We start from the raw sequence: 121,896 nt of genomic DNA, 5'->3' as shown, positions 1-121,896 counted from the left end.
TGGTCCAGAGGGGACAGAAGTTATGCATATAGTTATTGTATATAGTTAAATATATAGTATTGCAATACATCTCAACAACTTTTTCATTTTTCGTTTTTCGAGTTAAGCGTACCGTATATTTAAAATATTTTTATCGACTGAATAAGTTTTGTGAATATGTAATTTTAGCATGACTTGTCACAGTCCCTGTTTACGATGTGAAGCTGTCAATCATATAACATCACGATAGTTTGACACACTGTGTCAAGACCGCCACGTTAGTGTATCTTGGCAAGTTAACAACCTCCACATATTGGTATATACTCTTTGCATGGATATTCGCCTCTGATAGCATATAGCAAGGAATCATACTACTGACAGAATTATAAACATCCCTTTTCCGTAAACCATATTGCTTCCGGTGGCTTTTCAAGGTTCGCACTGAGCCTTTTCCCATCATATCCGTAACAAGGCTAATGTATTGCAGCAGTTTCATTTGCTCCGTCATTCTCTTGTTATGTAAATATTTCCGCAGTGCAGCTTACGTGTATTCAGGGGGTAGGAGTCGGGGGCACTGGGGGCACGTGCCCCCTCCCCCCACTTTTTTTCCAAAATAGCAAATGTGCCCTACTGTCAAATAAAATGTGCCCCTTTGATGAAGAATTGTCTTTTGGATATCTTAAGCCTTTTGTTAATTTTAATATTTTATTTTAATTATTTATTTTTAGTCTGTACATGCTATTTTTAAGACGGCATTCACATCTTTTTGTAGCACGGTTAACAATAAACAATCTCAATAAATAAAAAAAATCAATGTTGCAGCTCATTTTACTAGCATATTATTCTATACTACACCTGGTCCGTCAGTTTAATCCTTGGAAAGTTCTAAATTATGGATGGACAGATGTACAGATGTAGGTTGATAGAGTCACGTGCACCATAATAGTATTGAGAGCATACTAAAACATCATATATATTTAAGTGATATGGCCGGTGTGTATCGGCTTAGAGCATAACGAGTGGTGGCTGTACTGTGGAATAATCAAGTGCCCCTCTGATGTTGTGCCACCCCCGCCCCCACTTTTTGGAAGCTTCCCACCCCTTGCGTACATTGCCTTGCCTCTCACTTTCAATATTATGTTTTTACGAATTTTGTCCACATGTTTACTCAAAAGCGAACAGCACCCACATTCGACAACCTACACTTTAAGACAATGGCATTTAATTCACGGATACGGCGTAAAATCCCAACAACGTCATTAATTCACAGCAATACGGAACTTTAGCAGGAAGATCGGTAGATATATACACACAACGGTGTTTTAGACAACTTAAAGTTCATTTTTCAAAAACTACATGCAATTTGACCAGACAACTAACCTGAACGACGGCGTTTAATTTATCAATAACAAATATTTCAATGCACAACGTAGAAGTAGAAAACGGCATAAATTCTACCAAAGTAACAAGTATAACCAACACCTTGATTTCATTTCGATGAAAAGCCTGAATTTCATATTGGACCACAACAACCTATTAACATATAATTACATATAATAAGATGTGCAAAATGTGATCTTTGAAAGGCTGGTACATTTTCACTAAATTAAGGAACTGTTTGTAGGTTTACTGACGTGTTGAAATTTCTTGTAAATTTCTTCTTAGGTTACAAGGTCGCACCATTTTGCATTTAAGCACCCCCCCCCCCTCTCCCCACCATTCCCTTACACCCCCTCAACAGCCCGGCAGACCGTAACCTGCAAAAAATCGAACCGCCCACCCCGCCCCGGTCTCCACTGAAAAAAAGGAGTCTAGATAACGACACTGTGTGTTTAATTATAATGACTTGAGGGAATCTGCTGGTAACTGAGATAGTTTAGCGAGCCTTGGTAATGACAGGAATCAAGCTGATATCAAAATTTCTATATTTTAAATATTCTAATAATTTTATAAAAATTTCGCCAGAACCTCTCATATTAGTTATCTTATGATCCGCTGAACAAATACTTATGATTTAATTCGTTAAACTATGATTTCATAGAGAAATTGATTTCCAAATAAGTATGACATTAGTCTATTATAAATTTGTATTTCCTTGTTGTACACTATGGTGGTTGTTACATGGATATATAGTCCAGGGGGAATTTTCATCTACTATGTAAAACGAAACATAGTTAAAGCATCCCTGCATGTTAAATTCAGTTTATTTCCTTCCTATATGGACGTGAAATTTACATCGACGGTGAGGTTATTATCATCATGACGTCATTCCTAGTGACGACATACTTATGGTACCGTAGTTATATATATATATATATATATATATATATATATATATATATATATATATATATATATATATATATATATATATATTTATATATATATATATATATATATATATATATATATGTATATATATATATATATATATATATATATATATATATATATATATATATATATATATTTATATATATATATTTATATATATATATATATATCCGAAAATGGTCTAAATATCTTCGAAAATGTACGCATTATTATTATTATTTAAATTACAAGAGAAACAGGTTAGTAAATGAAAAGCCCTGCATAAAGAACGGGTAGCCTATTTTCGATTACAAAAGAAAAAGTGTAAACATTTCGACCCAATATATATTTCGAAGTGATATTTGCTATTGAATAGAAGGAAACATATTTCTTGGCACATTTTGATTGATTATTAATGTGATTCTTATAGAAACATATGTAACAATTCAAAATTAAAACAAAATTATGAATTCTAAAAATGAAAAGACAATGAAATTATCAAGCATATGGCGTGATCAAATTCCTTGTCGATTATGTTGTCTTGACACAGTTTACGTCTTCAGTTAACATACTTCGGTCAAGGCCTTCCTCAATAATTTACTTAACACCCCAATCTGATATTATTCAACTTGGTGATATTTCACATTTCAAATGTGTTTATCTTCCTTCATATATCTTTCTATATCCTCGCTCGAACAGATAATTTTAACAACGTTTACTCTGCATATTTGATATTTTACGTCTGGACATGTCTCCAAAATTCTTACACATGGCTAATCTGTCAAGTATTAAATCAAATTAAATTTCATAATTAAATGGGACTCTTGTTCATTCCAGTTAGCCCCGAAGAAGTGTTGCTAATGGTCAAAAACCCTCCCCCTCACCTTCCCCCAATTTCCGCTTCCATACACACTGCAATGTAGATATCATTAAATGGGTGTGAGTAACAGAAACAAGAAGAAGATGACAAAATATCACACTCCACTCTATACTCTTCGCGTGACGACCACACGCCACTCACTTTTTGTTAACACTTCTAATCTTCCGCCTCATTGGTCACGACTTATAATCTTCAATTAATAAAACCAATCACAACAATCCTTAGAGAGGTATCAACCCGCCATCCTTGCTTCGTGCCCCTTCAAGATCTCTGTCTCCGACACAACACAGATTACAAGTTATATTTTCCCCTTTTAATCCAATTTCGCAGAGTCAATTTACTGATGTATAGAGGCAAGCGTAAAACACACAAGTTCTTAGTCGCATTAAACAACGTAAGTCAGAGAAAGAGAGAGACAGAAACAGAGGGAGAGAAAAAAATGAAGTCTTGTAGATTCCCAACTGAAGAAAGCCAAAGGCAAACGAAAGATAACAGCATTACAAGGCTGCTAAACGATTCCTGTTAGCACGCTGTTTGAAAAACCTTCCTTGATAGCCTTCCATGAAGTGTAATTAAATTAGGGGGCGCAACGACAAATAGATTTTGTGAAAATGTTGAGATGCTTTTTCCCGTCTTTGTGATAATAAGATTAGCGAGGGCTTTTGCAATGATAAACCTATCACGACCGACAATGCTAATTCAATTTATATGCGATCAAGCCAGGATTAAGTCACCAAATTCCGTTTTCCGAGCCATTAGATGGATTAATATACTACTTGAGACTTATTTAAGCCCCGGTAGCTTCCAACGCAATCTTCATTCACACATCCGCTTGCGAAGTTATCACACACACAAATACATATATATATATTTACATACAGATATATAGATAAATGCATATATATAGATATACATATATATATTATTAGTATTTAGAAAATAGGTTTTACAGTGATAGCTTTTCACTTTCTTTTAAAATTAAAGAGAAAACAATAAAGATTTAATTTCCTTTCTTTTCAAATGTTATTCTTTGTTTTGGTGATAACATTTGAACATATTTTGAGAGTTGTTTCTGGTAATTGTTGAATTGCTGTTCGTGTTGGACGATTGTTTTTTGTACAATTCAAAACATTTTCAATGGAATATTGAAGTAAAGTACATATTTAATTGACAATAACGGACCATATTATTCAAATGTTTTAATGGAGAACAAATATTATCTTCTGTTCAGATAATAATGTTTCGTGTTCATTAGAACTAATATTCGGTGATTTTTGAAACCAAAACATTTCCTAGTATTTTTGGAAATATTTGACTGCCAAAAAATTAGAGGAACACTTCTTTTGGCTTTTAAAAATTTCTAATAGGAAGGGATTAAATAACTGTCAGGTTTCGGAAACAAGCAACAAGACGAACCCAAATAAAAATGGAGGAATTAGAAGCGTTTGTATCAAAATCTTTTGCCGGACAGGATTTGACCCCAACGGAACCGAGTGAGGAGCAAAAACGAGCGGCAGTCAGCATTCGGAAATGTACAGAGTGGCTTAGCTTAATTCAGGGCTCAGCCAATTCGACAACCGCTAACGCGAAAAAGGGTAAAGTGGCATCAACTAATCCAAAAAGTAAAATGAGACCAGAAACGGATCGCACGGAAAAGGAAACTTTAGATGGGGCAGCCAAACCGGAAGAGGAGACACAAGAGGATACTGGGAACAAAGAACGAAAAAGAACAATAGAAAGTGACAATGAAGAACCATGTGTTGTTAAACGACAAAAATCAGATGGTAAGATATATTTCATCTATTTAAAACCCATAATTGGTATGTTTCCTTCTCCTTTCACATGGCCTTTGTTTTAATTTGTAATTTTTTAATTGATATTTCCCTGCATAACTATTTTAACCCTTTTGATCGTCGAGTCGTCATTTTATGGAGTGTACGTAAGAATGGTTAATAAGAAAACTTAGACATATATAGAGTAATAATAAACAAGAAGTACCTTGAATTAAATTTCTTTTGATATTTTAAATTGATATCTTATACTGTGCAAGGTAATTACTAAAATGTCCATTTTAATTTTTGAGCAAAACATTCATGATACACGCAATTACGTGTTCTCATATTTCAAAGAAATGTACATTGGAAATACAAATACCATGATGAACCTTTTTTTCCGAATAGAATATACAGCCTTAGAATATTTATTCTGGAGCTTTTCACGATAAATAATGACAACGGCGATAAGGAAACAAATTTCTCTAATTTTCCCCACAGAGGTTACATATTAATGCTTAAAACAAGGATTAAATATTGACAGTAAAAATTGATTGTTTCCATGACGTGGGTATATATATCTTAAAAGAAAGCGTGAAATCACCAAAATTTTGAACCAAGATTGACACATTTTCCTTTTCAAACAATTCAGAGATAAAGTTTCGTTTAGTGATAATTAAGTTACATTTTGTTTGTCATTAAATTACAAGTTGAACCAACTTCTGTTTTAACAAAAGTTAAATGATTTTGTGTATTTTCGCGTTGATAAAATAAGAATATAATTTCGTCTAAAGCTAAACTTCAAAACGAAAACGATATTAAAAGCGGGTTATTATATTTCTGTAATGTTACATATCTTTCAGTGCATCAAGATTTAAAGCTTTTGTTATTGCTATTGTAACATTAGCGTCACTGGCAAACCAGATGTCTTAAAATCTCGAAAAATTCATTTTATTTCATATTTGCGTTCGGTATATTTATAGCCTAACGCTAGCCCTGCAAATATATACATTTCACAGTACAGATATTTCCAAACGCACAGATTAACTCGCTTAGAGTATCCAAGGCGAAAGACACGGTTCTTGTTAAATAATGAAGTAGTTAACCTAATTAAGCTGATTAATTTCCAGCTGGTTTCGCCTTGTTTGAACATTACGAAATGGTCCGTATGAAGCATACATGAATTACGGTATAATATTGGATAGAATATGTGTATTTATGTTATATGTTTGCATTTTCCTATCCGTGTGTATAGTTTTGTGGTTTTAAGTTTTTAATGTATATTTTGAAACGGAACTGTAATTTAAAAAGTAAATATCCTATTAAAACTGCCAGCCTTTCTTTTATCGCTGCACTGACAGAATTAATCAAATCTCACAATTTAGACAAAAGGAATGTCATGATTTGTATCAACGACAGCAAAAACAAACAAACAAAACAACAAACAAAACGAAAACGAAAAGCAAGATAACTTGTTGTCATCATATTCAATTAGTAATTAAAAACAATTGAGAAAGATTGTTGTTTCAAGATCTTTATTTTTCATTGTTTGCTTGTTGGGGGGGGGGGGGGAGGGGGCTTATTGCTTTTGCCCATTGTGTGAAGATTTTCATATTCAGTTTTCTTCTATCGTAATGTTATTGCTTAGTGTTTTGAATGCACCGAAATTATGAAATAAACATTTATTAAATACCAGAGTATTCCCCAAAAATGTTTGAGAGGATTTAGAAAGTCTTTGCTTGGAGACTGTGACCTTCCAAATTAATTCTATAACAATGAGGAGTGATTAATTAGACAACTTAATATCTCATCAAGGAAGAATGCTAAGAGGGTAAGTAAAATGGTTTTCTCGATGTTTGAGGATGAATGACCATTATCTGCCTCGCTAGCATTAATCTAGCATTTATGTATATGTTTCATTAGCAGCGGTTTAACAAATTAAACAAGAATTTAGTGGATCGTATAAATTTAATTTGAATTTCGTCGAAAATTGTTTGTTTACAATTCATAAGCGCGGGAAATTTAAATAGTTTTCAATTTTTATATTACCATCGAGCATATAAAAGTAGTACCGGTAGTTAATTTGTTTAATATCTTCCTTTTGGTTTGTTTAATACAATAGGTTATTGTTAAAACACAACAAATTAATAAGCCAATCCCCAGTGGAAGTTAACAATTATGAAACTGGTTGAGTAAGTGGTGTTATATTATGCAAATATGTTAATAACTTTTTCAATTATCATTTTCCTCATTCAGCGTTCGAAATGAACATAAACCATCAACTACTATAAGATTGCAAAGTTAATTTGCTACTTTTTTAATAATATAAGTCAAACTGTTTTCATTAGGTAAAATAAAGATGTACGCGTGTATAGGATTGATCAATTTTGAAAAAAACATGAAAACTAAAGTAATATCATATTTAAGTCCATATATTGTAATCATATATCAACCGTTTTCTATAAGAATAAGTAAATACCAACATATAACAAAATAAACCGACATCCGAACTTCAGTTTTCAAAACGTGAAAATATTCCAATGGTCAGGAACTTTGTTTTTTGATTTGCCATGCTTTATGTCGATATTTTTCAGTCCATTGCTTTTTAATATATGTATTAGTTGGTGTGATTATTATTAGCACCGCTTGGCATCTAGATAATTTCTGAAATAATGTTTTTTTTTTCTTAATATTGTCCAGTTAATTAAACAAACAGTGTAATCAATGTTGAAGATGCAATAAGGTTTTGTACTAAATAAGGTAATATCTGCAGTACTGGACTACGTGATTAAGGAAGATTCTCGGTTATTAAGATTGCTTCTGATATATCCTTCAGAGGCTATAGACGTATTAAAAGCAACAGTTATCTATGTATTATTTTAGAATTCTAGTTTCCTTCCATTTACTTATTATTTAGTAAGTTTCTCTTTCTCGATGAGTTGTTTACTTTCGTATTGTTTGGTAACCATGCATACTGCAATTCCATTGCCCTGCTACTAATCAAACGTTCTTCTCTAATAGCAAACTCACTTATTAAGTAAAATAAAAGCCGTCAAAGTGCAAACCCAGCCCCTTGTCTTAATTTTGTCTGCTTTTGTTTAGCAAATGAACATTAATATCCCATGATAACAATCGATTACATTCATTTGACAAAATATTGATGTTTCATTCAAAATAACGAAGTAACACTAAAAAGCAACACAGTGACTGTTTTGTTTTGTTTATGCTTTGTTCTTTGTTGTATGTTATTAATCCTATATAATATAATAATAATCCCATATTTGTGAGCAATTAGTTCTCTTAAAATCAGTCATTACTCCATAAATGACCTTTATTTGGTAATACAATACCTATGCTGGTGATGGCTTAATTTGATCAATGGCATTTCACATAAGAGCCATTACCTTTTGTCAAATTATCATTTGTTAGTGGCCAAATACGAAAAGCGAAATTTTTAAACATAGACCATAAATTGGTTTAATAAATTATTGTCAAATGTTGAGAAACAATGTACTGAAATTGTTCAAAGGCAGAAGCAAGTACTAATCGACCAATGAACGCCGTTTAGGGGATCTCTATGAAAATATAAAATAAAACATTCGTTGGATGAAAATAATAACAAAAGTTTGACTTAATTCAATCTCATACAATCACAGATGTGTATGTTGCAATATGTAAACGAGACTGTAAATAACGTTCAATACGATTGTAATGAGCCTTATAGGGGATATGGATCTATCAGTCGATTCTCATGGCTTTATATACCAGTTCAAACTGGTAAGGATGAATACCCATTCATCAGTTAATACTGATGTGTGTTATAAATTCTAAACATGTGTTACATTTATGACCAGCTGCTACTGAGGACTAACAAACAGAAAATACTAAACACACAATCATATACATAATGATTGACTGGACTAACCAGACTATCCTATAAGGTTTCGCCAATAATTTCGTCTACATTTTAACAGAGAGTGGATGACACTTTACTGCAAAGAGCTTACATTCTGCAATTTGAACCTTCTTTATAGTATACTTACTATTCAAACTTAAGGATATTTATTTAGACTCCTAACCAGTCATTAGTTGAAACAGCCTTTGAGTAATGAATTCGTCTGTTATTAAGTTTTTTTACAGTAGCATCTGCTGACAGGTCTAGCATGTGTTACGGTGTTGTTTATAATTATTAACGGTTGTCCCTTATTCACAGTATAAACTGATCAAGCCATTGAACATTGGGTACGATATGTTAGGGAATAGTGGCAACATGTCGGTCGGGTTTCACATAAATATGCTCTATTTACATATTTAGTTTACTTATTTATATATTTCTGCAGCATCGAGGTTAGGTAATACAATAATAATCTGGTTGAATATGAACATATATTGCCTAATGACATCCAGGTATTGATTCTAAGAGAAATAATATTAATTAAATATATACTAGGAGAAACATAATTGTCACCAATCGGTTCAACCTTTCTTCCAATAACAACAAGATTTTCTTTCTTCTCATGATATAATTTAATGCTTTATTTAGGTACTGAATGTTTGAAAACATATTTTGGTATAAACTTCTTCAAACAATACCTAAAAAAAATACTAAGTTATTTCATTATGGGTAAAAAATTTGTTCCAATAATGTTAAACTATTCAATATGTTAGTAGCTCCACTATCATATTTTGGGGTACTGTATCATGCTGAGAATTGCTTAATGACAATTGAATTAGAAATTTCATGGCAGAATTACTGATATATATTTATTTTTAATTTTTTAATTTTTTCTTGCTCTTTGTCATTCTTCCTCAATTTTAGGAGAGTCGAACAACGAAGTTAACATTGGTGGCAACAAGAATGCAGAACGTTTAGCGGAAAGAGGCGGGCGGTCTACGGAAAAATACCCGGCTTTGGACGTTAGTAATATTAGCACAGGCAAATCAAAGACTTCACAGTCGGAAGTGCAAGACGAAAGTCACATGACACAGAAAGAACAAAATAACAACGAGATCACACCTACGCGACTGAAAGAATCGGCAGAAACCGGACCTATTGAGCAAGTTGCCATAGTAACAGCACATCCACAGAGACCACGCTTGTGGAACCCCTGCCATCTTTCACCGGATTCGACAGGGGCCCGCGAAGGGACAGTGGTCGATGAAGACCAGGGTCCATTGGACATGTCAGGCGCGGATGGGATCAACCTGGGTCACCATGGAAAACTTAAGCAGCGTAGAAGTCGTACAAACTTCACAGTGGAACAGCTCGGGGAACTTGAAAAGTTGTTTGACGAGACCCACTACCCTGACGCTTTCATGAGGGAAGAACTGAGTAAAAAGCTAGGCTTATCTGAGGCAAGAGTGCAGGTGAGATTTTAATGATTTTCTACACGCTATTGCCTATTGAGTTCGCCTCAGTATACGCGAATGTAACTTAACGAAACGTTGTGGTTTATGGAAACGTTACGATAAAAATTGTTTATTTCCTTTATTGGCTTTGTCTGTTATATTTATATTTAAGTTGCAGGCCGAGAGATTAGCAAACCCATTTACACTGTTCCCGAGCAGATTAATGACGCGATCATCCTTGCTGCTTTACATGGAACACTATCACCCTAATCGACTGCGATTCCCTCCTAGCAGATATTTTGACCGATCTAACCATATATGTGACTGATCTATAAATGAATTGGCATAATGGTCATTGAGGGTATTAGAAACAGAAATAGCAGATAAACTCTCCTCCTGATTACCCCTCTTAGACAATCACATCAAAAAAACTGAAAAAAAAAATGTCCATGCTGATTTTTAATAAACTGGTGTTGCTGCAAAGTGTCATGATATTAAGATCAGTTCACCTTTGTGGAAAAGTCTTGTCAAACATGAAAAATTATTCTGAATAACCTCATCATATACGTAAGCCTTTTAGTGTTCGACTTAAATTGTCGAGCAACTCAATCATGTGCATGCATGAACTAATTTACAGTTCTGTGCTTGAAACAGTGTACTGAACTTGAAAGTACCACAACTTCCCTGAATTGTCGTTTCATGAAACAGTACTTTTGAAAGGCAACTCGATTTTCTGATGAAACGATGCTGTTCATTCTTAACGTACAAGCCATGGTTAGAACAAATTTAATGCACTGCACTTTGAGAACCATTGTCACACAAAAACGTCATTAATTACGGCAATTCGGTACTTAAAATGTACAAATTTAGAGAAATTTCCACACGATATTTCAATTTTTGTTTTTAAATTAATTTTAATTTTAAATACGTAGCATACCAAAAAAAAGGGAGAAAGTTTGAAAAGAGCAAAATAAAGACTAGACTAATGGCTAATAGAAACCATAAACACCATAAACACCATAAACCACAAAAGATTGAGGTGGTTAGTAAACTAAGATGGTTTTCACACCAAAAAAGAAAGGGAATTGTTCATGCATTAGTTATGTTGATATTGAAAGTCTAGATAGGCCTATGGGGAAAACACACAGTGCGCTCTTTAGTATTACTCTAGATACATAAACACTTTGTCAAAACATTTCCTGTAGTGAGACAATTATATAACCTCCTTTGTGTTAGTATTATTCTTCCATGTTTTGTTTTACAGGTTTGGTTTCAAAATCGAAGGGCGAAGTGTCGGAAACAGGAAAACCAGAGTAGCAAAGGTTAGTCTTTCAATGTTCTTATTAATGTAGGATTAACCATTACCAAGTACTACAAACAAACCTGTGCTTTTTTTTATAGTGGTAAGGTAAATGTTTAAGCGTTGGAAGGACTCACATTGTATCGTTATAATAATAATATTAACAATAATAATAATAATAATCATAATCATAATAACTATAATAATAACAATAATAATAATAATAATTATACTAATAATAATAATATTAACAACAATAATAATAATAACAATAATAATAATAATAAGTATGAGATTGTCAATCCATTGGCTACGTTACTAAACATATATACCTTTAGTACGTGCCCCACCAATACGTCTTCAGATTATGAAGCTGTCCTGACTTCACAATCTCTTAAAGCTATTTACAACAGCTGATAAACTTTATTGCGAGTAAAACACGTTCGGTAACAGTTAACATCCAAATTACGCTATAGGCATACATCTGCTGTGAGAGTGTATAGTATATGTTAAGATGTTTGAAAGATTTGTTGACACTAATTCAACAAACAAACAGCAGTTTATTTTCATACATTTGCTTCGAAACCAAGACAATAAGATTACTCCTAATTGATTCATCGGATTTTTGTTTGTCATAGTACAGATGTTACTTGTATTTATATAGGTTGAAAAATCCTGTCATTGAAAAAAAATGATAAAACTTTAAATTATGATAACATTTTCCTTAAAGTTAGACTTTAAATTTCAACTATTTATGTGATATGATCTCGGTGAAGTCTAGTTGTTACTCTTTGCGCTCACATTCTCGAATCACACTGCATGTTCCTTGTATCAATCATAATACATTAGGCAATAGGGCTTTTGCCTACAAAGGACCTCGGTTGTGGAATTCACTTCCGGTGGAATTGATGCGTATCGACTCCTTGACCCTAGATGCTTTCAAGATAAAGTTAAAAACATATCTGTTTAAGCTTGCTTATTCTGATTGACCCGACTGGTTGGCTTTTTCCTTGTTAAGCGCTTTTGAATGTTTTGTACAAAATTAGCGCTATATAAATGCATTTATTATTATTATTATTAACTTTATGTATTATCACCCTATGCTCATTTATTTTAATTATCGAATAATCATAAAATACTAATTTATTTTGCAACACGGTGTGAATTTATTCAATGTGTATAACAGCCTCACATTTTACAATTTTGTAATAATTTGTACAAGTCAATGAAGATAATATACAAATATTGCACTATAGAGCTGTGAAGGAAGATGTTCCATTTTCCTACGAAATACCCCCCATGAGTCTATGTACTTTTGTGGGGTCGAATTCGACCTGCTTAAGCTATCACTTTGACGTTATAAAATAACCTTTTCAAAGTGTTTCCATAGATCTCTGCTTAACCTCGACCCTAAATTTCAAAAACGTGTAAAAGTGCACAAAAGGAGGTAACAACGATAAAAGGCAACAATTATTTTTTCTTATTAAATATTATTTTTGCTTTAAAATGAACGAGAAATATGTTAAAAAAGTAGTTATAGTAGTAGCTTTTAACTAAGTAGCAAGGAGATTGAAAAACACGCCACTTCATTACTTTTGGAAGAGAGAAAAAAAAGTTTTATCAAAGTAAAAATTGCATTTAAGTACGATTAGTTTTAATATTTTAGTTAAAATCGTTGAACGAATACTATTAAATTAAACCGATATCTAGTCTTGACGTTTCAGCCAACGACGCAATAAATTAATGAAGTTTCAACGTGCTTTACTTATGCTATATTAAACAAACCGATTACATAAAAAACGATACATAACACTTAGCGGAATTCGTTTGGAAATATCAAAATAGTGACAATTTTCTATCAATTATGTGATTAATATTGTATAATAGCTATCATAATTCAATATCAAAAGTTTCATTCTCCGCTTAAACTACCCTGTTTCACCTTGAAATCAGTATGTAACTTTATATTAGTTATGTTTCATAATTACACTAGAGAAGTACATCTCGCCCCGTGTTTGTGTAGATATAGTTACAATCGTATAATGGTTCGATTTTAACAACGCGATTGGTTATAGAGCACTTAGGCCGACAAAAATGTCCAGATTTGAATTCAAACTTGGATAATATAGTAAAATTGACAATTTGTATTGCAATTTAGGGTTAACCATCCATAAAAAAACATTTCTACTTGTCGAGTTTTGGAATGGAACTTTCTATAGTGTCCTCGACGGAACAAAGCGACAGGCGTAGAAAATGACATTAACCGCAGATAAGTTTAAGTTAACAAATTTTTAACAAGGATAAAATATTTTTGTTTATACAATTAAATTCATAAACTATATAACGGACGATCAATATATAGTGGCGAATATATATATATTGGAAGATATTATGTAACAAAATTAATCTTAAGTATAGAAGAAGAAAAAAATTAATAAAGAACAAAAAATACCCTTATGCATAATGGACGAAACGCATAGGAGCCAAAGCTGTACGGTAATCTTTCTTAAATTATATTAACTTTGCCCTAAATAGCATTTTATTGAGCAAGCGCTATCAGCTAAAAAATGTTGAGCTTGGAAGGAAGGACCGTATTAGTGTATTCTTGTACAAAGCGTCCCGTTTGTAGCGTAATGAGCGCTTAATGAAATCTTAATTGTGGTATAATTTCACCGTTAGCGGCTACGGTAGCGTAATTAATACTGCAAACGATCGTTAAGGGTTAAAATGCACCTCATAGAATGTTTTGGGAAATAATTGACCGTGGGGGAGAAAAAGAATAAATGGATTTGTTTGCTAATGAAATTGCTGGGTAATTTCATTAGTTGAAACAAAGGTTTGGGTTTACCGATTGGATTTTTCATGGTTTCTGAATCCTTAAGTAAGAGAAAATACAATTACAGTCTTTCCTACAATACTTCTGCTAGAAGCTTTTGTGATTAAATTAGGATCGGAAAAAGAAGTCTTTTAAAAAGACATTATTATCAAGCCTTTCCGGATTGTATCTTCATTTAATTTGTCTAGCAAAATATGAAATTAATATCCCTTGGAAGAAGGCTTAATATATCATAATGTAATTATAGGTATGCTTCGGGTTATAGATATTGCATTGCTCAGAAAGTTATCGAAAATTCTTTTCAGAATAAAGAGAATAAAAAACAGGAACGATTGGAGGAGAGTATACCGAAGAAAAGAACTCAAAAGTTTTCTCTTCATATCCATGTTTTTGTTAAAATGGTAATGGAAGCAGGAAGTGTCAAAATAACTGCGTATTTCGTGCAAAAGAAAACAAATTTATAAACACAATGATTTAAAGATTATAGACACCCCTCGATTAAAGTGAGGCGAGAAACTGCGCGTTATAACGACAGCAAGAATGGTATATAGTATCCATTGGTTTTGAAGTCGGGCGGGCGGGGGAGGGGTTTGATGGAAGAAAAAGAGTGTTAAAAATTGTTAAGTATTTTGTCGAGGGGTAGGTGAGGGGGAATCGTTTTGTATTAACGGCTAGTTATAATTATTTTTATTGACGAAAATGCAAAATATTTACTCTTAGCGGAAGGGAAAATCTTCTATACAATTATCTGTATGAGTTGTTTCTCTTTGAGTGCTTTTTTGGATTTAGTAATTCATTTCCATTGTTCGTCGTATAGTAGCTCCTTAATTATAAATGGTGTACAGACTAACGTCAATTGGACTAGAAAAACAACACAACAATTGAGCTTGACGAAATGGCAAAGTTGTTTTTCTATATAGTAACAACTGAATGATTGTACTTATTAATGGAAATTAATGAACTTTGGATATTCCCCCATTTTTTTGTCAGTCGATCTGTCTTACAAGCAAAAATACTTTCTTAAAGCTACCGCCTGATCAAAACTGAGGATAGAACTATCTAAAGATAATATAAACATACATTATATTAATTTCAACAATGTGATAGAACATTGGGAATTGTTTTTCCTTGTTGATTATCAGTTCCCCTGCCGGAACCCCAGTACTACCCCTCCCCCCTGGAATCATAAGACACACGAGAGAGAAAATAAAATAATGTATTTCAACTAATTTTGGTTCTAATTTACTCAATTCCTGTCTATCTGCCTTAAATTAGAAGAAGTCCAAAAGCGACCACAAAATCCTTTATACTTTTCCAAATATGTGAAAGTTGAATATGTCCCTGCATACTATGAATGGGGGAGGTGTGGGTAAATTAGCTGTCAACACAGTTTCGTGTCTATGATCAGCTCATGAAATACGAGATTATTCAGTGATATTGTTTTTTCTTCTATAGGGTCCGGAGTCGGTCCAAGTACCAGCGTTGATACCTGTCGTGTGGCTCCCTATCTCAGCATGGGTGCGATGAGGATGCCCTTCGAAAGGGTCCAGGAGCAGCTTCAACTCAACCTTTCACCACCGTGCAAAACCCCAATGGAATCTTCACAGGGCAGGTTACCACCGGTGCCACCGTTACCGACCTCGCTCCTGGCCCATGCACACCCATTCATGTTTCTGCCGGCACCATCACCTTCATACGCTCTGCAGATGGCCACCCTAGTTGGAAGTCTCATGGCAAGAGGGCCCGGCGGACCCATGGGCCTTGGTATGGCAAAAAACTCAAGTATCGCGGAACTAAGAATGAAGGCCAGACAACACGCCGCCGCTCTCGGTTTACAGCCGTTCCTATCTCCTATGGACCACTGAAAAAAAGTTTTGTTTTTCAATATAAGTATGGTCTATATTGGTTACGTTTTGTTGATCAAAGTTATAAAAGTAGCGAAATGTTTGGACATTTTAATAACGTCGCCATTGTAATTTTTCAGCTACGTTAGTTAGGAAACTTGGAGAAATCATAAAGAAGGAAACATATGCCGTAGATTTTTACTTTTCATCAATCAACATTGTGACGGAGAAAACAGTTCAAGAAAGCAATATATTTGGGTTTTAATATGACCATTACGAGAATAACTATAAAAGATCCGCCACAGCTGAAAACTTACCATACAAACCAACTAAACTGAGTGAATGATCCACAAACAACTGACTACATAGGATGTTGTAAAAAGAAAACCACATTCGAAATTTCGAACCAATGCATTATTAGCCCTGTGCTATGCATGCCTAATCAACTGATCCTGCAGCGAAAATGTGAACTGGGATCCCACAGTATTTTCAACCCGAGGATTTCAATAGACAGTTGGGATGTCAAAATACATTTTCTGGCTCGCTCTTTCAAAGACAATTTAAACTCTTCGTTTTGTGTTAATATAAGAATAACATCTGTTTTGTTTTTCATTTTTGTGCTGCACCATAACAGAAACGTTAATTGCGAAATGAAACGACTGTGCTTAAGTATCAATACTTGCTTTATGTTAAATCATGGAAGAATGCAATGTCGAGGGGGCCATTTCCAGCGATCTGGGAGGCATTTTCAGCCAAAATTTTCTTGTACGCTTCGCGCCAACATGGTGGCGCCACGCTTAGATAGTTTGCTATGCCGAATCTACAGTTTCGCCCCTCCCTTGGCAAATTCCTGGCTACTCGCCTGGGGTGGGTTGGGGGCGGGGGAAAAGCCTAATCGAGCCTTTATTTTTCTCATTTTGGGCATAAATATTTTATGCAATTATATATATTAATATATTACCTACCGATGACGTCATTGTAACAGCCAACTGGTGACGTAAGAGATAAAAGGTTTGAAGGGAAAGTCAGGGAAAGCATGGGGAAAGGGACTCGGTGACCAACAAGTTCGTATATATACAGTAATTTATATAATCCAATTTGACATAGAGACACCCTCATTGGAAGGGGGAGGGGGTGACTTCATCGGCTATGTGATTTTGTTATCACCGTCAACATAAGGGTCAGTATTAAGGAACTATAAAGTGATGGCATCTTTTCATGAAAGGACAATTAAAGCCTTTTGAAATTGTAAACTATATGGTAACTTTTTAGGAAACAGTATGTAATACTACCGAAGCCGGATTTCTAGTAAAATACAATGTATATATACGGCGACGACCAAATGCAACTTCTATTTGCCGTACACACAAGACGCCTCCACTTTTTTTCTGTGCTTCACCAGTTCAAATATCACTCGTCTATACGTATGAATATATCCAGTATATCATTCCCGTCAACTGGATTTTGTTTGTTTGTTTGTTTTTTTATTAGGATATCTTGAAAGTTTTAATTCTATTTCAACTTTTTTGTCTTAACCATAACGCTCGCACTTTAAAGGAGAGCTGTAGCCAACTATCATCTTCACCTTACCAGTATATGGTTTACAAGTTTGTATTGAACAATTGCCTCAAAGGAAAATCCTGCTTGGAAGATAACCTAATATAGAAGTCCTATTCGGGGACTTTCGCATTCTAAATCTGTGACGTCATAGCGCCACAAGGTTCTGAAAACGTTTCACTTTCTCTTTGTTTTACATTTACAATGTAAAGAATGATAACAGTGTTGACACTCAAGACAATGCCATCATTATAAGAGGTCATGCTCAGAGCGAAAATATTGTGGATTTAGTATTTTGCAACGCAACTTTACATTATAGAATATGAACTTTGTAATATAGAGAAACATAACAACTTGAAGCATATTGTGACCCGATGACGTCATAATTAGACTTGTTCAAGTCGTCGTTCAGCCTTGTCTGTAAAGGAACATTAAGGCCTGTGATATGTCCTCAAATGGACTGATATCTTTCTTAGCCATGTTTGGACAAGTTGTTCAGCTATTTCTACCACATAGACCAATGAAGATGATTATTGTTGTTTCTTCTATAATAAAGGAAAGAGTTGCTTGCGTTTCAGAAATATTGTTCACAAGAGGAACATAAAGCATTTCTGCAGTCTAACACAGGACAGGAGAGACGAGCTCGACTTCGTAACACATGGAATAATATAGCAGTTCGTTGTCCAATATGGAGCGCCAAAGCAGCAAATATTATGAGTTGTTGGTCTTTTTGGTGCTTTAATTTTATTTATATATCTTTGTATTCTGCTGTGTGACACTTGGTCCACAATGACCTCATAAAGTCAACAAAATACAGAAATGGTTTATATTTAAATCTGTTTAATCAGACAAAATGTTCATGTTTTCTATATCTGTCTAGAGGTATAACAAAATGTATGCATATAACAGGAAATAGACACAAAGTTCAAACTTTTTTTCTGGCAGATGTCATAAAAATGGCTGCCATTTTCCTATTTGTGATTTTCAAAAGTGTGAATAACAAAATGTACTTAGTCGTTGAAGTTTAATTTTAATTTTAAACTGTAATTTTGTAAGATTTGTAGATTATGGATTTAACACTTCAACATGCTGTGGTGCCAAACAAAATAAATCTTAAATTTATATTTTTATCTCTCCATCTGTTTTTCTTTGCATATCTACTCCTCATCGTTCACAATTGATTCATGACAGGTAACTACCGCGATACTGTGTATTGGCCCTAAATATCATAGAAACTATATATGATAATGTAGACTCATGCTCCAATTTTTGTAATGCATTTTAATGATGTACAATGACCCGCAAAGTAAATTTTCATCACTGAAACTATTTATCTTTGAAGACCGAGAACTATCAGGGAAGTACTTTTGCAGACTTCTAGCAATTGTTAGCATGCTAACAATCGGGCCAATACTGATCATCTTTAGTTATTATCATTATTTTTATTATTATTATTATTATTTACCAGATTTATATAGCGCTCTTTTCATGCTTAAGCATGTTCAAGAGCGCTTTACAATGACAACAAAATGACAAAACCCTTAAAATATGATTAGAAAAAAGTAAAATTGACGCAGCATAAATATTAATCAAATAATTATCACCTTTGAGATGAAGTGGTTTCATTTCTTTTTTGGCTAATAGTTATATACGCTGAATTATTTGCTTTTTGTAAACAGATCAATATGCAGAGAAGAAGGTCATACTTGAACAGTATACTATTAACTATAAACAATCGCAAATGTTATCCATATATGCCAGAACGTCGGGGTTTTTTGGAAGATGTGAAACTGAAATAAAGAGAAATCTCATAAATTTGCGGATGATATAATCAAGGAGGTCCGACATTTCATCGTAGATGCATATGTGTTATGCTTAATGGATCACCTATAGAAAATCCCAAAATGTATTCAAATCCTATAACACATGCATATATAGGTTTATTATGAGATGGACCAGGGAGTTGCCATAACAACTCCCTGGATGGACCAATGGGGGCGACCCTACTACATAGAAATTTCAATTCATTCCTTTCGAATAACAATTTATCGAAAAGGTAAAGGACACAGTCTTCAAGAAATATCTTGTAAACCTAAAGTGTATCGTATGGTTTGTTCATGCTATTATTTAGTATACACGCCTCCGAAGATAGCGCTTAATTTGCACATATATGTGTCTTTAAATACTACTCCTATACCTCTCGAGTCGTGCGGTCTTTTGTAAAAGCATGGAGCTATAGCTCCATGGTAAAAGTATCTTGACCGAACCTCTTATGTACTCATCTATATCAAAGTGGTTTCGTTTTACCATGCACACACATAATATAACAGAAAGCGATCGATTTCAAAGACCTACTTATGCAATTTAAGGAACATAATTAAATTAAACTATAATCAATTTACAGCTAAAAAAATCAACATTGATTAAATGAAATTACAATTATTAAGCCATACTAATGGTGAGATGGATTACACACTCGGGGGAGATAATCTTTCAAAGTCCTGTATATATGGCAAAGGAGAATATAGATCGCATTCACACATTGCCATACGAGTGTCTGGTTAAATTGTCCATTAATGATCTGTTAATAAGATTTGACTTATTGAGTTAGTTTAATTCATTAATTTAGATTAAAAGAAATATTATTATAATGATAATAATAATAGCATTATCAAGATTCCTTTACAAACATTATATTTGAAAAGATTGAAGAATGTGGTCTTAGAGTCTTAATTCGTAGACGCTTTTCACCCCCCTATATAGCCTAACGGTTGGTCAAAATAATATCTATGCATGGCTTAACGCGTTCACCACCCCGTTTTGTATCGACTGTGGACTTGTGGATATAGCCCAGGCACAGATAATGGACTGCCAGATTTGCTGAAGCTGATTACAGCGGCGGCACTACAATATAAGGACTGGGATAGGGAGGGAGGGAGTACGATCTACGTTACATCCTTTCAATATCGGTCAGTATTTGGTACTTTTTTTATAAAAGAAAAGTCTGCCAAGATAATAACCTGGTCACGGCAAGTCAAAGAACTTGTTCCAATCTCAACACCAGGCCCCTTACTTCGAGACTGTAACAGTTTATGATCATGACGATGTTAGCTGGTGCCACGAAAGGAAACGCACTATTTCGAGATTTTAACCGTACGCGTCTGTACACACAGACAGCCACTCTATGATTGAGTACCGTAATGATTTGTGGTGGCGCTACGAGAGAACGAGGAATATTTCAAAATTATGCAGGAACTTTCTCAAGTATTCGACCCGGGACCCCACACGAGGGCTTAGAAATAAACTCCATAGGAAAGGAATTGCTCTGTCACATATGCAGGATATTTTTTGCTTTAACCTCGCTAAGAGAGAGAAACAATTGAGCTTGCGACGGCTTCGTCCCTCCCCCCCTCCCCACTACCCCTCACTAGGGCACCGAGAAACCAGAAAAAATCACTGTAATTTATCTTTCTATAACAGGTATTTTTGCGCTCCAAAAATCGCTAAGAGGACGAACAAGAGCATTAGCAACAGCTGTTACGTTTCAATAAATATACCTGTCCTGGGTTAATGGTCATCGGCAAATAGTCCCAAAGTCTGGTGTGTTCAAACATACTAAACTAAGGTTTTCATATTGAAGTACATTCCTGTGGGTTCAAAAGCCCTCTTTATTAAGACTGGCCATAGGGGCGATGAGGTAACGACAGGTCTCAGATAGAGCGATATTTGCTTTGAGATTGGTGGTAAAATCGGGAAATCCAAAGAAATTTTGTTTGAAAACTATATCAATGTTAAGCTCAAAGATGTTCTGAATGTTAAAGACTATAATTCATGGTTTGTGTATTGAACGTACCTCTTACACTATGTATTAATGAGTCTGCATTGACGATAAGTTAACTTTGTACGTATTATATCTCGAAGATGTTAGCAAAAGCGTATTATATTGTTTTGACATTAGCATACACTGAGTGGCATTGTTCCGTACTTTTCCATTGAGACAATAGAAAGAGTGTTAATTAACTGCGTCCTATCTTGCCCACCCAAGTATATTTTGGTGTCATTTTGTACAAGTTAAAGATAAGAAAAGAATAAGAAGTTTCCTTAAATTTGATTCATACTTTTCAGGCTTAATTATCAGAATCTTGTGTATAAGGTCAACGAATCTGCTAGGAATTAATTTTTAACAATTGCCAAATATATTCAAGGTACTAAGGGACATCCTCTACACGCCGAGCATAATTTTCTGTGTGATAAAACAAATTTAAATTTTAAGCCTGAAAGCCAAATATCACTCCACGTTTTAGAATATTACTCTTTAAGAACTCTTATCATTTACAGATCAGCCCCTTTTGTACAGAACGGCGCCTGAGATCCTTGCCGATAACCATTGGAAGGAATTTTATGGTTTATTATTTTCTTAATCTCTTAAATATTTCTATTTCTTAGCATGTATTCTTGATGTTATTTATTGCTATAATATTTTTAATCCTATTTATGAATTTTCTGTCAATATGCTTATCCCTGAAGTGCTCCTTTAAGACTAAACTTAACGATGCCGCCAACTCTTTAGTGCAGGAGTAAATATTGAGGTTAATCCATTGTTTGATAAACTTTAACAACTTACCCAAATTAGTTTAATAAATATAATTTTTCATGAAACCAAATCAACATTGGATGACATTGCAATACCACGTGTCCTTGATATATTGGTAATACAATATTTGTAAACATCTCATAATTGGAAACCGTAAACAGGACTTACATTTTATTTTTGAGCTGTATTTTGCATCTGATGAAGTGCTAGACTAAGTAGTTCAGCCACTTTAATCAGTGATATTTCTCAAAACTTTAAAGTAGTAAAGATATACAGACTTACATTATGATCTGATAGATGTGTTTTTCTTAAAGGTCTACAAGGGACAAAAATTAACTTTATACATAAAATGACGTAATCTGGATTGCTTCTGATATGAATATCGACACATGCCCTTTAATTCTAAATTTGGTCATCGGAGGGTGAATTCTAATTTGTATAATTCTCTTCTTTTTCAACTTATAAACCAAAGTTCATGTTACTTGTTTGCCTATAAGACATATATATATATATATATAGGTGGGAAACATGTTCACCACAGAGTACATATATTTCTAATGCGTAAACGCCACCCTCTAGGTCATCGAGTTAACGCACAAGCAAAACTACTTAATTTGCTTGCTTCTCTTGTCCAGCTAACGGCAACAGTTGTGATAATTACAAATTAAATAAAGTATTTTTCTCGTCGGTTTTAAAAATGGCTTCGGTTATCTTCATTAATTATCGCTTGCAGAAATGTCTTGAAATCACCTCGAGTCAAGATATAATAAAACAATGTACCTAATATATTAGAGGGGGGGGGGGGGGAAGAAGTCAAAAAGTTAAAAAGGTAACATGGAAAACCAAAGGCATGATCGGGAGCCTAGAGACAATATTTTGTTAACTGAAGAAAAATATTTGTTCAAATTAAAACGTCGGTAATAAAGCACCTACTCACCTTAGAGGGTTAATATGGTGGATTGGATGATTAGAATTATCCCTGCGTACCCCTCATCCTCCAAGGTTAGACAATTCTTACATGTGTTTCTAATTGGTGCAATGACGTTTTCTTATAGTTAGCCCCCAACATAATCAAATTAAAGGAATATTCCATTGATAAAATAAAATTAATCAATAAAGTCACTGTAATTGGTTTTTTTTTTTTTTTTTTTTTTTTTTTGTGGCCATTTACTAGATGAAAAATCGCGAAGATATGCCTTTTTAAATGCATGTTTTGCTATATAATGAATGTATATCCACCAACTGTTCATGGTAGGTAACAAAACCATGCCAAGTGATCAGAAATCTGTTTCTGTTTTCTTTATACAAGGATAACAGTCTGCACAAAAGAAGATATTTAAATTTAGGCAGAATTTTAGTCTTGATATGTGACAATTTAAGAAGAAGAATAAGAAAAATATAAAGGATAACAAATTTGGTGCGGGTAATGTTTCTATAGCTATTCCAATTATCAAAATATTCAGTTTTACAAATGAAATAAATGCTTGGATTGCTCCTTTAAGGCTTCAGATGATGCCGTTGATTCCTCGGTACATATCTTATTGTTAATGTTAATCCATTGTTTAATCAATTATGTAATAACTCAACTAATCTGTCGCCATATAAAATTATATGCTTTCCATTGAGTTTGTGTTGCATATGAAACCAATTGATGTAATGGACTGTGTGTTCGACTATATATTGACAACTCTCAGATGATTACATGGTCAGTTCTCAAGAAACCAAAAAATTAAAACAGCAAAAAATAGTCTACAAAATATGAAAATAATTTTGTGTTTAAATTAAGCCATCCTTTAAGCGAATATATTGTAATTCATAATTCACCTACAGCATAAACCAAACGGCATCTTAAAGCACGTCTAGGCGTTTCGCAGCGATATAAGATTGCAATTACATAGATGCATATATCTGTCAAAAGTTAATTGCAATTAAACAGAAATGTATATTCTTTTCCTTTACCATGTGAAAGTGATTTATCCACGTGACAGGGAAAGATTCATAATAATTAATTTAAAAAATGTACATTGTAAATATTTTTTAATTCAGAATTATTACACTGAGAAAATATCAAGAACAATAGCATAAAATGTGGTGATATGATCATCACATCCAATGTGGATCCATTTCCTGGCATACGAACCCATTCCCCCCCCTCGCTCCCCCCCCCCCAATAATTTTCACAGCTGTGATTACACGCTAGGTACAGTACGTGCCACTACAGGCGACAGTTTTCAACACCATATACGGAACCTATGTCGTGGTTCCTCTGGTTTTATGTAAACAGCCGTCCGTAAATTTATGTAAAAGCTTTTCGAGTTTCACCAATATTTTTCGAATTCGGTCAAATTGTCCAAACTACTAAGACCAGGGGCGAATCTATGATTTGAGAAAGAATGTAGTGCTTCCGTGGGGTCGTTGGTCCCCAGACTCCCATGAAGGCGGGATCTTAGAGTCCTCGCCAAGGAAGAATAAAACTATATTAGAGGTAAAATGGTGCATTCAGACTGATGCATGATGATGTTAAGGCTATAAATTTGGTCTATTTAAAGGGTGTGAAGACTTGCGAAAAAAGAAACGTCTAATGCCGGTAATCTGACCTAGTTTCGAATTTGGAGTAACAGAAGTTTTAGACACCACCATCGATCTAAGAAAATACACACACAGCTTGCTACCGTCGGTCATTAGACATAGTGTACAGTCAGTACATATACAGCTGCGGTCAATACCCACATCACAGTGTATAAACGATAAAGCGATGGACAACTCAGGTCCAGCTAAAGATAACAAGGTATCACTTTTCATTACTGTTTGCATTTTGTAGTGACACGAACAAAACGTCACTTGCAAGCAACAGAAAGTTAACTTTTTCAGATGGCCGCGCACGGTTTGGGGCGAGTCTTCAAAGTACATCTACGCAAACGTTTGTGCAAACTAACGAGGCTAAGGTAGGGGGGGGGGGGGGGTTGGGCGGGTAGGGAAGGGTGCTGGATACGCGCCGGAAAACACCTTTCTTAACGTTTTTACCAAATGAAAGTTAATGAAATACTAAGTGTACGTTCTCGAATACCGAACCTAAGCAGTTCGTTGCCCTGTCAATATTTATAGTATATTAAGTATATGTAACAGCAAATTTGAAAATTTTCTCAATATCATTTACTACATTTTTTTGAAATTAAACTTACTGAACAGGCTAATGACCAGGTACATTATTATTAAAACAGCTTTTATGGGATGAGTTTGGTCAATGTGGACAATATGAAGTACAGTTCATTATCAACTTTTCCTTTTTAACTTTTTTCTTATCTCAAATAAATTAGGAACGAGGTTTTCAAAGGTTCTATATTTTGGATTGTGGAATATTCATCTTTCATTAATTAGTTGAAAATAAATGTACTTGTCAACACTTTCCTGTGATTTACTTCTAAAACAGTGTATATCCATTATTTGTTATCTTTACATTTTGAAGTGACGTTTTATCTCCACCAAAACAATAGGGTTCTTTTATGTCTGATACCATTTTTTTTTTATCATTTTACGCGAGGCAACACAGCACGCACACAAACACGCAAATATACAGCTGACTACACCTGGCCACACATGCGTGCGAAGGTGGCTATGATTTTAACTGCTCAACATGGGAAGCAAAAAATAAAAAGCAACAACAAAAGAACACACGAAATATAAAGGTTACCACCATTCTACTACATTTTATTGTTGCAAGAGCACAAAAGATTAATTAGTATGACACTGGGAATATCACCTCCATATTCCCCAACTTGAACACTATTTACATATGGTAGCAAAACTTTTTATAACAATTCAAGACATTCATTGCACATTCTAGAAAAAAAAGTAAGAAAACTATTTCATATAAGTTCACTGAGTATCAGCCAACCCCCTCCCCCCCCCCCTCCCATCTTATTCCTTCTCCTCCTCTCACCCACTCTCATCCATCATTTAATATAATAAATCCATATTACAGTGTCCCAGCCACTAACATACTGCACATGGTCGCTACATTATGTAAATTAATACAGACGATGATCATAAAACTTATCACATGATCAAACGCCTATGCACAGGGTCAAAGTACTCTTGCCATATCGAACGATCTGAAAGTCACAGCCCTGTCTAATCATCACTAAAAGTGAAGAGAAGAAATATGCACGCCCGAAAAATTGACTGCATTTAAAAGCAACGTCATATAGCCATGGGGATATGATTGTAGCAGTGAGTAGGACAAACCTCATAAAAGTGGCAAAGGGGGCCGAAAAAAGGGGGTAGAATGATGAATGAAAAGTAAGTGAGTAACAATAATAAAGAATGTTTTATATCTTTGTTCTCAACTGTAATTCTTTGTTGAATTTCTTTGAATCTCTAATGAGGTGAATTAGTCATCAGTTATATACGCTGGAAATACAAACAAAAAATTGGTCAACTAAGACCTCACACACACATACACTTCTAAAATTCTGTGCTTCTCACACACAAAAGAAAATTTTTACTTTGCGAAGTTTGAAATGTTGCCAAAAAAAGGTTGGATTGATTTAAAGTAGCTTTCTGCATTTGGTCTGCAATTTTTACACTGTAAAACCCAACACGTCAAGACAACTTGAAAAAGTCGAGGTAACCCGCTGCCTTAACTTTTTTAAGTTCACTCTACTAACCCAGAAACTCCATAAGTAAGACTTGACAGTAGTGGTTACAACCAACTCACTGGTTTTACTTTGTTACACTTCATGTTCATCAGTTGTGGCAACATATATCAGCAAAGTCCAACAAATTTAATCTTTATCTGTTTTTGAGAAAAAGCTGGGCAAGTTGTGGTAACTAAAACATTAGAGCTGATACAGCATAGCCTTTCCTCGTTAAACTGACAAGACCAATTCAAGTTTTTCCCACTTTCCATTATCTCCAGAGTTGACTTTGAATATTTAAGTTGACGCTACTTGGCATATTCTAGGCAGCGGGTTACCTCAATTTAATTGAGTTATGACAACAGACAATTTTAGTAAAGAAAACTATATATTGCTAAGTTAACAACACAACTTTATTTTCAACCTCTGAAGTCAGTAACAATGTACTTTAACAAGGAAATAGAAGAAATAATCAAACGCATAAAAAGTGCCTAATACTTTTATCGGTGGAAACAACGCCAAAATGTATCAATAATGAGATACAGAAGAACATGGAGCATGGGTACATGCCTGCTGCAATCATTCATTTCCATGATTCATTTGAGATAGTAAATACCAATTTCAAGTGCATGTGTTCTTTGGTATGAAATACAGAAGTAAAATTAATATGTTATGGCTGCTGGAAATAACCAATGTTGTTAAAAGCCAAGAAGAAAGAAGTAACCATTCCTCTCAGCCATTTACAATATGATTGTTTTAGCTAAAGACTTTTAATTTTGTGGCAAATAGTTTTATAGGTGAATCATAATTACATCATCATGTAACTAGGCAACGATGCTCAAAACACCAATGTTTCATTAACTAAAGGAATGCACTTAAAGTTGTCATTAGCAAAGCTATAGTGATGCGACCAATTGTTCTTGCATCTGTTTTTATGACAAAGACTAGTTATGATGGATAAGAGCATTGTTCAATTGTGAAAACCAAGCATAGAACAGGAACTTCATCTTTTCAATGATATGAAAAATTTCTTTTCAGGATATTTTGATCCCTTGTATTAAAAGTTACCATGAAACTAGTTCCCATGAAAGCTAAGGATATGTTTGGGGAATCACATACAACCTTTCATCCTAGAAAGGGGTATATGAAATCAAGCCAGGGTTCAGCAAATAGCCCCTGTTTGGTCCTTTGTACTCAAAAACTTACATTTTAATCAGAAGATAAAGCAACTCTGTAAAACTCTTTTAATAATCTGAGAGGAAGCACAACAGTCTTTGCTCATGAAAACCTGCATGCAAAGTAAAGTCATAATGAAAAATGTTTGTTTTAGATCTTTACAGCAAAGCACTTTATTTTTACCCATTTGGAACACAAAATACTTTGAAAGAATTCCATTGTCAATCCTGTCTTTTGCCAGTTTTTGGATCCTTCAAACACTTGTACTACTGTGATTTGAATAGTTTCATCACAACACAGATATATCTGATGCATTTTCCTTTATCAGTATATATAATATTAATACTGACTTCCTGTAAATGATTTCACAGTACATCCCTTATTGGGCTTTGTTTAGGATGAACATGTTTGTAAGTTCAAATTTTGCAATTATTTCTGAAACATATACTATGATACCAATCACATTGATGCAAGCAAGCTGTTAGAAATTCTCCATAACTAAGCAAGTACAAAGTGATTATTTGACAAACAATGGCTCTGAATAAAAATGAAAATGTAAACTAGAGTTTAAGCCCGATAGAATTTTTTCAGACATTTTTGGACCCTTCCAACTCACTAGAGGTGTGGGCTATTATATCATTTCTCTGCCTGAAGAAAACATCGGCATATCATAAAATTAACTTTGTTTCGCTCTTTGATTATTACAATGATTATTATTAGTGCCTATTCACCCAATCAACAATTCTTCATAAGTTGAAATGTAAAAGCAGAGAAACAATTTCCCATGGCATCCTGTTCCATATTACAATTTGTTTCAACACATTTTCAAGATTTACCAAGAAACAAGATAATTACCAGTCAAATGGAGTTTTGCAATATCTCTCTGGACACCACATGAACTATTTAAACACTTCAGATGCATGATAACTATGAATGTTTATAATGGAATGTAATGCCACAGGCATGGTTTTAAATTGTTAAGAGGGTTATTTAAGTAGCCTGACGGTTTATTTTTTGTTAATAAATTACACTAAAACAGCAATATATTAACTTCTTTAACTAAAGAATATTATTGTTTAAGCTGTCAATTAGCAAAAATATTCAGCAGTCCCTTTTTCTTGAATCTATATCCAGGACACAATTTGTACTTACGATGGATCAAATAAACCAATGGTGTTGTTAACATATACAGTAGAATGCAAAAATGAAACAAACCAAAATTAAAGTAAATTTCCTCCAAGGTGGTAATAAAAACAGTGTAAGAATTTTGACCAAAGGTGACCATATTTGAATTTCTGGTATATTTGGGGCAAATACAGCATACAGTACCTTTATGCTACCAAAGGTAACCATATTTGAATTTCTGGTATATTTGGGGTAAATACAGCATACCTTTATGCTAGTTTTGCATGTAATATTGTACAAAATGTAACTGTTAAATTGTCACAAGGTAATTTCTAATAAAAAGTATGTACTCTTATTTACTGTATTTTAAGTATTGCTAAAACAAGAATATAGATGAATGAGCTCTTGTATTATCTGATCATACCATACACTACAGAATGAGTTATATAGCCTACCCCTGTCTCAAAGTGAAACAAGTTCTGAAACTTTTGTCTGGTTGACAATATTTCCACCATTCTGTCAAGGTGTTGGTCTAGTGAAGAAAAGAAACTGCTGTCCAGAGCAAGGTTGCTTAACCTCGAAAACTCAGCCTTCAACTGAAAGAATAAAATGAGAAATGTAGAAAACAATATTTAGTTAAGTTTGCCATATGAAAAGAAGATGGCTCCCTTTTGCCAGGTAGCAATATTATAGAAAGCCTTTTCCAAGGTGAGAGTATAAATGCAACTTGTAAGTGCATTTGTCGATGGTAGTCAACTGCCAATCGGAATCCTGGGTAAGACCATATATAATATACAGTTATAAACTAATTTTACAGGTATTTAGTGCAGATATTAGTGACAAACAAAATAAGTAATGGTGACTGACATCCATGGGTTAAAAAATACTAATTACTAATGCTAAAAAATGCTTAAAATGCTAATTACTGATCAGATCACCCTGCTGCACCATATTCAGACCACATACTTTGTATCTCTTTTTTTCTGTATTTTACCAAAATTTTATACATAAGAAATAAAACATCTCTAACACTAATCACCCACTGTGATTACTTTTATTACTCACTCTTTTATTACTCTTTTATTATACACTGCACTACTATATCATGAAAAATACAAAACAAAATGTCCAATTTTAGTGAAGGAGACAGCACCCCAATAAATTAATGAACAATTAAGGAACTTACTTCACTGGGAAGAAATAAGGCGGGCATCTTTCTACCATTTCGTTGACGGCTGGCGCATTTAAGACCAGGTCCTGTCTACGGTATGCATAGGTCCTTATCATCATTTTTTTAATCTGTCCATGTCCCTGTTTCTCTTTTGAACTTCTGTGCAAAAGTTTTCTCAATAAGACTCCATACTTGTTGCATCTTCTCCAATTGGAATGTCTGGTAAGTAATTTATTTCTGCTCTCTTTGGTTTTTTGTGTTTTGATGAAGCATTCCAGGGTAGGAGCGCTTCCTTGGGTTAACGTTTAGATGTAAACGTTTAGAAACTGCCTTCAAGGCTTAACTTATCTTTCAAAGTTTCCATAAGGTTCTCAACAGACTCTGGACGTTGCTCAAGGGACACCTTCTGAATGTCCTTTGGTGACAACACTACCCTCAATTTGTACATAGTATCAATTTCTGAGCAATCCTATGCATGAAAAGAGAACAATGTAAGTGAGTTAGAAGCTGGCTATATCGTCTCGTACACTCCCCTTAGAATTACAGTACTGTACCACATAGTAATATTTTAGCAGTAAGTGCAACAACCCATTCAGCTGCAGTATACCAAATGCACTGCATAAATATGCAGTATGGCAGCTGATCTACTGTACATCTACTCTTGGCTACTTGCATGAGTAGAAATTTTGCATGTAAATGTCATCCAAGTACTGCATCTTTCAACGTTTAGTAAGGCTCATGCTTTATCACAGACAACTCAACTTAGGGTAACTCCTATTGTTCTTCATGTATATCTACAGAGTGTTTTAACACAACCACTTTAGCTTCTCTCATAGTGTAGGAAGTTAGAAGGTAGTAATCTTTAAGATTACCTGGACAAACTACTTGATCATAGTTTTCAGTCTCTGTCACTTTGTATGCTCCAATGTGGCTCTGAAAAATAGATGTATGCAATTTTACTACAAGCCATCCATTGTTTTTATCAACAATAATAGTTTGTATATTTGCTAGTACAGAATGACCACTATCACTGCCAATCACAACAAACATATCTCTAAATTATACCTCATTCAAATTTGCTAATCAGTACCATGTATTAACCACATGAGCTCATGCTGATGAACCGAATGTTTTACTCCTTTGTCTCACACTGCGCAACTGTTAATGGTTAGGCCTATCTGTAAAGCTCTATAGCCTAACCTAATGCACAGCCTACGTTCAACGTGAAATGGAGCTTATAAATGTTGTAGGCTAGGCTGTTGAAATAGTAACTTTTCTAATCCAATTCAATCACGCATATAATTTCATGCTGCAAGTTTTAAACTTTGACTTGGGCTAATTTTAACAACATATTTCAGATTCAGTCGAATTTTTGCGAATATCATTACTGTATTGAGCATTAATCATTCTAAATACGAACCGTAAATCATCCAAGACTTGGAAAAGCTGGCCCCTGACGTATGTTATCTACTTAGTCGATATACGCGCGCGAGCGATCACTTACCGGTAATTTTGTTGAAAATACGCACAGTCTTCTCTTTCCAGTCGTTTTCATGTAGAAATGTTTTGATACTCGACCATCACAAGTTGAAACAACGATATCTTCATACGTTGATCTACGTTTCCGCATAAAACTTACGTAAATCATGTTGTAACGCTTATTTTAACATTATTGAGTCATCCTGACTGTCATAACCCTTGTTCAGAAAGCTCATCTACCGGTTGCGTTTTACAGTGTACGACTACTGATTATTACCAAAGATAACAATTCAAATGATCACACTAGGATATCTCCTTAAATTATTTCACCAAGTGAAAAGTTAATTAGCCGATAACTAACAAGTTGATTCAATCTTCCCCTTTTTCCACCCAGACACTTTTCCTGTGGAGCATTGTGGTCAAATGGAAAGACAATGGCCTTGGCATCAAAAGGTTTGCACCCGGCCAAATCATCACATTGTGTCTACATTGCCGGCACGGTAACTTGTAAATATAGTGGTGTCATGCACCCTATGGGAAATCCCCCAGGAGATACAGAGGTGTGGTACATTGTAGTGCCCTGGAGAAACTATTTCAATTGTGCACACATGGTTGTGTGGGTGTGACAAGTTACTTCTGACCAGAGGTAACTGTTGTAAAGTATTGGAAGAAGACCTTGATTTGTGCCTACGGTACAAGTCAGTAAAAAATTATTTTCCGAAAACAGTACAAAATTTTCGACTTTTACTTTGAACAATATTTGAAATGAAAGTTGATGAGTGAGGCTAATGAAATACACTGTGGTGAGACATCATTATCCAAAAGAAATTAAATTTCTCTGGTTAATTCTGGTAAAAAAATCTGTTTCAAAATACTTTTGGAAAATACAAACTACATCGTGCCTAGGCCTACTTTGACTACTGTAGCAGTTTTTACGGCTTTCTAAACATTTTAAGACCACCAATAATGTCCTGGCTTTCTTCAAATTGATCCGATTCCACACGGAATGCTTCAGTTTTCTTTTATAAATTTCCTACAAAGCAATCTTAGAATGTTTCATTATAATATCATAGCAATCCATCCTGCCATGAGAAGGACGCCACCATATGGCATAAGCGGCACTGGTGTGGCATCGCTGGTAAATGCATAATAATATGCAACACCGCAAAAGAGGGTCATACCAGTGGCCATGAGAGAACCAACCTGAAAGTAAAAGATAACAAAAGGAGACGTTATGTTTTCGAGTAACAAAATGAAGATGTCATGTTTTCAAGTAACAAAAGGAAAGGAGACGTCATGTTTTCAAGTAACAAAATGGAGAAATCATGTTTTCAAGAAACAAATTGGAAACATCATGTTTTCAAGTAACAAAAGGAAAGGAGACGTCATGTTTTCAAGTAACAAAATGGAGACATCATGTTTTCAAGTAACAAAAGGAAAGGAGACATCATGTTTTCAAGTAACAAAAGGAAAGGAGACGTGATGTTTTCAAGTAACCAGATGGAGACATCATGTTTTCAAGTAACAAAAAGGAGACGTAATGTTTTCAAGAAACCTGAATTCTAGCCAATGTAACGACAAAAGTGAAAATGTGATACCACTAGGGAAGTTCATGGTAACAGAGTACATGTTGCAATGTGTAACTGAACTTTATGTGTAATCACTACAAACCTACAGTAACACACTTAGAAGGATTAAATAAAGTCAAAGAAGTTAGCTGCAATTTATTTAACCACTGACAGTTGCATCCAAGCTTCCATATTGTATTTAATGCTTCAATTTATGAAACGTTTTTTATTTTCTATGCAATTATAATATGGAAGATTTGCATCAATTGTTTGACTAAATGCTGCTGGTTCACTCAGTTGTTATCTTCAAGCCTTTGAGGACTATATTACCAAGCCAGTCAACGCACCTAATCCAAAATGCCCGCATGTTTAAGCTGTTTTTATGGCTATGCTGATCCATTGTCAAGCTAGATCTAAGTCAACGATTCCCCATTTCATTAAAGTAATTGTACATATATGATACCGGCATGAATTGAGCCCAAATCACATTTTTAAATTTGATAAAGAGTAAAACCTTTAAACCAGTGGTAAAGTGACAAAGTCTAGGTACTTAAGAAAGAGGGACTTGCACTCATACTTTTGAAAAGTTACAGAGAAGTGGGACTCAGTCCACAAGGACTTGAACTGGGACCGGGATGTGCTGGACTCAACTACGACAAAAATGCCAACACAAAATGCAGATTTTTACAAAGGTATGATCGGTCAAACTGGACTTTGTAAATTGCCCTTGCTACTCTACAGTTGGCCCCATAGGGATCTTCAAGAATTTCAATACTTAGGCAATCTTTTGTAAAGTAATTGAAGTCTCAAACTAAAGTACAGTTTATACTTAGTACTACTAGTATACAAGCACTCACCAGCATTGGTCTTTTGGTCAGTGTTGCAGCCATCATAGCAACTGTATGAGCATAGTGGTACTTACTAGCCGTTTCATAAACCTGAAGTTCATGTTCCTTTCCTTCTTGAGTTCTCAGAACTGTGAAGATAAAATAAAACACAAATTATTTTGCTATTTTTGAAAGCAAAAAATTGGGAGGCAACTCTTTATTTGCATAAGGTGGGGCTTATTCGCAGGGCAGCCCTGCGAATAGCCAGACACATACACCTTATTCACAGGGCAGCCCTGCGAATAGCCGGACAAAAGCATCTTATTCACAGGGCAGCCCTGCGAATAGCCAGACACATACACCTTATTCGCAGGGCAGCCCTGTGAATAGAGACACAAGCATCTTATTTGCAGGGCTGCCCTGCGAATAGCCAGACACATACACTTTATTCACTGGGCAGCCTTAGACTGGGTTAACGGGCTCAGTAATTTTTGGGGCTGTTCGAGTTTGCTTTTGGGGCTATTCGAGTTTGCTTTTGGGCACCAGCTATCTTTTTGAGAGTCTTAATTGGGAGCCTCTATATTTTGAGGAATTTATTGGCCTTTGGGATTCCTATCTTAATGCTGTTAGGATTGGTTTTGGGAGCCTAGGGCCTTAAGATTGAACCAGTCTAGCATTAGTACCGCCAACATAAAAATGTCATCCCTCGATCATTTTCACCTTTGTTTTTGCAGAGTGACTGCTCATTTGCATGTAAAGGTGTGGGAGGTGGGGGGGGGGGTGTCACACCTTTGACCATATCGGCTTTCAGGCAATATCGGCTTTTGGGGAATCCCAAGATAAGCTCCCTTAAAATAAACTTTTAAACTTGAACTGATGGGGCTCCAAAAATTAGCTTATGAAGTGGCTAAGACTACTTGGGCCTAAAGGGTTGGCTTTTTCAAGGCCCCTGGTATCAATAGCAAAACCTAATAATAAACCTATTTTCAAAATCGTCACAGCCCTGCGAATAAGGTGTCTGTGTACGTTATTCGCCGGGCTGCCCTGCGAATAATCACTTCGTTTGCATAATTGTATCATAACATAAATATCCAGTTTATGATATGCCCTACCATACATAAATCTACACCGACACAGATTATACCTGTAGCTGAAGTTTTACCTTAGTGAACCAGAAAGCCAGTTGGCTTTGTGTTTCCATGCCATATAATTTGCTCAAAATTCCATGTATCTGATTGATGTAGAGCAAGTGAATTAAATTAGTCTAGGAATTAAGTGAGAGCCAGAAAAGATCAAAGATGTTCATTTTTTATTTGTAGCACTCACTTGTGGACACCAATCAATTAATTCACTGGTAAGGGTTTTACAGTACAGTATTTTTATTCCAAAATGTTTCTGAAAGTTTACCAAACTATTTTCACCAACAGAAATCATAGCATAGTAGCACTCACAGATTAATTGTAGCCTTAATTTTGGAGTTAAGATGTTTATAAGGATTACATACTTTGGCACATGTTGATGTGACCTTTGACCTCTACCAATTTCGATATGGAGTTCTTACACTGGTTCAGCTGGTTCTACATAATAAGCATATCCATACTTTTTGAGTTATCATATTTACAAGGTTTTACAGACTTTGACTTATATTGATCGCAAATGACCTTTTGACCTCCACCAGTTTCAGTAGGGTTCTTCTTCTCACCAAGCATCAAGTATGAAGTTCAACGAAGGTGTACTTTTTGAGTTATTATGTTTACAACATTTCAGACTTAGACCCCAAATGACTACTGAACTCACAGAAAAGAATAGGGTTCTTGTACTCAATATGACGGATGCACATAAGTATGAAATTAATCCACCATGATCTTTTGACATCACATAGATTCCATCTGCCTCCAGCAAGGAATGAAAAATGACCAATGTAATTTGAGTAAGAATTGTGTAAACAGCATTGGACGACCTTGGGAGTCAACGTTCATTGTGAAGGGTTGGTTAGGCCAGCCCTACTACTGTAGCCTACAGTACAATGGTTTCGAAAACTTACTCGTATCTGAGTTTTGATGTAACTTGAACACTATAATTTATACCCACCGTGTGCCCCGTACGTTCCACAACATACAGCCGAAACTCCAGACAGACCTGCTAATCTCACAAATATATACCCGGATCTACTGGCTGCCATTGTACCACTTGCGTTTGAATATATCGCAAACGGTGGTTCAGAAAATTAGATATATTTTGATTAAAAATTGGCTGTTTGCTAGCTTCGACTGCCAGGTTAACAGTCCGGTTGTATATTTTTGTTACAGAGACATACGTGACCACAAGACAGGTGATGTCAGCTGACTTTAAAGTCCGTTCTGTTTGGTGCATGGCAATGTTATAATTCATAAGTATACTGGAAAAGTGACCATACACCAAGAATACAGCACACGGCGTGCCTCAAATTCATGACCCAGTAAGTATCACTTGCAAAAAAAACTGAAAGAATGAGATTCAACCTAGTAACAATCGACTTTTTACTTTTTAATTTGCCTAAATATACAGTATGGAGTGTATTTATACAGTAAACTTGCTTGATCTTGAATTTGGGTATAGCATGTTTACTCACGTTCCAAACTTACCTAGGGCCTACGCAATGTATGGTAGTAGTTACACGAAATAAACAATGTGCAGTAGCATGGTGGGCTCATAATTGACGCACTTAAAGCAGCATTTTGCGTCCTTTTCAATGATTTTTCTCAACCTCGCTGACTCCACTATGCCATAACGACATACATAACTAGCTTATCTATTTAAATCTTACTTCAAATGGTGGCATAAAAGTCAAAAAATTTGCAACTTTCAGCTTTGTTTTTCTCCAAGATATTTTCCGTTGGGATCCAATAAACCTCGCCCATAATATGAATATTTAAACACTACGAACGTCATTGACAAATACGTAATACAACACCAAGCTTGATTTGTGTACAGTCTATATGGCAGTTGTACCAGGGAGTTCCATAACAACTCCCTGGTTGTACCAACGCAAGGCTTGAATCTATTTTTAGCAACGGCTCATGACTAAACCTGCATCTCTGATTGATTGAATTCAAACTAGTGGGTTTGGGGGAACTGTATGCGATTAATTTTAAATGTGGAATTTTGTCGTGGACACCTTTCTCATTATCTGCAAATATCCTTAATTTCTCGCCAATTAACGATGTTGGCAGGGAAAAACTTGGCTGATATCTTAGTTTGCTGTTATGTGATTGATATGTAAAAAACTCGATGGACATGTCAAAAAGTAGAAAACGGCGACCAAACGCAAAATGCTGCTTTAAGGATTTGATCAACGATATCTATCAAGGAATAATCCAAATCACTCAACTGTATGTGTTTTTCATATGTGTAGTTCCTCAGAAATGTTATGATTTCAAAATATTTAAGGTTCTGTGCTTATGCACCGTACAATTGAGCAGAATTTGACCACAAAATGTCTGCCGTGTCAAGTTCTTTCATACCCCTAACTTGACACATTCGTTGTTAAGCTAACTGTAGTGTAGGCCTTAGTATACATCCATTGACTTAAGATGCTGTTTGCTATGCTCTGAGCACCTAAGCTCAGACTGGTCAGGTTCCAGAGAGCAGTGTTATCATATTGAGACAATGTTGGTTATTTTTAGGGAGTAAGATTTCCAAATGCCCAAAAAATGTGCAAAACTGGTTGGAGGGTGTTAAAAGCTTAAAAAATACCACAATTTGGTCAACAAATAGCTGAAATGGATTCAAACTCATAAAATATGTCAGTCTGCTTGACTGCAAAAAGTTTAGGTGGCCTGCTGTATTGTTGCTAGTAATAATTGAAGGTGCGTCAATTACGGGGGTGCGTCAATTATGAAGCCTTTACTATATGCTATACAGTAAAGATGAACTGTAACATTAGGCCTAATACTATGCCCCAGTAAGAACTACGTAGATCTAGGTCATCCTAGCCTAAAATTTCGCATTTTCGTTCATCACATAATTCCTTGCTATTGCATATAAAGTACTATCATTTTCACTCCTAGCCTATTCCTAATTGTCATAAAGTTGCTACTTCAACAGACTTGTCCAATTAGCCTAAACTTCAAAGTATAAGTAACATAATAAAATTTGTTCACTTTTCAATACTGGTACATGATTACTGTGTCTAACTTCTAAGATAAATCCTCTGGGCTTGGGGAAAAATTAAAACAATTGTTTTTCAATGCTATTGCAAGACAGCCACCACTTTTTAAAGCTTAGTCTGGTTAATTTATGCCACAAGTACGTGTTAGTAGTCATAAAGTAATCACTACAGTATAATATCCATCAATAAAGATGTCACTCTTGCTTATTTACTCGATCGCATGTTAAATAAGAAATACTTACTTTCCTGATGTGGGAAAATATATCTAGGCCTTAAGATTTTAGAGCTTGCCAATGGAGATTAATAAGTTATTTTTTTAATCATTGAGCATTGCTTCTATGGGGTGGAGGTCTAGTCTAAGAGTTTGCAGACAGCTAGTTTAGCAAATACATACCCTTGTAAACCTAGCTTTGGCCAGTTTACTCGGTAAAATAAATTTCAAATCTAGGTTGCAACAGCTACGAAAAGATGAAATTAGCTGATTCTTTTGTTTTTAGGGTTGAGTACAGAAAAATAGTACTGCTTTGCATTTGTTCATTGCAGGCTAGAAGGAGAAATATTCTCAGTGAAACCTGCCTCATGGCTATCACATCTAGAATATATAATTGAGTTTATCTAATTCTAAAGAGCACTATGTGGCCATTCCCGCCCCCCCCCCCTCCCAGCAAAGCTGGCTAAATCGGTCATGTTGATTACCAATGGCATAATATTCTACACAGTAGTTCACTATCTGGACATTATATGAAATGAAAATAGTTCATACAAAGGCCTTTGTTCTGGTGTACATATTTGGACAGGAGTACAGTAGCTCTAAGAAATCTTCATACAGTACCATTGAAATATACATTTAGCATGCATACATACATGTTGCAACCAACGAGTTTAAGAAATCTGGAGGATTCATGTCAATTGGGCGCGCGTACCATGCATGGAGGGTCATGTGATGTGTTCCAGGGTGGTACCAAACTGATATTTCTCTGTAGCAGTTCGAGAATAGTGTTAGTGACTTCGTGAAAGATTTGCACCAAGACGGATCGGACATGGGAACTAACGGCGTAAGAAGGTACTGGTACTTCATAGCTAATGTGCTAACGTTAGACATGCTGGCACAGAACAAGTACAGATACATTGGGCTTGCAGCGGGAAATGTCCATGTCGATGTCTGAATTGTATTTCAAGAACGATTTTTTGTCGAAAAGGATTGTTTAACTGGACGTGTTGCTGTGGGGAAATGTTTAGTTCAGTGCAACCACGAAATTCTCCATGGAACAGAGCCTAATGCTGCTCGACGGGAATATAGCTATCACGTTAGGCTACAGGCACGGTTATTGCTAGGTAACGGGTGTCGTCTGCTGCTCTAAGCACGCATACACATTTACGTACTAGTTGGGTGAAATCATCATGCGTAATGGGGAGAGTAATATATTAGTACCACCCTGGAACACATCACATGACCTTCCATGCATGGTACGCGCGTATTTACTGCGTGAAAGTTCCTCCAGATTCATTAACCTCGATGGTTGCAACTAACAGATACTTTTGACTTCAATTTCAGAGGATGGATAAAAAACAATCACCATATAAGAAACAGAAATATTTTCATAACCAAGGTCCAAGCACGAGCAAGGACTTCAATTCAGAACGTAGCAATGACCTGTACCAAGAAAGATGTAACCTGCCTATCTATTCAGCTAGGGCTAAGCTCATCACTGAGATTAGGAAAGCACAGAACTCTATCGTGATTGGAGAGACCGGCAGTGGGAAGACCACTCAGATTCCACAGGTGATGATCTCACAATTTTTGAAACATAACTATCACAATTTATCCTCAATGAAGCTTCTTTATGAGTGTTAATTAATAAACGGGATAACCACTGCTACTATTAAAGCATCTATAGATCTGCACTCATTGTTTATCAATGACATTGTTGAAGGTGCATATATGTTGCAATTGGACATTGTATTTTGGAGGGGGGGGGATGGCTGGGGCCCGGGGGGTTCACTCAGACCAACCTACATTAAGTGATATTTTGATAATTGGGTATCCCTGAATCTACCGAAGAGATCTTTGTGATCTCAATGATTCATTGCTCTTAGTAACAAACTGTATTTTAATACCAATATAAACAAATGACCAAAAACGTTTATGTCCCATATGTAGAATACAGTGCTTTTCTTGTTGTGTTTCCTTAGTGGCAGCCATTCCACGTTGTTTGTCTAATTTCATCATTTAACCTTATGACAATTTGTGATGGACTTATTTTTTTATTTAACTTACGTAAAAGTATTGATGATCCAATGATTATAATGCTTCCCACTGTGGATGAAAGTGCAATATCAGTCTTCAATCTGAAATATGATGGTGCCTGACAGATCAATTGCAGAACCATGGTTGATAAAAACTGATTAGTTTTCTCTGCTAAACTTTACATAACATCATATTTTCTATCTGAAGTATACAGTGCCGGGAGTTCAGTGCATGTTCTTTAGTCGTTCATCGTGCACCGTTCTCCATACATGTCAAGAAACAAGATTTGATTTGATTGATTGTCACTGTGACTGTCTCATTTATAGAAAATATCAGTCTAATAAATTGATACAGTACGTCTCTGTTGTTCTTACAGTATTTAATGGAAGCTGGAGTTACCAAAGGAAAGGTTATTGCATGCACACAGGTAACATTAAATTTTCTCTGAATTGTGTAAACATGCTATTTATTCTATGGAAATGTGCTCAGCTTGAAACAAAATTGTGACCCACCAGTTTAGAGCAGAGATTTTATTCAGAAACACTTATAGAAAGGAAGACAATTAATTTAAGGGGGTATCATGTTTCTTTCAAGTATGTCTTAACATACAGCAATATGGCAATACCAATAGAAATTTAACCAAACACAGATGCATAATAATTTTCAAGAACGATTTACATGTCAGAATCCGGAATACTTTGAAATTTCTTCTCTTGCTAATTTTGGCAAATTAATATTGGGAGGTTAATATGGTTCCCATGAATGAAGGTTACAGTAGGTCACATATGTGAAATTATTGTCACTAAATCATGCTTGTTGGTCATTGTGCAGATTAGTCATTTAGATGTGGTTTTTTAACCAGTGAAGATATCAGTGTGTGGAAAGGACAGAAAATGTTTTCAGAAGGTTGATATGGAAAATGACCGCAATGTTTCAAAAATTTCAAGAACAATTTATAGCAGAAATCAGATTTTTATATGTTTCGAGAATCACACTAAGGAGCATGCAACACAGCAATGACAGTACTTATAAACGAAAGAAAGTTGAAAATGTTGCTCCATATCCTAACTTTTCTCACATATGCAAAGGCAACTCTGTTGCTTGTCACATGTGATCTCATGAATATGTATGGCATTTGAAAACTGGAATCAGAATCAAACAGTGAGTGCTGGCAAATTAACACAGAGTGGTATCAACAAGTGACACCTAATTTGACTTTCTTTAATGTTACAAGCATCCTCGTTGATCAACTAATTTTATTGGTCCATATTACAGCCAAGACGAGTTGCAGCCACCACAATTGCTGCAAGAGTAGCAGCCGAGATGGGAGTACAACTGGGAGATACGGTACCGAGACATACCTTTTACTTTCATTGTTTCCTGCCCACACTAATCTTGAACAGAAATATAAAATCTGTACAGCAGTGGGCTGTTAGTCCATCTTGATTCTGAGACATACCTTCTATTTTAATTGGTTTCTTGCCCACACTAATTTTGAACAGAAACCTAAAATATCTACAGCAGTAGGTTGTTAGTCCTTCTTGAATCTGGTAACACTGTAGGACAAAGCTTCCTTTGTTCACTTGGCAATGCTTACTTGATATTTAAGTAAACCTTTTCAAATAACATCTGTTACATCATATGCTTTTTAAGATTCCTTTATAGTTCTTAAGCTTTTATGTTTCCTGTTGTTTACATGGTTTTATGTTTTGAGGAGAGATGTCCCATTTTTTTTATTGTTATTATAAAAAAAGATAATCCATTTTCAATTAACTTCAAATGCTGGCCAGATGGGAGAGGTTATGATCCTGTACTTCAAAGGATTGACATCAGTATCAATATAATGTGGCTTCCATTGATTGTCTGCACTGTGTGGTTACCAGTATCAATGAAAGGCCAACATTGGTACAGTATTATATGTTTTTGTTGTTGTTCAAACAAAAATAAACTAAACTACATGAAATGAAATAATTTTAATACCAGCACTGTAAAACTGGCAGAAGTTGGATTCACACACAATTTACAGATGTCTCTTTGGTCTCACAATTGTTTCAGTACATAGGACCAAGCAAAAGCAACTCTGTTAAAGACATGTATCCTTTACAGCCCTATTTCCTGTAATATTTCCTGTAAACTTTGACCCACAGGTTGGATACACTGTGAGATTTGATGATACTACATCATCGCAAACAAAGCTGAAGGTGAGATTTCTAGAATGTGATAAAGAATTTTGTACACAGAGTGCATGATGGTGTTCTTAAGGGCATCATTTGAAGACTTGCCCCAAACCGCATGCCGGGCATTGAAAAAGTTAACTCTCCGTTGCTTGCAAATGGCGTTTTCTTCTTGTCGCTACGAGATGCAGACAGTAATGAAACGTGATACCTTGTTATCTTTTATCTAGACCTGAGATGTCCACGCTGCTATTTACAATATTTTGTGGGTATTGACCGTAGCTGTATGCATTGACTGTACACTAGTGTCTAATTGCAGAGGGGAGCAAGCTGTGTGTATTTTCTGGGATCAATGGTGGTGTCTAACACTTCTGTTACACCTCATTCGAAACTAAGTCAGATTACCGGCATGAGACGTTTCTTTGTGCGCGAGTCTTCACACCCTTTAAGAGCAGCATGTTGCCATTACATCATGTGCATAAATTGACATGATTTTTAAATTTCAAAACCCACCAAATAGTATTTTATATATTTGCATATTGTTAAGAAGACAACAACCCTTTTCAGCTTTATCGCCATGGTGATGTAATACACTCTATTCTAGCCCTCAAACTTTAAGAATTCATGAATACTTCTGACACTAAAAAAAAAAAAAATGACATGTTGTCACTGTTAATTTAATATGAATACCATGCTGTTATATTCCTCTCACATATTATAATGGCATCCAATTCAAACTGAGTAACTCCTTGATGATTTCTTAATTTGAAGGAAAAGTTTGGATGATGATGAAGTTCACTTTAATATCTATGATGAAAGTTTTCTACTCTTTTACTTTTTCTTCCTTTATAGTTTATGACAGATGGAATGCTTCTAAGGGAGGCTATTCTGAATCCGCTTCTATCAAGGTTAGTCTATTTGGTTAGTATGGTTAGTATATATGGTGGTGGTAGTGGTAATAATGGTGTCAGCAGTGGTAGTGACAGTTACAGCGTTGTTATGACTTGAGTCAGTGACTCGACTGAAGTCTTTGCATGCAAAAGACTCGAGGTGCCTAGGACACAGAACCAGACCCAACGCTTACTCTTCTCGAGGTAAATGAAAGACTTGACTCAACTTGATATGCAAATGACTCAGCTCAGCTCCAATCTTTGATGCCTTTGGATACCAATCGACTGGAGACTCACTTGACATTATGGGACTCTATTACAACACTGGGGGTGAGAACATATTATGTTATATCCCAGTGATTACAATGTGTAATCTTCTTGTTGTTCTTTTTAACCATTAAAAGAAACATTGCATAACAGATGAGAGTGTACTTCCATTATTTCAGTGGTATTATTTTTATATTTTTTCTGTGATTCATAAAAGAATGTAAATGTTCTCAAATTTGATTTCCATTCTTTGCTTTACAAAGCATGAAAGCTCCTTAAAATATTTTTGTATTCCTAAAAATCCAACAGGTATGGCATTATCATATTAGACGAAGCACACGAACGCACGGTTCACACTGATGTACTGTTTGGCATCGTGAAAGCAGCACAGAGACAACGACAAGTTGACAATAAGAATCCACTCAAGGTATGACTTCAGCAGAATACATTGTTAGTTTTAACGAAAATGAAAACATTGGATGACAAAGTGGCATAAGGGACCGATGTGATTTGTTTGTGGAAGATGAGTTTGCCAGAAAGTGGAAAACAAATGAAACTTGTTTAGCATCCTCCATCCATCCCTGTCCAAATTTGAGAAAATTTTACCAAGGGAGAACAATTGAACCACCTGCCCTCATTCCTCTCCATTCTCCCTTCCTCCCCATCCCCCTTCCCAACCCACTTCCCCCATCTGGGACGTGGTTTGTCAAACAGCCAGGGGTAGTTTTTTTTTTATCTAGGGGGATTTCACATTTATTGTCAACATGAGACAATTGTCCAAAATTACCTGTGTCTTAGCGCAAGACTGTTTACATTGGTACACAAACTCTGCATTACTTTTACAGAGTCCTGTACTTCTGTGACCTACTGTAAGCCACCACTTGCACTCAAATTCACCTCTAGATTTTCAATTTGGTATATTCATTGTCAGGTATGAGAGTACCAATTTCCTAATGCTAATACCTCTCTAAACTGTACTCCAATATCATGCTCTCAAAGCACTGGTATTGACAGTACAAACAGTTCCTAACCTTGATCTGCTAGAAACATGGTATTCATACTGCTCATACTGACGATACCAGTGGACGTAACACTACAGTATAGAGAAAAAATTGTCACAACTGGGTGGAGAGTACATCACATGTCATGAATATTCAGTAGGTGAGGTGCCTGTAGTGTATTACACAGGTGGAGTTGGATTGAGTTACTAAGCTTTTTCAACTTTAATCTTCACATATTTTGATTTCTTGATTTCAGGTAGTTGTGATGTCCGCCACCATGGACGTCGACCACTTCTCAAACTACTTCAGCAAGGCACCTGTGCTGTATGTACAGGGCCGCCAACATCCTATCCAGGTAAATAAGAAAGCTATTCTTCATAGAAAGTTACCAATTGGAGATACATAGACATCTGTTGTATGTATGTGTGTATGAATGTATGTATGTATTTTAGATCCTCCTGCAAGCAGGACCTTGCATAAAAGCCTCATTGGCTTATCAAAGCCGCAAGCTGACCGAAGTCAGTCTCTTACATTCGTATTTAACTTCCATGATTATGAATTGTCAATTGTCAACAACTCTGTAACTGGACGACATATATGTGTGACCCTTCTTATCTGAATACTTGAAGGCAAAGATCTGATAAAATATGTGTGTTGAATTTCATTTTGTTTGATAATTAAAAAACCATAAATGCAAGTAATTCTGTAAATCGTCTCTTTTTTCCCCGCCTTATGTACAGCTTATGTATGCAAGCAAAGCACAAAGTGACTACATCTATGCTGCTCTGGTGACCATTTTTCAAATTCATCAGGAATATCCAGCAAAGTAAGTAGTTAAACTCTCGATGTTTGTGTCTCAATGACAATAATCATCCCCTTGAAACCTCTGTCAAAGATATTCCTTGGTCTGGCATGATTACTACAATTCAAACATAAACATTTGCCGAGTAAACGTAAGACCTTGCAGCCTAACATGGTTATCTAAATTTTCTATGATATAATCTGTTTATAGCCTAGGCTTTATACTAACATGCTTATTGTACAACCTTCTACATATCTACTGTACCAAAGGAATTTTTGAAGCATCCTTCTAAGTTGAGATTGACATAATCTTCAATTCTTCATCATTTCTTTCACACATTACTTCTCTTCAATCTGTTAAGAAATGGGTGTTGGGGATATTGGAATGGGGCGTGATGCAAGGGGAGGGGGATGAGGGGCTGGGAGAAAAGAGGAGAGTTGCAAACAAGCATTAGTTCAACTGTTTTCAAGTGTTTTTCTTGTTAACAAGAGTTCCTTGTTAAAGCACATAAGAAAGTAAAACTGCTAAAATAAATTTTAGTTATTTAGATCATTTAAATGGCAAGTTGAGTTCTGAATTTGTAATACTTATATTGAACAAAGGCTTAATATCTTTGTTCAAGACTATAGATAAAATAATACAGTAACAGTAGCGATTTATTTTCAAGAGTGCCCTGACCTCTCTTCGAAATTTTGTTTGCACTGTGCAGACTTTCAATGTTATGAAAGTGTCAGAAAAGAACACAAATGCCATTGATAGACCTACATGGTATTAGGTGATTACTTTTATTAAGGTATCTCATTTTACTTTGCACCTATTCCTAATACTATTCTAACCAGCCTCTTACTGTTCTAACCAGCCTCTTACTGTTCTAACCAGATCTCAAAATCAGCATATTTCATTACATACTTGCATATTTTCTCCTACAGCGAAGACATTTTGGTATTCCTTACTGGCCAAGAAGAGATTGAGGGAGTCTCACGAGCTGTTACTGATGTTGCCAAGGATCTTCCATCAGGTAAAATTTCAGTCCCTAGTTAGATCTTTTACCCCTCCTACTGCCCCCCCCCCCCGCTCCTTTGAACTTAAACAAGTGGAGCAATTAAAGGTAGAAGTAAATAATTTAGTACTAATAATTTTGTGAACCAAGATCTCCAATGCATCATTTTTATTAAATGGAAGAAATTCTGGATTTCAACATGAAAGCCTGACAATTGCTAAGATTACATCTCATCTTAAGGATATGTGTCTTAAGTAACTCACAGCAAACTACACCTAGTTGCAAACTATAGAAGGTACTTGTTGCCACCCTCCTTCCTTTTCCACCAAATTCTTTTGAAATTAAATATATTCGTGAATTACTTCCTAAATGAGCATCCTTTAAGTTCTATGTCCAAACTCCAAACTATCCTCCAAACTTAAAATTCGTTTTTATATTTGTCTGTGTTTAGAGTCTCCAGGTCTAATTGTATGTCGACTATATGCTGCCTTGCCACAGGCCATTCAACGGAAAGTCTTCCAGACAACTCCAGTGGTAAAGTATAAACATAGTCAATTTAGATTGCTTTTCTTGGCACTGAAAGCTTCTTAGAGTATTTCTGACCTTCCTCTATTTAACGAAGGTTAAGGTTTGAAATTTGTCCCAGTGTTTCGTGACAGATTAGGACAGGGTGTGGTTGGATGGGGAGAGTGAGGTAGGTCGGGGATTGCCAAGTTGGCTCCCTAGACTTCCCCCTATGTAGAAAGATATTCAATTCCCAATCTCATGTGTTGCTAAGTATTTGCGATCTTGTTCCATCATTCCAGGAGAGCCTTGAACTGAAATAGATGAACTTTTAGCTCGCAGTAATTTTCAAATAACTCTACTCTTCTTTACTTTTACTTTAGTATACTTGACTCTAATCTTATATACTGTACTTTATTTTTACCTTACTTTACCATGCTCTACTCTACTCTACCTTACCCAAACCTAAGTTGACATTTATCCTATACAATGTTATTTTGACCTTGCCATGCTCTACCCTACTATACTCTACCTTACCCAACTCTAAGTTGACCTTTATCCTATACTATGTTATTTTGACCTTGCCTTGCTCTACCCTACTCTAACTTACCCAACCCTAAGTTGACATTAATCCTATACTATGTTTTCTTACATTGCCATGCTCTACTTTACTCTATCTTACCCAACCCTAAGTTGACATTTATCCTATACCATGTTATTTTGACCTTGCCATGCTCTACCCTACTATACTCTAACTTACCCAACCCTAAATTGACATTTATCCTATACTATGTTATTTTGACCTTGCCATGCTCTACCCTACTCTAACTTACCCAACCCTAAGTTGACTTTTACTCTATACTATGTTTTCTTACATTGCCATGCTCTACCCTACTCTAACTTACCCAACCCTAAGTTGACTTTTACTCTATACTATGTTCTTTTACCTTGCCATGCTCTTCCCTACTCTAACTTACCCAACCCTAAGTTGACTTTTACTCTATACTATGTTATTTTGACCTTGCCATGCTCTACCCTACTCTACTCTAATACCCAACCCTAAAGTTGACTTTAACTCTATACTATGTTATTTTGACCTTGCCTTGCTCTACCTTACCGTACTCTCCTATAATTTAATGTACTCTACTCTAATTTTACCTTTCTTTACTTTACTCTACTTAAATTTTACTCACCTGTACTCTTCTTTACTCTAAGCTACTTTACTTTTACTTCTCTTTACTTTACCTAAACTTTAATCAATATTTCTTTGACCCTGCCTTTCTTTACTCTATCTACTATCTTTTTTGCCATTAATATACTTTTACTTTACTGAATTTAACTTTACTTTTACTCTACTTTACAAATGAAATGCAACCACCTGCTTCAAAGTCAAGATAATGATATAATCACCAAAACCCGATGATGAGCTAATCTGCCAATTGTAGGTGAAATCTTTGATAACAAAGAAACCATTGATACTACAATAGTTTTCTGTTCAACCTTTCTTGTCATGCATAAGAGTAAACACAAAGTATCAAATTAGGAGAGCAGAGAACTGAAATGTTTCGTACGACATTTGATTCCAGACACTTTGAATTGTTCAACTCTATGATCTCCCTTTCCTCGTTGGTCTTATAGGGACAGCGGAAGGTCATCCTAGCCACTAACATTGCAGAGACGTCTATCACCATCCCTGGAATTAAACATGTCATCGACACAGGGAGAGTGAAAGCAAAGTAAGAGGCATCACTTTAATGTGATTCACACATTCAATGACCTTAAATTGATAGTATCATTGATTGGCATAAGAGCTGCCTTTTTTTTTGGTGGGGTGGGGAGGAAGGAGGGGGAGGGGTCAGGGGGAGGGGTGTTATGGTGAGCTACAGACTTTGTATGTCTTATGAGTCTGTGATTGAGGGGGGAGGGGTGTTATGGTGAGCTATGGATTTTGTCTTATTAGTCTGTGACTTGGGGAGGGCTCAAGGGGGTGTTATGGTGAGCTATGGACTTTGTATGTCTTATTAGTCTGTGACTCGGGGGGAGGGGTGTTATGGTGAGTTCTGGTCTTTGTATGTCTTGTAACTCTGTGCCGGAAAAGGCATTTTTATGATGCATATTTTCCTTATCCTATTAAAGCTGTTTGTTTTGTCCAAGTCAGTAGTTAATCAGTATGAGAGATGTTATTGCTTTGACATTCTGTTTACATAATATTTACATGGATCTGATAGCCCAAAGCTGATTGCTTAAAGTAGCAAAACTTATAAAAATGTTTAGCATCTTCAGGTCATATTAACCACATCCTCATAGAATTTTGTCATCACACCATAATGAATGTTTTAGATAGACAATGTTGTGTTAATACTTTTTCTAACAGCAGAATAAGTGAGGTCATCAGAGCAATGAACTGAAAAATTATCTTCTCTTTTTTTTTTTTAATTATATTATATTTTGATCATTTTTCCAAAGTGGAAAATAATATTATAAAATATTCATATTAATGAAATTCAAACTTCATTAGAATGTTGACATTCCAGATATATGACATTTCAAGGATAAATCAATAAAAATGATAATAGTCTGGGTAAAGTCAAACTGCCATGATGACATCACATACCACCTACTGTGTATGATTCACTTACTGGAAGAAATTTTAGCCAGTCCAAATAGGTTATATTCAAGTAACCATAATCTTGAATTAGGAACAAGAAATTGAGATGGGGGATTTTCAATTAGCATTTAACAGTCTGGAATATTTGTCTCTTCAATATAATGTCTGCCACCAGAGTATCCTTTTCTGGTGTGAACTTATTACCATAGCGACCATGGGGCCCTGTAGACTAGGCTGGTTCTGAGCTTGCTCAGTGGTGGTGGCAAATGCAGTCATACGATTGGCTTTCCCAAGACTTGGCTCTTCCCAGGGATAGCTTGAAGGTTTTCTAGTGATTGGTACCTGAAATCTGAAGATCTTACAAAGTGTACTAAAGTCAAATAATAAATAATTTTTGTTCAGCAGTATATTCCTTGGCAGCTATCTGATATTTGCATGTTAGGTTTGGAGATCCCGCCCTGAGCCGTTACACGATACTGTAAACCCCTGAGAGTTATCAGGTATGCTTGGTGATTGTACAAAACATATCTTATACCACCAGCACATTTGTTGCTCGCCTCCCCCTTCCCAAGCTTTGGTCGATGGGGACTAGTACGTTCCTGCATTAGGACAATACACCGTTTGACATTTTCCGTTTCATTTGCAGGAGCTACGTACCTGGTAGTGGCGTTGACATGTTAAAAGTCCAGTGGTTATCACAGGCTCAGGCTTGGCAGAGGACAGGCAGGGCCGGTAGAGAAGACAGGTAAAGATTTATAATTTCAATGAAAAGCTTATCAGTACCAGTTGTGGATTCATTTGGGGGGGGGGGGGGTTGTAGCAGTGGACACCCCTTCTTGTGCTAATAACTCCTTTGTCAATTCTTGACTTACTTTACATTGGAGCCGGATTCAAGACCATGTGATACCTTTGGCTCCAGCTGCTATTTAGAAACACTCAAAGCTAACCCTGCAATGCCTACTGATGCAATTCAACACTGTACAAAAACTTGTGAAATTACATAATTACTTGACAAAGCTATGAATGTAATAAAGTGTAACTTTAAGTTGTAGCATCTGGAGAATTAATATTAAATGGTATATATAAATTGTATAGAGACTACCAATACCATGGCTTCTGTTTGCTTCTAACTAACATGATTTGACAAAGGTGTTTTGTAACTATGCAATTTTATGTAGAACAGGAATTTCACAGAGGCTACCAATACCATATATGTTTCTAACACTCTTGATTTGGCAAAGGTATTACGTAACTATGCAATTGTATTTAGAACAGGAATTTCACAGAGGCTACCAATACCATATATGTTTCTAACACTCTTGATTTGGCAAAGGTATTATGTAACTATGCAATTGTATTTAGAACAGGAATTGCACAGAGGCTACCAATACCATGGCTTCTGTATGTTTCTAACTTGATTTGGCAAAGGTATTACGTAACTATGCAATTGTATTTAGAACAGGAATTTCACAGAGGCTACCAATACCATATATGTTTCTAACACTCTTGATTTGGCAAAGGTATTATGTAACTATGCAATTGTATTTAGAACAGGAATTGCACAGAGGCTACCAATACCATGGCTTCTGTATGTTTCTAACTTGATTTGGCAAAGGTATCATGTAACTATGCAATTGTATTTAGAACAGGAATTGCACAGAGGCTACCAATACCATGGCTTCTGTATGTTTCTAACTTGATTTGGCAAAGGTATTATGTAACTATGCAATTTGAAGTAGTTTTTTTTATTTTAAGTTTCTAACTAGCATGATATGAAATAGGTATAATGTAACTATGCAAATTTAAGTAGCATAGGAATTGCACAGAGGCTATCAATCCTATGCTTTAAAAATTGTACTGAAGTGAAGAAAACAGACAATTGACATTTCTTGTTTGTTCCTCTCCTTCATATAGTGGCACATGTTGGAGACTTTATACAGAAGATACATTTGGTAAACTGCCAGCCAATACTGTTCCAGAAATACAAAGGTAGATCAACATTATGTAAATGTTATGTTGTCACAACTGGTGGCATTTTAATGTGGGTACTAAATATAACAGAACTCTTAGTCTTAACATAGTAACAACATTGTATTTAAATAATTTGTATTCATGTTACAATTTAGTTTTATTGAGGGGGGGGGGTTCAGAAAATGTCAGCAAACTTCACCGAAATTATAAACATTGCCTCGAAATGTTAATAAAAGATAAATGATATTTTAGATTCAGTTCAGATCTTTGTGTTTTAATATTTTTTTCTTTTCTTTTTCTTGTTTCCATTTGAAACTTTTAAACAAAAGCAGTTGATTGGATTCACATTGTTTCATGTTTTTATGTGATTGTTGAATGTGTTCCCCATTTTCTTTCCTCATTTGATATAAAACTGCAAAGTGAGCAAGTTTCATATCTCTTTTATTGCTATATTTAAAAAGTAGTATTTATTTAATTAATCACCAATGATCTTTGTTCATATTATTGTTTCCTTTTACAGGGCCAACTTGGCTAATGTAGTCTTACAACTCTTAGCACTGAATGTTAAAGATGTATTAAACTTTGACTTCATGGATCCTCCCTCAAAAGAGGTAAAAGAAAGAGAAATTAATTACATTGTTTTTTATATCTCAAAAAGTAATTGTCATTAAGTATTCCTGATGATATATGTCTTGTTAATATGTTGTTTTCTCTCCGAGGGTACAATCTGATAATACCTAGCCTATTTCTTTTGGATGTCAACAGTTTCAACCCATAATATTATATGTAAATTAGGCTACATGTAGCCAACCGACACAGCCAGTTGGGATCATTTACCTATGCTAATACCACTGTATACTGTCTTCAAGTACCATGCTTCAAAGCACTCGTACTGACAGTACAAACAGTATAACAGTATAACAACAGTATAAGAATGTTCTCGTCCAACAGTCTGTTGACTTCAACTATGAGGGTGTTGTGGGCTTTGACCAAAGTGATGGTATTTCAAGTAACCTACTTCATCAAGCCATGAAACCATTTTGGAGACAAATGTTTATACTGTTACACAACAAACAAACTCCATATTTTGTATTAATAGATTTGTATTGTAGGAGATGTTGACAAACATATTGTAAACACCCATATGGTTATCCTTAAATTGTTTTTTTCCTTTTATCTATTTCTTTTTCTTTTCTATCTTGTAACTTTCAGTCTCTCGAGAAAGCCATTGATCAGCTACACCTACTCGGAGCAGTAGAAGAAAATAAAGAAGGGGCACAACTTCTAAAGGTAAAAATCTACTCAGGCTGTAGTAACAAGACAATTCAGGATATTGTATTACTTCTTGGACAGGGTTCAAAGCAGTTATTATACATATATGTATATATAGTTGCCTGATTATCGCTGTAGTGAAAAGAACTCATTGCGTGTGTGAGACTCGTGTGTGAGACGTGTGTGAGACATTGCGTGTGTAAGTTACAGCGTGATGGAATAGCGTGTTTATACATATCTATATAAATATATATATATACACAAACCATCATCAAGTTGTTTCATAAAATGGCGAAATTGTATCTTTTTATTTCTTAGAAAGGTTCTCTTAACAACATTAGTAACATGTTTGTAAAATTTGAGGTTTAGTCGCTGCTTTTCCTCCAAACTTGTCAACATGTTAATGTCAAATCGATCAATATTATTTGAAATATTTTAAATTTATGAATTTTGTAGCATAGAAGGCAAGGCATATATGTACTCTTGTGTTGTATTGTCATATTGCACAGTTCCACAGCTAACAGACTGCCCAGATGTGAAAGGAAGAAAAAATTTAGAAAAAATATTTCTCGACAATTTGACCACAAAAGCAGGAAATTCACATCAAGGGTGATAAGGTTCCTTGTGTGAATTTACTTGGAACGCACTGAATAACTTTATTTTAAATTTATCCTTTCTCTCATCTTGCTTTGCTTAATCTTATGAATCTAATGGCAACTTTTTTTCCACATTTGTTTTCAGCTCACATCCTTAGGTCGAGAAATGGTAGCCTTCCCATTAGACCCAAGACTGTCTAAAGTAATCTTGGCTGCGAAGGACTTTGGTTGTCTGTACGTACCTTTCATTCTCTTGCTAGGTGAAATACGAGAAGCTACCTCTGAAATCTAATCCTAAGTTTTTTCGTTAATTTGCTCTGTTCATTCAGTATTTACTATTGTTCCATTTTGTTCATTCCTTGCAATTGTTTCAGTTCATGTTATGGATCTCATTCATTCAATTTGTTTATTCACTTCGTTTATTTTCATTCACTTTTTCTTTTACTTCGCTCTCCACAATGATTTCATTCACTATCATTCACTGCCCTGTGTATTCACTCCTTGACTTCATTCACTCGGTTCACTTTATTCACTCAACTCACTCACTCCATATCATCCAATTCAACTCAATTCATTCAAAAATTATCTCATTTTAACAAAACAAAGCAAATATTGTCTTGTTGTTTTTTTGTTAACAATCTGTTTTTGTGTTTGTTTCTCAGGGAGGAAATACTCTCCATTGTTTCCTTGCTATCTGTAGATTCAGTAATCTATGCACACCCAAACAAGGTAAGTCATGGATGGTCCTGTGTAATGGGCTTAAATGTTTGCAGACTGCTGGTCATGAAACATCTGGTTACGTTTATTTGCAACATAATGTAACATGTAAATGCCATTGAGCACAACGTATGTGACTAGTCTGTTGTATGCAGTTGCAGAGCCAGGATATCGCGAAATTTAATGTTTTCATATTTTGTAATTCTATTTTCCTTTTCTCTTTTTCATCTGGTTTTCCATTCATGGCTGTCTACTTACTTTATTTCTACCTCTCCAGAGAGAGCAAGCAAATCAGCATTGGAAGAAGTTCACCTCATCGGATGGAGATCACATAATGTTACTGACCATCTATAGATCATTCAAAGCGGTCAAGGGTAACAAGGTCAGTGTCAAACAAACTCAAAGTTTCTTCAACTCGCTCGCTGCTTGCTCGACCAGGCGCGTAGCCAAGAGGGGGCAAAGGGGGCGACCGCCCCCCCCTTGAGCATATTTTTTTTTGTACGTTTTTATGATATCGCTAGTAATTTCAAGTAGAAAATGCTTAGATGCAACTTGTAAGGCCTGGGAAGTGCCATTTCCAGCGATCTGGGAGGCATTTTCGGCCAAAATTTTCATGTACGCTTCGCGCCAACCATGGTGGTGCTATGCTTAGATAGTTTCCAATGTCAAATCTACCGCTCTGATAATTTGCCTAAAGGGTCGCCCCTCCCTTGCCAAATTCCTTATTTTCGTCATGAAGTATTCCTAAACATACTGTTTATCTTTTGTGTGAAAATTTTTTAATTATGGGTAATTTTGTAAACTATTGAAATTATTCTTAATCTTTTCCAGAAATGGTGCTTTGAAAACTTCATACACAGCAGGAACATGAAACAAGCGATCGAAGTTCGAAAGCAGTTGAGAGAGTTGTGTGTGAAGGCCAAACTACCATTTCAGTCCTGCGGGCATGACACTGCCGCTATAAGGTAAGTTAAAATGTGTATTACCGGTGGTGATGTAACTACATTCTTAATGATGTAACTACATGTGTACATGTTCTTTGAACCAACAATTTACTTCATTAAAATTCATGATGGGTGGGGCTTGTAACCCACTGGTCAGCGTTTCGAATCAGAATCCTGTTCTATCAATAAATTTATTTGCTATTTGCTATTAACAAATCTTAAATCTCTTTCAGGAAATGTCTGGTACAAGGGATGTTCATGAACACAGCAGAACTACAAGTAGATGGCTCGTATTTAAGTGTAAGTGCACATCAGGGGGGTTTAGACAAAAATTATCTTGGCTTGTCATTTAGCCTCTGAAGAAGATCCTGCTAGGATCGAAACGTCAGGCCAACTTACTTTTACACAAAAATTATCTTGGTATAAGTTATGGCTATGGCTTGGTAGTTTGTCATCAAACTTACAGGTTGATATACCAAAAATATAAGAGAAATGGGAAGGATGCATATTTTAACTATATGTCACTTTTTAGTTAAATGTTGTTCTGCAATATCTTCCACGTCCTTTCCCCTCCCCCTCCCCCCCCCTCCACCCCAACATCCCCATCAAACAAGGCATCACCTGTACGGACCTTTATTTTGAGATAACAATGTTATTACAGAACTACTTTTTGGATATAAGTGCAGTAAGATAACATTTCCCTTACAAACCCTTGCGGTTCCCCGACCAATCTTCCTTCCTTGACCCGATCCGCTCACTAACGAACTCCTCTCTTGATTGGCACTTATGATGGTATTCACTTGAGAATACAATTAAGGAGTATGTTCATAGAATTGTACCTGGTTATATTAGTTTAACTATCACCTACTCATTGAGTTGATGTATCCTTTTTACTTTTTTCATCCAGCTGGATAATAAACAGCCAGTTTCTATTCATCCGTCATCTTGTCTGTTTAACTGTAAGCCTTCCTATGCTCTCTACGATGAGCTCGTCCAAACATCAAAAAGCTACATGAGGTAAAGATTTCAAATGCTTTGCCATGAAAAATTGCTCTCATAACTTGCCTGTGTTGTTCTAACTTCAGGGAGTACTGTATAACATGTTGATGGAATAAGAAACGATATCACTGCTCAGTCATTCGTTAACTATGGATTATACAGTGTGAGAGAAGGGGTCATAGTGAGAGTCACATGACAACTCTCCAAATGATTTTGAGACATATTTGAAGGACACAAACATCCAACTGTCAATATTGATCTATGTGGTAGAGATTACTGTTGTCAGTGTTGTGAACAACTTCCCCAAGCATTTCTATTTAGGAGATATCACAGATTTCATGGTCCTTCACGCAGAAGGCTCAATACTTGATCAAGTCTCAATATGATATCATCTTTGTGTTTTCCGTCTATGTTTGCAGTGTTTGTTTTGTAAAAGGAGATGAGTTTTGCAGATGCTGAATATAAAATATTAAAGCTGTGTTTACATGACCCTCATGCTGGCCATTGGTGTCAGTGTCAACACTGTTAATAAGCTTGTGAAGAGAAAAACAAAGACATATAGAAAAACCATGAAGTGGAGTTGTTCTTTAGAAAGACCTCTGGCATATAAGCTAATGGTAATGGTTGGACTTGTGCCCCCTTTAAGAAATAAGCTCACTGCAAAGCTTTATTCTCAGTCCTAAAGTATACTTATATAGCCTGTTATTAAGGCAGGATCCGGCTGATTTTTAATTTCATTGACATGGCATTAATTTAAAGTAGTCAACGTTGGTCACAGGAAGTTAGAACATGTTTCTTGTCTGTGCCTGTAACTGCTGTGTCTGCTTGGCATGGTAGCTTATTCTCCCATATTGTCACAAAACTCAGATATTAATGAAACCTAAAGAAGAACCTCAACCCCCCATAAGTCACATAGATGTTTATGATGAACCCTTCTTCCTAAATTCTATGAAAAAGTTTGTTCCATTTGTGAGGAGGTGCAGAGAGGAGGCATATACAGGAAATTGGGAAAGACATAGCAAACTACTGTACAAACCTTTCAACTCAATATATATTACATTTCAGAAACGTCTGCTCTATAGACCCGGAATGGCTCTACGAAGCCGCGCCAGGTTACTTCAGACAACGGTTTGTGAAGAGGTGAAGCAACAGTCCTGTGATACTATGTCATGAATGTGCCTTGGTACTGCCATGACGGTGGTCAGAGTGCTCGTGGGGTTCAAGCTGTGTCAACTTTGACAGGGATCAATGAAGATGTACTTGGTTCTTTCACTAATCAGACCAAACGTGACCATAAACTTAGCCTTTAAAGGGTCTGGTTTGTTTATGCTAGTGGGATCCTCTTCAAAGGCAGACCGATGATTGGTAGAAAGAGAAAACAATGGCAGGGAGTCATTGGTTAAATAGAAAGAACATTGGCAGGAAGTCATTGGTTAAATAGAAAGAACAATGGTGGGAAATCATTGGTTAAATAGACAGTACAATGGCCGGATGTCTTTGGTAAAGTAGAAAGAACAATGGCCGGATGTCTTTGGTAAAGTAGAGAGAACAATGTCAGGAAGTGATTGGTTAAAAGACAGTACAATGGCAGGATGTCTTTGGTAAATTAGAAAGAACAATGGCAGGATGTCTTTGGTAAAGTAGAAAGAACAATGGCAGGATATCTTTGGTAAAGTAGAAAGAACAATGGCAGGATGTCTTTGGTAAAGTAGAAAGAACAATGGCAGGATGTCTTTGGTAAAGTAGAGAGAACAATGTCAGGAAGTCATTGGTTAAAAGACAGTACAATGGCAGGATGTCTTTGGTTAAGTAGAAAGAACAATGACAGGATGTCATTGGTAAAGTAGAAAGAACAATGTCAGGAAGTTAATTGGAAAAAAGGACTTCATAGTAATAATCATTGCTGTACAAAAATGTAATTGGGTAACATCTTCTGCTTAAAATTAACATTATTGAAGGGAAAATAACTAATAAGGCATAACGTTCATTGTAAAGAGGCTATATCATTGTTAATGCAGTTCTTCTGAGATGCAATTATTGCTTCGCAGCTAAGATCATGTATCTGTTATTTCAGACACACAGTAACTCAGTAGATCTCACATGAACCTTTTACAGAGATTGTGTAGTATCTATTCCCTATTCAATGGATCTTGCACCTTACTAAATTATGTAACACCAGTATGATTACACAGTTACAGGTTAGATGTAAGAGACTTGGGTTGAGAGAGGATCAAGCTGTTTGTTTATAATGCCCATGTTCCATCTTGGGTGACTTTTCTTGATAAGACAACATTCGAATCAATAAGAAAGACAACTCTGTCGTGTTAAATTTGAGACAACAAGTGCACTCAGAGTAATTTATTTCATTATCATGGATGTATTTCAACTCAATTCGTAACAACTAGCAGATTAACTTCTAAAATGACATATTGAACTCCTCGATTATTAAAGTGATGGAAAACAACAAATGCAACAATATTATAAATTCCTCTTTGTGTCTGGTTTCTATTCTTGGACTGCATTAGTAATATGTCTCTCCAGGAGCATCCATGAAGAGCGAGTCACTGTCCACTAGACCCCAAATACTCAGAATTCTGTGACTAACTGAACATACTTCCTGTCACTCTAGTGACCACCCCCCTCCCACCACCCACCCCCACACCCACCACCTTCTCCATACCCCTTTATGAAATGTTACAAAAAGCAATGACTCCCAACTAAAGTTTGCAAATGTTGCCAGTTATGAATTTGCTAGTCAAATAAAGCTATCGAAGAACCGAAGCCTGAATGCTGCCATAAAACCAATCATGTAAAATAAATATAGATTTTGAATATTATATCGGAAGGAATATAACTACTATCTTGTGGAATGCACAATGTTCAAGGTGACTATAAGGATGGAATCTCTCAACATGACAACTAGATTTCTAAAATGTTTCAATCAAGGTACTTTATATTGGCAAACATAAATAAATAATATGAACAACAAGTTGATAAATTTTGATAAATTGTAAAAACCTTTGCATCTTACCTCTGGAAGGAAAATTGAGAGAAACCTTTGAAATGCCTGATTATTTCCAGCAGAGAAGATATTGGCAACAGATAATCTTTCCTTTTATTTACCTCTTCGTAAATCTAAATATCAGATAGTAAAATTCTGCTATTTTTTATCCAAACAAAACTGGTTGAGTCTGCAATGACTTATTTTTGAAAGATATGAGCACAACTTACAAATTAGTTGCTTCATCGTACTGGCAAATGCTGAATCTTAAAAAAAAAGTAATTTTTATTTGCTTTGTTTATATCAGTGCTTCTCAACCAGGGTCCAGGTGGACCCCCAGGAAGGAATTGAAAAGTATTGGAGGTGAAGAAGAAATGGGGTGTGGCCTTCTACCTATCTGGTTGATACCGATATTATATTATTAAAAGGTTGATAAGCACAGGTTTACATGTTAGCCAACAACACTAAAAATAGCAGATGTAGAAACTAACATCAAACAAACCTACTTCAGGCAAATAGTACATTCTCCTATTGATCCGCTGTCAAAAAAACAATATGTTGTGATATTAATCAATGTCACATGGATACTAAAAATCATGTAACATTTAGCTTGACTAGTCATGTTTTATTTCAAAGGTAAGGGCAGACCCTGTGTTATTGTAATATTGTAATAAAAAATAGCCGGTAAGTTTGTAAACTTGCCAGAAAATGATGAGTCAACTTCAACAAGCTCCTACCAAAATTGTTTTCTTCTCATCAAAAAATTGTTGCATTCAGGGCAGAAGAGTACAGCCTAAACACACTCGAGGAATGAAACTTCCATCTAGTTTCCCAGCAGACTTGTAATCAGTCCAAACTCGTGCTCCTAATACTAAACAATCTGGAAATTGACGCAGTACTAATTAAACAAGCTCTGTATCAAAAAATAAAACTTTCAGAGCGGACAAATCTATCTAAGTTTAGTCATCTAGCTGTTCCACTGCCCGTTTGTCTCTCTCCGTCTCAATGTACTCAAAGTCTGCCCTCATCTCCTCCTCGCTGAGCCGCTCCCTGGCGATGTCGTCACAGGGCGTGCTCAGACCAGATCCGTGGCCGTCGTCTAAGATGATACCGAGTTCCTCGTCGAGGCTGGAGGCGAACTGGGTGTTCTTGATGTATGGATCTACATCTTGCAGACTTAGACTTGAGATGCGGCCATCAGCTGGGAATAGAATGTTTTATGATTATTTCAGAATTACAGGATCGGTGGTGGACTACAGAACTAAATATAGTTTTAAGGAGAAAACATCATCCACAAAAATAAGTAGAGAAGTTTCAATATCAAAATAAGTGGTAAAATTGTATGGTATCGTTGACCAAAGAAGGTGCTACAAATCTTAAATATTAAAGAGTGAAAATCATTAGTGAATGGATTTGGTAACTTCCCTGGTCAAGTTCTCCCCACGCCCCCACAACTCCCCACGCCCCCCCTCCCATTACCCATCCCATCCGTTCTGCAACTGATCGCCCTCCACCTTACCAGATATTCTCCCGGACTGAGATGCTAATTCCCAGGTCAGTTCCTCTAGGGTTTCCTCATCTGCTCTGTTCTGTCCGTCGTCCCCGTTATCGTCGTCAAACCTTGAGAAATTGTCTCCCTCTATCTCGATGCGGCTGGCACTTCTCGGTGGTTCGTCTTTTGGAGCGGCTCTTTGGGTACTTCCTCTCCCACCAGTGGATGAGGTAGCCCGTTTCTGGTTACCGTGGATCCCGTCCGCCCCACTGCCTTGAGCAGGAGCCGAAGTCTGCTGACTCAAAACCCAGGAGATGGTGTTACTATCTACTCTGTTCCCTTTCTTCGTTCCCGATTGCTTCCTGCGTAGCGACGCTGACCCTCGCCCCCCTTTGGTCTGTTTTGGGGGTGAGGGGATATGAGTCACCTGGTTATTGCCTTCATCAGTCACAGACAGACTGCTAGATGGACGCCACACGCCAGGACCTGCAGAGGTTTAGAAAACAATGAAACAGTTCTCCAGTGCTGACCCTAAATATTTACCCAGTTAAACTTGCTGAAAGTTTTTCGAAATCACTTTTCTCACCCTCTAAATTATGCCTAGACATTTTAAAGAGCATGAAAGTAGACATTCAAATAAATGCCCTCAGTGAGGATAAATGATTTGGGCTGGGAGTACAATGCTTCTTTCAGTTTGAGTATAATTAACTGACCATTATTTGAATTTCAAACATATTTAGGCTATAAATTGATGAGCCTGATGACCTACAAGTATTCTGTTGCTTTGGCTCTTAAAGTGTGAACTATATCCTCGCCACTACTTCCCTTCCTTCACCATCCCCTTTGCACTTTTGGTGGAATGAGGAGTGACCAGAGAAGAGAAACTTGTGTCAGAAAGTAAGGTATATCAGCCCAAAGGCATTTAGAGACAAGTTTGTACCGAGGGGACAATAATGTCCCAAGCGCCTCTTTTTGAAGTCTTCATTTCACGTTAATAATATATTATGAAAATGAGAATATACATACATTAATTCTTGATCTCATATTTCACGCAGCCCAGCGAATTGACTTTTCACATAAGCAACACTACTAGACATCATTGTAATATTCCACATAACCAAATCGGCAATCACACTATGTGCAACCAGCATTAGAAATTTGTTGACAATTGTGCTGACTTACAATGTAGAAAATGAAATCCTGATGTATATTTTTCATAAATTTCAGATAATTTTTTTGGCTGTGGATCTTAAGTTTAAGTAGTTTGACATCATGATGAAAAAAAACAAACGTCAGAAAGAAATGGTCAAAACATTCCAAAGTAAAGACCTGTCTCAACTTTAAAGGCATTGAAGACTTGCTCCAAACCGCCTGCAGCCATCTGAAAAAGTTAACTCTCCGTTGCTTGCAAGTGACGTTTTGTTCGTGATGCTACAAAATGCAGACAGTACAGTAATGAAAAGTGATACCTTGTTACCTTTAGCAGGACCTGAGATGTCCATTGCTGTATTGTTTTTACACTGTGCTGTGGGTATTAACCGCAGCTGTATGTACTGACTGTACACTAGTGTCTCGTTACCGATGGTAGCGAGCTGTGTGTGTGTATTTGCTGGGATCGATGGTGGTGTCTAACACTTCTGTTACACCTCATTCGAAACTAGGTCAGATTACCGGTATTAGACGTTTCTTTTTGCGCAAGTCTTCACACCCTTTAAACTACTCCAAATTACACAGCCCAAAAAAAAAAGAATTTCAAAATTCATCCTATTTACCTTGATAAGTACATTTCTCCATCGCAGTCGATGATGGTACATTTCTAGAGATGGCTCCTGCCTCTGTTTCCTCATCACCTAATCCAGCTTTGAAGAACTTCTCGAGACCGTCTGAGTACTTATGCCGTTCGTTTCCTTTAATCCCTGTCTCGATCAATCTCATCAAACCGTCAGAAGGAGCTTTAGTCAGCCCCCCTGGAGTACTCCTCCCAGAGTTAAGACTTGCCTCGCCCCTATCTTTTGATATCAGTCTTTCATCCAGAGACTTTTGAGGCACATTTGAAATTACTTTTGGGCTACTTTCAGATTGTTCTGATGGTTTAACTTTGTTATCTACACCTGTTTTAATATCTCGATTCTCTGCTGGAAGATTTTCCTTTGTGGCTCTTTCTACTCTTTGATCACTGTCCTCTATAGAGAATTCCTCTTCTCCCGTAATCTGGACCACTTCGCACCCCCCTGTACTCCTGCTTCTTGGGCTGTCAGTAACAGGCAGGGCTGTGGCCTCCTCTACGCTGTAGACAGATTCCACTTCGAGGTCTTGCGATCCTATAAACTAAAATGTAAAAGAGAAAACATTTCGACACTTAAAGAAGAGGGTCATGGCTTGCAATGTATCAACTCGCATTACACAAACCCTAGAGACAACAGGTATCAATAGACAACGGCAGTATTAAAATACTTACAAACAACGTCTAGATCCAACTTAGGAAAATGGCTACGAATTAGGTAAATTTACCATAAAATGCAGCAAGCTGGATGTTTCAACTCTATTTCCATAGCAACCACTACAGTTCTACTCTAACCAATGCATCATATTCTTCACAGACTGCCATAAATCTGACTGTATTTGATGTACTTTCTTGAGATACCGTGTTTACAAGGTTTTCACGATTTGACCCCTGGTGACCCCAAATGACCTTTGACCTCCACCAAAAACAAAAGGCTTCTTGTATTTAATATGGTACTTCTACACACTAAATTTGAAATTAGTCTGACCTTACCTTCTAGAGATATCGTGTTTAAAAGCTGGGCGTCACAAACGCACACACATATACACCATCATGAATGCAAAGGTCATGATTATCATCGAACCAAAAAAGGGCCAAAAAATGACATGAATCAATCAATAATTACCTGATCCTTGATTTCAGTTATTACTAGTTGTCTGGGCAGTCTTTGGAAGTCAAGAGTGTCTTTCTTTGTCGATGGTTCGCTATAACCACTGAAGATGCTGATGCATCTCTCGTGCTCCTCTTGCATCTCGCTGCTCATCTCTGGACAAAACGGAGAAAGATGCATGAAGAAAAGGAGATGAGAAGATGTGATGACATTAGGAATGAAAAAACGAAAATACAAAGCAGAAGCCCAAAGAGTTCTTCGGACACCAGCAACACATAGAACAGCTAGACAATCAACATCATATTATGAGACTTACTCAAGTCTTTATCGAATCCGTTCACGAGCTCCATGTTTCCATTTTTCGGAGTTGTTGGGGTGTGGTTGTTGAGCCTGGGAGAGGTGGGAGAGGGTGACAGACCTGGAATCTCCGTCCTGCGGTGTTTCTTCAAGAGCAGTTTATCTGCATAGCTCAACGAGGAGTCGCTGAACTTGATCTCGACTACCTTTTGACCGTTCTTATCTACTACGCTGGTGTCACCAACCCCCATGTCATGCACTGCAAACACAGGAATAACACAAGAATTTATTGAAGACTGCCATGAAAATTTACGATAGAATCTTCCGTAAAATTGTGACTAAAACATTAAAATATTTATAAAATAATATTAAGAAAAATACAATAAGTAACCAAGATGCTACTGTCAGAAAAAAACATCATTTAAGAGTGGGCATTTAACTATATTACATTTATTTAATCTATTTTACTATTTACATACTTCTGAATTGTTTTGGACTATATGCATTTTAGTTTTTAGTATCGTTTAGTACGGGTGTGTTTTTTATATTGTTGCTTTTGGCTTTTTTTTGCCTTATTGGTTCTATCTATTAAATATTTTGGTTTTTGTTACTATATGTTTTAAGGTTTCACATTTGTAAAGCACTTTGAGCAGCTTTGCTGATTATGCGCTATATAAATATTACTTATTATTATTACCAGTGGGCCTTGGCTGAGTAGCGTTATTCCCAGGAGTGGTGGCACGCTGCTCCGAGTTCTCATCTCCATCTTGCTTACGCATGTTTCTCCACTCAGCGAGGGCAGCGGCAAACGATGCTGCACTTTGCTCTTCATCGTATTCTCCCTCCAGCAGTGAACCTCCCTCTGACAAATTCTAAAAAATATAAACATATTTATTATTCTATTTTTAAATTATTATCGGTAGTGACTCTTTACTAATGTAGCACATATATAGTCCAGATCTACAGTCCAGATCTACAGTCCAGATCTATAGTCCAGATCCATAGTACAGATCTACAGTCCAGAGCTTCAGTCCAGATCTATAGTCCAGATCTACCGTCCAAATCTACGGTCCAGATCTTCAGTCCAGATCTATAGTCCAGATCAACTGTATCCAGATCTATAGTCCAGATCTACCGTCCAAATCTACGGTCCAGATCTTCAGTCCAGATCTATAGTCCAGATCTACAGTCCAGATCTACAGTCCAAATCTACAGTCCAGATTTATAATCCAGATCTTCAGTCCAGATCTATAGTCCAGATCTACAGTCCAAATCTACGGTCCAGCTCTTCAGTCCAGATCTACAGTCCAGATCTGCAGTCCAGATTTATAGTCCAGATCTACAGTCCACATCTATAGTCCAGATCTACAGTCCAGATCTATAGTCCACTTCTTTTGTCTTCTTCCCAACAGATCAACTCCTTTACCAAAATGTTTGGAAAAATACTATGAAGTCTTTCCTTTCACTAAAAATGGTTAAATTAATTGAAAATTAAATCTGAAAGGGTCAGGTCACACTTGGACCTCTCTGCACCTCTCCATCCTCCGACTAGAGACATCTCTACGCCACCAAATTCCTCTTGCCGACTTTCAAAAGTTTGAATTTACTGACTGTGTACGAAAGGTCATAGTAGCTTAAAACTTGTAAACAGATGTAAATACCCTTGGGATCTCTTACACTGATTCAAGTAAAATATAATAACAATTTATGTTTAACTCCAGCACTAATTACTGAAAGAGAATCGTACAAACTTAAACGATAAGAGCAAATTATTCTTCAGACAATTGCTTACCTGTTGACTCTGAACAACAAGGACTTTCCCTTGACCTCCTAAGGGGTGGCTGCTGGAACCATTGTTACTCTTTGGGGTCTCTGGTCTTCGATTAACAATAGCTTTATTGTTGTTTTCTTCATCGCTAAAGAGGAGAATAATACAAAAATGTTGATTGTGATTTATTACAAAATAAATTGTTCTGATAATCTCCTACTTTTAATGATGACTATAACAGAAAGGTACAATTTTTGACAGATCATAAAAGGCAGCCCTTACCTTAAAGGGAATAAGATACGATCTTCAGGTGAATCATATGCCTACCACCAGATTTGTTTTTATTTCAGTACCTCCACTATAATGCAGGCCAAATACCAATTTATCATTCACCCAAATTTTAGTGTCCATCAAATATTGAAGTTTTCTTGTCAAAAGCAAGTTCCATGACCAATTTCTAAGTCATTTGACTTACCGAGCTATCTTTGTTGAGTTTTCGCTAAAGGACTGGTAGGGTATCGACCGGTGGTTCCGTAAGGCTCCCTTCAGGTGAAATTTGGCAAAACATGTGGTACAGTAGTTTTCACCACATTCCATGCAAGTCTGAAAAAACAAAAGGCCAGCGAGATTCCATATTACTTTTCCCATATATTTATTACAATAATATATTAACATCATCATTTGCTTAAAAGTTGATGTTAATGCCAGATTTCATCATTTCCTGCCTAGGTTTGATTTCGGTGAACTCAAGTAAAATATGAATACACCCTATTGGCATTGTACTGAGCTTAACAACCCCAGAAGTGGAAGTTGGAACTTTTTTCCAATCCGACTCCCACCCCCCTGCCTCCCCCCACCGGTGGTATCAGTAGCCTTACCAAGGATACAGCTTTAGCTTCACACTGGCCACAAGCTGGACCCTTGAAGTTTTTCCTTGCTGGCATGGAATCTCCAGAAGAGAGTCCATGGTTGGCTTTAGGCCTCTCAGGAATATCTGCCAAAACAATACGATATGCAGTGTATCAAAATATTGTGAAATACTTTTATATACATTGCAACTGGTCATCGAGAATAAGGAATAACTCCTGTATGTATGTACGTATATAGTTTAGATCCTCCTGCAAGCAGGAACTCGCGAAGAAGCCTCATTGGCTTATCAAAGCCGCAAGCTGACCGAAGTCAGTCTCTTAGATTCATATTTAACGTCCATGATTATGAATTGTCAATTGTCAACAACTGTAACTCGACGACATACATTAATCTTGGAGTGACTTGAACTGGGGACCTTAATATGATTGGAAGGCACCGGCGGTAACCACAGAGCTAACACTCCTGTCAGTCTAAGTTGAAGCAACATAGTTTCTGTTTTATACCAGAGTTTGAAAACAAGTCACATCATTTCAACATGGAGTCAAGTCTGGTTAATACAAGAATTGCACCGAGTGACTTTCATTTATAGGTCAGGTCGAGTCGCTGCCAGTGACTTTCAACACAAGTTAGCTCATGGACTTCAGATAACTGTATTATCTCTATGGGGGGGGGGGGGGGGGGGAGACTGCACTAAGTTGTTGAGTTACTTCACTGTTGAAAGTAATGGACTCCAGGCAGGACTCGTAACATACCTTATCAAGGTTTTTAACAACAGGTTAATTGCAATTGGTCAAAGTTTGACAAACCCTTGGGTTTATTATCATTCAGCTACCAATAATTAGCATATGATAATTGATAACAATTGACTGTAAATTAAATGATTCTTTTCATATTAGATGTCTAACACATTTTGGTAAACTGGCAGATTTGGTATGAGTAGAAGACTTTGACAGTAGTAAGTTTATATTTCTTCTCGTTACAGGAACACCACACTTTGGCAGTGACTTCACATTCACACAAGAGGGGTTTTTTTTTTCAAAATTATTATTAACTGAGAAAGCAGCACTAGTGGGACTGGATAACATTTCAAAAGAGGAACCTGTCACACAGGTTCAAATGTGCATGGTCAATGGTGTTTAAAGATCTCTGACACTAGGTAACACAATCACTTGAAAGTGCTTATCAGCATGTGAACGCATACAGAAAAGAGCCTAATTGGCAAGACAAGGTCCCACGTATGCACAAGCATGTGAACGCATACAGAAGAGCTGCATGATTGGCAAGGTTCAAGGTTCCACTTGTGCACAAGCATGTGAACGCATACATAATAGCAGCATGATTGGCAAGGCTCAAGGTTCTATGTGTGCAGTTTTGCCAAATGCAAAAAAAAAAACATTTTTTGAAAACAGAAGTTAATGCACATAATACTTTTTACTTTATAAGCCCATGGTTTTAGCAACATCACATTTATGACGGTCTACTACCAGTGTAGATACATTAATGGCATTCACCCTGATATTTGTTAATGTTATGTATCCCCTCCTCCTGTTCCCCATGCCTTGATGGGAATACTTACCTAGTGGCAAATCCTTTAGAACTTTAACTTTCCTGATCTACAAAGGACACAAAGGAAGGAAAATTGATAATTTAATCTATAGAGTTTTAAAACAATTGTTCAAAGACATTTTTTTCTTTCAAGCAATTAGTATTCATCAGATCTCCTTTCCCTTCTTTAGTAAAATCTGTGGTTGCAAACAACATCAAATTACCTTGCTTTTATCTGAAGGTTTGCTGGGTTTCTGAGGTCCCTGCTTGCCCTTCTTCAGCAGCTCCGAACCATGAGCGGTAAGGGTTCCAGAGGTTCTCCCAGAGGCCCAGATATTGCCTCGCCCCTGTGCTCTGTCAAAGGAAATGTGTACATCTCAATTATGTTAGTTACAAATGATAACAACATATGGGTTATTCCATAAATAAAGAGTCACATTCATGATAGCATTGGTGTCACTATTAAACTTGAGGTGCAATTAAAAAGCACCTTTATAATAGTCAAGTACCAAAGTGGTTTTGAGCCCAATAGATAAGACATATTTACAACCATAATTTGTAAACTTGTTATGTCGAAGGGAAACCAACAATATGACAATGTTGGACACTTAAAATTTATGGAATGAATGATAAAAATATACTTTGCTGCTACAGTATATAAAGTAAATAAATGATCTTCACATTAATTCTTCAACACTCTCTCAGGGTTGTGTCACCAACAACTTAGACACACAGATTATGCAGAACCGAATCTCTGCTTTAATTCTGTGCTAGGTAGGTGGCAGTCTTTTGTGGGCCAAGCCGGCTGATATTACATTGAAAACCTACTTTCGCTTGGGTTTATTATACAAGACTACCAATATCACATCTCCTTACATTACAAACACAACCAGGTTTTACTGAAAGTTAAGGAAAAGGATGTTTTGGAAAGTTTTAATTAGCTATTTGTTATGCAGCCAGCCAGACCTACTGCATCAACATGATTCTATTTTTATGATATAATATACATGAATCCACCACTTACTGTCTTTCCTGTTTTTCTCTGTTCATGGTCATTTTGAGTTCGTTCAATCTCTCCTCCATTCTACGACTGTCTATCTCCAGCTGTTGTGTAGCATTTTTATCTGCGTTGAAACCTCTGCCAAATGGTAAAATAAAAAAATGAGTAATTATTTAATACACCAAGGTAAAATAATACGAAACTAAATAATATAAAAGAAGATCACACGCACCCTTTTCATAGTCTTATCATGTTCAACAGATCCGGGATACGATTACAGGTGCCCCATACTAAAACGTCCAGGTTCCATAATTCTTTCTTACCTGAGGCAATACACTTGTTTAACTCGCGTGCAAAGCAATCTGGCCACAGTGTGTGATCTGTCACTTGCAGCTCTCTGTGCTGCTTCTGTTACAGTTCTGGTTCTGCTTATTTAGTTTTATTCTCGTAGTTGTTCACTATAATAGCTTGTTTGTTGTATGGTTTTGTTTGTATTCACTACTGTCTTATGTTTACTGTCGACGGGAAATCATTTTCCATTTTTGTTTTTAAATGGACAATAAAGTTTCTATCTATCTAATACAGGTATAGATGGATTGTTCGAAACAGACAGCAATTTTATGAAATAATAAAATGCCTACAAATGCTGTCTTCTCTCACCTGTCATATGATGCAGGATTCAGTAGGCGAAGAGATTCAGCTTCAACCAAGGTTTATTGTTAAAAACCAAATTTCCAATTTTGGCTATTTATGACTATTTCCAGTAGTATGTATGCATGAAATATTGGTCACAACTTTTACAATTTTTTTTTCATTAGTCCACGGCTTGGATCATGTCATCTGTGCACATGTTATGTAGCTCTGTCATACCTAGGCTACCAATAATGAAACCTTCCACAAAATCCTGGCATTCTTGAACCTGGCTGTCATTGCTTAGTACAGTTACTCACTCCAATTAACATTCTGGAAACTCAGGCCTTCTTTACGGCACATATCTCAAAACAGGTATTATAAATCTATTGTGTAACATCAAATTGTAGTATTAGGCTAAGTTGTTGTGATTCCTCCCTTATTGCTGCACATGTCATTTGACAGCTCTGATGTCTGACCAACAACACAGTCATTTTGGAATGCTTTAGATGAGACGGCTAGACTGGTGATTAAATACCTGGATAATATACAACAGGCCGATACTTCAGCACTTCAACTAGACAATAAAGAGGGTCAGTACACAGCATGTGCATGCAAGGCAAAGTTTGATACTAGGGTATTAGTTAATCACAGTGCCAATAGTATGTATGTGCTAAGGTTATCAGTACAAATACCATTAAAGCACTTTGCAATAATTTAGTAGTTTGGGACCCCTACTGACAGATACTCCATCGTTTTTTTTAAATTTCAAAGTTGATCAGTAATTGGCCCAAACTTCTAGCATGCAAACACTTTATCAAAGTTTTAAAGTTTTTGTGGAGATTCTGGCCCTCCAATTATACCCAGACTTTCAGAGTTGTTGAATTTGAAAATTATAATCATCCCTGTGAAAGAAAAGCCACATCCCTGTAAAAGAATAGCCATTGGGGTTGGCAGCATGATACTTGATGAAGTTTGAATGTGACTGACCATTCTCCTACAGGGATGTGCCCACGCTGGGCGGCACTGGGCGGCCCCGCCCAGCACTAAACATTACCGCCCAGCACTGTCTTAAAAATCGTGAATCCCGCCCAGCACTATTTTCATCTAAAATCCTGACATTCCTAACAATATATTCAACATACATTGGGCCTAGCCAGGCTAGCCTATACCAAATTCATACAGACTAATAATGCATCAGTTACGCATGTGAGATACATTACTTACGGCTCTCAATCGGTCCCTTGTAAAATCTCTTTGAAACAAACTAATAATTTTTACCAGATCATAATTATTTCACTAAAAAAAAATTAAAAAATGTAAATTGTTAGCAAAACTAGTACTTGTGTATGTGCTTTAAAACCTACACAAGTGCCAGCATTTGGCATCTGAGCACCTTCAAAAATCAGTATAACCGGCACTCAGGAAATCCTGGGCACATCCCTGCTCCTACTGTCTAGCATATTTGATGACAACAATGGTGACCTTTAAATTAACCACAAGGCTAACATTCCACTAGTACACAATGATGTAGCTTTGAAAAGTGCAACAGAAAACCTACTTCAGCTTTATGGACTTTGGAGTCCTGGTAGAGGTGTTGAAGGGGCGTAAACTGGACATCTTAAAAAGTCTCCTTGCCTCTGACTTATGAATATGACATCATTTGTTGGAGTCTTCCAGTTGACATTCCTGTGATACAAGAAGAACAATCATAAGTATTTGGAAATTGATCCGTACAATATTACACGGTTCACACATTGAGTAGTTTGAGGCAATTGATCAATACAATATTACACGACTCACACATGGAGTATTTTGAGTCAAATGATCCATACAATGTTACACGGTTCACACATTGAGTAGTTTGAGGCAATTGATCCATGCAATATTACACGGTTCACACATTGAGTAGTTTGAGGCAATAGATCTGTACAATATATTACGGTTCACACATTGAGTATTTAGAGTCAATTAATTCATACACTGTGCATACACATTGAGTAGTTTGAGTAAACTAATCCATACAATATTACACGGTTCACACAATAAGTATTTTGAGTCAAATGATCCATACAATATTACAAGGTTCACAAATTGATTATTTGAGTCAATTGATCCATACAATATTACACGGTTCACACATTGAGTATTTTGAGTCAAATGATCCCTACAATATTACAAGGTTCACACATTGAGTATTTAGAGTCAATTGATCCATACAATATTACACAGTTCACTGCGTAGGGCACATCATTAAACTCTTCATCCAAGCATTACTACATGGTACTAGAACAGACCTACCAACCTGTCTTTTACAAAGATAGGAAAATTGCATTCCCATAATATAGGGGGATATGAAGATAAAAGTGGAGAATTGGGTAAAACTTAATTAGAACAAGATAGTGATACACAATATTGCAAACAAATGGGTACCTTGCATTTGGTACCTTAAGAAATTATGTGCTGCAGCATGGCACAGTGTATTATACAGTTACTTCCCAACAAAGGATGTGAATTTCTTGACTCTCCTAGCCTAATGCAGGCAAAACATACAACTGGCCAAGTTCTGATGGTAAATTAGAAAACAAAACATCAGAAATCAAATTTTGCAAGAAGATTAGCACACAACAATTGGAGAGTGCAGGATTCCAGTAAACTGGAAGAGTTGGCAAGTTAACTCAATATAACATCATATCAAAGCCTAGGTTTGTTCATATTATTCATTATAGCTAGCCTAGTCCTAGGCATTGACATAGTTGGGTTCATCTGTAGATTGAAGGGATAGTCCTACTCCTAGGGTCCTCTAGTTATGTTGAGTTGTAAGTAATGAGTGTTGTGTCAGACCCTAAGTTATTTCTTCCTTAAAGGTTATGTACTGATGCATTTGCATTGTTCTATGCCTTGCATTTACACTAAGTATAAATTGTTACACTATGTAGTAAGTCTTTTGCCCAGCTTTTCAAAATAAGAAAGTTAGGAAGATTCTCTCTGATTGTCTGAGGATGCCTGTAAGACTCTTGTGCATACTTTTGTCACTTGTAATCTTGATAGTTGTGGCACTTTATAAATTTATTATTATTATTATTATGCTAGTCTAACACTTACTAGGCCTAGTATTTATTGTTTTTGTTCTAACTTCTTACTCCTAGTTATTCTTTGCTTAACATGCAGGCTAGGGGCCTACACTAGTTTTACCAGGTTAGTCGAAATAATTGCAAGTCACAATCTTGGAGCATATGAGGGTTAAAACCATAATTTTAAATGAAATATGGCGATAGTAAGAGACTAAGAGTAAGATAACCAACGGTTATGAATATGATTTTGCTAGCGTACTATTGTGTAGGTTTAGGGTATGTGCATTGGCCTAAGCCGACATCCGAAGCGTCTTTGCACTATGGCAACTGTTAGGTTTAGGCTAGGCCTAACGTAAGACAAAGTTTATTCTACGTAGCCTAACACTCAATTACACTAATCAGGTCAAATTACGTCAAAATAACGGATCTCAGTGAATAAAATGCCGTAAGATTTTGAAAATTATATTCGTAAAATTATCTGACGTGTCTTGATAACACTTGAGTGAACTGTCAATGCTTCTAAGTGACAATGGAACCTTTCGGTAATCTCACGGAGTTCCAAAGAAACAAAAAATTCAATCACTTTTTCGAGGGCGCTATTTGACTACTTAAATCAGAGTATCAACATTCTTCCGCCGGAAGCGCGAAAAATTCAAGCTAGTCATTAATTTCCTGAACTTCTAGTAAAAAATGATACGTCACTACGGTTTAGAAGTTATAGACCCGTTCACATTAATGTATCGAAACGGTGCCAACCTTGCGACGAACTTAGATTGGGTATAACTACTCAAATTCACAGATTGTGATTTCTCAAAACCGTACTGAGCGGCCACCTCAAATATTGTTGAGAATGAATTACCCACAACGTGGACCACATAACTGGACCTTTTGCTGGCTGCGTGTGTCCAGTTCCGAGTACCAGTTTTGTTATTGATGATATACAGAACTACCATACTCGACCTCCACCCCCCCCCCACCCCCTCGCCTTAGCCATTCACATTCAGCTTCCCGTCACCATGGTATAGCCACTCCTCTGTAAACCAGATTCCTACATGCCTAAAGTACGTCACTGCTCGCATCGTTTTGAATTTACCGAGGGTGACGAATACATGCATGCCATATATGATTGATGTGAAAAACTTTTCATTGACCTTCTTCTTCTTTATCTTCTTTAACTTCCTCCACTTCTGCTATGACATAAGAAAAGTAATAATAATAATACAGCTATACATAAAGTAATTATGACAGTGCGCGTGTGTGTTACAATATTGGCATTACTGGCCAAGTGAACGATACCTACATGACTGGACGTTGAAACTTAACGTTTCATAGTCTCTGTACATTTGCAGTTTCAGAGGCAAGCTGCGTAGCCAACTTATTCTGAGCCTGTCACGGCGCTCATGAGCGCCCTCACTTTGTAGGTACCTACATTATTATACTCCCTTGTGTGTTATCCGCCTCCAAAATATCTCCATGAACAACAGAAAAGTTCTTCCTAATACTGCAAGTACTCCATGCGCACTAAAATACTGCGTATTTGCAGGCAAATGCAGTTCTAGTATATTATTGTTTTTGTGATTGTATCAGTTAGCCAAAATAGGCTATAGGCCTACATGATAAGACAGGCCTCCTAGATAATGACGCGGATGTTCGTAGATGTGCGTAACACTAAATATGCGAGGTGTCATTTTCCATTATACGATATCCAGCATGTTTACTTCCCGTGACTTATTCATTATATACGTCAGAGGCGGCTGAAGTTTTCTGAGGGGAGATGGAGGGGTGGAGGGGGTGAAGGGGGTGGAGGGGTGGAGGGGGTGGAGGCGGTGGAGGGGTGCAGGGGGTGGGGCATAACTTGACTCATATTAGGGGAATGGAACTTGTGACTTTGATTTGAGGAAATGAACAGCAAAATCATATTAAAGCCCTCGGTTAAAATAGAGCCTTTATGCATCCGTTCAACAATTTCTAGCAATTCAATGTTGTTTTTGTTCCTTTCTGCTTTTGTTTTCAACAAAGCCTTGGCATTAATTTCTCAACAAAAAGGTCACTCTTGAAATAACACTTCGAAGAATTGGATCATTTTTTGACGCAAAAGGTATAATAGACCGTCAATTTATTTGATTGCAAACACAATAAAAACAAGAACTTGGTTATAACCGAGCTGGATGGGGCCCAAGTTTTCCCAAATCATAAGATATGCCTATAAGATATCAGGGAAAATTCAAAATACCGCAATATTTATTGTCGCCTTATTCCCTTTCGACTTCCTCGGTTTATCTATTTTTACAGAATATTTTGTATAAAGCGGTTGGGTGTTTCATTATGGAAACAGTGGCTCTATAAACTTACGTATATTCAGAGCAACCCCCCCCCCTCACACCCCCGCTAATATCTAGGATCAATCTTTCAACCTATTATTACAGCTCGGTGCGATAACCCCCTGAAGCGCATTTCGTTTCGTCCAAAATGGTGACATTTTCTGGCCCCTACTTATTTTGACATTAAAAGTCGCAGTCTTATACCGATGGGCGACATGATATATATCGTTTCTGAATTGGCAGAACGACAGTCTCACCGTGATTTGAATAACTGAGATCCGTTTAAGAGATATTAACTAATACTGTAAAGAAATAGCAAAGACTACTACTACCGCTAAGGGAGCAACACAATATAACTAACACAGTGACTGCACTTATGCCTGATAGCTTAAAGTTGTATGAATGTGCAAGTGGTTATATGTATATGTAAAATGCATCTCTAACGGTTATTGGAATATGTCGTTCAGACTATTTTACTTGTAATGGTATAGTCGTACTAACCCCCCCCCCCCCCCAACAAACACTTGGTGCTCGATCCCCATAAACTAAATCCGGCCCTGCTCGAGGTAATTTAGTTTAATCACCCGATGAAAATTAATTAATCCACAGGATGATCAAAGATGCTTATTGGGTACCTGTTGATAATTTCATCTAGGCCCATAGACAGGAATTTCTGAGCTAATGAGGGACACACTATATACTCATGTCCTGTAACTTGTGAAGATTTTATACCCATGGTGGTTGCACTGGTGATGGTGTTTGGGGGGGGGTGGGTGGGTAGTAGTCTGTGCTGAGGGACTTATTTTATCGATGTCAATCGATAGCAAAATTCTTCTTCGAATAAGGAGAGCCATCTGTTGCTATATTATACATAATTCAATAAGCTATGATAATGATATCATTATTAGGCCTATGTATTAGGCATATTAAGCATGATGTGGGATGTGGGATGAATTCCTTTTCATAGAGTTGGATATATATTATTGCCATCTCTATGTACTTATTTATATATTATTTATAACCAAGTATGCACACCCATTACCGGATCCGCTTCTGCTACTGACATGCCTTAACCACCATATATGATAGTTTATAATTTTGGGTTATCGTGGTATATGTTAATTGTGCTCAAACTTGACCATTTATATTTTGAACTAGAAGAGTGGAAAAGTATAGCATAGACTTTCAAACCTTGTGCTAGCTTTCTTTTTTTAATTTCTAATATCACCAAGTAATTTGTAAAATGTCAACAAAAAAGGTTTTCACAGACGTTTTTACAAACATGTACATAGTCACTTTTATATAGTTTTTTTGAGGGACTTATCCGACGATCATAAACCTAGCTTTTATAGATTTTTATTTTGGACTAAAGCAAGAGATCTTGTTACTCTACTCCGCTGCCATCTGATAAAGGTTTAAGGCTACCTATCGTAAACTAGCATGCATGAATTTCATCGCTCAGGAATATATATATAGGAATAAGCACAATTTGACGCGTTTTCATTTCTTACAATCACCAAATTCTGATCATTGATTAAGTTTCGCTCAACAAAACCAACATATGATCTCTTTTCCATGATTATTTGAAATATAGGTGATGCCAGTTTTCACGAAGACGTTTTGCAATTAGGGGACAGTACACACTGTAGGTCGCATTGGGGGAAGGGGGGGGGGGGTAGTGGGGTAAGTGATTTTCAACTATGCGGTATGCAACTTATAAACGCTTTATAGAAGATATATACAACTTCCAGTGCGGACCGGGAAATGAATGGGTGGGGAATAACCAGGGGAGATTGAGAGGATAGGCGGAGGCGGGGGGGGGGGGGGGTCTTGTGCCAGATGTGACATTTGCTGTTAAAACAGATAGCCGCGAGATACTGTCAACATTAGATCTTTTTTTGCTGCATTGTCATAAAATGCCAGAAAACCAATTGTCAGTGCGTGGTCTTAGATAAATAAGTACCCCAACACTTACAACAGAGTTACTGTAAAACACTTCAAGCTAAGTAACTTTGCACTTTTTTAGAGGAATGGTGGTAGCAATGTGTGGTATACCTCTCCACATAGTCCCCCCCCCCTTCCCTTCCCTCGCCCGCTTCCATTTTATATACAGCGACTCTACCGTTGAGATATAGAAACTCAAACCATTTGCTGTGCATGTGTTGAAGTGATTTACAATATAATGTGAGAGTCGGAGGACGTTCAAAACCAACAATCTAAAATATTCTAGTGTACCTTATAAATGATCAAGCCCCAGCTCTATCTAAGCCTCTATCTCTCTTTTCTCCTTCTTTTAACTGTCATTGCGTTTTATAAAATCTGCCTTTGGGGCAATTTCTGCGTATAGATACAATCATGCCACTCATTGTACTCTACACCTGTAGGTGTCAGTTTGATATACCCACAAGGTAAAGAGGCGTTCGCCTATCTTACTCCAGAAGTTGGAAGAAAATAAATCGAATTAAAAGTCACGTGTTACCGAATTTGGCTAGCCAATTACCGAATCTCTTAGTCACGTCCGTATGTCCATTATATTAACCAATCGATAAAGGTGAAGGACTTGCAGCAAGCTCATAACGATTGTTCTTAAAAGCAATGTGGATAGCGATAATAGAAAACCGTCTTTGTTTACCGCAGACCATGTCATGATTGAGCTCTTCATCAGCTATTAGTGTGCATTGAAATCACATAAAGTATATTATCTATAGTAAACCATATCGTAATATCGGTATTATCCATGATACCTCAAGTTATAACAAGATGCAAATTCCTGGCCTTGACTTGTAATCGAAGGGCTGAGTTGAGTGAAGGGACGTGGTGGGGTGTTGGGGTGGGGGGATGCTGCTTCTTTTTTTGTGAAAATGTATTTTCGTCAAGTAGTATGCAAATAATATTCCCTCACTTGTTCACCTTGAAAATTAAGCCTGAAAGATGCCTCGCTACTTGCGTTGACAAACATGTTAACCATTATTTCCCTACCTGACCGATCTATTAGGTATTTTACAATAATGTAAACAAGACTAAAAATCTGCGGATGGCGAAAAAACGATTTCATCTAAATATCCTGAATGCGGTGTGTGCACACTATTTGTTGCCTGTATATCCCGCATTGCAGAACTTCATTAAAGCTCCCTTTGTCATGCAATTGTCCCCCTATGAATATTTCATTTCTTAGATTCTCGAGCCAAATTATACGTAATTGTGAGTGTTAGTGTTCATAATTTTCCCGGGTTTATTCTCTCTCTCTCAAGGGAATTAGAGACATTAGTGAAATTAGCCACAAAATATGTTAACTTATATAGAGCACTATACAACACTTGTCACCCATGCATCAGCAAAGTATACATGGACAGACCAATGTATCATAAACAGACAAACATCAGACAGACAGACAGACAAACAAACACACATACACACATATATATATATATATATATATATATATATATATATATATATATATATATATATATATATATATATATATATATAAACTACTCGTGAATTATGCAGTATGAGGAGGGAAGCTTTCCTATATAATCCCCTCCCACCATAAATGCTCAGTACGGGAAAAAAAAGTTCATACTCCTTCCCCCAGACCTCCGCCTCTCTCGTACCCCATAACCTGGTTCTACGAATTATATCTTATTCTGTTTTTACGACGGGATGTATAAATTTGTTTACTTTCCATTTATTTTTTTATGTTCATAATTCTCAGCGCTATGTTGGATGTATATAGCAATATTTATATAACAAATTTAGATATAACGTTAAAAATATTAATGTAATGGTACCACATATAGTTTTTTGTGTGTTTAAAATCACTTTTGTACAAGGTAAGAAAAAATATGTTGAATAATTATACAGACATTACTAATATTTATATTTTTTATTTGTTTAAGTCATGTTCAAGATATGCCATTTAAGATTTCATCAATATAATGTGGTGATATGATACAGGGTCACAATCGAATTTGCTTATAAAAAGTGTACTTCAGAGCTCTGATGCTCAAATAAGGGGTCGCGACCATATTTTTCCTTTGGGGAGGTGGGTCTCCAACATATTTCGGTGCATCGCCAAAAGAAAAAAAAGTCGGAAGGGAAAAAAGGCCGATATTTGTTAAAAAATAACATCAAGTGTAAAAATATTGAACAAAAAATTACGGTTCATCAAAACAAAATACTATTTTACAACTAAGCCACCCTAAATCATATGAAAATTTTTCAACCTTGCAGACTCCTTCCCAAGGCCAAAATATATACCGTTGGAGGGCCGCCAAGATTATAAAGGGAAAAAATTGGGTCACCAAGCAAAGAAGTGTGACTTCCAGGACTTGAGAAAAGATGGATATCACATATTATGTCCATAAATACAATGATTTCGCCCCGTGTTTCCTTCAAAGTTACCCTTTAATTCTGCAAAAACTTCTATATTCAAAAGAGCCTAAGGATAGAAATGATAGGAATTATGTTCTTACTTATTTTTTTTTATATTTTTAATGGACAATACTTTAACCATACTTGGCTATAAATCTGTGCCTCTTTGGAGGTGTACGTTCCCATTGATTTATTGACATGAAAGAGCATTTAGTTGCTATAACAACCAAAAACAACATGATATTTCTATAATATTCGAAAGTGATCGAGTAAGACCATTTTTTGTACAAATAAAACGTTGTGAGATCAATTGATTTCCCTCGCACGATATTTCAGATAACCTCGGTTGCTTTTTGTTTTCCTTCCAAAGTATGATTCTTGAGTTTATTTGTCGATCATTATATAATTTTACTGAACCCCGGGCCGGAAGTTAGGCATTTAAAAGAATTGAAGAAAGACAGATAAATAAATAATTAATTAAATAAATAAATAAATAGAACGACATCGCGTCTGCATATTCTAAAGATCCCTTTACGTGGTTTGTATTGTCTATACAGAACATTACAGAGTGACATGAACATTTCTTAGATTGATAAAAAGGAATTTTGCAATTTTTAAGAAATAAATGATAAGTTTGGCCTAAGGTTTTAATACTAGTTGGTATACCCCTTGTAAAAAACAAATATTGTTGTTTGATCTCACACGATGAAACGAATAAACACGATCATTGCATTTCCCCCACCCCTTCTACCAGCGATATGGCCAACAGCAAAAGGGTGCGATGCGCCGAATTGCCCCTCCCGGCCACCTGCCCACCCACTCCACCCCCTCCCTCCACTCCACTTCCACGCCATCCTCCAAGAAAGAAAGAAACTGGAACCAAAAGTTGCACGCATAATTAAGAACCATATGACCGTTACCATATGAACAGGATTGGTCATTAATTCTCTTTGCACATATGTGTCTGAATTGATTTATTATTTATTCTGTATTATTTATATATTTATTTATTTCAAAGGATTCAAAATGTAGAAATTACCTTGGGGAATCATTACATGTTGCGTCATTACATTGTTTGCTACACTCTTAATTTGTAAACAACACAAGGAAGGATTAATTGTTCAGGGCTATACCGATGAGCGTCCTTATTACGGTTAAACAATCTTGGCTTTGTCATCAGTAATGAGCTATTATCCAACAATGGGAAGGACAGTGAGATTTAATTCTTGTCTACTGCCCCCATCCGCACCCCACCCCCACCCTACATCCCTTACACCTATACCTGTCCCATTACTAGCCCACGTCACCAAGAAATCAAAAAGCAACACAATGTAGCTCTCAAGATAAGAAAAACTGCTTGACGAAGAAGGAAAATATTGAATATACATGTGAAAGGTTTCACTTTCAGATGTGTTGATTCTACGTTATTATATCTTGTAGCTGCTATGCTATACTGCCATGACAATGCAGAATCTTGATACTTTAGCCGTATGTAATACACACTATGAAACTCATAAGTTAAAAATATATTAAGATTACCTCAAATTAGTGAGTTTATCACAGGACGGTGTAGTTATGTCATCAGATGTATTTGCCACCTTCCTTGCAAAATCATTTCTCTTAACAAATTACAGATGTAAATCAAAAAATATGTAAAAACAAAGGGAAAAAAAACAACTTTGTATTTCTACTTCAATGTTCAAAGTTTGGAATACACTTGATGATTATATTAAAAATGGTAGTAACACTACAATTCTTCTTCTTTTTGAAATACAAACAAAAGTTATTGGAATCTCATATGGGATCAAATAAAGATTTATTCATCAAGTAACTGTAAAACTAGTGAAGCGTAGGTGTTTAAATGACTAATTTTGATGTCTTCTTTCTTTTCCATTGATCTCAGTTAATTCTGAGAAATATTGAGAGAAAACATTGTTGAAAACGATTGAATAAATATAATACATCTGTTTTGTCCTTTTTTCCCCCTTTTCCGTTTTCCCATTTCTAATAAAGGAACAATAAGATAACAGAACCATGTAAATGTGTAAATATCATTCTTCAAATGGTCTTTGTTCTATGATAATTATGTGAAACGTGTTACTTGCTGGATATAAATGAATGGGGAAAAGATAACAATTATAAAACCAGGAGAGTAAAAGTGGATTTAAAAAAAAATCCAATTTTAAATGTGTTTAATAATCACTATGCAAAGTGTTCGGACGGCAAAATGTTGAAAATGGAATCGATTTTATTAAATGGCTCGCTCAGTAACCTTCATTTGGCAATAAAAACTAAGAGGATGTGTTATAGTGGTGAATTGTCGTCTCAGGATGAGCAATACATTTACTTTAACATGTAAAAATTAAGACTTTTATTCAAGGTACCTGGTTTCAAATATTCTCGGAGGACCAGTGCCATAGCCACAGTTTTTCATCATTGCGGTAATTCGCGGCAAAAAAAATAATGAGTTGGGGAGGTAGAGTTAAGGTGACTGGTGTTTGTAAATATTCGGCCTTTTGGCTAAGATCATGTGTATAGTATCTGTTCCCTTTCGAGGGGAATGGTGATACACACGGAAGCAGGACACTTCGCCCAACAACCATTTCGCCCAACTGCCATTTCGCCCAACCTTACCATTTCGCCCAACCAGCCTGGTCATTTCGCCCAACCTTGATTAAATATGATATTTCAAAAGGAAACGTTCGGGAATTGTTAATGTTACAGGATACGAACCGAGTATTAAGGAAACTTGAAGTCGTGGTTAAATTGATTATATATGTGATTACATATGTGGTTACATTGATAAAGTGGTTACATTGATTAAATATAGTAATTCAATATTACGGACTGGTTTTATATTTTTTTTTCAATTTAATAAGGACACGTTCGGGAATTGTTAGTCAGTAGGATGGATCAGTGTTTTAGGGGTTAGGTTTGATAGGTTTTTATGAAGACCGATTTCCCTGTGTTTGTATAATAATATAACTTCCATTGTATGCGTAAACGCCTAGTGTACGTAATCCTCCCATTATACCCGAAATAACTGCTCAGACTCCGATCGATATCGAGCGGACCTCACTTTTTTATTTACCTATTACGAAGTAACCTAACCCAAAATAAATCAAATTGAACTAGTGGAATAGAAAAAGTAATATTATTCTGACTGAATATTAGTAAAAATAAGGTTGGGCGAAATGACCAACACGGTTGGGCGAAATGACCATGCTGGTTGGGCGAAATGACCATGCTGGTTGGGCGAAATGACCATGCTGGTTGGGCGAAATGACCAGGCTGGTTGGGCGAAATGACCAGGCTGGTTGGGCGAAATGGCAGTTGGGCGAAATGGTTGTTGGGCGAAGTGACTAGAAAGCATACACACCCGACGATGATCACAGTCACAGTCTCGATGCAAGGGGACTGGGGTTGAGAGCGTATCAGTCGTTCGGTAGTTTGGTTTTCGTGCCCAGGTTCTTTCCTGGGTGACTTCTCTTAGAAAGTACCCATGTGAGAAAAGTTATGTCTGTGTGACAAATTCCTCATAATGACCGCTTAGGATCGTTACTTAGTCTCTTAAGTCTTAGTGACTTTCCAATAACTGAATAAAATCACGAGGGTGTCTTGTTGCTATCAATCGCAATTGCGGGTTTTATGGTACAGTATCATAGAGTTATGTCACACAACCTCAGACCACCCCCTCCCACTTACACCTTTTTGTAACATGAATGGCTAAATAAGAGATGGGAAAAATCATACTATCTTGGAATTCAATCAACACAGGATGAATGTATGTGATTATGTCATTTTATTATACCGTCGCTCACGTCGACTCCCCTGTTTTCACCCCTCCCCGTCCTCCCCTCCCCCGTCCTTCGCCTCATGCTTACATCGATTCCGAAGCGTCCCCTTTCTATAAGATGACCGTCCTGGGCGATATCGCCATTGATGCCTCACCCGTTCATATACATATACATGTGATATGTATTATTCGCATGATGTATCAAATGTGTGTGTTTTCCCCCCTTTGTCACAAACCCAATTCGATATGATAAAGAGTTAACGGTAATTTGACATACCTTGGGGACCAATTTACCGTAGGATTTTGCAACCTTCTATTGCCAGATGCAAAGTTTCTTCTCCGATCGCGATGGGTCGAACAATCGAGACAATAGAATTCAAAAAACCAATAGTGTCAATAGAAGAAAAAAGAAAAGCTATTGTTGACACATTTGTGCTGTCTTCACAACGATCGATATATCACGAAATTCAATTAAAGATTTTCACGCAATGGATGTCTTGTGATGTGTAGGATTATCGTGACAATAAGGCACATATAAGCTAGGCCTATATGCTCTAATGAATTAAATACTACTTCCAGACTGGTCGTTTAAGTCTCCTACTCGTATATGTGCTATAGTGTTCTAACCATGACAGACTTGTACAATATGTCGGGTCATATTTTGTAATTTAGTATATACACTCTTGCGCAAACTTTAGAACTCGCCTTAGCCTAGTCGTGTTCTCGTACCAATGAACTCGTATCCTTGTATTCGTAGTCATGCTGTTGTACTCGTACTTCAAGCCCTCCTCCTCCTACCCCTCGCCCTCCCCATCCCTCGCCCTCCCCATCCCTCGCCCTCCCCCACCCCACCCCTCCCTTCCCCACCCCCTCTCTCTTCATCTCTGTTTGGTCTGATATTGTGCAACAATAGCTTACTGTCCTTAGTTTCTGACATTCAATTTCATTGGCGAGAATAATCGTTCATGGCTATATGCAGTTTATACATGATGCTATGACTGCTTCATTCTCGAAGATGGAAGTTGCATGGTCGAAAGGGAATGTGATGTGTGGGGAGGGGAAGGGGTGGAAGATGACGTCATATATGCATTTATGATCTTCAAACTGACACACAATATAGTCTAGAGAAAATGAACAGAATATACGTATGAAGGATATAGAAGACAAAACAACAACTGGATGCTGCTGACGACGAACTTAGGAAATAAACTAAAAGTAGATTTATGAAAATAGTCCTTCACTTTCTATGACAAAAATATAATTCATTATATAAGAAAAGAGTAGCTTAACAGCATACAAATTAATTTGTTTTTCTACAAAGGGGTATATTCCGGGGGCAACAATGTAACAGCTCAATATATAGTAAGAAATGAGGAGAAAAAACTCAACACTGTTCGATGAAAACCCCATCTCAGTATGTTGTCCCTAACTCGAAATATGGTTGTGTGAATGTAACCTGTTTTGAATCGCCCTCCATAATTTAATATTCTTCATCTTAATATTTTTATCTCTGGATAATTTATTATGACATTTGAAGATGGGGGAAAATTTCTAGGATTTTGCTAAGTAATCAACTTATTAATTGAAAAAAAAATCTTTACCATCTGTGCATGAACGCTTTGCGCATGACTTTGTTGGTTTTATGTATGACGTCGAACACCTTCGCTCCCTCCCCCTCCCACCTGGCGTCATGCCTCGTATACTAATGGGAGGGGGTGGGCTGTGAACCCCATGTTAAGAAACCGCGTTTGTAGATTTATAAAATTTCTCACCAAAATTAAATAGTAACGTTGTGACAACATTATTGCTCACTGAACGGAACTAAACGGAAAGTATGAATTTATCTGCAATTGATAAATTCCTGTCTATGAAAACCATTAAAATTCCGTATCTAAAGTGTAAGGAACGGGTCCTTCCGGTCTGTGGTTTCAATATTTTCATAATAAAGAAGTGTAGCATCAGCCGATACTGTGTCGTGTTTATTCCGAGCCTTTGCGCAGACTCTTATCCGTCAAACATTAAAGTATTTAAGTTATAGTCCATGGTTGGTACTGAAACGGAGAGACATGCACATGACACTGAAAACACAGAACGTCAGTATCAACCCTGATTATGAATACCCATGCCATGGCCGGCCACACACAAAAGGATCATTTGCATATAACTTTACAGGCTTTTCAGTGATCGATTTTTTCGAGCCGCAAGTCTTTCTGGGCCTTGAGGCGGGTTCTTGAAGCACACTCAACTGAATGAAACCTACTTGTACAGGGGCCGTTATATTCCAGATAGCCTCGAGGACTTCGGGACAAGAGGCCTGAAGAGTTTTGAACTTCTGCAGAAACCTATAAGTTGTATTGTCACAACATAGAATGAATTCATGAAAGCCTCATTGTCGGACAAGAGGGAATACCCACACTGCAAACAAATAGCACTGAACAATTAATACCTTGACAACATAGAAGCATAGTCAATGTAGGCATGGTAACGTAACTGTTTAAGAAACTGCCCATGACCGAAATGTCAACGCTTTAGGATACATATAACAAAATATTTCAAGAAGCCTTAGCTTGAGGAGTTTCGCTTAATTAATCACAGTTAACTAAATGATAATTCACTCTTCTGATTTATGTTAGACCCACAACGGGAAACGGATATGTTGCTTGGCCGAGGCTGGGAACGAGAGCAGAGGGTGGAAATTTAGCAGCTGTTGTCAATCAGTAGGCGGGACATGCTATATGCCCATAATTCTCGTACCCAAGTACATTACGCTACGCCTTTTGCAGGGACACAACCATCCGTTTGTATTGGGGGCGTCCATGGGAGGGGATTTTGTGAAGTGAAGAGTGCCTACACTGCTAATGTTTGCTACTTTGAAGAATTTTCAACTGTTTAGATTGTAAGGTACTTATATGCTGTATATTGCTGTAAAGCACACAAGGATTTGCTTGTAATATCCTGTCTGCTAGTGAGGGCGGGGGGGGGGGGGGGGGATAGGCTCCCTTCAGTGATTTTATAATACGTCAGGCGCGGATCCATGAAATGTGGTGGTGCTTCAACCCCCCCCCCCCCTTGTCCTCTCTCTGTCTCTCTATCTGTTTCAACCTCACACGAAAGTCCAAAAATATTTAGTAGCACAACATTGAGTTTAGATCTAATTATAGACCTAATTTATGGTCTACGCATGCGTTGGAATCCACAATTTGACCCACCTTTAATAAAGGCTTGTGGCATTCATGCCCTTTCCCTAAACTAGTTGTGAGAAACTTAACATTCCACCCCTCCACACACACGCACACACACCATTGAAATACTGTGCACGTACGCCACTCCTCTAGTTATACACTGAAGGATAACAATACCATATTATACTTAACATGTTTGGGGCACGTGTACAGAAATTTTAAGAACGTAAAATAATTACACATCTTAAAGGGGGAAAATCACGTTGGTTGCTAAGCAGCGTGCAACCCATTTACTTCTAATTACATCAGACGACAATGGCGCGCAAGAAAGAAAAAGAATACAGCTACCGTATACCGCGGGTAATTAACGAGCGACATACTTATATGTTTGTAAAAAAAACTATTGTTAAACACATATTTCTTTCTTTTTTCACAAACAATTAGTTAAAATCTTACATGAGTATATAACTGTCTGTGCACGGAATGCTGTTAAATTCTTGATAAGGATAATAAAAAACATACATTCTTTTTTTTCCTCCAAATTGTTCAGTTAATTTCAGAATAAAAACTACAGTTAACAAACTTGAACAAAACTGCATGGATTTCTTAAGCAGTGTTGTATATAGGACTTTAAAAGGGACTGGTTTGTGAAGATTCAATAAGGACTCGAAAACTCGGGGGAAAAAACCATGACACAAAGGATAGCGTCTTTTACTTCCCATATACATTAAATCTCATATTCCAATGTCAAATCTTCACACAGACGGGCTAGTGATCTTCGCTTTCATCTCGCAAGTAAAATAAATGGAAATGTAAGCAGCTTTAACTGTTTCGACAAACAAATTGGGGGGGGGGGGGGTATCTTCGAACATGTTATTTAATTAGTTGGGATTGAATTAGTTGGGATTAAATAAGGATAAAACAGTCGCTAAAACAGTCGCTATACATGCTGATGACTTCCAAATATAGAAAGTTCTATCAACCTTATCTGATGATGATGATACTAATAATAACAATAATAATAACAACACCAAAATAATGATAATAATAATAATAATAACAACAATAATTATGATAATGATAATAGTGATGATGATGATGATGATGATGATGATGATGATGATGATGATGATGATGATGATGATGATGATGATGATGATGATGATGATGATGATGATAAAGATGATGATAAAGATGATGATAAAGATGATGATAAAGATGATGATAAAGATGATGATAAAGATGATGATAAAGATGATGATAAAGATGATGATAAAGATGATGATAAAGATGATGATAAAGATGATGATAAAGATGATGATAAAGATGATGATAAAGATGATGATGATGATGATGATGATGATGATGATGATGATGATGATGATGATGATGATGATGATGATGATGATGATGATGATGATGATGATGATGATGATGATGATGATGATGATGATGATGATGATGATGATGATGATGATGATGATGATGATGATGATGATGATGATGATGATGATGATGATGATGATGATGATGATGATGATGATGATGATGATGATGATAAAGATGATAAAGATGATAAAGATGATAAAGATGATAAAGATGATAAAGATGATAAAGATGATAAAGATGATAAAGATGATAAAGATGATAAAGATGATAAAGATGATGATAAAGATGATGATAAAGATGATGATAAAGATGATGATAAAGATGATGAAAAAGATGATGATAAAGATGATGATAAAGATGATGATGATGATGATGATGATGATGATGATGATGATGATGATGATGATGATGATGATGATGATGATGATGATGATGATGATGATGATGATGATGATGATGATGATGATGATGATGATGATGACGTTGCCGTTGACGATGACGTTGTTAAGACGTTATAGATGTAAGATGTAATAGTCTAAATATGCCTCAGAATACACCATTTGACGTCTAAACTGACATCTTCTTCTGGGGGAGCACCCATGTTTTCACGAAGGAGGCTTTAAAACGATACACCCTTATTTGAAAAATAAATATACAGAGCAGCTCGTTCATTACAAAGTAACATTACCATTTACGTCGCACTTATCTGTGGTAAGCATTACTATTTTATAATGAAGCTATACGGCACATTCAAAATGTTTGCCGATGAATTCTGAATCTAGCGGCTTGATTAATTGATAGGAGGTCTAAGCATTTCAAATTAGTTTGTCTATGAGCTCCAATGGCTGACTGTGCATCATGTACAGACATATTTGTAAAGTACTTCTCTTTATGTATTTCAGCCTATCACATGCTCAATTCGCCGTCAGTTTACCAGTAGCAAAACATGAACTGGCATTTCCCGGCCAGTGTTAGTTGATTTCGCTTTTGTATTAAATTCAAGGAAAAATGAAAGTGGGAATTTAATTTTAGCCAATAGATGTTTTATGCACTAGAAGTCTTTTAGGTGGCTAAAATTGTGACAATCTAGCCTACGTTTGTATATATACATACTATAGACTTTAATTTCATCACATTTTATTCACTTCCACTCTATCATCTAACATGAATTGAAGTCCCATTTTCTCGCCTCTTTTAATGCATTTTAATTACCATATATTCGAAATTATATAATTCTTTATATCTTTAATTCAATTTCAGGAAGTTAAAAAAAAATTGGATAGAGTTGACTCTCTTCGCCGTCAGCTTGTAATTAAGTAGTGAGGACAAATAATCAGGTCTACTCATCGAAAGCCGCTTATTTCCTTAGTTACTAACATCGACGCCTTAGCAACAACTGAGTATAGAATTGCTTTAGCGTAATTTGAACTGAGACGAAAAAAGGTTTCACGTTATCTAAAAAGAAATGTTACAAAAAAATTCTTATGAGCTATAAAACTGCGGTGGTTCTGAAGAGACAGGCGAGTTGTAGACTTAACGTGTAAGTATATAACACGCCAGCACGTCAAAAGTATGATCGTTGTAGAGTAGGAGAAGTTATACCTGCCAAGCAGTAACTGGATAACTTGATAATTGTTTTTCTAAGTTATATAATATTATCGTAATATGACGACTCGACAAATATCATAGTTTGGACATGTTGGCAAGTTACGTGCAACGCAGCAATTCAACAATTTGGATAATTTTGGCAAAGTTTTAATATGATCGTAACTGTCGTCAAATCGACAAATTAATCATAGTTTTGACGTATTTTCAAGTCACGTGCAACGCAGTAACTCGACAATTTGGTCATTTTCGTCAAGGTGTAATATTATCGTAACTCAACTTGTCAACTAGGACAAATATCGTATATTTGACTTGTTGTCTATAACGCAGTAGCGCAGCAACGCAGCAACTCAACGCAGCAACGAAGCAACTGGCAACGCCGCAACTCGATAATTTGACAAGTTTCGTCCAGATGTAACGTTAGCATATACAACTGGACAAAAATGTGCAAATTCATCTAGATGTCATGTTAAACCATGAAAACGCTAGGTCTACAACTAGCATGGTCCCTTAAAACCACCGTATAATAAATAGCTGTTAAACCAAATACTTCAATTTGCAACTTTCGACGTAAAACAGGCCGCGATTCATACATGAGAGAACAAACTGTTTGATATCAAATTAACAGGGCTACTGCTGGTGGTAAAACTGCAAAGTATAGAGTAAGCTGGAATGTAAGCATACGATGTTCCGTCAGTTTTCTCAAATGCGAAATATTCATCAAAACCAAGGGCTGGTAAAAGGATTTTATATTAAGAAGAGGTGTAACCCTGGGTTTCTTGGAACGCCGACGCTCAAGGGCATATCCATAAATAATATCTTGTATTGTAGTTATATCTATATACTTAGAGTTTAGATGTTATTTACTTGTATCTCAATAATCGTAATATCAGGATATTCCAATAATGTAATCATATCTCCAATGTCCCTTTCATTATGTCGCAAAAACAAGTAAAGATATCTCAAAGGTCACCTCAAAAGCTTCTTTTGATAGGTGACTTACAAAATGAAGGATTTCTCAAAACTGCTCAGCATAATCGTAATATCTTAGGATCGCATGGGATCGTATGGGATAGCATGCATGGTTTATATATATATATATATATATATATATATATATATATATTTATTTATTTATATATATATATATATATATATATATATATATATATATATATATATATATATATATATATATATATATATATATATATATATATATATAGGAAGCATATCATGGTGAATGTTATTGAGGAATGTAGCTCTATATGCTTCGATGCAAGTCGTACATTAACTTTAACCAGTTTAATATGTAAGGTATACATTTAGCTTTTCTCCCCTGCAAGTCTCCCTCGCGGGCTTTACCGTATGTCACTATACTCACTATATTCTGTAAGTTTTGTTTTTCTTCTTCTGCTTCTTCTTCTTCCTCATCTTCTTCTGTTCAGGTATTGAGATCTTATCTCGATATCTCATTGTGTTAAATGGTTACATATTTCAATATTTAAAAAAGTAGGTCTTTGATATTTCAATATCACAATGCCTCGATATTCAAATAATAAGACCTTGTATCTGAAATATGTGAACGTATCTTATTGGTTAGATATGTAAATATGATCTCATCAAACTATTCCACAACGGTGAGATCATTTCTCGCAATATTTAAATATCTTGTCACTAAAACCATAATAATTTAAAGATATTGATATATTTATCTCAGTTAATTTATTCTCAATAACTCAATGCCAATTACCGCAACAACCGGAAAGTATCGAGATATAAACGTAGCTAATTATTACAGACCTATTACACTCCCAGTACTTGTAACCCCGCAAAAAACCTTTTTAATAAACCAATATTAGGTAAAAACCCGACGTTTCTCAAATTAAGATATATTAAAATTGATATTTCTGCCGATAAAGTAACTGTACCTATACGCGTCGGCATATTAAGTCAAAGTAAATTATATATGAGGAGCTCTTAAAAATAAAAGTACCGCAGAGGTTTAAAGGGAGACCATATATCTTCGCTTCTCAGCCTTTTGGCTAAGATGATATGAAGCATTATGTTCCACTTGTAGTGGAAACGTGCTACATACCTGACGATGATCACACAGCCATAGTCTCGATGCAAATGGGATGGGGGGGGGGGGGGGCGGATCAGTCGTTCGATTGGTTCTTTCTTGGGTGACTTTTCGTAAAAAGACCATGTTCACATGAGCTTTGGCTTGCTTGTAGGAGTCATTATAGTTTACCATAAATTGGTATATGTTTGTTGGATCTGATATTGATTGTTTCTTTCGTTCCATTTACTTTGACTAGCTTTAGTTTAATTGATTGATTTGCATTAATTCTGCATCCATTGTTTATTTTAATTTCAAGGTCGGATTTCGTTGATTTGGCTTGATTTGATATGATTTTAATTGGGTTTGGTTAAATTTTGTTGGTTCGTTTATTTTTATTTTGGTTCGCTTTCGTTTATTTTAGTTTTGCTCGGTTATAGTTGAATTTGGTTGGCTTGGTTTGGGTCGATTTGATTAGACATATATCGATTGGGTTTGGTTTAATTTTGTTTGGTGTGTTTACTTTAGTTTGGTTTGGTTTGGTTTGATTTGGTCTTGTTTGGGTTTTTCTTGGGTTGATCTGATTGGATTTGGTTCAATTTCATTTGGTTCATGTAGTTGAGTTTGATTTCATGTGGCTTAGTTTCATTTGAATTGATTTGTTTATATTAGGTTATCTTCTTCAGTTTCATTTGTTTCCATTTGATTTTCTTTAGTACATTTTGGTTTGGCTTGCTTTAATTTGATTTAATTGGGTTTGGTTTAATTGTGGTTAACAGGATATGTCGTTGTGTTTATAGAGAATTTTTAATCGGTTAATTGCTTGTTTAGTTTGATAATTAATTTACACTTTAGTTTGATTTCATTTGGTTTGTTTCTATTAGTTTAGTTATAATATTTTGATTTGAATAGGTTTAGGTTTTATTGAATTGAACATGTTCTTTGGGGTTATTTCAATTAACTGTTAAATGGTTAATTGTTTAGTTTATTTGGTAATTGGTTAACAGTTACATTTGATTTTATATGGCTTCTTTTTGCTTGGTATATAATCTGATTTGATTTAGTTAGTTCCGTTGAATTGATTTGATTAGATAGTTCCATTTCTTTGGTTTGGCTTGGATAAATTGGTTATCTAGTGTACGGTATGGTTTGGTTTGGCTCATTTTGGTATGATTAAGATGATTGCCTTGAGAAAGTTCTGTACTTGACGATATCTTTACGTACACTCTTTCGTAGCATATCGGTAGTTATCTACACACAGCCTAATTATCATTGAACATCTGCGGGCATCATTGTTCACTTTAGTAGTAAGACTTGTTCCCATTTGACTTTTACTCACATAGGTAAATTTGTGTGAAACATCAGTTATGTGCGTAAAGAGGAGGAGGGGGCGTAGCCTCCCATGCACCGCTATCGTCGGTCAGTGAAAACACGTTGAATCTGTGGATTCTTTACATTCAGAGCAGTAAATCACTCATACGGGCCCAGGTTGCTCTCATGAGCCGGTTCCAGTGGTGTGATGTTTACACCCCCTACACACACCCCCCCCCCCATCCCCAACCCCTAACACACACCCATATTTAAACCTCCCATACAAATTCAAGGCGAAAAATTACCACTTTGCGTTTAGACCTCACTTTAAAAGAACGAAGGCAATCGATTTTAGTTTCCATTTTGTGGCAATTATGGAATTATGTGAAACTACTCCAAATAGTACGGTACTTTCTTCTCAATATTGATTATGTTTCTCACTGAGACAAATCGTCGAAAATTTCTAACTTTTATGTATTTGATTTGAAATATCTTTGTATATAAGCAACCGTCAGACGTCTCGGGAAATGAAGATGATACGAATGTGTCAAACAAATTGAAACAGAAGATACATCTATAGCAGCGTCAACATCAATCAACAATTCTCTTTGGATTTTGGAGGGGGGAGGGGGATTGGTGGAATCATGGTACTGCATTAGTTGACTATAGGCATATATCAAGTTGCACAGTCCCAGTACGTTTAAAAGGATCAACTGGTGCTGAGAGACAGAGAGGAACGTGGAGAGAGAAGTGGAGAGAGGCGTGGGTGGAGAGAGAGCAGATTCCTTGATGTAGAGTTTGACCAAAAAAACTCATCGAAACCGCACTCAAAGTTACCCTCGAAAGCTCCCCCCCCCCCCCCCCCCCGAGACCATATTTCACATATACAGCTCTAAATGTGTGATACCCCTTTATAAATGCCAGCTTCTTCCAGTTTCAAGTAAGTCTTCAAAAAAGAGATCACACACTCGTGCCAAACTCTCCGCATCCACCTTAAGAACACCAGCCTGGTTCCGAAGGGTGCAATCACCAACTCCACCACCTCCCCCTTTCAACTGTCTCAACCCCTTAATAACAAACTGTGCAACAATTTTTTCCCAAAGATCTAGTTATCAGAGACCTACGCCTGCGCTACCATGTCACAAATCCACTTTCTTCTGACTCACCCTCAATTCCTCTGCTATTTACTTCATCGGACAGCTCGCCGTCAGATACTCATATCCCACCTTCCAACCCCCCCCCCACCACACCCTCACCCTTCCCCCTTTCCCCACTCTTCTTTCTCTACTCTTCTCCTATATTTTCTTCCTTTAAATGGAACGGATCGAATAATCTTAAACGTTTCCGTAAATACAGACCACTTTACATGGAATCCAACCCTTCAAACATGTTCCCACATTCGAAATGAAGCATTACTTCAAAAGTAAAACAGATTGCTCTCTCGCGTGATAATTTTGGCTATTTCCCCTGAAGGGTCCCACCCAGGGATCGAACAGGGTTTATTAAATACATTTTTTGCCGAGTGAGAGCGAAAGAGAGGATACCCGTCCACTAAGCATCCATTGGTTTATCGTGTCATGTTCTCTACATGATATTTGGATTGTTTCAAAGGTTAACGAGGCTTTCGTAATAAGCTTAATCATAATTAGACTAATCTAATATATATGTATTAAAGGCATTGAAGACTCGCCCCAAACCGCGTGCGGCGCTCTGAAAAAAAGTCCACTTTCCGTTGCTTGCAAGTGAAGTTTTCTTATTGTCGCTACAAAATGCAGACAGTAATGAAACGTGACCTTGTTATCTTTTATCCAGACACTGAGAAGTCCATCGCTGCTATATTGACCGCAGCTGCGTGTACTGACTGTACACTAGTGTCTAATTACCGACGGTAGCAAGCTGTGTGTGTATTTTCTGGGATCGATGGTGGTGTATAACACTTCTGGTACACCTCATCCAAAACTAGGTCAGATTACGGGCATGAGACGTTTCTTTGTGCGCGAGTCTTCACACCCTTGAAATTGTAAATTCTCAAAATCATAACAGAAAGTTGATGTAACGACGGATCCGTGACATATTGTCTGTTCTCTTTAACATGCTGAATGTGTGTCAGTAATATTTCATCAGCAGGCGTTGCTATGCGGAAACATTGTCTCGACACCCTGTCGTTACATTGTAAACTTTCAAGTTCCAACTACTACATGAAAAATGTTTCCGGTACATAGAGTGGTTTTGTTTTTTATCGATTGCCTAACTCAGCAGGCTGCGCGGCACTTCCGATAAAACCTTATTCCATCGCATTTGGGTCATTAAGTCACAACTTTGTGGTTGCCCTCCATGTAAATTACTTGTCTTTGTTTCATCACACCGACAAACTGGTTATTAACAAAAATGTGAGAGGAATTGAATAATCTTTAAGGCCTCACCGTCAAGGATGTTCACTCAAATATGCACTACTTTACGATTATTGAATGATATATATTATGTTCGATTCTGACAAAGATTTTTCAACGATATTTGGATAATTACACAAAGCGAAATAAAAACTGAATTCATGACGAAACTTGAAATACAATTCAGAGCTATAGTGTTGTAATAAAACTCTATATCTATGACGAATCATAGGGTTAAAGTGAACTCAGAATATTACTTAAATATATTCAAATTCAAGGAATAAATTCTCACATAAAGTTTATAAAACATGAATATAGACGATACAAAGAGCTGTAATAATTGTACAAGATATGATGAACACGATAGAAAAACACAAGGCTAATGTTCGTCAACAATACTAACAACGCTGAAGCTATGGAGGAAACAACTAAAATACAAACAAACACATACACACACGCGTATATACACAAACCACAATACAAAAAACGGAAGGTAAGAGAAAGAATACATATCCTTCTATGTCAAACAAAAAGCTAAATCTTGAAGAAAATTAAAGTCGATAATAACTTAGGAATAAGTTTAGATTTGAGGATCCCTTGAAAACTGAGGGAAAGACACGGCTTTACATTAACCGGGAAGTTGGTAGCGTGTGTGTGGGGGGGGGGTCATTAGGTATGCAGCTTCCCCAATACGAAAGGGGGGAAATGGTCTATACCTCTGTATTTCCACAATCTTCTCAACCACAGGGATGGTACTTTGCGGCATTGCTAGATCATTCATCTGTATCCTTTGAATTAACTAAATATACTGTGCCAGGTAATCAAATGATCAGCTTCTAAGTTCATACCGTACTCATAATCTTTGAATTATCTTGGAGAACTTAAAACTGACCTATTTTTAAAACTGATACACTGGAAGCGTTCAGCCTGGACACCCTCAACAGTAAATTTATTCTTGGGGAGGGACCCAAACCAATGGGAATTACCCGTGCACTGTGTTCAAAGCTTCATATGCGTCAGTGAAGGCAGGCTTACGTGCATGTGAATAAACTTACTAAGACTGCGCCTGAAAGGTTGAAATGGTTCAATATTCCGTATACATGCAAATATGTCAGCAATTTTAAGATATAAATTATCGAATTGCGTATATTATTTGTCCAACGTGAAACACACAGAGATTACGTATCGATTTCAAAACTTGTTAATCCATAGCTAATGATAACTTAACAATTTGGTAAAAACTTTTAAAATAGTTAAACAGTCAAACCTTTTTCCCAATTACCGTATTTTGCAACAATATTGTTGTCCATAAAGTCTTGTATTAATTATTCTCATTCAGAAGTCTGTATCACTTTGAAAAATCAATAGCAGAAAAAACATTAATTAGTCATTTTTGAAACCGAACAATTAATAGAGATATTCTTTAAAAAACAATATTTTCTTGAAACAATCCGATAAGAAAAAAACAAGTCTCAAATGTTGACACTTTTTGAAGATGTGCCGAACTGAAAAGAAAATCCGCGTAAACATAATAAGTTAACGTATTTCTTCTTCAGAGAATTGTTTACTTGCTATAACCCTTGACGTCTAAATGTCAGTAATTCAAAACGCAGCGGCATATTGATGACATTTGATAAGTAATCGCTTTGTCATTTTACAGCTAAATGATGAATTATTCACTTAATATAAAAACTTCAGAATTCCTGAATATCAGCCAAAGCTAAATAATTCATAATACTGTTGGAAAAAAATTATACACGTCGAACAAAAACGTGAAAATTAGGAATTTTAGAGACAAGTTTCTGGTTCAATATGGGAATGGCTTATTTCGAGGGCGTACTATTTATATGTTCGTCAGAGCCCTGATGTTCGTAGTTTAGAGTTGGTTCAATGTATATCTCACATGACGTCAGTCCTATATTTGCTTCAAGCTCACTTTTGGTTCGTAATGTATATAACTTCAAATGTAATTATCAAGCTAAAGGGAATTTGTTGCATAAGTGATAAAAAAAATTAAAACTGTAAAATATAAAACTTATACCTGTAATGTGTTCATTTTAGGTAAATGTTTTCAACCGGGTTGGCCCAGTTTAATGAAGCTAATCTGTAATAGGCATACACTAATATTAAGGTTACGTTTAATCAAAGCTTTGGACACACTTCTTGATTGTTTACACCAAATGAACGTTATTATAGTTAAAGGTAATTAAAGACAACGATCAATTGTACGGAGCTCATTCATATAAGTATTTATCATATTCAATTCTTATTCAATTTTTATTGATATTTCAAAATTAACTTCTTTGTTACTTGAAAGATTTAATGTGAATCTACTCAAGCCAATAAATTGATTGCAGGTCGCTGAATGGATTTCATTAAATCGAATTTATAGTACAGCTGCCTATCAGAAAATTACCAAGGTAAAACCAAAACACAAATTAAAATATTTCTACCGATATAATATCGTAAGATGAATATTGATAAATTGAGCTATGTACGGTTTTCAAAGAATTTATATAAAATTATAGGTAATTATATGTAAACTAGATATATATGTTAAAATAAATGGCGGGAACTCGGAACTTGCTCTTGTAACATGTAAACAGCTCCCTTGGATACATTGTGTAACTGTTAAACAACCCACATGAGTTCTTCTTTTCTTTTGTGTGTAGCCGCCGCTGTACGTTTTGTCCAAATCGATCGAACGGTTTATTTACACCCATGATGCTTTGCGTCTCTGCTGACAACCACTGGTAACCAATGATAGAAGCGTACAGAAATACACAAGTGCGTTTGCACAGCGACGTGAAGTGTGTGTTTTTATTTATTACTTCCAGATTAAGATGCCGCTGTTCACGCGTCTCTCTTCTTTGCATAAGAATCTCGATTTATCTTCCGTGGATGGAAATATGAAGACAAAAATTCAACAAAAGAATCGAAATATGGATTTTTAGAACAACGTTTAATGAGTACTTAGCACAATTTTTTTGGATTGTCTTTGAGGAAAAGAAAAAGAAAGAGGTTGTGAAAAATAACGGAATACTTATTTATCAAAGAAAGTTTCATTGACAGCAATATATTACCAACTATCGTTGGTGTGAATTGAGTAACAGAACACTTTATATATAACGGATCATAAGCAAACGGCAGTGTACAAAATCACGGTAGGTTAATAAATATTCTCTCTTTCTATTTTCCTTGCTTTTTTCTTTTTTATCTTCTCCTATTATTTTCTTCTTTTTTTTCGTTTTTGTTAGCCTTGGAGATTTGCTTCCTAAACGGTATCAGATTGTATCACGGGTGCGTGCAAGTGCTGTAAACGCATTGCCAAACTAGTCAGTGTTTTCTTAAAAGAGGCTATTTATACATAACAATCAAACGATATCATCATAAAATTAGGCCTATATATTATTTACATCAAGCATACAAATTTACCAACATTATACAACATTTATTATAATTTATGGAATTCCACTGTTATGTCGTGATAAACATCTTCAATCGTATTAGCAAAACGTGCACGTGAGACCAGCTAGCCTTGCCAGTTCTTAACAAGAATGTATAGCAAAAACTTGAGGGTAAAGGAAGCCTGCGTTAGAGAGCACTATTCTTTTGTCCGAAGAAAAACATAATTTTGTTTGGGTAGGTCTTGTAACTAAAAGAAGAAAACCTTAAATGAAATAAAAGACATACAGGTGTATATGATGACATTAGTGAACCAGTATTATCTGACAACAGTAATCTGCAATCTCTATACAAAAACTTGTTACTTGAGGGGAAAAAATGCCAACCTTAACCGCAATACCTAGCTTGCACTTTTACAGTTTTGTGTTCGTTATGTAGACAGACAATATGTAATATGTAATATTTTATTGGGAAAAAAGATACTATAAAAGTTGAGTACGTTAAAGCAGTGTACAACCTGCAGCTTGCCGCTGTTATTCTTTGTGTGAGTTGTACACATGTATGTGTGAATATCACACTATTTATATCATTTTTTTATCACTTTATTTTTTATTTTTAAGACAAAATCACTACACGCAAGGTTTACCTTGATCTCGGTCATATGAAGCTGCATAGTGCAGTATGTCGATATGTTTTTGAATTTAGTTACATCACTACAGAAAAATTATCAATAAAATTCAAATGCGTTACAAACGTCAAGAAATAACACAAATCTCTCTAACATAAATCTGGGTGTTAAAACAGCTTTTGAATTGCAACTCTTTGTTTTTAATATCATAGACATCCGCGTGATATTAGTTCAATCAGATATCAAAATGAACTTACAACACTTGACATTATTCGGTTGTGCAACATATGAAAAATGTGTCCTTGGAAAGGAATATGAAAATACATCTAAAATTTATGAATTTTCAAGGACACTCCCTTCTTCTAAATCTTGTCATGTAACATATTGTACAATTTCATATTTATTGTAGATAAGACTATAGATATAACAAGGGGAAGTCAGTCCCGCCTCGTGCACTCGCAGGATCCCCCACCAACACGTGATGCTTAATGTCCCACTTTGCAATACATGGTGTGCATGTAGCTGATATAGCCATGGTTATTTCGAATATAGGGAGATGTCATTCAAATATCAGATTCCTGTAAAGACTATATTTACCTGATTATGCTTATTATGTTTATTATTTTATTTTGCTATTGGTGGGTAAACAATAATTAGAGCATTCGTCATGAAGACATATATATAGGCCTATACGACTAACCCTTTATACATGCAAATAGTAAAGACAGCAGGGAAATACTCAAGTAACTTATCAATAAATGAGACAAATGACGGGCATCGAAACAAAAAACTCTGCGTACGCTCAATATTATTCAGGTAGCGCTTCATACTGTGTGTAAAACAGGAAGCATGCTCCATATTTTAGCCAGCAAGCGCAGGTTTTGCATTCGCTGCATGATACAAAAACGATCACGGCATTCACAAATAAATGCTTCAAGTACATAATTCCTTTTTTGAGAGGGAAGAGGGAGGGTGATTTCTTCATGATTCAGATGTTCTGGCATATGTTAGGATATATCCTTGCGGTATGTATGTATGTATTTTAGATCCTCTTGCAAGCAGGAACTCGCGAAGAAGCCATCATTGGCTTATCGAAGCCGCAAGCTGACCGAAGTCAGTCTCTTAGATTCATAGTTAACGTCCATGATTATGAATTGACAATTGTCAACAACTCTGTAACTGGACGACATACATTAATCTTGGAGTGACTCGAACTCGGGACCTTATGATTGAAAGGCACCGGCGTTAACCACTGATCTAACACTCCTATACAGAGCCTTATGTATAGGTATAGAGCCTTATGAAAGTTTATGTCTGTATATAACATATATAGCATTACAATTTTAACTTGCCAATATTGGATATGTAGTATTTATATACATATATATAGTAAACTCCATTATCATTCACCAGTCAAATAAGAAGTTTTAACGTATTTAATATATATTGGTTAGTTGCGTTAATGATATGCCTGACAAATATAGTACTCTATAGAGTGCATGACTCAAGTGCCTCGACAGTATAAAGGCAACGGAATTCTATCATGCGTGTCCCGATACCCAAAGATAAAGTTTACAGTCTAATTAAGGACATTTCGCTATATATCACTTCCCCTCTTTTCTTTTTTACACTCATTCATCATTGATGCTTGCCTGTACTTTGTTCATGTGTCCAACTGGACAGAGAGATAATCAATGACTAAGTGACATAGGAGGGGAGCATGGCCCCACTGCACTATAAAAGAAAGTTTATGGACAAAGAAAGGATACTGCGCATGCGTGAATCAGTATATTGCACATTACTTCGTTCTTCTGTTATATATACTTGGGACCACATTTAGTGTGCTATTAGTTTTACACAAGTTTCTCCAAAATAATTTTCGGATGCGTTGCTTAAAGCAAAGCAAACTCTTGTTTAAACCCCGTGGTCATTAACTTTTGCATTCAGATATAGTTGCCTTTCCTTAGCCAGTTCTCCATAAAAGACAAGAACAAAAACAAAAAAACGTTTTGTGGTTGACAAAATGTGTCGACCAGGAGATGAATGAAATTATGAAATTTTTGAGAAACACAGATACCAAAATAAAATACAAACGCAAGTACTAATACACATACAAACTTATAATTTCAGAGGATAGAAAAGGGCACATGTACTTACAATTACCAACTAACAAGTAAATACTATAACAATTACAAACGGAAAGATAAACACAGAAAATAAAGCAAAAACACTATACAACTATTTTTAACGTGACAAGAGTATACTAACCACAGAGACAATAAATACATCTAGGCGAGAGATACCACAGAAAAATGAAAGCCAAGAAGGATACTAGAGACCGACGCCAAAGAAAAATAATGTAAAACCAAAAAAGTCCATTAACAAACACAATAAGACAATAACACTAAAAGCAAAGTACAGAAATGACACCATGGAGATAAATATAGCCAAAATACGAACATACTGTGCGAGAACAAAGGCATGAAAGACACCAGAGTGCATGGAGAAAAACATGAGCAGTATAAAGACAAAACCTCTAAAGTAACAAAGACGCCAAAGATAAGGCTGAAGTGACAAAGATGAAGAAACAAAGCCAAATTCAACTTTGAAGTGCACGTTTGAGAAAACAATACACGAAGACAATGACAAGGGCGGCGGAAGCACTTTTAACCTGGGGGGGAGGGCACCGACATCAAAGGGCACTTTGCAGAAATTCGATTGAACTGATGCAGCCTTATATTTAGTATACCCTTTATAACTCTTATTGTACTATCTTATTTGCATATACACATCACTCCATCAACGCCCCCCCCCCCTCAAGGAAAATATGCATACTAGCACTGCAATATCCAATGTGCAAATTGGGAAACAAGGAAGAAGTTTTCTTTTGAGACAAAATGAGGTGAAATCATGCTAGTTGCTAATGTAGGAATCTTCCGATTTAGAGTTTATTTCTTGTTATTATCTTAACAAATTTTCCATTCGAAATAGCGTTGAGTTTGACCCACAGAAATTCACTGAAAGTCAGGGGCGTAGCCAGGATTTGCTAAGTTGTATGCACGACTATCTGAGCGGAGCGCCGCCATCAGTTGGCGCGGAGCGCACAAGAAAATTGTAGTTTACAAACCCCTCAGATGGCCCTTCCCGAGTGTTCATTCTGGTTCCCTGGCTTCTTGCTAACTTGAGACACCTCAATTTTTATGTAGAAAAAGGGCACATTTTTAATCTGAGGAAAAGTGGGGGGGGGGGCACGTGCCCCCTGTGCCCCCCGGTTCCGCCCTTGGACAATGATATACAATGGACGATCTCTTACTCGAATTAAGGAATCATCATATATGTTTAATTGATAGTGCATAATATTGAGACAATTTTTTAGCCTCAACGCCCACAATGTTTGCAGCGCGTGTTAAAATGCAAGCAAATCCCTATACTTCATTATAGCAAACCGTGGTCTGTTATAGCTCATGCAAATACAGCAGTATTATCAAGTACATATCTATACTAGGCTGAATATGAAAGAAAAAGCTAACCGAATGATGCCAGTCAAACAATACGGGGTGCTTCCTTTACTCCATGGAATCATGTCGATATGGGTTTTTTTTATATCTGGTAATATATACATGTGTTATCTAATCAGTTAATGTTCTGTTATTCACATGTACTGACAATATAGTAAAATCCAGCGAAACACTACATGCGGTCTCCACGGACTGGAGGCCATGTTTCCAATGGAGGAGTGAACTTAATCCTCAGAATTTGTGGCAACTAATATATGCACTGGGATGAAAGAAAAGTAGCTGGATTAAACTACTCGGGAAAATTCTAGGTCGCACGAATTTGGGAAGTCACCGGATGCAATCAGTTTTCCAGTTTAAACTTAGCCGGAAGATATTACCGTAATTTGCTCAATTTAGTGAAAAGAAATACATGGGGTGACGTCATTGCATATCAATCCATATAACTAAACCAGGGACAAATTAAAGTAGCTGATTCTGAAGTAATTTTGTAAAATCTAGTAAGGCAGCATGATTGATATAGACCCGCCCGAACTTATAGGGAGCAAGGTATATTAGCAATTGCGATAACGGCGTGTGTAAGGCCTAAGGGGGTGGGACAGTAGCTAGGTCCTATCTTCAGTCGGGAAATGGTTAAGATTGGGGACTTTTTACATCAACCACCTTGTGTTGTGGCATACTACGGACCTAATTTATTAGCCTAAATATGCGTCAAAATGCATCATCAACCGACGTATATTGTAGTTTTTGGGGGAACACCCACAGACCTTCACATCGGCCCGCAGTGGCCCACCCCCTTTCATTCCCACCCAAAAATAACAAAAACTGACGTTTACTTATACAATTAATAACACACGCTCTAAAAATCAAGGGCGTAGGAACCTGGGGGCTGGGGGCGCCAGCCCCCAAGTGAAAAATGTGGAGGGGCGGAAGTATCATTCCGCCCCCCGCTTCGCAAGTCAGAAAACCCCTTTTTCATTTCCAAATGAGAAAAAAATCTCATTTGGAGCACCAAATTGCATCTAAGGCCAGGTGAAAATGCAAAATTATATACAAAATGGAGTGGGTGGGTTGAAGTGTGCTATATTGCACCAAATTGCATCTGAGGCCACCTGGAAATGCAAAAAAAAATCCACCCTCCCCTTAGACCCCTCCCCCAGGCCGGCCATCAGTCTTCAGCCCCCCACTCAAAAGTACCTTCCTACGCCACTGCTAAAAATGGAAACGTGTAGGCTCTTACGTAATTTGGTCCAAATAACGGAAAGAATAAGCACCATTTTGCTTCATAGTCCCCTTACCCATACAAAATACAAAATTTTCATAATAGGGGAGACATCCTCCTCTTGGACTCATTGACGTCCCCCCCCCGCCCACCCCCCCCCCCCCCAATCCTGCAACTCTAGTACGCACCTGGGGTCGATTGCAACGGTTTTTATTAACGATTTCATTCACCTTATTTCGTCACATTGGGCGTAGTTGCTACAATGTTTCCCGTGTACCAGTAGGCATTCTTTTGGGAATGTATAGACTATATACCAAACGTTTACTCTGGTCCACTTACAGCAGAAGGTACGGTAATTTTCAAACTCCAGTTGAGTTTGGTACATGTTCAAGTTACCAAAACATAGCGTGCCCAGAACAATCACGTATTTCAGGATGGCTAACTGAGTTTCAGAAATAACTACAATTAGTCAGAATGACAAGGACCACTGTGACGTTTTGGTCCCTATTTTATTTGGCATCCTCTTTGAAAGCATTGCGTAACCAATGAGAGAGCACTATCATAACAACAAGAATGCACTATTTTATTACTACACGCGCAAACATCTGACGCGCAACAGAACACACAGTACAAAAATACTAAACGTAAGAAATGCGTGTGGCCCATGGTGGACAGCAACACAGCTCTGTCCGAATGAAAAGAGAAAGATTTCTAATACGGTTCACATTTTAGGTGTTAATTTTCAGGATGTAGACAGCAAGTTATAACAGCGTAAGTGTTGGTCTTATCTCTTTGAAACTTCCATTACTAGGCAGTAAGCCAGTGCAACAAGGTCTAAGTTAACGGTTAAAAGTAAAAGTTAGGCTAGGTTCAACGTTCTGTCAATGTATGTGATGCCTATAACTTTTACAGGCACCGAGACCTACACTAAGTTACAGTTGTGTACCGTAACCATGGAGTTGCCAAGTCACATCAACGTCGGTTCTTTAGCAAATATTTGGCTTCGAATTATTAAAACTAAGTATATAACATTGAGTAATCTGCCTTAGCTCGTCACTTTTGCGAAAATTAGACGTAGTTTCTTGCCCATACACCCAGTGAGGCAGTAACTTATGCCAGACCAAACTAGTAACTGGAGTTGGAACTTCTCACATACAGTCACACTATGTCTATAGTGTTTGACATGGCTATAGTAATTTAGTATCGTAGGCCTAGCCTGATTATTCTAGGCATAGGCTAATTCAACTACCATGTCCTGGTCCTTCCAATACCCAAATGTTATGCCTAGTCAACTTGATAAGATAGATAAAGTTTTTTTTAAGTTGGTGTACAGTAGCTTTGTGTTTCCCCTAAATTTGCATACTGTGTTATACATACATGTACTGTAGCCTAGCTGCAGTGAAAGACACTGTAGTTGCCATGCTTGAAGTTGAAAGTCAAATTGTAACCACTTTTTCAATAGCAATTTTAATCTACAAAGCATTAACCAAAAAGTGCCACATGGAATTAAACAGTAAACTTCACAGCTTACATGAACTTGGGGAAATTTTTCTTAGCAGTTTGACTCTCGACCTTTACACAGTATGCAATGTTCTTTGGCTTCTGACTGGTGCTCCAATGATAGAAATCGCTATGTAGGGATCACCACCAACTAAGAGCTGGCAAGCTCAGGTAGACCCCTTGGCTTGTAATCTATAGGTCACTGGTTCGAATCCTTTCTTAGCCTTACATTTCTTTGTTTGTTTACACTGCTTCTACTGGTGGAATCTGGTCAAACCATTGATGAAATTGATGAACTAAGCCACTGAGCAGAATCAGTTAGATCATCATCACCACTATCCTTTACAAGCATTTTTAAGTATTATAAAGTATATAGCCATCTATAGGATAGTATATATAACAGCTTCTTTATACAGTGATTCAAAGAGCTTGCTATCTTGTCTGTAATGCATAGCATTTTGGGTATTTGATTTGTTAGAAGACTATATGACTTCTACTTTTAAAATTCTGGAAAAATTCTACCCAAAGCAAGTGAATTTGGTCTGAACGTTTGTTTTTGGTTTCCTCAGCAACCTCTGGAGTAATTTTCCAAAGAGTGATTTAGAAAAGAACGCACAACTCTTGTTTCCTTAGGAGTGAATTTACTAATTTATTAAGATGAGAAAGCCTTATTACTTTAAATCCAATATTTTTTATCAATATCAGAAGTGACAAAAAAATACTCTAGGTCTGGCGACGCTGCCGCAGGAAATATTTCAACAGGCGTTGTAATTATTTTGCAAGTCATGTTTTTTTTCTTCTTATTTATATATATTTATATATTTAGTTTTATTTTTTATGACATTTCTTGCAGCTTTCCTGTTGTGAATAATATTGAACTGTTTCTCCATCTCTTTCAAGCATATTAAAACTACTCTAGTGAAAATGCGTTCCCTAACTTCCTTGATTTTTTACCAAAGGAGAAACAAAAAAATATCAAAATAAAGCTTTAATATGTGGCAGCTGCAATCTCTCTCTCCAATTGATAAATTTTGCAACTTAGTCATGTGCAGTATGTTAAATATTCACACCCTGAAATCAAATTCAGAATCTGAAAAGTAAGCATGCTTCGAAACAGTTCTTTTTTTTTTGTCTTTATTTTTGTACCTACTGTATGCTAGTATAAATTGAATGTGTACTATATTTTTTGAAACTTGCACAGAAGCAGTTGCATTATATACATAAAGGTGATATACAGTATCCTTTACCTAAGTAGTTTGTGGTCTCAATGGAATATAAACAGTTACTCAATATAAAGTTAGTGGAATATATAAAAAAGTTATGATAGGATACTAGTATGGACTATGGAAAATATTAAATAATAATATGCTTCAAAGATGTCAAGTAAAATGGTTGCAACCAGATGGGTTGGAAAAAAAAAAAAAAAAAAAAAAATATAGGTAACTGTAATGATGTGTGGACTCTTAGTTGCAGATGGTACAAATCACAAACAATGATGTGTGCATTATCAAATGTATACAGTTTTTGTTTGTAAAGTATTCTTGACACTAATGTTCATCTGGGAAATGATATTCCCCTGCTGTCGAAACTATTCCAATCATGTCAGACAGTAGATGGCTGTAGCAATTGACATTTACATCTTAACGCAAGCCATTTTGTATCCAGTATATGCTTCTCGATTTCGTTATCTTTGCTTTCTATATAGTTGAGATCAGTCTTCTTTTGAGAATAGAGCGAAGAGAAAAAAGGCTCTTGTTCACAAACTAAATTTTAAATTAATTACATCGATTAGGCTGACGGCTTTCGCTATGATATGTAGTGATTCTTCTGATTTGCAATGAAAATTCTGCGATGCTTTTCATTTCATGATGAATTCCGGTATGATCTTAACACTAGCTGTCACTGTACAGTACCTTGATTGTCAATGCTGTATTTTTAATACAACTTCTGACCTTTGAGGGACTGGAAACCATACAAATAGTAGAAACGTGCTGTGCAGTGCATTCCGCATAGAATAATTTTCTAAAATGCAAACTATAGACAATTGAAAATTTTAACCTTGGCTTTAAATGACTAATTCTCGCGAGTGTATGTTTCACTGTTCATTGAGTGTTATCTTGTTAGTTGATGTCAGTTTATATCATTTGTGTATAACGAATATAAATCCCTTTTTTTTCATCTTCCTCTCAGCTATTTAACCCCCAAAATATAAGTAGGCCTATTTTTCTAATTATTTCAACAAATGCACTTGTTTGCTCAACTCTGTCAATATATCCAATCCAATTAGATCCAAATATGTTGTTAACAATGTGGTATGTTGTTACTCGAGTTTCACGCCTGCAGTGTGCAGCGATCATCAGACAACTATTTATATTATTATATATTAAGCAGTACACAGTCACTACACATTCCAGTACTTCCCGCACAGATTTGCTGCAGATACCTAATTTTTCTGTACATTGTGAAAATTTTAACTGAATTCACTGTAATTTGTTGTACATGGTAGTAATATTTCTTAGCTTCAAATAGTGTTTCACAACACCATGAACACACAGTGTGTTACAAAAATCCCCAAGGGCGTTTTCAAGTTGTTGTGACCTTGCACTGTTTTTCCCATTTCTTTGTAGTACAGTAAATTTAACTCACAGTTCGCTGCTTTTGCCTTACATGATTATCATGTACAGTTGACTTAAGTCTGTGTTAATATAGCCAAAGAAAGAAAATACAAAGGGAAGGACAAGTAAAACATTGTCATACATCTTGAGGAGGATAGAGAAACAAGAAAGAGAGAGAGAGAGCAGATTTGGCTTCAAAAGTAAATTTGATGTTCCCAGGTTATGGATGCATGGTATTTGACAGTCTGTAATGAACATAGTAGACCTTAAAAAATAGTCTCCTCTTCCATCTAGGCCAGAAGTTTGCCATGAAAGTCTCAGTAAAGTGTGTTTGCCAAAGTTTAACTTTGACCGTTCCAGCTTACTGCCCTAAAAGCTCAGTGAAAATAACACCGTTCTATGCAATTTTCATATTAATAATCATTATTTTTATTGGGTTATCTGTCATTGTACATTTTGAACTGAAAAAAAATTTCGCCAGATTTTTTAACGAGTGCGTAGGTTCTACAACCTTCACTCAAAATTCAAAAGTCCCGCCCAACAGATCAAATCTTTCGGTTTTGTTTAGGACCGTTAGGCATAGAACTTATGAGTGGACGATAGGAATATATATAGGTAACATTTTGTGTAATGAGCATGCTGATATGGGCGTTCGCAGTGATATTACGGTAATTCCTTCACACCATAACGGCAACAGAAAATAAATTTCTTTCTTTCAATTGCGACAGCTTTTCTCCATTAACCCACCTGGTGAGAGTGCCTTTAGAAACAAGAAACATTGAATCTGCTTCGGAAGTTTATTTTCCGAAATTCATCAGCAGACACGTATCGAGACTTGAAGTAACTTTTTCATGCTAAGTAACCTAGAGCTGTCCTTGAAATATGCTTGAATCAATTACCGTAATGACTAATTGACAGAGCAGTTTTACCGGTGCTTCTATACGTTGTTGAATTTGGTCTGTCAGAGATGACTTCAATGCCTTAGAAATGAAGAGAGAGGGGAAAAAATGTAATCAAGATTGATGTTATGAAATATGGTATTTAACCAACCCTTCAATTCTCACATTTTGAACACAAACTGTGTCTGGCATCTAGGCAGAAGAACCTTTAGATTACATAATATGCTACTTTCTTTCTTTTCTTTGAAACAGTAACAGTAAGTTATTGTTAAAAACCACACACTATCTTTTTTATCTCTGTCCCCTTGTCCATTGACCTCCCCAAATCTCATTCCCTACCCCTATACTTGCCCATATCTCTACCCCTAATATGCTCTTCTCAAAGCTTCCATTTCAAGTATTGGGTGTGCTTGTCACTTTGAAAACTGTGCAACTGGCAAGATGGCTGCTATTAGAGATAGAGGCCAAGAATATCTAATAGAGAATATGAGTTATAAGCATGTCAGAGCATCCAATCTACAATTAACCAGCCAAAGCAGAGACATGCACAAAGTGGGGAGGGAGGGAGAGGGGTGGGAATTTTCATTGGGTTCGGCTGCAACGACCCCAAAGGCAGCACACTCTCCCTTATCCAATCTTTCAATCACCTCTGCCCTTCCATAAAGATTCATTCCCCTGCCTAAATCAGTCTGGGAGATTTTTTTTAATTTGCCCACCACTCCTCTACCTTTGAAATCCTGTGCACACTACTGAGTAAGAGCCTGGGTACCGTTCCACCCACCAATCACTCAAAAAGTTTCACAACTTGGACTGTGCACTCTATTGGAACCATTCAGTGTCCTATGAATCCAAACAGAAGAAATAGAAATTCAGATCAATTTTCTGTGTTATGATTACTTATCACCTTTAACTATCATTGAATGAGCACTCCTAATAGGTATATGCAATTTGTGTAAACTAAGTTGATCATTCACACTACAGTCGACCAGAATATCCTTTGCTATAACTTACCAAGAGCAAAGTATGCTGCAGCTTCAAGAAAGCATTCAGAGAAATTGCTGCAATTAAGCACTGTTTATCTTTCCATGGCCTTGTCATCACTGTAATGATCTCATTTGGTTGAAGTGTACAGTGTAAATTATGCAAATGAACAAATTTGAAAGCTATATGTATGTATGTATGTATGTATGTATGTATGTATGTATATGTGATCTTCCCGCAAGCAGGAACTCGCGAAAGAAGCCATGGAGGCTTATAGACTTATATATTTATATACATATATTGTGTTATATATATATATATATATATTATATATATATATATATGTATATATATCTGTATATATATATCTGTATATATATATCTGTATATATATATATATATATATCTGTATATATATATATATATATATATATATATATATATGTATATTACAGCATTTACCAGTAGAAGTAGGATGTGGTAGAAATGTCTCAGTTTATTCGTGAATGCCAAAGAAGCCTTTGTTCGAGCAGATGTATAGTCCTGTCATTTTGCTAATTGCCAACTTGTAGACCTGGTTGCTGAGTATGGTCATCTAATTATATCGTGTATACTTACCATTAATCTGCACGGGGATGGACTGGCCATGACTTGCCAGCTGTAATGTATTTTATAGATCGTCATGTTGGAGAGACCTTGTAAGCTGACAGGTACATCCCTGGTTATACATGATGTATTAATGCAGAAGATGAGATATAAATATATAGATGTAATTTGATATTTATCCATTTCTGGCAGACTAATAAGTTCCTAGCCATTAAAGGAGGGCAATTTCAAGCTTTACTTTGGAGCAGTTTTCGGCTTTAGGTGCTAGGATAAAATCAAGCATTATGTTCAACATATATGTGTACTTCATTTGGTCTATTGAAGGTGTGTTGTGGGAAGGAGGTGCGGTGGGGGGGGGTGGGTGGGAGGGGTGTGCTCAGCCTTCTTAATGTTAATACAAGTTAGTTCACCAAAGAGATGCAGTCTTTCAGTTGTTTGCTCAAATTCTCAGTGTTTCTGCTGTGAGATTAACTTGAACCGAAAGAGCGACAGTAACTACAGTTGTTTATTCCACCTTTCATATTTTGGGTGTGTCATCCCTTTAACCATGCAACATTACAAAACAAAAGAAGACTGTTTTGAGTCAGTGTGTATATAATATGCTCTATTCTTCCATTATATTCTTAAACAATGTTTTCTGTCGAGAGTGCTCCTTCTATGACCAAGTCCGCAAAGATGTCAAATCCCTTGGATGAGCCTGACTGTCACAGTTAATCCTTTCAGGTTTACAGTTTCTAATCCCTGATCAGTTTACTTCTAACAAACAACATTCATCATGATAAGACCCATTTGGTATATTTGTAAGTGTAAACCACATTATTTGATGCCATAAAGGTGTTTTATGTTTTCCTATATTAAGTGAAGTCTATTCCTGATGCAGGAAGAGACTAAAATGTAATACTGTATGCTAGACACTATAGCGCATCCAGCTGCTTGATAAACTTACTTTGTTTAAATGGTCATTGATGAGATTTTAACTCAAAATTAAAACGAATGCACCCTGCAAATGCTGCAATCACACCAAAGTTCTGTATTCGAACCCAGTACATCTGTGTTCGAGTCCGAAAAGTCGAATTCAAGGGATTTTGCTGGACTTGTGGTGGTCTCAATTAGAATTACTGTAATAGTATTCCTGAGTCCTGACTGTCAAAGTCCGAGTTCTCAACAACCCAATCTTAGCTCTACACAGCTAATCCACAGGTCCAATTACTTGAAAAACAGACTCAAGTCCCCTTTATTAACAACACCATCTCGCAGTAGATGTTTGTAATGCTTTGCATGTATAGTATATCTATATTTATACATACATATAAATATATGTGTAAATATAAGAGGGCTTGATAATTCGATTCTAGCAGGATCTTCTTCAGCCTCTTAAGAAGAACCTGCTAGGATCGAAACGTCAGGCCCTCAACTGTTACACATTCTTACACATGGTCTTTAGTGGATGAGCAGTTTGCTAACAGTTTTGTTAATTTTTTATTTTGACACACACACACACACACACACATATATATATATATATATATATATATATATATATATTAAATAAATATATATATACATATATATATATATATATAGATGTATAAATATATAGATATATATATAGATATATGTGTGTGTATATATATATATGCATGTATGTGTGTGCCTAAAGAATTCCTGCGAATAAATCTTGTTTGTCTCGTATGCTTTGTATAGTGTATTATGTATATTTTGTCGACCACGGGGGAAGACTCAAGATGTTGAGAACCTATCACATTAGTACACGGCGGGAACGTGAGAAGCAGAGAAGAAAACAAAGAACAACAAAAGTATATAAAAAAAAGGCTTTGGCCTAATCCATACATCGAGGAAAAACCTTATTATACTTCATCAGTGTCAAGAGCAGCGGAAAATTGCACGCATGTCATCATAGACTTTACACGGGTACTACTTGCATGTAATGAAATTTCCCTAGTGGTCTTTTACATAACCAGGCAACGGCAACGTGACAGCTGTGATAGAATGAAGTTGACGTCAACCTTGCATAACATAATTTAATCTAGGGCTGGAGCATTTCGTTAAATTGAGTTGATCTCTGCTTGCACGCCCTGGTCAATATTTTTTTTTCTTTTTCACTTTTCATTTTTCTCAGTTGCTGTCTCGCTCCATGTCAATTGTTTAGCGCCCAGCTACGATGGCTGGCTTTGAATTCATATTGTGTGTATTGTCATCACTTCAAGAAGCATACGATGTGTGAAACCAATTTCGTTACACACTTTGTTTCAATTTCAAATATAGATATAAATGGAAAAGTGTAGAGGAAAACTACCTCGCGACGATATGCAAGTTTCGTAAACTTGGGATTTCCAAAACGATAGTTGCCTTATATAGTACTTAACGTCACTGTGCAAGTGACTTATATTATTAGTATAAGATGAGATTTAGTTTAAATCCATTTTGCAGGCGGGAAGAATATTCATAATATAAGGCGCGCAGAACACTTTATTCACAAGCAGGATACAATATACGGTACCGTTAATCTTTGTAAGTGTAAGTTACTTATTGTTATTTTTTCTTCCATCTCTACAAGGCGTCAACGCATGCATCAGTGAAAACGTTAATACAATAAATAGGCTATTCGTGACTTTTCGTTCATTTGGCTATACTGCATATCTTCACAAGCATAACGATCGTTGTAATCCCATCTTTACTTCGTGTGTATATGTAATGTGTATATGTTCGTTTGTGGTATGTGTACACTGAATGTCGCACCATTCTCATACGGCCCGATATAGCTTAAATTCAAGGCCCTTTTATCAGCTAGATAATAACTTGTCTGCTGTCAACTATCGACGATCGATGTCACTTCAAATTACTTTCAATAGGGCAACAGTTCTCTTGCATCTACCCCTCTTGTTCGTTTATAGAGCGCCGATTGCGTTGCCCCCATCATAAAACTTCTTGGTTGCCGGGAGACAAATGACCTTCGTCCTTGGCTACACGCCTACCCCCCGAGTACGCTTCCAACTCCATGACAATGTTACGTAACATGGGGTCCGTATACGTACATCGGCTATTGCTATTCTATAGAACTCTGGCCCGATTGAGAGTATACTACATACGATTTATACGCCAGCCTCATCGGTAACCTGTATTTTTTACCCTGTCGGAAAGGGCTTTTTGTATCGACAGCAGTACTGTTCGAGTAAACAAGGACAAGTGCCAGAGATACCCCACTCGACAGACACTTGATAGAAAGGCTAAACAGCTCTTAACCTAAAAAATGTTATAAAAGGAAACAGAATATACGCCAGGTATACTTTGTCTGTTGAGAGGATGGTGAATCGATACCGTGCGGGGTGCTTATTGAATCCTTTCTGGAGCATGTTGTATGCCTTCTATGGTTATCACAGATTATGACAACCATACGAAGATTCCTTAACACGTCGGTGGAGAGGCGCCTCCTTTTTTGTTGTTGCTGTGACATTTTCGATTCGAATGAATGTTACATAACTTGAAGGGTTCCAGAGCAATGAAAACTATTTTGTATTAATATTCGAGTTTCTGTGGAGGTTAACGTTTCAGTCAGAAAAAGTGCGACATTTATATAAGCAAGTTGAGGGAAATTTGAGAAACAGGTAAACAAAAACAATAAATTCGAATAACACCTCTAATTTTAAAAGTATTCCGATCGCGTTAACTTATGCATATATACGCGGGCACTGTAAAGACCGCTTTGTCTCGAATACGATTGTATTTTTCTGATTCAATTTGGGAAATGTAAGCCATGTAATTTGAGAATGTGGTAATGATATAAGAGACTATAACATATATACTTGTGCTGAGTGGGATGTTTCTCTTTTGTAAGTTTTTTTTCAACCGTCTGCATGCATCTAGGGCGTTAAATTTCAAATAAAATCAAGGCGGTACAGCTTCTTGTTCACACTTATACTATAATGATTTAATCACCAAAATTAGATACTTTTCGGTTTAAAAAAAATCATAGTTTAAGGTTTTACTCTCAAGAGTGCGGTTCATGACATGTTTGGTCGCCGTTGCAAAATTACAGGAGGAAAAGAAAGAAAAACAAAAATAGGCAAAAACTTTCCAAATCATCCCGTGTTGACAATGTGAAGTTCCACATGACATCACGATACATTGTGGATATAAGTGGATTCCATACCTTGATGCATGGAGTTTAACCGATGACATAGGTTTCAACAATACCGTACATAACTTGATTATTATGTGTTATTATATATGTTATTCCAGCCTACGCATTGTAGCTCTACTATATCGTTATATATACAGCCTCTTTGAAATATACTGCTTTTTGCATATGTACATGTCGCTGTACTTTACAGGGTGTCAGTAAAATTGGCTTGACATTTCTTACATTGATTAATTCTGACGTGATATGCGTGGACCGTAAACGCCGTGTGAACCTTGAATTAACACCATTTTATAGAATGTAAAAAAGGTGTCTTGAATCTCATATAAATTGGTGTGGAGAGCAAGGTAAGTATAGCTATATATATATATATAGTCAAATTGAAATTCCATTAAAAATTCTCACCCATGTCAGTATTTATCTCGCCTGTATATCTTTAATTCCTTTGTCTTTACATCACAATCAATGACATCTTTGCCGGACCATGCAAGTCAATGACGTCATTAGGGGATCGCATTTAGTTTGTCCGTGGCTTCAGTCTATACATGCACGTAAATTAAACATGTTTGCTTTTTACGATCGGTGTGCCATGGGTGGTTTGTTTATGTTTCATGCAGTTGATAACATATTTCTATTTTGCGAACCTTCAATTTCAAATAATTTGCATAAGAAGATGTAGCCGAATATATATATATATATATATATATATATTTATATATATATATATATATAATGCTAAATTTGGACAGTTAAAGTATGACTGAAAAAATAATTTGGATACGTTTGTAGTTTGTTAGAAGTACTGTACTGCTATCAGTCCAGGATACAGCTCGATACCACATTGAAATTTGAGAAATGACACTTAAAACATCTGAGGCTCATCAAGTAAAGTGGCTGGACTGTTTAGTCTAAGACACAGAGACAGTGATTTCAGTTCCTCAGTTGCAATACAAAACTCAATGTTTGGAAAACATAATTCTCTAGCCTTCATATCACTTTTGACCCAGAAGTGCCAGAACGTTAATATAACTATTGTCAATCGTGTTCGAACTTTTACAAAAATTCTCAGTGATATGGAGGTACTTTTCAGACGTCACATTGTCTGCTTTGATAGGAAGGGATGTACAGTAACCCTTGTTAACTTTTATAGCGTGCTAACATTTTGGAGCCAGTATATATGATTACCTCATCTGTCTAAGGTGTCAATTCCACTGATTTCTAGCTTAATATTCCCAACTTTAAATACTGTCTGACAAGCTTTTCAGTTCATCAAATTCAATTTCATCTTTGCGAACCTACTGTATATTGCCTATACCAATTTATACTTTTTGCTTTTACGGAGATCGTCACAATTTTCTCACAAAGAAAATATGTTTTATTTATGCAGAAATTTTGTAGACGGTGAGATGGCATATCTCCATTTCCGGTGAACCTTGTAAAGATGCATAATTGTATGGCTGGTGTATTTTGTCTTTCGAAATGTCAACATTCAAAATGCAGTGTTGAAGAGAAAGACATGTATCGTGCATGTAAATTACTCTCTACGATAAATGTGGTGACGTTTCATGCTGTGAAAATGTCAACGAAAACATAGTCGTGATACAATTTCCTGTTATGTGACCGGTATATTAGCATGTATACGCGGTAAAGTTATTTAGCTTATGTTATAGGTGGCACAGAAAAGTAGAGTGAAAAGTTTAACGCAGTCGGATGTTAATAATATTTCGTTGCATCATAATACGTAATTGGTTTAAAGCATATAACACCCATCTTATCTCACAAATACCCCATAATATGCACCGTGAGGCTATACACATTACTGTCGTGCTGTTTGAAAGACAGTTGCTCCGTCCTGGTTATTGTTAAGTCGTCATGATGTTGACAGAGGTACCGGTGTCTATTTAATCAACGAATGTTCATTGCACCGCTTTGTGCAGTTGTCACTCCCGCTTGTGAATACATTAGAACAACTCCATGCTTAGACATATCAAGGTTGACCACTATAGGCTATCGACTTTTGTTGACGACAGCTGCCCATTAGTTATACTGCATGTCGGATTTTCCAGTTGATTTGCAATATATAAGTTTGCTCCGGATGTCTGAGTAGTCCTGGCGTATATATCAGGCGAGCAACCGACAATTAAATTGAGGGAGGGTGAGGGGGGGGGGGGAGGGGAATATCAAATAGACAATGGTTTCCTCTTATTGCACAATTTCATGTAAACGACACATTTTCGATGAACTATTGCTTTCACGGGTGGGGCATGCATTGTCAATATAATATATGTGCCGCGACTTCAAATAATAACATAATAACCATATATTATGTGCAGTGTTCGGTCTTATTCAGACACATTATACAGATACGGTGTGGTCTGACCAAGATTTTTTTTTTAATGAATTTTTTTGTAGTTATCCTTCATAATAATAATGCATCCAGCACCCTAACAACGAGGCCATTATTTTGTGCACAACTTTTCGTGTGGACAGTGTACCTCTGATGAATTGCAATCATTGGCTTCTATACTTCCAGCTGCCTCGACGCACTTTCGCCGCTTTCTTGTAACCCATAGAGTACTAATCGTGTAATTTAGGTCATCAAGTGGGTCTCGAGGCTCCTTGCATATGTTGTATTTACCGTATAAACGTCTGGGCAGCTCGCCATTTTTGTTATTAACATATACCTGTATATTTTTAAAAAAAAGGTGGGGGAAGCAGGTAAACTTTGTGTGTTATCGATTGATTCCTATCACAAAAAGTCATTACCCTGCATGGACAGGCTCGGGATAAAAAAAAAAATCAATTGAGCGTAAGAAAATAAATTTAGATTGATGACAATTTCTGGGTAAATATTTGTTTTCCCTGTACGAGTTGATTAGCTGCAAAAATGATGTCTTGTGTAGATCACAAATGATATCATAGAAAGAGCGAGAGAGAGAGAAAAATTTTTACACAAAGAGTAAAAGATGGCCTTTTTATTTTTATTTTTTCTGTTTCTTTATTTTTTCCCCCTCTACTAAAGTAACTAGACTAGTCAGGTTTGAGTGATTACTTGGAAGACGTAAAATGGAGAAGTTTTAATTAAGATGTGTATTGAAAATATTAACAAAGAATCGTCGATTGCCCAACTTCTTTCTGGCACTCCGCTGATACGGTCGGTTGAACCGAGCTGCATGATATGCTAGACTGAAGTCTGACCGTATACAAAACAGCTCGCTCGCAAATAGGAAATGTTCTTGTTTTTGAAATATATAAATCAATAAATATATATATATACTGAAAACGTAATGAGTTGGAAAATTTAGAACAGTGAAAAAACTTCCAACCTCCACCGGGATTTGAACCCCGGGCCTCCCGCTTTATATGCGGACACCCATAACCACCTGGCCATGGACGCTGATTGTATGTCCAGAGGTTCGAAACCGGTAAGGAAGGTGGTAATTCCACTGTTACAGTATAGGCTTTTGTCACCTGTATCGAACAATACTAGTTCTGTTTTTGGTGACATGTTTGCTTTGGTGACATATTTGCCTTACAGGTCGCAAAGGAAACTTTATATAGCCTATATATATATATATATATAGGCTATATATATATATATATATAGGCTATATATATATATATATTTCGTGTATGTGACTAGCAGTTCTCAATACATTTTCTCCAGTCAGCACATATCTGAACACAACTAATGCACTCTTAGTGTATAGTCCCGCACATTTAGTACTAGCCTAATCAGTTCAACACTAGCTCCGTAAACTCTACGGTACGTGGGGAACTACAGGTCGCAAAGGACACTTAACGCCGTGTACTTCGAGCTTCAACGATACCGCGATTTCTCCTGCTCCCCATGCGTTTTGCTACCATATCAGAGATATAATCTATTGTGACTAAAGACAAAATTAAATGAATCGTGTTAAATATGTAGGCTAACTCTAGTTCAGCACTTCCGTTTCACCATGAGTAGATTTGATCCAAGTTTTATAATAATCGTCTTGATACCTTTAATGATAGGTTGGCAAATTTGGCACGACAACTCGCTACATATCAGTATGATCATAATTTAATTGAATACGTACGTCACCAAGGAAGCTCGTCATGCCTTAAGGCCATAACAGGTCATATATAGGATCTATAGTGGTGAGTCCCCCCCCCCCCCCCCAACGTAATTTCATTAAGGTTTCCATGCGTGTCTCGGCCTCTTAGCTAAATCATTTAATGTGTTCATGTCATCAAAGTGTCACCCGACAATCTCCTCTCCAAAGGGAAAGGCTGAATATTAAACTTCCATTTTCAAGCAACATTTCTTAATGTAGCGTAATATCCAGTCCACGCATTTTGCGGGAAGTCGACGTAATTCGAGCCGTGGAGGTGAGCCCAAACAAAATTGACAAAGGTTACAAAATTGCTTTTACTTTATTTGCCTGTTACCAGCTGAATTATTGTTTTTGTTGGTGTGTATGTCATATAGAGACTTGATCAAGCTGTTGTCGTACATGGAGTCGTATATATATATATATATATATATATATATATATATATATATATATATATATATATATATATATATTAACGCACACAAGTCGGTTTTGCAGATGCATATATTGAGGAATTGATTGATCCCTGTGGGAGGTTTTTTCAGCGAATTACAAGTTACTGGTTCAGGTTGCATAAAGAGCATTAATTTTCAAATATATAACCAAAGAACGTGTTCAAAACAAGTCAAGTTGAACGACGACGAACGCAGGTGGCTTCCTCTCAGACCTTTCACACTTCATTACCGCACTCCACAAGTGTTGAAAATGACATGCGCATGCACGTCGATCTGTTCTTCGAATTTGTTGAAATGGTACAAGAAGTTAATGGTTTGAGACCTAAGTCTAAGAGGTTTACCAAATATGAATAATTTTTGTGAAGAATGCCCTCGGCTTAAGTACATGCTCTGTATTGTGTATGTCATAAACGGTAAGGGATGATTTTGTTTTGGTTAAAAGGTGACAGTACTTTTGAGTCGACAACTCTATTCAGACGTTGTACTACGGTGGAGGAAGAAAAGAACAGATGTCAAAATAAAGTTTGACAACCAACTGAAAATGTCGAATATGTAAAGTGCCACTTGAGGGTTTTCGATAAAGAGCATCGTCTCACCAAACCTCGCCACACCCCCGTTAATAACAGATTCTTGATGTTTTATCAAATCTGTTTCATCTAGCGCATTTCAGTATGAACGTAAACAAAAATACCAAAGGGTTCAATCTATATCTTATGTTCATATACATATATCATATGTATATATTATATGTATATTTTATTTATATATATATTATTTGTATATATATAACACCTTTTGTGATTGTCGTTATGTGGTACGTATTCTCGAGTTAGTTAGCCGGGTTGGGTGTAAAGAATGCGTTCTTTACTTCCCTTTTACACTACCCATATCTCCCTTTCGCTTTTTGTTCTCACTTTGGCCATATCTAGGAATGATTCGATTTGCGTAATGGCATGTTGGCAATGCAGTGGACCTTTTAGGTTAACACCTTATAGCTAGCTCCAAATATATTGGGTATAATTTCTTAATGACGCTGTAGAAACATAGCTCGAATGATTTCATAAATAAATTGCTTGTTTACCTCTGAACTGCTTACATGTGGATCGTCTGACATCATACAGGTCTTTCAGAAGAAAAGCAAAGACGGAAAAGAAGACCAGGACATGTTATTATTTCACTCAATTAACAACGTAAAATTGTTAGTTAAAACAGCTGCGTTCTAGCAATATTAACAAATCTAACGATTAGATAGGCAATTGATAAAATCAGTTGGGGGAAGTTTGTGCTTTACCCCCCCCCCCCACCGCCTCCCCTCCATGTTGGATATCAGCAAGTCCCAATATATGGGCCTACGTCTCTTGGAATTTCCTAGGGGTATATAGTGACGTTAGGCTACCAGCCTATACCCGCAAGACTAACGAAGGAAAGATTAACCACGTGCTCTAACAAACTCACTCCATGTCTAAAGGTTATTCGGTATCGTCATGTACAACAACAACAACAACAACAACAACATACATGTGGAGAAAATAAAGGAAAACAAAGCAGATAACTTCAATTAGAAGCAAAATCAAAGACAAACTGTTGTTTAACAAATACAATCAATAAGTTGGCGACAACAAACACGGTCGACGCTTTCTACTGACCGTCTATAGGCTAATAAAAAGATGCAATTGGTCGCTCTCTACCTACAAGACTTACAAGAACCTTTCGTTGGTAAACCATGAAACAATATTGTAAGATTTGAACTTTTCTTAGGGTCAAGTTGTATTTTCTTTGTCAATTGTGCCAGTTGTCAACTTGTTTTGTAGAAATCAGAAATGATGATACCGAGTTTTACATCAACACTTCATTGTATCAGAATTGATCACGTTTAGCCTAAGTTGCCACTTCAAGCGCCGGAGCAGTATCGACTCAGTTTAGAAAATCTTGTATAACTCGTTTTCGAGAGGGTTTGTTTTTATTCGGCTTAGGTGTATATGCTCCTCGCCATGCCGTAAAACGAACGAGATTAACTTAGCTATCCGTATTATTTGCACTATTTGAAGAAACGTTTGCAAAAGGGAAATGAAAATCGTGTTTCGCATTGGAAAGTCACAGTGGCCGAGCATATTTTAATATTTGTCGTGGATTTTGCGTCTGTCCGCTTTATACGTACATCATGCTGCATATGAAATTTCCAATGGAGAAATTTCTGTTCGTTTATTTTTAGAAGAGTCCTAACCAAAGAGTATATATGCATTTATTCTATAATTCATTT

At 36.3% G+C, this 121,896-nt stretch overlaps 5 protein-coding genes and 1 long non-coding RNA gene across 14 annotated transcripts in view; 3 read left to right on the top strand and 3 right to left on the bottom strand.

Annotated features, from left to right (window-relative positions):
• Nucleotides 1-4,412: 4,412 nt before the first annotated feature.
• Nucleotides 4,413-17,120, top strand: LOC139975054 (uncharacterized). The gene is made up of 4 exons (XM_071982668.1): nt 4,413-4,956; nt 9,764-10,311; nt 11,558-11,615; nt 15,885-17,120. The coding sequence occupies exons 1-4, from the start codon at nt 4,599-4,601 to the stop codon at nt 16,292-16,294; spliced, it is 1,374 nt and encodes a 457-aa protein (XP_071838769.1). The 5' UTR covers nt 4,413-4,598; the 3' UTR covers nt 16,295-17,120.
• A 10,336-nt stretch (nt 17,121-27,456) lies between these two features.
• LOC139974807 (uncharacterized) lies at nt 27,457-32,252 on the bottom strand. 3 transcript variants are annotated; one of them, XR_011795573.1, is made up of 4 exons: nt 32,038-32,252; nt 31,406-31,466; nt 30,549-31,002; nt 27,457-29,958 (listed from the first exon to the last, which is right to left on the bottom strand). It is a non-coding gene; the product is annotated as an uncharacterized lncRNA (long non-coding RNA). The 3 variants fall into 3 exon arrangements; XR_011795571.1 differs by lacking the exon at nt 32,038-32,252 and adding an exon at nt 31,954-32,030; XR_011795572.1 differs by lacking the exons at nt 31,406-31,466; nt 32,038-32,252 and adding an exon at nt 31,954-32,031.
• Nucleotides 32,253-32,276: 24 nt separating this feature from the next.
• On the bottom strand, nt 32,277-36,633 carry LOC139974806 (transmembrane protein 256 homolog). The gene is made up of 3 exons (XM_071982242.1): nt 36,499-36,633; nt 34,438-34,556; nt 32,277-33,215 (listed from the first exon to the last, which is right to left on the bottom strand). The coding sequence occupies exons 1-3, from the start codon at nt 36,587-36,589 to the stop codon at nt 33,072-33,074; spliced, it is 354 nt and encodes a 117-aa protein (XP_071838343.1). The 5' UTR covers nt 36,590-36,633; the 3' UTR covers nt 32,277-33,071.
• Nucleotides 36,634-36,724: 91 nt separating this feature from the next.
• On the top strand, nt 36,725-59,038 carry LOC139974805 (ATP-dependent RNA helicase DHX33-like). Its single transcript, XM_071982241.1, has 23 exons — nt 36,725-36,865; nt 40,113-40,340; nt 41,182-41,232; nt 42,081-42,152; nt 42,953-43,006; nt 43,832-43,887; nt 44,446-44,563; nt 45,394-45,492; nt 45,878-45,963; nt 46,869-46,957; nt 47,391-47,473; nt 49,082-49,179; nt 50,698-50,796; nt 51,966-52,040; nt 52,543-52,633; nt 53,235-53,312; nt 54,036-54,124; nt 54,553-54,619; nt 54,885-54,989; nt 55,439-55,572; nt 55,785-55,851; nt 56,459-56,568; nt 57,616-59,038. The coding sequence occupies exons 2-23, from the start codon at nt 40,116-40,118 to the stop codon at nt 57,692-57,694; spliced, it is 2,025 nt and encodes a 674-aa protein (XP_071838342.1). The 5' UTR covers nt 36,725-36,865; nt 40,113-40,115; the 3' UTR covers nt 57,695-59,038.
• Nucleotides 58,875-73,757, bottom strand: LOC139974803 (uncharacterized). 7 transcript variants are annotated; one of them, XM_071982235.1, is made up of 15 exons: nt 73,605-73,728; nt 72,481-72,613; nt 71,609-71,736; nt 69,442-69,555; nt 68,642-68,771; nt 68,449-68,485; nt 66,881-66,996; nt 66,478-66,605; nt 66,027-66,150; nt 64,932-65,106; nt 64,254-64,493; nt 63,953-64,092; nt 62,816-63,371; nt 61,071-61,529; nt 58,875-60,752 (listed from the first exon to the last, which is right to left on the bottom strand). In XM_071982235.1, the coding sequence occupies exons 3-15, from the start codon at nt 71,665-71,667 to the stop codon at nt 60,511-60,513; spliced, it is 2,520 nt and encodes an 839-aa protein (XP_071838336.1). In that variant the 5' UTR covers nt 71,668-71,736; nt 72,481-72,613; nt 73,605-73,728; the 3' UTR covers nt 58,875-60,510. The 7 variants fall into 7 exon arrangements, with proteins under 7 accessions (XP_071838336.1, XP_071838338.1, XP_071838337.1 ...); XM_071982237.1 differs by having other exon boundaries at nt 72,495-72,613; XM_071982236.1 differs by having other exon boundaries at nt 73,534-73,658.
• A 31,177-nt stretch (nt 73,758-104,934) lies between these two features.
• Nucleotides 104,935-121,896, top strand: part of LOC139974939 (sodium/potassium/calcium exchanger 4-like) — a 40,339-nt gene continuing 23,377 nt past the window's right edge. The window contains exon 1 of the mRNA XM_071982493.1: nt 104,935-105,095. The gene's annotated coding sequence lies outside the window, so the exon portion shown is untranslated. The remainder of the gene's footprint in view (nt 105,096-121,896) is intronic.

This window comes from Apostichopus japonicus, chromosome 10 (assembly GCF_037975245.1).
Source record: "Apostichopus japonicus isolate 1M-3 chromosome 10, ASM3797524v1, whole genome shotgun sequence".
NCBI lineage: Eukaryota > Metazoa > Echinodermata > Holothuroidea > Aspidochirotida > Stichopodidae > Apostichopus > Apostichopus japonicus.
This window is presented reverse-complemented; position numbering and strand designations above follow the sequence as displayed.

Bases quoted from the DNA above. Each gene is read 5' to 3' on its own strand.
- LOC139975054 (XM_071982668.1), top strand. From the start codon at position 4,599: ATGGAGGAATTAGAAGCGTTTGTATCAAAATCTTTTGCCGGACAGGAT. The intron at 10,312-11,557 runs GTGAGATTTTAA...TTTGTTTTACAG, and splicing joins TATCTGAGGCAAGAGTGCAG to GTTTGGTTTCAAAATCGAAG. The intron at 11,616-15,884 runs GTTAGTCTTTCA...TTTCTTCTATAG, and splicing joins GGAAAACCAGAGTAGCAAAG to GGTCCGGAGTCGGTCCAAGT.
- LOC139974805 (XM_071982241.1), top strand. From the start codon at position 40,116: ATGGATAAAAAACAATCACCATATAAGAAACAGAAATATTTTCATAAC. The intron at 41,233-42,080 runs GTAACATTAAAT...TCCATATTACAG, and splicing joins AGGTTATTGCATGCACACAG to CCAAGACGAGTTGCAGCCAC. The intron at 52,634-53,234 runs GTAAAAGAAAGA...TGTAACTTTCAG, and splicing joins TGGATCCTCCCTCAAAAGAG to TCTCTCGAGAAAGCCATTGA.
- LOC139974806 (XM_071982242.1), bottom strand. From the start codon at position 36,589: ATGGCAGCCAGTAGATCCGGGTATATATTTGTGAGATTAGCAGGTCTG. The intron at 34,557-36,498 runs GTGGGTATAAAT...TTATCTTCACAG, and splicing joins TGGAACGTACGGGGCACACG to TTCTGAGAACTCAAGAAGGA. The intron at 33,216-34,437 runs GTGAGTGCTTGT...TTTTACTTTCAG, and splicing joins TGACCAAAAGACCAATGCTG to GTTGGTTCTCTCATGGCCAC.
- LOC139974803 (XM_071982233.1), bottom strand. From the start codon at position 71,667: ATGTCCAGTTTACGCCCCTTCAACACCTCTACCAGGACTCCAAAGTCC. The intron at 66,151-66,477 runs GTAAGTCAAATG...TCTCCTCTTTAG, and splicing joins AACTCAACAAAGATAGCTCG to CGATGAAGAAAACAACAATA. The intron at 61,530-62,815 runs GTAAATAGGATG...AAACCTCTGCAG, and splicing joins GGAGAAATGTACTTATCAAG to GTCCTGGCGTGTGGCGTCCA.